Source organism: Crocodylus siamensis, chromosome 1 (assembly GCF_052110815.1).
Source record: "Crocodylus siamensis isolate JL-2025a chromosome 1, ASM5211081v1, whole genome shotgun sequence".
NCBI lineage: Eukaryota > Metazoa > Chordata > Crocodylia > Crocodylidae > Crocodylus > Crocodylus siamensis.
This window is the reverse complement of record NC_143395.1, coordinates 272,676,398-272,820,576: the sequence shown is the minus strand read 5'-3', so window position 1 is coordinate 272,820,576 and position 144,179 is coordinate 272,676,398. Positions and strand designations below refer to the sequence as shown.

The window sequence follows — 144,179 nt, the reverse complement described above, 5'->3', positions numbered from 1 at the left end:
AAGGTAACAAATATGGATATGTTCCAAGACCTTGACTGTACTGACCCCCAGACCTATTTCTACCACTTTTACAAGACAATTTAGGTACTTACCAACAGCAGAGATGGGTAGGAGATAAGCTAGTGGGATGCTTAGAAGCCATAATGGGGATGGCAACTACAGAAACACATGTTGCAGACAATGAGCGAGGAGCACAGATCTACACAGGAGACTATATTTTGTTGCACATCACTCCCACAGGGCACTGCACAAAGCAGCTGACTGTGGGCTTCCACCACACCAATCGCATAATAGTGAATTTACCTTGCATATAACAAATTTTTGGTATAAAAAGGGTCATTGCATAAAAGAGAATTTGCATGTACAGAACCCACATAAGGTGAAGGTAACCTGTATGACAAAGGCCCAGTCCAGCATATTGCACATCAACAGACTGATAACGATAACCAAGGCTAACTTTGCTTGGTCATTGGTATAAATATGGGGGAAGGTCAGCCTGATTTCATAGATTTCATAGACATTAGGGCTGGAAGGGACCTCGGAAGATCATCAAGTCCAGCCCCTTGCCCCACGGGCAGGAAGTCAGCTGGGGTCATAGGATCCCAGCAAGATAAGCATCCAATTTGCTCTTGAAGGTGTTCAATGTAGGTATTTGATCCACCTCTGATGGCAGGCTGTTCCAGACCTTGGGGGCTCGGACAGTAAAGAAATTCTTCCTTAAGTCCAGCCTGAAATGGTCTTGCGGTAGTTTATGACTGTTCAACCTCATCATCCCTTGGGGCGCTCTGGTGAACAGTCGTTTCCCCAGATACTGGTGGTCACCCCTAATAAACTTACAGATGGCCATCAGATCACCCCTGAGCCTGCGCTTTTCCAGGCTAAAGAGCCCCATGGCTCTCAGCCTGTCGTCGTAAGGTCTGTTTTCCTAACCTCTGATCATGCACATGGCTCTTCTCTGCACTGTGTCAAGGCTCATGTTCATCTTGTGGTCAATGATGACCGCCAAGTCTCTTTATTCCGTAGTGCTAGCCAGCATACCACTGCCAAGCCTATAAGGATGTTGCAGGTTTTTCCTGCCAAGGTGGAGATCCTTGTATTTTTCAGTGTTAAACACCATCAGGTTCTCATCTGCCCATTTGCTGAGCCTGTCCAGGTCATCCTGGATCGCCCTCCTGTTTTCTGGTGTGGATGGTTTGCCCCAGAGTTTGGTGTCATCGGCAAACTTGGCCAGTCCACTTCTGACTCCAGTGTCCACATCATTAATGAGGATGTTGAACAATATGGGTCCAAGGACAGAGCCTTGGGGGACCCCACTGGTCACAGGACACCATGATGATTGACTTCTGTCAATTACTACCCTCTGGGTCCGACCACAGAGCCAATTTCCTAGCCAGCGGATCATGGTGAACCCAAGGCCACAATTGGCTGGTTTCGCCAAGAGGTGATCATGGGATACCAGGTCGAAGGCTTTTTTGAAGTCAAGATATATGACATCAATCTCCTCTCCCTTGTCCAGGTGATAGGTCACCTGGTCATAGAAGGAAATGAGATTGGTCAAGCGAGGCCTACCCTCAACAAACCCGTGCTGGCTATCTGTCAGTGAGTCTGGTCGTCCACCCGTCAGTGTACGTCCCGCCAATAATCCCTGGTCTGAAAGTGTACTCACGTAGGATCTGCATGCGTCAAACCGCCTGCCATGACTTTGATGATTCATTGGTTCAGTGTTTTCTCTGACACGTGCACGTCCAAAAATGAGACTCCCGCTCACACAGGGTATGACTTTATTGAGGGCTCCTTCCTCCCCTACACCCTTGCCTGGGCCTCCAGGAATGTCCAACACCCACAAGTCACTGCTGCCCTTCAAGTCTCCCCTATGGAGGGGTGGGGCAATTCCTCGAACGAAAAACGAAACTAGTAAATGCTGAACCAAATACCCTGCTCCCGACCGGAGCAGCAGACTCCGGGTTCCCGTGCTGGTTTCAGTAAAGTTCGACTCTCCCACTCAAGAGTCTCCTTTTCCTCTCTCTTGGGAAGAGTTGTCTGCCCCTTAGGGCTTTCCTACTCCTGGGGCAGTTCTGTCCCCCTCCACAGACACAAGGCTGCCTGGTCAGTTGCCCTGGACCCAGGGCTTCCCGCCGAATAGCCTCGGCCGGGGCTAGATGCTCCCGGTCGTCCTGGTTCCCCCAATTAGCTTCAGGGCTCACTGCCCCGAGCTGCCCCGCCTCTCTGGGGACTTACCCTTGCCCCAGAACGTGAGGGCTTGGCACGTGCCGGCGTGCATCCACCGCTCTGGACTTTTGCCGGCAGTCGGCTGCCGTTCCGGCTCTTCCGGTTCCGCGCCCCTTCTCTTCCATTCCGGTGCAGCCTTTAAGCCCGCCGGCTGTGCTGCACACCTGAAACAGTTAAGTAAGCACCCCGCCCTCTGGGGCAGCGGACGTGCTGTCACCGTGGGGATTCCCACCCCACAAGTCTCGGGGCTTGTCAGCTCCTCTGCTCTCGCACACTATCCCTCAGGATGTTGGCGTCGGCTGGTCCATTAAGGATGGCCTCTTTAATAAAATTTTCTAAGACCTTCCCCAGATAGGAGTCAGGCTGATGGGCCTGTAGTTTGCCGGATCCACTTTCCTCCCTTTCTTGAAAATAGGCACCACATTGGCCTTCTTCCAGTCTTTGGGCACTTCACCAGAACGCCAGGAGAGTTCTCAAAGATCTGTACCAGAGGCTAAGCTATGATGCTCACCAGCTCCTTGAGTACCCTGGGGTGTAGATTGTCAAGGCCAGCTGACATGAAGGTATCCAGCTTCTCAAGATGTTCCTTCATGAGGTCAGCATTGATGGAAGGCAGGGGATCTCCCTCACCTGGACCTCCCTGTCCCGTAGTGGACATGGGCATCCCGTGTGACTGATGAAAGACCGATGCAAAGTACCCATTTAATAGGTTGGCTTTTTCCTGGGCGTCACTTCTCATTTGCCCCATCTAGTTCAGTAGGGGTCCAATGTTGCCCTTGCTTTTCCTCCGGCTCCCCACATATCCGAAAAAGGAGTTTTTATTGTCCTTGATGCTTGAAGCTAGTTGGAGTTCGGTTGCAGCCTTGGCTTTCCTGGTTTGCTCCCTGCAGGACAGGACCAGTGCAGAATAATCATCCTTGGAGGTGAATCCCATCCTCCATCCTTTGTAGGCATTTCTTTTTAGCCTCAAGAGGTCTGCTAAGTCCCTGGAGAGCCAGCGGGGGCTGATGTGCCTTCTTGCTGCCTTTCCTTTGAGATGGAATAGAATTAGCTTGTGCATTAAGGATCGCTCCCTTGAGGACAACCACTCTTCTTGAACTCCCCTCCCCATGCAATTGTGGTTCCGTATGGTCTCACTGACAAGCCTCCTGAGCTTTCCTGAAGTCAAGGACTTCAGTGTTGCTGACTGACTTGCCAGCTTTATGGCAGATGGTGAAGGTGATCGGCTCGTGGTCACTGTCACCCAGCTTCCCATCAATCACTAGGTCACCGATTAGGTCATCCCCAGTAGCCAGTACCAAGTTGAGCAGTACTTTGCCTCTCATTGGCTCATAGACTTCTTGAGTCAAGTAGAGGTCATCCACACACGAGAGGAAGCTTTGTGACCGCTCAGATTTTGCTGAGTGATCCTCCCACGAGATGTCCGGGTAATTGAAGTCACCCATGTCAACCATGGTCCTGGAGCATGCGGTCTCAGCCAGGTCCTGGGCAACCTCCTGGTCAAGCCAGTCTTGACTTTGGGTGGGTGGTCTGTAGTATACTCCCACCGTTGTGTCCCCTGTGCTGTGTTCTCCATGGATTTAAACCCAGAGGGTCTCCAGTTGTCCATCCTGGTCACCAATATCAGCTTGCAGGGACATGTAGCTTTTCTTAGCATAGAGAGCTACACCCCTGCCCCTTTCATGTACTCAATCTCTCCTGTACAGGACATAGCCGTCTATACCCATGGTCCAGTCATGGATGGAGTCCCACCAGATCTCCATTATCCCTCTGACATCATAATTATTTGCATTAAGCAGGAGGACGAGCTCCTCCTGCTTATTCCCCAAGCTCCTGGCATTTGTGTCCAGGCAAGTGTCCCCTTGGGGGCTCTTGCCTTGCCCACGGATTGTACCAGGGCTAGGGCAGGGGTGGGCTCCTTTAAGTGCCTTGGCCTGCTGGCTTTGCAAGGGTTGCTCAGTGGGCCAGCAGTGGTGGTAGTCCCCCTGTCCCCCAGCGGGCTTAGTTTAAAGCCCAGTGGAGCAGGTCAGCCAACCTGGCTGAGAAGAGCCTCCTCCCCAGGGGGGAGAGGTGGAGGCCATCTCTTCCCAGCAGCTCACTGCCTCTCTCGCCAAAGAGTGGGCTGTGGTCATGGAAACCAAAGCCTTCCCAATGACACCAGAGCCGCAGTCTTTGGTTAACTACCTGGATCCTCCTGTCCTTCCTTAGCCCATATGCCGAGACTGGGAGGATTGAAGAGAACTGAGTCTCAGCCTTACCTTATCTGCTTATATCCTCACACCTCGTTTATCTCCTGACACCTCACAACGCCCTTTAGAAGTTTAAAGGATCTCATGGCACCCTAATTGAGAATCACTGGTTTAAGAGCAGAGAGAACCCTATTGCCAGTTACTTCTGTTCCTCTTGTTGGTCTTAAATAGTGTGCCTGGTTATGTGTTGTGAACCAGCCAGCCAGGTCCCAAGGATGAAGGTGGAACCACAGACATTGACAGAGGTCTTAGGCATTAGGACTGTGTGAAGCTTTGGTCCCTGATTTGATTCAGTGGAAATTTGGCCCGATTCAGTGGCTGAATCTGAATCAAATCAGAGGACCCTTTAATCTTGTCAAATCAAATCAGACCCTCCAAATCTATTCGGAGAGATTTGGACATAGGACAGCTTTAAATGTTTTTCTACACACCTCTAGGTAGCAGGGGCTCATGAATGCTGCAATCCTGGGGTGGATGGAGCATCCCAGGGGAGTATGAGGGGCTCCCCAGCATGCTCAGCAGCAGACCCGGAAGTGCTTCTGGTCCACTTCCAAGTTCCCCGGGGAGCACACTGGAACCTGCCCCCTGCACCCCTCTGGTTTGGTGACTGGTGTGTCCTGGGTCTGGTGGGGGCATCTGGAGTCCTTGCACAGCTGATTGCTGAGCTGGGTGGACATGGAGGGGCCACCAGCGTGCTCCCCAGCAGACCTGGAAGTGGACCAGAAACATGAATGCCGTGTGCCCCAGCAGCTGGGGGGGCACAGCTGTGTTGGCAGTGGTGGGTGTGCAGCAGTGGGAGCCTGGCAGCGGTAAGCTGGGAGGTCCCACAAATGCTGCCAGCACTGTTGGCGGTAGGGCGGGGGTGGTGAGCACCTATCAGGGGTCAATGACCACCTGCAAGCGCCACGGGCAATCGTGGACTACCTGCAGACACCGCCGGTGGTGTCAGCGGTGGGGTGGTGAGCGGCGACCACCTTCAGGCACTGCTGACAGTGTCAGTGGCGCCTTTTTGCAGGGGGTGCACCGCCACACTCAGGGGGTGCATGTGCACCTGCGTGCACCCCCGACATGTCACCCCTGACCAGGAGTACTTCCGGTTCACTTCTGGGTTTGCCGTCAAGCACATGGAGTGTCTCCCCATGCTCCTGTGGGGTGCCCCATCTGCCCCAACATTGCAGTGTTCACCAGCTGCACCTGCTACCTCAAGTATGTAGAAAAAACTTTTAAAGATGTGTCTGTGTCTGAATCGCTGATTCTCTGAATCACCATTGAATCTTCAGATTTGGATTTGGCCGAATTGAATCAGGGACAATGATCTGAATCAACGAATCAAATCACTGTCCCTGATTCGGGCGGAATCTGAATCGAATAGGGCCCGCTTTGCACCCTTATTAGGCATACGTTGCCCAGCCCCTGGGAGTTCCAAGTGGGTGGTGGGCTGTGGCTTGGGATAAGAAGCTCCTGTGCTGGTCTGGGCTTGAGGATGCAAGCTTGACAGACATAGATGTTCTTACATCTAGCAACCCACAGAAGAATGTGCCTTCTTAAGTCATTGGTCATGCTGACCTGCTACAGATGGCATTTTCAGAATACCTGCTTTTTGAAACCTAAGTGATTTTTGTTGTCCTGTTAGTAAACCTAAGTCAACCATCACACTAATGGCAAGCTCTAAAAATTACTTCAGTGAACCAAATTAACTTTCACGTTACACTTACTATTGGTAGTCAGGGCAAACAAGATAAAAATGGCTGAGGATGGCGATAGAGTTAGTTGCATGGATGCTTGGTGTGGAGAAGAGCAGAACTGAAGGTGATTGCATGATGTTGGCGTGCTTGGATTTGGAGTGCCTGAATGTGTGGTTGATATGAACAGCCCTCCTCACACTGCTCTTTTTGAAAAGTTCTGTGACTTGTAAGGAAAGGCAAGGGAAGAGACACCCACAAGTGGGAAACATACAATTTTAGGAGGAATATTTACTAATAGCATGCGTAACTCTGCAGTACAAAACGTGATGGAGCTGAACCTATAAGAGGTTAATACTGGTGTTAGACACTCTAAACTTGTCTGTTTTATTAGCTCTGACCTTTCATTAAAAGAATAAGCTATGAAGCCAGGCTTGCTGGAACAAACTAAATGCACGCTTGTCCTGTTAACATAGCCTTGCAAAAACAGTCTCTAATATGAGCAACCGATGGGGTTGCTATCTAATCCCACTCAACTAAAGAGAGATGTCACCCTCAATGGCTTCATTCAAACAGTGAAGCCATATCAACGGTAGGGAAGTTTACGAAAATAAAACAGAAAATCCTCCACTTTGTCCCTCGTTCAGCTCACTGGACATTAAAATCATTAGAAAATCTGAGTTTAGGCAAGGCTGTTGTGACATCTGGTGTTTTTACTACCTTGTCAAAGAAGAACCTAGGCAGAACATAGCATTGCAGCTAAGTAAACTGGGTGCAGTCATTGTTTTTATGGGGGATATTATAATTTATGGGGTCAGACTGCAGCCTCTAATCATTGTCTTGCTTCAGATTGAGGATATATGGTGGATCATTGTACCTGCCACTGGTTCCTGTTACTTCCCTCTTTTCTACAGGAAGAAACCATTCTGTTCAATGTATCATAAAACAAAGGGAAAAATTGTACAGGAGCAAGTGTTGATGGTTGTAATGTTACAGAAATGGATGTAATGCTGCAGTGGCTAATAAGATTAGCAGCTATTTGTGTGCAAAGGATTTAGCTTAAAGCTTTAGAGGCATAGCCCTGACAAGATATGGCCTATATTAACACAGTCCTTAAAGGCTTTACTAGAAACACCTCTGGACCAGTCAACAGGTGATGGCATCCTATGTTATCATCCTCTTACTGAGTTGGGTGGAGTGAGGACTTATATCTCCACACTGTAAAATAACTGTAGTACTTTTCTTTTGCAGTTCTCTTATGTTAGTTCAGCATGGCAACCAAATGACATAAAATATCTTCAGACTTAGCTTTTAGCAAAGCAAATAGCTTTCCTATGGTGAATATTTTCCATATTCTCTTTATTCATTCTACCTCATTTGGAAGGGCTTCCCATGTCCAGGCTCTGGCTTTCACACTGACAGATGCTGAGCTAAGATGGATGTATAGAGATATGCAGTACCTCGCTGTGGAGCCGAGCCTGCAACACCATGCATTGCCTCAGGAAACACATTGGCTGCTCCTGGACCTGGACCAAGGAGCGCTGGGAGCTGGGAGTCTCCCTGCAACCAGCCCTGCACGCTGACTGCATCACCGTGACGCCCTGCACAAGGACCTTCCTGGAGAGGTTCCTGAAGGACGCTGTCCGAAACAAATACGCCAGCGACCTGAGGGCCAAACCCAACCAGGGCAAGGTCTTCGATGTCACCTCGAAGCGGGACGCTAGCAACCATTTCATGCCCAGCAGGAGCTTCACACTCTTCGCAGACTGGCGCTTCTTCCACTGCGCACGCCTCAACTGCCTGCCTCTGAACGGGGCCATGTGCTTTGGCCACCCTGGTGCCAACGGTGCCAAAGGTGGGGCTACACAGCAGAGACCCTCCCCCATGTGCTGGACAGCTGCAAGCTGCATGCCAGAGCCTGGCAGCTCCACCACAATGCTGTCCAGGACCGCCAGGACCATCCTGGCCGCAGCGGGGAAGATCTCCATGAACCTCACTGTCCCGGGTTGCGAGAACCAGATGTGATCCAACATAGTTATCACCAATGAAGAGGCCAAGAAGGTCATGATTGTGGATGTCACCATCCCCTTTGAGAACTGGTGCCGACACCCTGCCTGTGTGTTAAGGCAGAGAGGGATGAAAACAGCAGGAATGGTAGCCCCTTCTAGGGGCATGAGACTTGCCAGGTTTCAGGCAGAGCAGTGCAGGTGTTTCTGAGAAAGTTCTGAAAGCAAGGTTCTGAAAGCAAATAAAAAAATGCAAATAGGTGTGGTGTGAGGAGGGTGGCACTCGCTCCATCTGCTCATGGAGCTTGGGGAACCCCAACAGCAGGAGGTTCACCTTCAGGAACATTAGCAATGGGTAGGGGGTGCATATGGGTGCACATGCACCCCCTGAGATTGGCTGCCACCACTGCTGGCCACTCAGCACTCGCCACCCCCCTCACTGTGGCCACCTGTGGGTAGTCCTTGCTTGGGCTGCCCTCTCCGCCATCACCATGGCTGCCTGCTGGCGGTCCCTGCTCACTGCCACCACGCCACCACTGCCGCCACCTGTGGGCAGTCGCTGTGTCCCCCCAGCCTTGGGAGACACGAGACATTCATCTTCAGGAACACCAGCTGCTCCACCAAACAAAAATCCAAGGAGATGTGGTGGGGTGTCACAACATCCTCAGCAATGCTGAACACTCTCTTGCTTGAAACACTGGTCGGTGGACAGGACAGGTGTTCCTGGGCCAGATCCTGCCCCACCTGGTTCTGGGTTGCCCAATAGGCCAAGGGGTCACAGTCCAGCAGCTTCATGTCATCGGTAAGATAGGCAGCCACCGAGGCCTCTCCCTGATGGTGGGGTCTGGTGCCTCTGGACCCCAACATTGCAGCCATGCCCTTGGCCTATAATGGCAGCAGGTGTGGTGGAGAAGATTGGCTTGTGATTGGAGTGCTGGCATGGGAAAGTGGACCCCCCCTCTTCCCTGTCCCCCCACCTCTGCCCTTCTGCCTCTCTGACTCTGTTCACCAGCACCTCCATCCAGTGATCGAGGGTTTTGCTGCTGCAAAACCTTCAATTCATCCTCGGGTCGCACCTGCTCACCATCACATGAACCGTACTGGACCCCAATGGATCCAACCATTTTTTGATGCCTTTCTTCAGCTGTTTCACCAGTGCCTGCACCCTTGGAAAGCGGCTTGCCTCAGCAAGGAACATCAATCACCTGGAACTTCTCCATTTTATTCTCAAACTCCTTCACTACAGGGATCACCTGGCTAAGGAGGGCAATGCCAGCGCTGAGGCTCCTCGTAGCCTTGAGGAGCAGCTTGAGGACCACCAAGATCTGGGAGATGGTATCCTACTCCCGGACACCAGAGCCTGAAAAAGCTCAGAGGCTCTGTCTGGGTGGAGCCCAGAACCATGGGCTCCGTCTGGGAAGAGGTATCCGAGGAGCCAGAGGGCGGGGCCATAGACCCCGAAGGGTACGGCAGGACAAGCATGCCTGTTTGCGCGGCCTGTTCATTAGGCTCCAGTTGCGTGGCTCCCTGGGGGATGGGCAGAGTAGGAGCTGGGGGGGTGCATCCCTCCTTGGCTCTGACTCAGCTGCCCTGCAGCTGACTGGATTGGGGTCCCTCCGTCCCTGCCAAGGGCCCCATCTACCTCCCAGGCCCACGACAGACTTCCTGGGCTAAGGGATTGGGGTGGCAGATTGCCCCCTCAGTCCCCCTCAGGATGGAGTCTCCCATAACAAACACTTTGCATTTTGTCTTGGGGAGAGCGGGGGTGGTAGCTACAGCCTGTGTTACCTGCGGGAGCCGGCAACTCAGCAGGCTCTGCTGGGGCTGCAAGAGGTTTGTACCTGTTGCAAAGCTCCAACGGGGCAGGGACCTTGGTGCAGCAGGCCTTGGGGCCCTCGACCACCTTGGTCCAACCCCTTGGCTGGACAGCATGGGATGTCTCTGAGTCCTCCCTTGTCTTGGAAGACGACCTTGGTCCACCTTCCGCCTCCAGGGGGTGAAGGGCCTGGTAGTAGGAGTCTATCTCCTGCTTACCATCCCTGATGGCGCAGTCTCTGGACTGCGGCCTGGAGCCCCTCCAGCTGGTGTGCCAGAGATCCCAGTAGGGGAGCAGACCTCACAAGGGAAGGTGGTTATGCTCCTGAATTGCTTTGGAGGCTTCCAATTCAATTCAGACGTTTTAATGCCCCCCCTCCCCCTGATTCGATTCGGATTCAGAGATTTGGCCGCTGAATTGGGCTGAATCTCCTCCAAATTGAATCAGCTACGGAAGCTTCACACAGCTCTAATATTCAAATACTCTACATAAAGGGGCAGTTCAATGGAATATGTATGAAGGTATCTTTTTGCACTCCTCCCAGCATAACTCAGAATATGCTCTGGGTATGATGTTTAGATAGAATGAGGTAAGTCCAGTGCAGTAATTTGACCAGACTTTCTTACTGCCAAAGAAGAGGAGGCAGAATGTAAGTGTTTGTTTTGATCTCCACTTCTGAGAGTTCTGTACATAAATCTTGCTCCCAGCTTTGAATGTATGTAGCTTTGGAGGGTTTTTTGCCTAATTTAAACATAAAGTTATCCTAACAAACAGTTGTAATATTGTAGCCTTCCACATGATCTCGAAGTCTACTGACTTTGTGCACTGAAAGAATTGTCACAGCAAATGTTATCTACACTGATAGAAGACATAAGTAGGAAATCAAATTGTCAGCCTATATACTGAAAAAATGTTGATTCCATGATGACAATGATTCTCAGGTAGGATGAAATACCTACCAAAGCCCCTTGAGAAACCTGGTAGTTCATGGGTAATGTAAAACTGCATGGGCTAGAATTGGTAGAGAAAAAATGGATGCCAAATGCAAGCAAAATAGACTAAATGGGTCTTGAGGTCTTTATGGATTTGAGGCATACTGGTTATTGCTGAGATGACAAAAATGGAAAGCATTTCTGGTCAGTAGTGTATGCAGCTCTAATATTCCTTTTTTAAATTAAAATTTTTGCACATTAGGAGAGGAAGGCTTTTCCAAATCGGTCAGACAGTTCCCATGGTGTAAAATGAAAAGGCACAGAGTCAAGTTAAAGAATTCTCCTATTGTCCTGACTGATCAAGTCCAGGAAAGAGAGATATGAGAGGACATGTGGATAGGCTTCTCAAGTTTGGAATACAAGGCTGCAGCAACGTTGCAGAGCTTTGCAAACAGCAGCTATGCCGCATAGCTACATTACTGGAGACCCCTAGTGGAGATGCCCTATATACTGGTGGAGTTTTTTTAACTGGTATGCCAGTGTCTAGCCAAGGGCTGTGTTGGCCTAGCTACATTGCAGAAAGAGCATGATTTCCCCCCCCACACTTTTACCCAACAGAGATAAGCCAGCACATTGTTGTCGTAGAGAATCAGAAGGGCATCCACTTTTGAACTGAGGTTTTATTTCTATCCTAGAGTTGAAGATTTTGTTTTCTTGTTATAGTTATTGGTGTGGCTTTCTGGTTGTAAACAGATCTGTATAGGAAATACCACACTGCTCAAACACTGACCTGATGAAAGTCCTTCAGAGACCATTAATGGCTCCCAGGGAAATGACCAAGTGGTTTGTCAATGTGTTACGAAAACCTGCTAGATGAATTACTGAAATCTGTTTGCATACATGCCAACTCTACAGGACAATGGCTTCCCTGCATAACTGGGTTGTTCTGGAATCTACTTGCTCACGTAAAATATTGCATCGGCTATCATTAATTGTATGACAGGAGTAAGAAAATTTGTGTAACTTGGGTGCAGTGTCCTGATCTCCAAAATGTCTCGTCTTTGAACTACCAAACTGGTGAATGTACTTCTCGCACCATCGATAAAGCAACACTTGATGTGAACAGTATAGGAAGCAAAGAAAAAGAAACACCTTTGCATACCTATTTTTGGTTTTCTAACTATTGACTGATGCTAGATTGTCTTGGATTTGAATTTGCATGTTTATTCAGAAATGGAAAGCAGGCATCACTGAGTCTCATGAAGGCAGTTTTACATGGGAATGCGCAATGGCAATATATTCATAAGGCAACATTATTTCAAGAAATACAAATTTATCTTCACTATTAGAAGACTCTATGCCAAGTCAGTGGTGGTCAACCTCTTGCCTGAGGAGCCATGTCATCCAACTCTGGGTCCAGAAACTTGGCAGTGGGGGAATGGTGGCAGCATTAATTGCTCTGCTGCTGCTGCCAGATTTCCAGACCTGTGGGGAGTCTCCTGGACTGGATAACATGGCCAGAATACACTGATGACCGGTGTGTAGAGTCACTCCACAACTGGATCTGGAATGCAGGATCAGGCCAGCATGCAGCCAAACCCAGGGCTAGGTTGCATGAGAGATGGGGCTGCTATGCACATCTGGATACAGCATGCTGGATTATACCCTGTACATGGGATCTGCTCTGCAGATCACACTCATTTGACCTCCAGGGCTGGAAGACTGAGTGACAACATTGTGCAAAAGGTGGGCTGTCAAGCCTTCAGCATAGTAAAACACACGAGGGATCTGATAAATTCTATTTTTCAGTTATAATCATGTGAGACTTGGTCTTATCTCCAAGCTCAAGGACAACCGGCAACATAAGCTAGCAGAGACAGAAACTAACCAAGTTTTTTTCTGCATTTGCTTGCCATATTGTATGCTGTGAAGTAAGAATGGGCCTGAGAAGGATTACCCATGCTGTGCAAACTTCTCTGTTCATCCTCATGAAGAAAAGCTTTTATTTTATTTAGTGGAAGATAGCTAATATGCTTAACTAAAGCAGCAGAGCTTTTAGGAGGAAAAAAAATGCAAACAGTAGTGGCACCACTGTTGTAAGGACAAGTAAGATTGGAAGAAATATCAGAAGAGCATTCTACTGCTTATGACTGACAGGTCAGACTTCCTACCTGCACGATGAAGTAGTCTAACCTCCAACAATGACAATATCACGATACACTTGTGCAAAATGTACACATTTGAAAATATGCTTGGCCTCTTCAGTTAAATGCACAAAAGGGGGATTTAATCCAGCTCTAACATTGATACCAACATTTTAATGGTCGCACAATCCAGCAAATAAGCCCCTTGCCAAGAAACACAACTGAAGCCCCAAATCTGCAGGCCAGATCAAATGGCTCTGCGGGCAGGATCTGGCCCATCTGCTATAGCTTGCCAACCCCTGCTCCAGGAAAGTTTGGTCTGAATATTCAACCACTTCCAAAATGACTGTTTAAAACAATGAGACCAACTCTTCATTTTTTAAGCTTGTTTTCTCTATTGGGATAGTTACTTTACATCATACCTAATAGACTGTATAATGAATACAAGTGTCAAGAATCAAATTTTATATGGCACAAAATAAAGAGTTAAATTCTCCATGTTATCTTGTCTTCAGAAATGTCAAATTCAAAATACATAATTAAAAAAAGACACAAAGCTAAAGCTACTACATGAAAATATTTGCATGATGATGTTAGTCTTTATTCAACTTCTTAGCTGTAAATCCTCCATTCAGAAGCTGGAGATAAGCTTTCCACTAGTTTGTCTCATCAGTTAATTCTGGATAAAAAGATTTTAATTTTTCAACTTATATTCAGTTATTCAATGGTTACACACTTTAATGTGATACCTTACAATGTATGGAACTTAAGATCAAAATAAAACTTTACTTTTAACATAACCTTTTCATAATGTAAAAATATTATATATATAATGTTTAACAAACCAAGAATGTGTAGCATTTATTTGGGTCAGGGAAAAAGTATTTTATGTATGTTTCAATACAAAAACCCCCTCCATTAGCTGTTAAACTGTTAATATTTTGTATCAATGCATCACTGCTAAATCAAATGTCACCCAGTGTTTAGCTTCTGCAACTACAGTGTAACTACTGTACTTACAAATACAGAAGAGTGATTAAAATGTGACAGTTTTAAACAACTGCAAATCTGAGATGCTGCTTGCTTTTTACATTTACTCGTCCCCACGTTGTGGCAAATTTACATCTTTGAAATAATGAGTGCTGAATTATCAAAAAATCAGTATAAAAATAGCAGCATGCTAGTAAAACATGAAAAGCAGATCCATACATTATAAATTTAAATGCAGATTTCTGCCTTTCTTTTATATTATCAAAGTCTTTTCAAGTTAGCTTCAAGGCAAGGGGTATATATGGACAGATACTGCATAATATGCCTAGACACTAATCTGAGCTGGGTATTTAATCAAAATCCATAATAATTACAGGGTAAACAATTTTTATTTCAAAATTCAGGTTTAACTGGAAATGTAGTGATGAAAGCAGAAGCGAGACCTTTACAACAGCAGATGTAACTGTGTCTTTCTTACACCCAGAGGAACAAGCTCTTTTTTTCCCCAAAGAGCTTGCAGTTGTGGCATTTTATTTAACCTTTATGATAATCCAGCATTATCCATTTCTAAAGAAATATAAATACTTTAAAACAAACATTGAAAATAAATCCATTTGATGTAACAAACTACACCCATTATTGATACGTTTCAGTCGTCTTAAAAGAAAGGGACTTCACCCAAAAATCAAAATATCAATGCAGAACAATCCTTGGAGGAAAAAAGTTGGAATGTAAGCCTCTTAGCCCAATTTAGATCTGAAAAAGGAAAAACAGAGAAACACCACATGTTGAGAAATATAGTTTTGACTTTATGAAACAAGCAAACAAGTTTGTCTTGAAATGCATTTTAACGACTTCTTAGCTTAAAAAGAAAATCCACAATAAACCCATTCCACAAGGGATTTTATTTTTTAATCTTCAGTTTCTCTTGCTGCTGTTAGCACATAAGCAACTGCCCCCTACCACCCTCTTGATCATCAGGTTCCACATCCCTGCACAGAAATTAATAAGCAAGGGTTTCAATAAATCATCATTAGAAAACAACCAAACAAGGACTATGAATTTCCTGAGGACTGGGAAACAAAAACCAAAAACCAACTAACCAAACAAAAAAGTAAAAGAAGAAAAATCAGGATTTAAGGGAAAGTTATAATTCAAACTATAAGCAGTTTAAGCTGTTACTGACAAAGGGAATTACTTTAATTGTTCTTTATAAGCATGTTCCAGAGTGGAAATCACTAACTTTCTCACATTAATTGTGGACTTGAGCCTATTTAAATCCTATTACAGACTTGCTGAATTAAGTAAAAATGTTTCACCAATGTTGCTTTGTATGGTTTAATTCTGCTCTGATGCCTTGCTAGGGAACCCTGTTTTCTTGCCACTCTTGATGACTGAGGCAGCACTTTCCTCGCTTCTGATACAATGCATTATTAATGCTTAGCAGTATTAGTTGTACTATTAATAGTTTCAACTACCACAGTTCCATTAGTTTATAAAATGCAGCACGCTGTTTTCTAGCATGTATGCACTTGGAAATTCAGATATTTTTATTTGCATATTTCTAAGGTGACTTGAATAAATCCAGGTCACCAGTTAACATTACTGGAATAAAATTAATTGCTGAAGTTTAACTACACTGTAGCAAGCATATTTAACACTTAATTTGTTTCTTCCTATTAAAATGTTAAACCCCAATCTCTGATAGGTTGAAAGTTCTTTTTCAAGGTCTGTAGCAAAAGTCAGAATTACATTTGACATCCTCCAAATTTAAGATGCCATGTAGAGGTTTGCAAGGAAGGTAGAACAGCTCAACAGTTTAGCTTATATAGGACTAATTTTGCAAACAGTGCACCTTCATATTTTAAATACCTAAAAATACAAAGGCATAATACGTCTGACTGTTGAGAATTTAAGCGATAGAAAATATGCAAGTTATATTTTCTACTTAGAGCTTAAAAATTAAAAGTACATTAATCTGTATGGAATAACCGCACAAATGCTTAAGATAAAACTGTTACATGGCCACAGACCAGAAGGTCTTCGTTAACACACTTTTTCATGGAACTGACCAAAGAGTGAGTGAATCCTATTTTAATCAAAGGCTGGGCAGCTTTTAAGAAGCATTATCTACCTTGGTTAAAAGCTTTCAAAGTTTTACCATATCACGCTACCCAGATTAAGTATTAAAGTAGAGAATATCATCAGGGATGGGCGCGTCATGCTTAACATTACAATGTTTTACTTACATCATCAATATCTTCATCATCATCTCCAATATCATCAAACTGGATTTCATCATCATCACCAGGACCAAATGTGTCCGTTTCATTGATTTTAGCTAAAGAGCGGACATTAAAGTAACAATTAGGAAGAGAGAGTTGATGTGTACATTTAAAAAGAGGTCATAGAGCTTTTGGGTACATTCACTCCCCATGTCTTTCAGTGTGATCTTGAAAGATTCTTACCATGCTCTGGAAGTTCTCCATATGCCTTCAGACTTCTGGCTTCATCTGCATTATATTTTAGAATGACATCAGCCTTGTTATCCTAAGTAAGAGGTTGCTTAAATGTATTAGTCAGCATTGTAGAAAGGTTTCTGCCTCCTATAAGTTCACAGGCTAGCAAGTCTCTCTTATTTGGACAGTAGAGACTTATGCTTTCTGAAAGCAATTTCATTTTTATTAATGAAATGAAGACTAATGTGTCTAAACATATTCAACCTAAATCAGACTGAGTAGATCAGATCCTGGCATGTTCCTATTGCACAGGCCATCTCTAAAAAAAATTCAAAGATTAAGCATTCTAAATTGCTCATCCTTCTTTTCTCCCTCTAGATACAACATCCACAATGACAGAGTCTTGTCTTTTGTCAAAAAGGCACAGCTTTCTGGCATTAAAAATGAATTGTACAGTTGCCCAAAGCACCCAATAGTTGTATAGTAATGTAATTCACTGAGAATGTCATAGTAAACATGTAAGTCTGAAAATCTATTTTTTACAAGACTTAAATTGTTACAATAGGAATTCAAACATGTGCAATGCAAAGAATACATGTAATTGCTGATCCAGTAGCAGCTCTGAGAAGGTGTCTTCTTAAAATGGACAATTTTCCATTGAAAGGCACAGAAGCTATACACAAAGCAGCAAGCTGAAAAAGGAATCATCTCAATGCCACTGAGTATTCTCTGCCACATATGTAAGGAAGAGAGGATCAGAGGACTGAAGAAGTCATAACCTATCTATGATGGAATTTATGTGCCACACAAGACATAATAAATATATTAAATGTTGTGTGAGGTACACTTACGTATACTCTGGTACAATTAAATGGAAATCCACTCAGTGCTCTTTAACAGACCTTTACTAATATTTAATGAATGCTGTGCACTATTAATTGTAACAGTTCAGTGGTAAACGTATAGCATTTTTACCTGGTAGTCTCTCAAGCCAACCAATATGATGTCAGACGTATTTATCCAAACCTGAAATCCAAAAACAGGAAAAATAATGTTGAACCATTCTATACATTCACATCTTTCTGAGAATGAGTAGTTTAACAGTAGTAGTTTCACAGTATTCCCATGTCTAATGTAGAATACCAGCATAAACATAAGAGTATTCACATTTAGACAGCTAGTTTCAATATTAACATAAGACCCCCACTGCTGGTCAAAGTAAGTTAATCCAACATATCACAGAGCTATATAAAAAGTATGAATAAAAGCACTTAAAAGGAATCTCACCTGATGGGTGGCTACTAAAATGTTAAAGTTTGGTGAAGAAATCTAAACATCAAGCAACCATTCTATTGTTTAAATTCCACAAAGGTTCAGTGAGAAAAAGAAAAAAAAGAAAAATGGATGGACTACTTAAGGGAAGAGGGAGCTGGGAATCTGAACTGAATTGTTTCTGGTAGGCCTTCATGTTAATTAGTAAAATATACATTAACAGCTCTGAAACCAATAAGGACTTGACATGTTTATTTTTTTTGTAATTCCTATCAATACTGATATTTTGAGAATACATTCAAGAAAAAGCATTCAAAAGAGTGATTTTGTGCTTTAAAGATACTATTTTGTGCTCTGAAAGCCACATAAATTTGTGTTTTCCATTTGGAGAATGTTAAATTAAAAAAAAAAGTTCAATTATTCACCTCTCCATTATTCCAGTAGCCTTAGATATTTTGGAGGTCAGCAACCCCCCCCCGGAAAAAAAAAAGTGCCTTATTAAGGTGAGGGAACTGTTAACTCAAGGCCCCTGTACTACTGCTATTCAAATTAAAATGCATTAATTTGTGCGAATACACTTACACTGCATAACTGCTCAGGAATTATATTTATTGGAATCCTAATATCTACTGTCACCCTGTAATGCATCGTCCAGACTGGATGTTGGTACCATAACAGGAAGAGAAGCGAACAGTGGGTCACTTGAAGACAGGGTAGAGATCAACAACAGAGGCACCTGGTAGAGACACTGACTTGAACCCATGTGGTAGGCTGAGTCTCTCTCCTGGCTTAAATGAATTTTTCCAAAATAGAACACATGCTAGAAGTCAAGGAACTGAATTTTGTGCAAGTGTTAGTAAACTGAAATATACAATATGACCTATGGATCACACCCCTTGCCAATAAAATATAAATTCATCTCCTGCCTCTGTAATGTGGCTTTGCAAGCCTGGCTGTCAAACAGGAACTTTAAAGCCTGGAAAGAATCCTAAGTTCTCACTGTCTGTGGATAGCAAGGTAGAACTGAAGCGGCAGCAGCCACTCCTTGAAACAGGTTTCTTTATTATGGAGCCTGTTTTAATATTTAGCAACCCTGTTGATAATGATGACATTGCAAGTGGTGGTTGCCTCATTTCCATTGATCACATCTAGTTTCATTGCTCTGGAAAGTGGGGAGCACATCACACAATTTTTCCTTTTGTACAAAATCTATCACCCTCAATAATACTTAAAGTAAAATCCGTGTTAGAATTTAGAGCATGTTGAAGTAGTCTTAAACCAGAATTTTAGTTCCCAGGACAAAGCTTCCAAAAGGAGCTCTTGCAGAATGTAAGCAGGCAGAAATTCATGAGCCCAACACATCCCCAGGAAGTTCTTAACAGCAGCACACAATTTCAGAGTGTATCTGAACTGCTTGGATTCAATGACAGCTTCATGAGATGTAGGTAGCTTCTTGGTCAGAATAGCTGACCTATAAATAATTCATTTTACAACAAATGGTCCTCACAACAAGTGGAAATGGGGTTTCCTTATTGCTCAAATTTGCTTGAGCCATAAGAGACTTAACTTTTACTTTACTGTAAAACATTAAGCTGCATGATTGACCAGTCTTAACCAAACCAAAAAAATTGAACTGATCAAAGCCAAGATATGAGCCCAGATGCAGACAATTTCCATGTCAATATCAAGGATAGTACTTTAGGAACCCTTTGTTTAAATGACTTAATTTGGAGTGCTGCTGAAGCTGGATGGTTTGGGGGCTGCCTACCTTGTTCCCAAGGAGTACAGCTATTTGCAAGATAACCTTTGTAAGCATGCAGATTTTAGTGCACTTAAACGTGAAGCAAAGTTATCTGTGCTGAGAGCAGCCACAACTGCTAAGCAAGATAATATGCACATCTGCATGCTTCTGCCAGTCCAAGCTGGCTCAAATCAGCAGCTGTACTGCTACAATGTGACATGTGCTCTGGGACAACACAAGATTGAGTGGACTCTGGCAGCCAGCTGAAGTCCAACTCCACTTGTGGGGGCAGGGGGGGGCGGGGGAAATAATGCAGAGTATTATGCCACTTCAGAAAGGCTGAGTGGGGTGCAAGCAGAAAAAATGCTTCTAATGTAGAGTAAACACAAGGCTCAACCTTCACTATAGTGGTAGTACCATCTTAGAGATATTTATACATAATAAAATGTAAAGTTTTTAAAAAGCAAAAACACTTCCCTTGAAACTGATGCAGCATTAAAGAACCTGAAAATTATACAGCTACAAGTATGTTTTAAAACATACTTACTACATGGATCTCTTGTGCAGGACACAAAAAAGTCTAATAAACTAAACTGTAAAAAACCTAACTGAAGGAATATTTTTTTTTACTTAACTGTATTTTTTCATTTTGAAGTGCAGTTGTAGCTGTAGCCACACAGATTTTCTTATGATTACATACCAAGCACAATGGACACTCACTTTATTTTCTAGTTAAGTGATATGGACTTACCTTTTTTCTCAGCTTTCCTCTGATATGACATAACCTCTTTACACCATCAAAACACAATGCCTCCAATCTTCCATTTCCCAACATCTTGATCACCTGAGCATACTCTGTAAGAGATCACCCAAAATCTTCAAATTATTACTACAAGGTAAAATGTTGCCTGTTTTTACGAAATTATTTCATTATATTGTTAAGCGATTTCCATAGTATAGATGGCCTCCAAATAAAGCAACTATAAAGGATTATTTTGTTTTCACTTTTTCAATTTTGTGGAAATATAAAATGTCAAGATTTAATATGAGCCCTGAACAGCCATAATCCAAGCTGTCAGAGGGCATCTTCATAGCATTTTTCCCGTAATGCTTACTTCCTATTACATTTATGCTTCATTTTCCCTCAAGTTATTTTAATTATACGGAGGCATATATTATTGTCACAACATCCTGTGGGGACAATCTGCAAAGACTGATTCACCACTATCATTTCTACCTGAGTTGGTAAAAGTCAAGCAGATTATCAGGGGACAGAAAGTACCACCTGCACAGCATCATCTCCTTATAATCTTTTCACATAGGCCAAATCCTATCTTCAGGGATATTTCTGTACTTAATGTGTTGATGCTGGACCCCAGTGAACAGTTTGCACACACCAGTTTTCACCTGATAAATCTAAGCATGCCCCTCTGCCCACCCTTTGACTGGGCTCTGCTGTCATGTTATCCCTTTCTCCAGTACAGCAGAGCATCAATACTTTTGAGCAACTCTTGGATTATGAAAATAATTTTTACATCCATTTCTCTCAGCTTTCACAGCTGTCTCCCCCTGTCTAGTAAGTGGCCCCAGCATTACATTTGATGTAGCTCCTGATTTACCCAAGCAATTCAAGTCAAACAAGACTGCAAAATACTTACCCTTTTCGAGTCAAACAGACAAACATATCAGATTACTATATATAAAGTGCTCCAATGTACTACTTGTTACTTCAAAACCTAATTATGTTCCTCCCCTCCTTACCTAAGAGTTCCAAAGACTCTTTACCAGCATGGTACCTCTGGCCCAAGGTGGCTGGATATTGCTTCCACCAGCACACCACTACTGACATTTACACCTAGCTTAAAAACTGGAACATTAATTTCCTGCGTGCTCAAAAGTGTTGTGGTTCTCCGACTCATCCAAATGAACTGTGGAAACACCCAATTTACCACTCATAGGAACTTTCAGCATACGACACCTATAGCCTGTGACTGAAAACAGTTATGATGAGCAGAATCTCACCTTGTCCATCTTCCTTGAACACCAATTCTCTTTTTTCTGATTCATTCTCGTTCTTACCTCGTCGTCTGTTTTTACCTCCTTTGCCTAAACAGAAGGAAAAGACATCAATAAACATGGTTCAGCAGCCCATTTAAATGAGTGTCTCAGAAAAGCAAAATGGAAACACCTTCGATCTGTGTAAAACTAGGGATGTTTTCTCATTTTGCTCCTGCAACTTCAGGAATACTTTTAACCCGGCCCCAAATAGATCCTGCTTGTTTAAAAAAAATCAAACCAGGACAACTCAAGTCATGACAAAGTCAAAGACACTGCCTCAAGGTAAAAGTGCAGGGAGCTAAAGGTAAGTTGCATCCTTCTCATCCCCTTTATGAGGAAGATGCATGTTCCCTTTGCACTTTGAGTAGCTCTGCAAAGCCACCAAAAAAAGGGGGGGTGTGTGGAAAAGAGACCAAAAATATTGTGTCCAGTGACTGCAACACATCCCTGCTCCATTACTGGTTGCTAGTCTCCGGAAGTGGCAGGGCTGGGACATATGAAAGAATAATCCCATGGTGGGCAGGGGGAAGAGACTGAAGATTCAGTCACACAAATACAAGCCCCACTCATGGACCTCAGAAAGACACAGGGGAATAACTGAGTGGCAATCCCTAGTCACTGTCCCCATTATCCTGTGGGTAGGCTACTGACAAGAGAGGCTGAATCAGGTCTACAGCTCAACATTTTATTTGCTTGCACTTAAAAACAAACATTTATCCCACAGTCTATTTGGCTACTTGTGACAGTACAACATAGACTCTCACCTACACTGGCCGGGGAGACATGAAAGGTGAGAGGAAGGGGACATGCAGGTTGGCAGCAAGTCTTCTTGAATAATCTCAGCTCTCCAAATTCCCTTCCAGCCTAAGCCCAATATTTAGAAACAGCCGATTCTAATATTTTAATAAATGACCTCCGATTGGTTTAATTTAAATGTTTTTCTTGCACTAACACTTTGGGAACTGGACTGAACCCAGCTCTTGTGGACTTGGAAGGTGTCAAACAGCTGGTATTTAAATCCTTGGTCTTTGACAGGGCCATGCTTTTTACAAATGACTGAAACACCTTAAAAATAAATTATAACAAAATAACACCTAATCCTCTTGGTTCCAACGACTGCTACTACTGTTATTTTAAAATAAAGATCTTAAAACAGTAGTAAGCAGCGATGGATGGAACCAAATGGCCAGGGCATGGCGTGTGTGGATTATATTTAATGTGTGCTTCTCCCTTATCATGTCCCCTCTGTCGCCTCGTGCTTTGTTTAGCTGTGTTTAGACAAGGCAGGCAGATGAATAGTTTCCCTTACGTGGCCCACCAGGCTAGCCATGACATCTGCAAAGGGTCATGCTGCTATGGTCCTTCTGGGGCCTGCTGCTTGGCCTAGGCTCCTCCAACACAGCCCAGCCAGGCATTCTCCTCATCCCTAGTCACCCCCCCCCCCAACGCCCTGACCGCACTCCTCAAACCAACGGCCGCAACCGCCGGGGCCGTGACGTCACAGGGGCCCAGACCGTGAGGGGCCCAGACCGTGGGTGTAGGCGTTGCCCCTTCCCCCCGCGTTGGAAGCTGCCGTTAGAAGCGGCCAACGGCCCGGGGACAGGAGCGCGGCGCGGGAGCACGGACGGGCCTGGTCCCCTCCGCCAACACGTATGTGCGTGCGCGAGTGGGGGGGCACCCACAAGGCCGGAACGGGAAGAGCAACAACCCGGGCGGCGCAGGCGCCCTCAGTCCCGGGGAGCGTCTCACCTTCCTCGCGGCCCAGGCCGTAAGGCAGGACCCCGCCATACACGCAAGGCGGGGGAGGGGTGGGAAGGCCTCACCTTTATTCTTGGGCATGGCGGCGGCGGCCGCGGGTCGGCACGGACGGGGAAAGGCGGGCTTGGGGCCGGGGGGCGGCGGCGGCGGCTAGCTCACAGGTCGGTCGAGGATAGGCGGGGGGCCGGGACGTCGGTACGCGGCGGCGGAACAAGGAGGCTGCAGGTGGCTCACGCGCGTTCCAGCCTCGCGCTGCCTTCGTTGGACCCCGCCTGACGCTCGCGCGGCCCCTGCCGGCCGGCGGTCTTCACTGCGTCCTGCTGGGAAGGGGCGGGGCCCGGCAGGGGCAAGTGCGGATGCGCAGCGGGAAGGGTTCTTCCCGGGGCTGGGGGGCCGGGTCGGACTCTCCCCGGGGCAAAGGGAGTACTGTGAACCTCTTCTCCCCTACCCTGAGGCTGGGTCACCAGGGCTATTTTAAGGATCGTGTGTGTACGATGCTTTCAACCCTTGTACGATCAGTAATAGGAAAAAAAGTGTTCGAAATGTAGGAATCAAGTCGTGGTAGAGGTGATATCTTTTATCAGACCGACTAGATTTTTGCAAAGAAATGTCTTTAATTGCAAGTTTTGTTTTTGTTTTTTTGCTTTGTTTTTAGTTTCTTTTTGCAAAAATCTAGTCGGTCTAATAAAAGATACCACCTCTACCATGAGTTCTGCTTCCCGCAGTGTCTAAACCAGTATGGCTACAACCTGGAAACCTGACAAAATGTAAGATTATTTTTTGAGGGAGCTCATTGATGTGGCACATGCAAAGCCCAAGTCATTGTTAGGGAGTCTTAGCTGACTTTTGGATTTTTTTTTTTTAATTTAAATTTTCTGCATTCCAAGCCAAATTAGCCAAAACAACTTCCACATCTGAGAGTTGGTCCAGAGCCATAAGTGGTCCTACTACTGGCAAACATCCTCCATCTCTATCTCGGGCTTCGTACGTTCCCAAAATCTTTGGTGAGCATCCTACTTCCAGGCCAAAACCCAGAGGCTTGGGGTTCAGATGCTCATGTGTTTTGCTTACCCCAAGCCATAGGACCGCAGGAGCAAGCTAGCGAAAAGTCTTCCATAAAGTGGGTATAAAGCCAAAGTTCACTATGCATTACCTATGTGGGTACTATGCTATGCCAGCAGAGTAGTTTTCCCCAGGTGTGACTAGGGGACTACACGATCACTGCAGTGATCATGGTATTTTTTCTGCCAGGCAACTATAAGACTTTACCTGATTTGAGTAGACAAGAGGCTGAGAAACTGATTTCTTGATCCGCTGTCAGCCTTTCTTACAATTGCTTGCTTAGAAATAAAAAAAAAAAAAACCTTCAACTTTGATAACCAAGTTCTCTCTCACTCACTGAAGGCTACAGTGAGCAATATAAAATTAACAATAAGAAGGCTTATTTGCATGCTGTTTTGCATATTTTTTCAGTGTAAGATAGTTTTTCAGCAAATACAGTAATTTTGAGCTTCCAATGTGATTTCATATTTAAGACCTGGCAATGCTGCAGGGCCCCCCCACCTGTGCCACATCCCACCATGGAGCTGGCACCTAGCTGTAGGCTTGGCCCTGGGGCTGAGGTGGCAGAAACCCCCAGTATGTATGTACTGCGGCCTGCCCTCAGACATGGGGCACCTGGGTATGGGACTCTGCCTATGTGCCTAGGGCTCTCTCCTGCTTGTACATCCACTGCTCTTTCTTTCTTTTGAGTCAGATTTTTAGTTAAATCACAGCCTGCTCTAGTGAGTGTGACGTTAATTAGTAGGGTTAATGATTAAGTTAGTTAGATCCACTTACTCCAGTGGTGCCCAACTTTTTCACCCTTTCTAAGTTATGCCCAGTCTGGTCCTGATTCGATCCAGGGCAGCAGGGCTGTGCTCCCAAGTCAGTGCCTGAGCATGGGGCATTGAGTAGCCCCAGCTAGTGGGCAGGGTTCATGTGTCACTGCCTGGCTGGGGGTGGGAGGGATGGCATGCACGCCAGGTGCCAGTTTGGTCCATGGGCCTGATCTGGCACGCAAGGTGAGTGTGGCCAGGACACCATCCCAGGGCATGGCAACCACCTGCCTGGGGCCCAATCCTAGCATGCAACAATGTCCTGCCTAGGGCCCAGTCTTGGTACATGGCAGCTGCCTTCCCCAGGGCCTGATCCAGCTGTGTAGGAGCTAGAAATTTGGCAACAGTGGCAATGGTAAGTGCCACCAAAATTTTGGCTGGGAGGGAGCCCCAAAAGCCAGGTGACATGGCTCCACAGACTGAGGGTTGAGCACCCCTGGGTTAATCTACAAGGTGCCTTCTGCCTGACTCCAGACTTGCCCAGCACACTTTCCTGCTTTTCTTAGATCCCAGCTATGGTGCTGAGACATTTGTTTGGCATTGGGACCCTCCTTAGTGAAGCTCACTGATTTCACCAACCTTATCCACATCTATTATCTGCTTCCTTATACTTAAAATTCCTTGCCTATCCTGGGAAGAGGATCTCTCCTCTGACAAACTGCTTACTGGGGTTATCTTCTTCAGACATAGTTAGTTGTGTTAGTCTGAAGTGAAGAAGAAGGTACCTTATAGACTAACTAAAGTACACTGTGTAGCATTAGTACTTACAGAGAGAAAACAGCAAATTCACACTGGGAATGGGGTATGTAGCAGCTCCTCTAATTGTGCACCCCGCCCCCCAGTTGATTGGTGGAGAGACCCTGTTACTTGCTACTCATTCCTGATTGGGAGGCTAAAACCAGTTTTTGCTGCTTGCCGCTAATTGGCCCAGGGGCCCTGACCCCCCCCTTGCTGACCAGCTGGGAGGCAAAAACAGCACTATATTTAAAACCAAGGTTTTCAGCTCCCCAGTGATCAGGAGTGAATGGTGTAGGGTGGGGGGCACATGGGGAAACCTGCAACATAAAAGGAGCCACTGCACAGCTGTGGTGAATTTAGTAGATTCCTTATTATAGGGCCGTGATTTAGTGTAGGAAGCTGAGGTAGGGATAGTTGCAGAAGAGTAAGCAGTCAGGAAAAGCTAAAGGTAGGGGCTGTGAGTTACTGCTTGAAAGCTAGTGCAGGGCCAGTGGCAAAAATTGGGCAGAGCTCCAGGTGGGTTTAGAAGGCAATGACTGCAGCTCAGTTGCTCAAACTGCAGCACATGGGAGGAGCTACTTGTTAAGCACCTCTGACAGATCAGAGGAGCCTGTGAGCAGAAGAAGTGGAGCTCAGGGGAATATAAACCCAGCTGGTGAGCCAGAACTCTAGCAGGGAGAAGAGTGCCTGGCACTCTGGGCTGTTGGAGGGTGAGCCTAAAGGCAAGCTCAGGCACCTGGGAGAGTTGGAGGGAGTAGCAACTCTAATAGAGGATTAAGAGTTTGCAGGGTTCCATTGCTTGCGAGTTTGTTAAGCATTTCTGAGGCCTGGGATAGGTTGAAGGGCGGTTGTAAGCCATGAAAGGATATCCTAGGTGGGTGTCCCTGACAGATATGGCTTGTGGAGGTTGGTAGGTCTGTAAAGCCAGGGTAGCTGTTAGTGAAGCACTGGGGGTTCTAGTTAGCAGGCCTAAGGCCTGGGCTAGATCACTGAATAAAAGTTAGTCAGTGCCCCTGAGCAAGAGATGGTGCAAAGGAGGGAGATAAGGCCTGAGGCCCAGAGTTAAATGAGTTAGTTTCTCTAGTACTGAAAAGAAAAGGAGGAACTTGAGTTATAGAGCCAAGCCTGATGATACAGGGCCAAGAGATTCACCTAAAACTCTCAGCTTGTTTCTGATGATCGTCTCCCCAATTGCATAATCACTTAACCATGAAGGTATGGCATGCAAAAGAGCAGGGTGCTACCTTGGGAGGCCATAGTGGAGAAAATGGGACAGGTGAGGCTGCTAGGGGGTACTACAGCCACCTTTGAAGGTGGAACCTGTCACAGAGAGAGAAGTATATATTATGAGATTTTGTGGGCCTGACCTTGCATCATCAGATGCTAGCTGTTCTTTCTGTCTCTTCTATTGGCAAAAGCCATATGAAAAACTATATTAAGACAACATTAAAATAGTGTAGGATTCAGGAGATCAAAAATGTGGTGGATCTAGTTGTTTACCCCCTATTTTTGTCCTCTTGCATGTGTGAAATCATATTGCAGTTTATGTGAGAATAAATGATCACCTAATTACAAAGTAATTTAATGTTTTTGCAGAGGCAAGTATCTGGAGAATGTTTAAGAGTAATACAGATAAATTAAAAGCTGTTACATCTAGGAATTACAGCTCTTGCTTGAAACTGGTTTACAGTTCAATTTTGGAACAGAACAGTGCCAGAGAACACTGAAATAGGATGTTTTAAAAGGCATGTACAGAGTGATTGATTAAAAATTAATGCATCTTCCATCATCCAAACTTGAATCGAATTCCTTCTGGAACCATCTTCCCCTTTACCATGCTGAAAAAGTCACAGTCCTCTTTTCTGGTATGTATGTTATATTTTGGTGGCATGGAAGCACCTCTCAAGGCTTTAAGTGTGTTTTCCAGAATTACAAATTACTTAAGAAGGGTGTTGCAACTAGATGTAGAGATTAGAATAGGGTAACTGGCAGAAACCTTTTTGTGGTTTTAAAGACGTGTTGAAAAGTAGTAGGGATAGAAATTAAAATGTATGTGGTGCTAGGATATCTTCCTCATAGATGTTAGGATTGGAAGGGACCTCAGTAGGTCATTGAGTCTGACTCCCTGCCCTGGGCAGGAAAGAGCGCTGGGGTCAGATGACCCCAGCTAGATGCTTGTCCAGTCTCCTTTTGAAGGCCCCCAAGGTAGGGGAGAGCACCACCTCCCTTGGAAGCCCATTCCAGATTCTGGAAACCCTTACTGTGAAGTTCTCTCTAATATCCAACCTAAATCTGCTCTCTTGTCAATTTGTGGCCATTGTTCCTAGTTACTCCAGGGGGTGCCCTACTCAATAAAGCATCTCCTATTCCCTCTGCCCTCCCCTGATGAATTTATAGGCAGCCACAAGATCACCTCTCAGCCTTCTTTTGCAAAGGCTGATGAGATCTAGGTCCCTAAGTCTCTCCTTGTAGGGCCTTCCCTGCAGGCCTCTGACCACATGAGTGGCCCTACTCTGAACCCTCTCAAGATTCTCTGCATCCCTCTTGAAGTGTGGTGCCCAAAACTGGATGCAGTACTCCAACTGTGGCCTGACCAGGGCCACACAGAGGGGAAGCATCACCTCCCTGGACCTGGTTACTTGTTATGTGTAGATGGGGTTTCATGCTTCAGAACTTGCTACTTTAAAAAAAAAAAATGTTAAGTGTGCCATCTCATCTTTGCTTGGAAATGATTTTTACATACCAAAATGAAACAAAACAAACACCCCCCTCCCCCCCCCCCGATCTTCTTAGTAACAAGTAAGGAGTATAGGAGAGTAGGGGCAGTACTGTAAAGAGGCTAGGCCAGAACCCTGGACCCAGTCCGAATCAAGAGAGCAGGGTAAGTCATCCCTGGAACAAGTGCAACCTTGTCTGGGCTAAGGCAAAAGTTCTTGCTCCTGACGCTGTGTGTGCTTCTGTCTTCTGGTTTTAATTCCTGGCTTGAACTCTGGTAAGTCCCTTGGTATTCCCCGATTCTAGTTCCTTACTTGTGATTCTGATTTGACCTCAGCTCTTGCTGTTGGCTTCTGATCTCAGTTAATACTTGGCTTACCTTGTCTTTGGTGTCATCTTCTGCTTCTGGCTTGTTTTGACATCAGCTACAGTTTCCAAATGCAGTTCTAATGCCAGACCCCTCTAGACGACCTCCGGCTCCTGGGGAAACTAATCTGGGCTGCACCTGTGTCCACTAGGCAATACTGCCCATGTCTCAGTTACTCACAAGTACTCATTAGCAATAGATTTACTCTTTTATAAGTAAACTGTTACTGACAACTAAAATGTCTTGAAAACAAGAATTTTACTTGAGTGTGAAATTTTGAAATGCTGGAAAACAAATCGGAACAAAGACTTTACAATGTGGAAATTTCCTTTAGCATGAAGATAGAATTTTATTAGAACCATCAAAAAGCTTATTCTGAATAAAGTAAAAATTATAATACACCCATAACCTCCTATACAAGTTATGCACCCTGCAGCTTCCCTAGGTTGTGTGCCTTGCATATGCCAGTCTCCTTGCAGCCCTCAGTTACTTCCCACAAGATTCATGGGTTTCATTCCCTCCTTTCCTCATCTGTTTTAGAAACTACCTGTTTCCTCTCCCCACACTTTCCTCACCACAGTTTCTTCACAAACACTATTCCCCTTTTCTTTCCCTAAACTCAGAGTCTTCGGTGTTGAGTTCATGATCCCTTGCGGAGCTGTTCCCAAAGACACAGACTTGCTGTTTGTCTCAAAATTTATTCAGCATGCTGGGCACCCTGAGCGAACTCAGAGGCCCCGAATAAAACTGTTAGAGGCGATTTATAGTTTACAGACAAGATGTGTGCGCAGGTGGGAATTTTCCACTGTGAAGGAAAAAAACATGTTAGGTCAGTGTGGGAAAACTCTTAATTGTTTCAAAACTGCTTTTGGCTGGGTGTTAACTAATGGGGGGGGGCATCTCTGCTTCAGACTTCAAGGCGAGGAGGTCTGTGTCTTATCAGCCTGTCCTTGAAGCACTGAGCCTGCTACACTATTATTTATGATTTTGTTAGTAAATTTCTACACCAGTCTCTTCACTTACCAGGTACTGCCTGCGTACCTGTTCTCTGTTTTCCCCTGTAACAGGGCATCCAGGATCCTTTTATGGCAGAGGGTTTGGCAGTAACTCTCTCTCCCCTTCTGTTTACATGAGAATTGCCCCTTCTTCCTCCATACGGGAGGTCAGGGGCTTTGCGTCCTCACTGTTCCTCCCTTTTCCTCTGATGACAAGTCTATGGATCTTGGAGGATTTTCAGATAGATCTTATGGAATGGGAATCATTTTACTTAAGTCCGATGAGGTTCTGAATGAAAAGGCTTGTCCTTACTTAAATGGGCCCAAAGTCATTGTCTTCAAGAAATAGTCTACTTGGAAAACTCAATCATAATTGCATCCAAAAACACTGAGCTGTTGCTTTGGCTTCCCATTATCTCAGTAATTTCAAGAACTGGGTATTAATGTCAGGAAATAGTAAGTATTTATGTTGTTGAGACGTCTTTTCTTGATGCATAATATGCTACAATTGACTGGGACACATACTGTGCAAACTACTTCAGGGTTTTGTGTGCAGGCACTGACAAGACTTAAGTGTTGATGGGGGATAACTTTGCACTGCTGATGCTGGGTGCTGGCTCTGACTGGGCTGCACCCCCATGGTCAGTGCAGAAATTACACCACTGCCCTTATTGCTGTTGGGTCCTGGCTCTGGCTGGGCTGCAGTCCTGGAGGACCCCAGGCCCTACTGTCAGTGTAGAAATCTGGGGAGATGCGCCTTCCCAGACACATCACCAATGTGTGCAGGTATCCATTTATTTGCAGCAATTTGTTGGATTGGGACCTAAATCACTAATGGTATCAAACTTTACACATGCAAACAATTGTTCCAAGGCCCTCTTAATTCTGTCCATCTGCTGTTCTGACTGTTCCAAAGGCTACCAAGTCTGTGTGTTGATTCTGGTCTCTTGATGCAATAACTGCACTTGAGACTTCTTTCACAAGAAATTTAAAAAATATATTCCATGTATTCTTTATCTTAATAGCCATTCTTGCCATTTTACACACAAGCATTCTACAAACTACTTTAATAAATTTTCACTGTAACTGTTGTCCTTGTCTTTCGATATTGCAAGACTGAAAGGGATGACTATTCTATACCTTACTTTAGTGTTAATATTTGGTGAGCTCAGACTGCTGATACTTTTGTAAAAGCAAGCATGACATGTGCATGTATTATTTCTGCTTACATTTCATTCTTCACTTCTATATTTTCCAAGTTTCCACAGGCTTGAAACAAATGAATGTGCCTGCATATCTGTGTCTCAAGTGTCTGTCAAATTTCAGTGCGTCAAACCTTTTCTTGTGGTTTCAATTTATTTAATACTACAACACTTTAAATTAGATCAGGGCTGTACAACTTCAGTGTAGCAAGGGGCTGCTTGTAGTGTTCATGTGTGGGCCTCAGGCCACATACCACACAAGCCATACTCAACAGGGGCTGGCTTCCAGGATCTATTTCTCTGCCCCTGTTTCCCCCACTCTTCCCTCCCCTGCCAGCAGTGTCAGCAGTATATAGCCACTCAGGCTACCCTCTGCTGTGTGGGCTGCATGTGGGGCATGCACCCCTTGCTGCATAGCCACTCTGCACTGCATGCGGCCATTCCTCTGACACACAGCAGTGGGGTCCAGCTTGAACAGCCCTACCTCAGATAAACAAATGACATTCTTGCCATTTGAAGTCTACATGTCCATGCTGCAAAAAAGAAAACTTGTGTTCTTAGTTTGCATTGATTAAGTTAGTTGTCATCACTGCTATTTTAGCATGCAAATCATTGGTTTGGGTGCTTTTAGGTCAAGCCCAAATGGGAACCTGAAGCTGACCCTGACCCTAACCCAAAGTACTTGCCTTCACTTATTTTGAGCAGTGAGCTTTTTTTTTCATTAGTAGCTAGATTGCATAACTCCAGTCCTTCAGCCATAGTGATTTCAATTAGGCTCTATACCTGCATTGGCCATTCATATTAAAAAAAAGTGGTAGAACTGGAACCTAACTAAAAGATGATTTTAGTACTTTCACTGTTGCTTGACCTGGACATCTCCCAAATTTCTTGCTTTTTCAGTAGAGATAAATGACCCTTTGTAACTGAGACCCGTCGTATTTTAACTTCAGTTTGGTTTGACCTTAAATGAAGATCAATAGACTAGATAGTTTAAAAAAAATTCTACCTATTAGTTAGCTTCCTTGTATTTTATGGAGAACAATGATGATGATATTTCAGTTGGGAACCGTGAAGCAAGCTTTTAAATGGATGGATAATGCACCCCCCCCCAAATAAACCCTACAATCTTGTTCATATGTTTGAAAGTTTATTCATTGTATAAATTTCAATTTCTGTTGAAGACTACAAAACCTGTCATTTGACAGGGATACAAGCAATGATATCTTTCCAGGACTGTTCATAGTTACATCAGAAACAGTTTAGATTATACATTAATAGCATGATTGGGAAATTTCCTAGCTCAGATTCAGAATAACACAATCATTTTAAGATATTCAGTACTATTTAACCTTTTTATTAGCATTTCAGTTGCATGACAGCAGTGCCTAGCATCTAACAGATGCAATTTTAATTCTGTCTGTCAAAAGGTACAATTCCATTGATTTCCTGGTACAGTACCTTAGACTTGCTTACATGCCATGCTGAGGAAACTTGTACAGTATAAAGTATGATTGTACAGAACTGTAGAAAAATATTTTATCTATGTTTTTTTTTGTAATTTTTTAAAAATTGTTTTAAGTAGATTTCCCCTGACCCCTTCTAGATTGCAAAATAATTACATCCCTCATGAATACACCTTCCCTTTGATTAGGTCAAGAGTATCAAGATAAAGCTAATCATTTACATCATTTTCTTGAGTGAAGATACTTCCATTAACCATTGCTGCTTACCGTGACATACTCTGAAACCTTTCTTTCCAATACCAGAAAACAGAGCTTTAGTTGGCATACTACAATTACAAAAACAAAACACAAAGACTTTTTTTTTTATCTTTATGCCCTTGCCTCATATTTAAAAGAAAAAAAGTTTTAAATACTTCAGGTGAAAAATTCAGAATAAGTTTTGTTCAGTACTATAGTGATTATGAATTGAGATCTTCATCCTTATTACAGTCCAAATTAACAGGGAGTATTGCAGCTAATTGCCCTTCGTGTTTGTGTTTTCAGCACACAGTAACTTATAACTATACTTTGAAAAACAACCTATTCACTTTTATTTGCAGTTTTGCATTTGTTCCCTTTTCTATAAGCCTCTGTTCCAGTTGCTTGCTGTGCTTGACTGACCAAGAAGCAGCAGAGTAGTGAAAATTTACTCTGTGGTGCATATTTTCTATTTAAAGGAGCTGAGCTTCAAAGCAGCAGTGTATTGTTTTTTTTAAAACTTAGTTCCCAATGACTGTACTTAAGAAACTAGTACCAAAATTATGAGAAGCACTAGATGTGGATCTGTGAATGAGACTCGCACATTTGACCAAAAATTCAGCACGCTTGAGTATATGTTAAATTAAAATTGCTTTCTCCTAAAGTTCATGTTATTTGGATAGAATTATACAACTTAATTAACAGCACATCTTTACAAATCTCAAACCTAAATTAGGGGTAGATAACTTTTGGCATGTGTGCCACAGGCATCCTTTGTATGTGACACATAGCAAATGGGGGAGGGGACAGGCAGGGCAGAAAGCAGCAGTAGACTGACCAGGGGATTCAAGTGGGACTTGGGATAATGGGCTAGTTTGTGACATACCTGCCAATAAGGTTGGTTCCCACTGGCCTAAGTGACAGACCCCTTACATGTGTGCCTGGTTGTGTAAACAGAGCAGACTGCAGGAACTGCATTGGTATATACAAAACATTCTGATCTCATTCATTCCCAATACCCTCAGCTCAGAGACACTGACGAGGGAAAAATAAGGGGATTTTCTTCTAAGAAAGGCAAACTCAGTGAAATTGACAGACCAGAAAAATTTCTGACAGTTCACAGTGATGAGGACGAAAATGTTTGTTCCTTGTATGACTATTCATGACGTGGTGGGTTAGTTTTTTTTAAAAACAATTTTGCTGCTACTGGCAGAGTACCAGAGCATGAGCAAAGCTCTTCCTTACCTTTTTCATTTCCTTCTATGCAATGGCTAAATAAATCTTGTGGAATAACTTTCCATAGGAGGTGGTAGAGGCAGATAGTACAGCCTGGTTCAAAAAAGGATTGGATAAACTCTTGGATGAAGTAGTAGTAGGCATCTGTTTGTCTCACAAGACAATAGAATTATGCAGTGAGAGCAGCTCACTGAACATAATCCTCACTTTACAATAAGGTGAAGCTGGAGTGACCTCTCCAGACTGTAAAAGCCTGAGCAGTGTATATAGAAACACTGAGCTGCCCCCATACTAGTGTCCCCCTCTTGGCCTTGCTGGTTTAATCCAAAGGAAAGGCAGGTGCCAGTATGTTTGGAACCAGTTTTGATAAATCTGTTAATAGCTGTTGAATAGAATGGGAGGATGTCTTTCTTATGGCATCTCTGCACTAATAATGGTGGATGACAGGGTAGGTAATTACCCTTGATCAATCCAGTTCAATGCTCTCCCTCTGTCATCCACTTCCACCACTGTCTGGGACAGGATTCTGGGCCAGATGGACCATTGGTCTGACCTGAGTTCTTAAGCTCTTCCTGTGGCAAATAAGTGAGGCTTCTGAGTTGTTTGTTTTTTTTTAACTGAGGAAATCTTTGTTTAACAGTCAGAGAGAGAGCACATACATGTACAAGAACATTTGCAGTAGCCCCCAGAATTAATATCTATTCTATGGCTGCCTATGATTGCAGCATACTAGAATCTATGACTTAAGTGGTACTTTGCAGCTGTATATTCCTCTGGTTTACAGGTGAAGATATGAAGGAATAGAGGCACACCTTAAGAAAGACAAAAAAAAATAACATTTGTGAATGACTTAAGGCGCTTATTAGTTTAGTCTAATATTCTATCCCATGTATGTTGCAGAGGATGATATGCAACTGCAATTTACACCTGCTGAATACCCATATAAAGGGAATTTCTTTCTGATCTCAGCTGCTGAAAATCTTAGGACCTGAAGCCCTGGCCATTTTTTAAAAATAATTCTAGAAATACTGTTCTAAAAATCTTATCTACCACAAGGTGTAATATAACGAAAGACTGACCTTAACCTAAAAAATTAAACACAGGTACTAAAAGGCAAGGGTTATCAATTTTTGAGATTCATTTGTATTTAATGATAGACCTGGAAGATAAGAAACTGGACTAGCACGTATCCAAGTAAGCCCTACTGGTACCAGTCAGCATCAGAAGGAGAATGGATTTTTTTCACCTCGTATTAATGATGTTAATAGATGACTATCACTACAGTAAGAGACAGTACTCATTATTAGGGCACTGGAAGTAAAAACAAACAAACAAAAAACCCTCTTAAAATAAGTAATTCAAAAATCCTGGTTCCTTTTAAGGTAAGTAGTGAAACATCCAAGAAACCTGTTTAGCTTTTTGAAATCTGCAATATGAACCCCTTGAGAATTATTTCCTACAAATAAAAAATATGTAATTCCTTTTATAGAAAAGTACCTTCTCACCACAGCCGGGATAAAAGTTTGAGATTTTAATTCTTTAGTATCCTTCCCACCTGTAAAGAGCTCAGCACTATGGTAATTTATTAAGGATTAGGACAGCTCAGATTTCAAAGAAAGTAACAGAAGATAGACTGATTTTGCAAGGTTACACAAGCATCCTATTTGAACCTTGACTATTAAGGTCAGGTAACAAATTACTATTCTCTCAAACAGCGGCTAAGTAAAGATTTTTTTCCCCCCAAAGGAGTGCTGTCACTATTATTTCCTTGCCCCTATTTTCTGATTAGAAGACTATTTGATGGCTTAATTACCAACTTGGTCACTTACATTTTGTGATTAGCATTACTGTTAACTTCCAGAACTAACTAACTAAAGTTCTTTCCCTTTTGAAATCCTTTATTTTGTTCCTTCTTTTTGTCTCCCAAAATTGTACTGGAACCAGGTAGGCTGTCTTTCCTCTTTCAGACTTGTACTGTAGCAGACAAGCTGTTATTTCTAACATTGCCCCACAGTTGCTTAAGTGGCTAATCATTTAACTAATATTCTAAGCAGCTTGCAAAAATCTGTTTTTTGTTTACCAAGAAATAGATGAAAACTTCATGCCAAATAAAGGTCCTATGTTCAAAGGGAACAATAACAGAATCATAGAAAAATATGGCTGAAAGGGACTTCTCTAGAGGTCATCTTGTCCAACCTCCTGCCTGAGGCAAGAACATCCTTATCCAACCATCCCAGCCAAATCCTTGTCTAATACTACAGGCAGCCCTGACTCGCAGTCCATGAAGAATAGTGCCCTAGCCTGACACAGATAAAACAGGGGGACCTTAGAGGCCAACAACCTGCTACTATATGGGTTGTGAAAATACACTCAAGACCCAAGGAAGAGGGCTACACCACTTCTTTCAGAGGAAGACAACCCACCCCCCAAAGTCTTTATCAATTTGACGATAGCATAAGGTTCCTTCCTGACCCCAGATGTGGTGACCAGTCTGATCCCGAGACAGGGACAAGACCCTCTAACCAGGATTTTAGTTCCAGCATTAGCACCAGCACACCCCAATGCCAAGCTTCAGCTGCAAGCACCCAATACGTCTGAGAAAGGTGACCCTCACCCCCCCTCCAAACACATAGCAAAGGGAAAGGAAAAGCATTTCTTCCCCACTCCATGTGGCAACCAGCAAAGCCCAGAAGCATGCGGAAATACCCATAACCATAGCACTGGCATAGCTACTCCTAGATCATCCCTGACCAATGTTTAGCTATCATCTTCTTGAACACCTTTCTCCTGTAGCCAGTAGGGCAAATAATACTTTGGCATGCATCAATCGATGCATCTCCAGCAAAGCCAAGGAGGTGATTCTTCTGCTCTACTCAGCACTGATGAGACCACAGCTGGAGTACTGCATTCAGTTCTGGACACCACACTTTAACAAGGACATGGGCAAGCTTGAGAGAGTCCAAAGAAGAGGCACCAGTATGATCAGAGTCTTATATGGCAAGCCACATGAGGATGTGTATCTAGCTGGGGTAATGTAGGCCCAGCACTCTTTCCTGCTTATGCAGGGGGTCGGACTCGATGATCTATTGAGGTCCCTTCCGACCCTAGCATCTATGAATCTATGAAAGGCTGAGGGATCTGGTAGCAGCTTACCGCTACACTAGGGGAGTACATCAAGGGCTCAGCGAGCAACTGCTCACCAGGGCACCTGATGGGAAAACTAGGAGTAATGGCCACAAACTCCTGGAAGACCAATTCAGGCTCAACCTTAGGAAAACCTTCACAGTCAGGGTGTCCAGACTATGGAATAAGCTCCACCTGGAGGTGGTGCAATCACCTACCCTGGAAATTATAAAGAGGAGACTAGACAGTCACCTTTGCTGGGGTCTGAACCCTATGATTTTCCTAGGTCCCTTCCAATCTATGAACCTCCAATTAGGAGTGCTCAATTCTGACCCACAGGCAAGATCCAGCCCACATCTGGCTTGTAGAGCTCCCCATGGGTCCAAAAATTCAGTGGTAGGGGATTGTTAATTACTGTTCTCCTGTTAATTGCATTGTTAATTGCTGTTCTCCTGCTGCCAAATTTCCCAGCAAATGGGGAGCTCCACAGGCCAGATAGCATGGCCCTGCATGCTAGATCAGATGCACAAGGTGCCACAGGGCCTGATCCTGGAATACAGGTCAAGGCAGGGCTTGTGTGGGGCCCAATCTAGGCATAAAAGGGTCAGCTGAGGTGGTGGGGTCCTAATACAGGCATGTCAGACTGGGCAGAGATAACACAGACCCAATCTTGCCCATGCCACTTATCTGACCTACAGGACCAAAAAGCCGAGCACCGCTGCCTCCAACGATGAAGATTTCTCAACTTCCCTAGGCAGTCTATTTCACAGCCTCACTTTTCTAACAAAAATCCTTCAAAAGAATCCATGTGTCATAAAATAAGGTCAGCTTCATCCTCTTAACAAGTCTCACTGAAAAAATTGTAACTTTAGATAAACTAGCATGTTAACAGCTAACACAGGTTAATTAACCTGGAACTATGCACTTGCTTGTTTCTTGCTTTCTGAACTGTAATTTTCAGAGAAAGTGTGAACCAAGATCCACATTTAGTAACTTTGTCATAATGGGCATCTCACACATGGAAGTCAGTTATTCTCTCTGAGGAGCAGGAGAGGGAATGGGATAGCAGCAAATTCTAGCCTGAGTCACATTATCCTTCTATTGGGGCAAGTGCTGCTTGCAGCTCAGCTATGTACCTTGAATCATAGAAGCTACGCTCAAAAGGCCAATAATTTGTGTCTCCCAACATCAAGCTAAGAGTCTGACTCGCTCTGGGGAACAGTAGGGATTCTGTCCTAGCTTCTCAGTCAGGCTAGTTTCATGCTACCAGAATTGAGCAATACTACTTTAAGGGTGCCTGGACTGCCAGTGAAAGGTCCAAAAAAATCCCGCTAGATGATTTGAAGGATTCTTGCCGATTCTGCTTCAAGCTGAACTAGGACTTATCAATGAACAGATGGAATTTAAACTTGATTTTTGTAAGCTGCTGTGCTTTGCTTTAAGCTTCATTATTACTTTTCATCTCTGATGCCCTAGATACAGTTCAGTCATTGGCAACTTAACCAAACCCAAAAAATTCAGCATTAGACATTACCAGCCAGTCATGAGAACGGAATGCTGCCTTGTGCGCCCCTAACTACAACTATTTTGCCTGGAAAAGTATTTAATGATGATTCCTGAGCGAGTCCAGTCAACAGGTGGGAAAAACAGGGACAGAAAAGGCAAAGGGGTGTGCAGCAAGTTACTTTTTTTCCATGGTGCATTGCCCATCACATACATGTGATAGTTAAGTTTAACAATAGCTTTGTTTCTCATAATGTGGCTTCAGAAACATGAACATGTAGAAAAAACATACAGGCAAGGAAAAAATACGTATTTGTAGTATTACATTCAATAGCTGTTTTAACAGTCAGGCTTCTTTTAGAGCTGTCCAACAATACTGATTAATCCAGGTGAATGGTTTAACCAGATTTAATTGTCAAAATGAATAATAAAATCTAAGTAAAACAAGGCATGTATACATTAAAGAAAACAGCACAGAAATGTACTGCTCATGAATTGTTTACAAAAAACATACAAAATGTTGGATGGCACAAAGTATACAGTGCTATATAAACAGATTGTTTAAGCTAAGTGCTTAACATAAACTGTCCATCTCTATGTGTAACAAAGAATATTTTAGGGAACAAGAAATATTTCTTATAAAAATAATGCTATACGGTGCAGAGTGCTTTATTCAGTGTATTTTTATGACAGAGGTGGCATTCATAATTCTTGTTTATTCAATCAGTGAACAAGTCCCATTTTCATCATGTTTCCACTTTTCACTCCATCCAAAGCTCCACTAAGGTCAGTAACTTGCCATCAAAAGTTTAAAGCGAGAATAGATGAAAGCAGTAGCAGCAGCATTATAGGTACCAGCTGGGACAGTGTGCTTGCAGGTATCTGTCAGATATGTGCTACCTGTCTCCATGATTTGTGCTATCATCTTATACCATGGTACCAAGTATCTGGTTGAGGTCATTTCACAGGGCTGTTGAGGTAATTTTTTTTATACCTCTTCGCTGAGCGAGAGTAGAACGGCCTACTGGCTCCAAAACTGGTGACTGATTGCGGTTCAAAGCAGAATACGTGGCTGCCATTGCTCCCTATAAATCAGATGGCAGGGACAAAACAGAAACAACACGCCGCCGTTAACTTACAAACATTTAAGAGACTGTAACAATGAACAGCACAGAGATTTTAAACACGTTTTAACTTCCAGGTGTTTTCTATAGGTTAAAGAGATTGGGCCTGACTTGCCCTAGTATTACTGGCAACCTCTGCTTAATGCGGTTTCAGTTAGCGCTGTTTTGCTATAGCGCTCATTTTTAAGATTGATACCTGATTCCACTGAGTGCTCAGCCAGTTTCGCTATAGTGCTCAGTGGAATCAGGGAGTTTCAGTGAGTGGGTGGGGAGAAGCAATGGTGGCAGTGGCAGCAGCAGTGAGTGAGGTGAGTGAGTGGCAGTGAGTGGTGGGGCAGGCATGAGGGCCCAGGATGGGGCAGGAGCCTGGGCCCAGGCTGGCACAGGGTGCTGGAGCAGGGAAGGAGGTGGGGAGAAGCAGCAGCAACAGAGGGGACGAGTGCAAGGCCCCAGCCAGTGCCCAGGGCCGGGGTTAGCAGCAGGAGCACCGGTGCCCAGGCTGGCACATGGTGCTGGAATGGGCAGGGGGTGGGGAGAGGTGGCAGCAACAGAGGCGAGGAGTGCTGGATCTATGCTGGTGCCTGGGCCAGAGCCAGGGCCAGTGGGATGGGGTGGCAGGAGTGCAGGACCTGCCCAGAGCTTGGCGGCAGGAGCTCCAGTGCCCAGGCTGGCAAGTGGAGCCAGAGAGGCTGCTGGGCAGGCAAGAGGGGTGGGGAGAGGTGGCAGCAGTGAGAAGTGGTGAGTGCGGGGGCAGGCATGAGTGCTGGACCAGTGCCAGTGCCCAGAGCCAGGGCCAGGGCCAGCAGGGGTACAGGCCCAGGTTGGCCTCTGTGGCTGGTGTGCTGTTAGGTGGGCAGGGGAGTGGGGAGAGGCAGCAGTGGCAGAGTGGGCAGTAACTAATTAATTTCTATTTACATTAATTTCTATGGGGAAATGGGTTCTGCTTAGCGCAGTTCTGCTTAAGGCTCAGTTTTTCTGGAACCAATTAAGAGCACTAAGTGGGGGTTGCCTGTAGTTCAATAACTATTAAAGCATGATGCATGTGTCCTTTTTTACAATGTAAACAAACAAACAATTAAGACAACTTTGGCATGATTTTTGTTAAAGTCAGCAGGTGCAATTTATATATGCCAAAATTAAAATGTGCTTTAATTAAGTTTCAGAAGTATAAAGAAAGAATGAAATCCCACTAGTGGTGTGTCCTCCTTTAGGATTTAACTATTTCTTGTTTTCATTATGAACTCTCAAAAATGTTTTTTTGCAAATTATAATCTGTGGCTGGCATCTGAAGTGGAGCCTTTACTTTTGATCCACTTGGTGGTGAAAACTTGTGTTCCACATTGACCCAGTGTCATTTAATACAAAAAATAACTGTATAAGAGGAATCATACAAGAAGGTCACCATCACACTTGGTCTTTAAAAATTTTTGGCGTAGTGTATGGTGAAGTATGGAGATTCCCAATTGCACCCAACAGGATAAAAAAAAAATGGATTGGTGGTGCGGGGTGGAAGAGAAACTGCAAGGGCTGAAGGAGAGTGGGGAATGCACATAAAAGTTGGCTTTATATTTCTAGCAACCTTAAGGGTTGACTCTTTCATAAGCCTTCCCTACAAAGTCCTTAATTCCCTTTTTCCAAAAAAGAATCCTAGTATTTTCAATTTGCATCCCACAAAACATTTAAACTGATTGCAGCACTCCACATTTTTCAAACAGAAAAGACATTCTTTGATAGGGTCTCTTGAAGGCCTTACTATTAGGGACATCACAAGTGCACATTACAGTTTCATGCACTGTATTTACTAAACTCAGAACTGGTATTTAGAACAAAATTGATTATTTTGTGTGTAATTTTATTTACAACTAATCCCAGCTAAATAATCTGAACAAGCTTTTATTTACCTTCACCAAATGTGGGGCATCCTGTCTGTTTAGTTGGTACTGAGGCAACTGGTCACAGTGAACTATCCAAGGGTGTCTAAGAACCTGAGCAGCAGTCAATCTTTGATGTGGGTCAACATGGAGCATCTTTGAAACCAAGTCCTGTCAACAATGCAGGAGCTGTTAATTCAAATCAACATTAAGAAAAAAACACCCACAAAAGCCCCAACTTGCAGTACTACTGCTTTTCAGAGCACTAAAATTAATTGAGTTTAAAATTCAAGATCTGAAGAAATGTATTTGCAGATACCAACAATTTAAACAAATATCCGGACCATTTCCGGAAGCGACTGAAATGTTACTACAGTTACTTCAAGACCTACTGAAGAACTTAAAAAACAAGCAATCTTTGGAAGAGGAGGATACCTTTAAAAAAGGCAAGGAAATAAACTTCTAACACTGGGAAAACTGCTAGTGGAAAAATGTATTAGTGATCTCAAACGCTATTGAGACATTGGGGCACTTAGCAACAGCATGGAAACATTTACTTAAAAAAAAAAAGAAAAGGAGAAAAAAGGAGGAAGAGAGAAAGAGAGAAAAAAGAGAAGGAAAAAACCCCCACAATATCCCTCATCCCTCTTAAATTTGAAACAACAACAAAATTGCATAGTTACGCAATTTTAGATACAGTCCAGCCATGTGATACGTGGCACCGCAGATGTATCTGCTGTACCACATACCAAAAGTTCAGTTGTTCTCTGTATCGCAATGGAACAGTGCAGGGGTTTTTTTGACCCCATGATATCCATGGGTCAAAAAAACCTGTGGGGAAAAAAAAGTGGAGCAGTTCACATGGTGACACTGTGCACCAACAGAAGCCAGAGCCTGCCTGGCAGGAGCTGCACTTATCCAACGCTTGGCAGGCTCTGTACAGCGTTGGATAAGGCTGCTGCGGCCAGCCTAGTGCTGGCCCCAGCCTCCCCCCTACCCTGCCCAGGGTAACCTGCTGCATGCCAGAGCATGTGTTGGCACAGGTATTCCTCAGAGACAAATAGTGGCAGCATAAGGTGCTCTGCCGCTAGTTATCCCAGAGTTATCAAATGTCCACGCATGTCTAGATATGGCCATAGAAGTCCACAGTGTATTAAAGGGGAGGAGAGGGTTGAAGATCATGATATTTTTATAGAAGAGTTCTAGTTAGCTATCATAAAAGTAGCATTCTGGTGCAAGTGATTATAAACAATGCTCCCTGACCTAGTAAGTCCCAAAAAATTAGAGTTTGTGGACCCGCTTTCCACCTGTATATCCAGCTGTAAAAGACAAGACTTTGATATTATTTAGCCCCAATATGAACAAGTTCTCTAGAAGATGGGAGCAGGCTGTGGCTCCTCCAATTTTCAGACTACTCTTGGTTTTCCAGGCAAGAGTTATATGCTTAAAAACCCCCAAATAAGTTACAAAAACAGGTCACCTAGGACAAAGGGTGTCAAACATGGCTCATGGACTGGATTCAGGTTCGTAATGCTGCACAATCTGGCTGGTGGATCTCTGGACCAACTCCATGCACTGGCCCTGACCATGTGCTACCTGCAGTACTGGGTTCAGGGGATTGGTTAGGGGCCTAGATCGGGATGCACACTGGACATGGCCTGTCCCTTTCCTCCCCGTGCTGTGTGCAACACTGGATCCAGCATGTGCACAGCCCACATCCTCTGCTGGCCCTGCTACTGTATGCACAGCTCAACCCCATGTTGCATGCAGGGCACACAGCACTAGATTCAGCCTGCACACTGGGCAGTGCATGCCCTGTGCTGACCTCGCTGATACATGCTCACAGCTTTGGGCCTGAGTGCTGCTTGAAGTGCATGGGCTGGACTTGGCACCATGAGCCAGCCCAACAGCTCCTATCTAGCCCATGAGATTAGTTGAGTTTGACACCCCGACCTACTACAACAGCTATAAGTTATTGGTATTTTAGTAGTTGATTATTCAAACATAATGAAATTAGGATGCAAAAATCAAGATTAAAAGTATGGTCCATTCACTGCAACTAAGATTTCATATTCTCTAGAACAAAAGAATCAGCTTAACAGCTGCTTCATTTCCTCAGAATCTGCACTGGGGAACTGGCAAGAGGATAATCATCACTTCAGGGTGTTCTCCCCTCCCCCCGCCTTGCTTATTAATACTACACACAAAGAATGGTAGTCCTAAAAGTACCTGAGAGAATAAGATACTGACACCCAGGGAGCTCAGTGGGACCTATATAACTGTTTTCCTTAAGTACTTTTGAAAAATACCATTTAGAAACCTCTTGAATTATTCAATTTCATATCCAAGAATTAGGGTATTTGAAATCTACTGTAACATGGTCTGTTGGGAAACCATGCTTTTATATTAGTTTGGTTATAGTATTGTAGAAGAGAAAAAAAATGTTTCGCAGACTGGAAGAAGGATGCTGGGAGAACAGACTACAAATTTCAAACAAAAGATACATAGGGGAAAAAAACGTTCAAAGTGTGGTATAAACTATACTTTTTTTTCTCTTCCTACATTCAGCTGAAATTGAAAATAACATAATTATCAAATGAAAATCTACACACGATAGATAAGTTACCTTTATTAATATCTGTATCCTTTAAGATAACCTATTTTTAGAATGTGTGCACACAAAATACCTTTGCAAAATGTTTGCATCCATTCTGTATATGAAGGAAAAAATATACTTGCCTTAGCTGTATCTGATACTGAATTCCAGTAGCCTCCACTGAGAGAGAATTTCCCACTACCTATTCGTGCCAAAATCTCTTCTGGGGTATCATCAGGACCATTTGCAAAAGGAGTGTAACTAATTAATCAAAAGATTTCAGAGTTTTAAAATCTGTTCCAGTTGAGGTCCAAGCTGTATTTCACATTTAAATCACAACTGCCAGTAGTTTCAACATAAAGATAAAAGTAACAGACACTAACTATAGTGGCATTTAATAAATATAGACTGCAAAAACCTCCAAGTTGTATGTAAATAGTTGAAGATGCATCATAGTTTGTGATTAAGAGCCTGTTCCTTCTTTCACTGTATGTTCTTTGAGTATAAGTATAGGCCAATTCAGAATCAGAGCTGTAAAGACTGTCCCTCTTAATGCTTTTAATGTCCTTTTTAAAGGACACTGATTAGTACCAAAGTTTGTACATTCTGGTTAAACGAAAGAACAAAATGTGCGAGAACATGGAAACTGATGACTTGATGACTGACTTGCAGAGGAACAAAATACCAACCTGGCACTAGATGAAAGCAAAGACAGGGAAGCCATCAACCTTAAATGATTTCCCTTGTTCAATTCCTCATGTCTGCTGCTGAGCTAGCAAAATATACTAAAGCACAACAAAGAATGAAAATAACTTTTTAAAAACGTGTATGGCTTGCCAGTTTTAGTTGAGATGAACGTGTTGCAGCACACAATTTAAGACTGATAACATTTTAGATTTACCATGTTACAGCCTGCATACAGGTTACACTTGTCTAAAGGTGGGATTTCTAATTATTACTCATTTAACTTTACTTTTTTCATCCTTTTATGCAAATCATTCACACTGCATATATCATTCTAACTACATCATGTCAAATTATCTGATGACTGATTCTTGAGAGCTATCAAAGCTCAGAGCATCACGATTATATTTTAAAACTACATATATTCCCTCCAGTACAGCACTACCCTTAATTAAACTTCTTGTAGCACAAAAGCTATTTCAAATAGAATAATGTATCCAAGTTCTTTCCTTTTCTTCAAATCCTACTTTTATTCTTAAGTTGCCACAAGGCAGAAGATATTCCACTGCTGGAAACTGTTCAAGTCTTATGCAAGTCAGACAAACTCAGATATTTATTTTGTATAAATTACTAAAAAAAGGCGAGTGCTGGGCTCAACCTTACCACTGAAACCAGAGGGAAGTACTGATCATGTATAGAGAACACTAGCATTCTGCAGCACTGAATCAATATTTTGTGCACTTATATGTATTTACCTTAACAATGCTTTTACAGTAATATCTGCCAACTTACCCAGTGAGCATAGTATAAAGCAGAACACCGAGACTCCATATATCACAGGCAGCATCATACCCTTGTCTTTTTAAAACCTGTAGAAAACAAGTAATTATCAAAACAGCCCAACCTTTTCTGTAGTAATTAGTGTTCCTTATTTTATTTCCTTGAAGATGACAAATACTTTGTTTCAAAAGCTTAGTCCATTGATAATTTTACCAATTACACCACAATAACCCTTTAGCATGCCTAAATGATTAAAAACCATCAAAGTGACATGAAAGCATATACCCACAATTTCATATTTACCTCTGGAGCCACAAAATTGGCTGTGTAACATGGAGTCATCAACAGACCATTTTCTGCTCGTAGTTGTTTTGCAAAACCAAAATCACAAATTCTAATTGATTCTGGATTACCAGATTCATCAACATAAAGAATGTTGCTAGGTTTCAGATCTCTGTGAACAACCTAAATAAAAACACAAACATTAAAAAAAATATGGCAGTACTTTTTTATGCTTCTATTACAAACATCCATCTATTCCACTGCTTAGTTTATTTTTAAGCTGCCATGACCATGGACTATAAAAAAAGGATGATGCTTCTACTATCAACTGCAGCGTTCTAATATGCAATATTATTGATTATCTGAAAACCAGAATGAAGACTTAAGAGTTCATTTTGTAAAGAGGACAATGCTGTACAAGGCTTTACTGGGCACTTGGAAAATGAAAGAAAACACTTTTCCTGTACAATAAAAGCAGTTCTTCTAACTCCAGAATACCTAATTCAAGCTATGTATAACCATATTCTACTCCCGGTACATGTATTCCATGCACCATTCAAATAAGCCGCATTTTAGGAACAATATTTCCAGTACTTAAGAGCTGCATGAATCCTTGCAATTAGTCTGGCCTTCTGAAATTGAACGCTTAAATTCCTGTTTTCCTGAAGCAACTTTTCTAAACAAACAAACAAAAAAAAATCAGTTTGTTCTAATTCAGAAAATCCTAATCTACTAATGACAGCTAGTGATTTGATGTCCTAAATGGATAGCTTGCAAAGTAGCAGCATTTTGGACCAAAGAGACTTCTACATTATTACCCTTTTGTGCCATTTTTTTCCTCATTAGCGGTAGCAATCACCATCAATGAGCCTGGTATTGAAGGCAGAGAGAAAAATTCTGGTCCAGAATATTCCTTCTAGTGAGGAGGGTTTTAAACAAGGTTCACCAGGAATGGAAACAAAAGCCAAGAGATGAGTAAAGAGCCAGGGATTTGGAGAAAAATATCATAAGGGGAAGCAATAGCAGAAGCATTAGCAAACTTCTTGGAAAAAGACAGGGAAATCAGTTGATACCTGAAATGTTTATATACAAATACAAGAAGCAGAGGGGATTACACAGGAAGAATTTGAGATCTTAGTACAATCGCAGAATTATGAGGTAACTGGGATATAGAGATGTGGTGGGATAGCATAGCTCACATGACTAAAGTAGTCATGGATGGATATAGCTTGTTAAGGATAGACAGTGGAGAAATGTTGGAGGTGTTGCCATGTATATGTATAGCTATTTAAAGAGTGTGTACACACACACACACACACAGCCCCCCATGACTACTTCAGAGCAGGTTAAACAAATACTTGAATGAGATGGTTTAGTCAGGGATAATCCTGCCTCAAACAAGAGGTTAGACTAGATGAACTCCTCAGGTCCTTTCCAGTTTTAATTTACTATTATTTAATTAAATACATTTTCTTCAGATATTAGATTTTTTTGTTCATTATCAATCCACTTGAGCAATATATGGGGAGTTCTACAGTTTAAGAAAAACTTTGGTGCAGAGTATATCTTTTGTATCAAGTATTTATTGCACTATGGTAGAATTCAGCCGCATGTGAATTTATGCATTAAAAGAACAAGGGTGTTTCAGTATGCATTTGGAAAAGCATTTCTAAAATAGATTTTTACCAGCAGAACACTTACCCCTTGTGCATGGAGGTATTCAACAGTTTTTGTTATTGTGAGGAGGACAGCACTGGCTTCCCGCTCTGAAAAAAATTTCTGTCTAAGAATTTTGTCCAGCAGTTCTCCTCCTTTCATGAGTTCTGTTACCAGATATACATATTTTCCATCATCATATACCTGTAATAGTTGGAAAAATAGCATGCAAAGCTTTTTTGTAATTAAAAAACCTTGTTATTCCCAAGTGTAAAAAGGTAAAAACCCTTATCAGCTGTATAAAATATCAAATTACCATCCCTCAAAAAATTCTACTTAAAACTTCCATTTTCATTTTAAGAGAAACTGTAAAAGGCAAAGAACACGTGACCATCAGGACCAGAATTACTTCAGATGGCTTTCTAGATACTACTTCAGCTAGGTTCTGATGCAGAATTCTAACTGGCAATACCCTTTCTGGAAAAGAAGTGTTACTTTGTCCATATAGCTTATTCCCAGCCTACTGAAATCAATATTAAGATTTCATCCTGTAGTTTTAAATTATGAAAAACTGCTTAAGTGCCACATGGTTTTTTATTTTTTAATTTAGTCTGCTTATGCTAGTAAAAATAATCAAGTTCTTCTCCTTCTCCACCAGAGGGCACTACAATCTGTAAATGCAATAAAAATTTTTTTTCAAAGTAATGTCTAAAATCATGCTTCTCATCCAGGGTGCTGCAGTATAGGCAGTATAGGGAAGTGCTGTAGTACATGTGTAGAGATAGGAGCCTCATTAGGGTTCTCTGATAACCCTGAAGCAGACAGGAAAGCTGGTTTGTACTGCAGCCCTTTGTAGTCTGGTCCCCTCACTCTTCCCAGAGAAATATGCAGGACAGTTCTGCCTGCTCATTTTACCTCTGTTTGAGACACTATTTAGGGCCAGACCAAGCAGGGTTATAGCACAAACCTGCTCTCTGGCCTGTTTTTGGGTTAGGAGACAGAAGTGTGTGAGCGCATGTACACAGCCCTTCTTCCCGAGCCTACTGTGCAGCAGGTGCATGAGACACATCTACCAGACAGCACCTGCAACATTCAGCTGTGATGCAACGCTGAAGCAGCACCAACAGTGGTTCTCAAAAAGGGATGCCGCAAAAATTCAGAGATGCTGGGGAGAGTGCCCCAACTAGAAGGTTGAGAGCCACACTAAAAAGCAATTATTATATAATTGCAATATTATTATTATGTAATTGCAATATAGCAATATTTTCGATTAATAAAAACACACCAAGTTTCAATTTCTAAACCAAGGCAGATTTTAACTCATCCAATGCTCAACTCTAACTCTTACTGTTTTTACACATATTAGAGTGTTCTTCAGAATCAAGAGAAAGAACTAAACAGCCATAAGTCACACAGCCTTACAAGTCTTCGATTTTATAAGAAATAAAATTACAAATTTCTACTTTCCCAGAGAGAGCAGAGGGATTTAATTACTAACTCTTCCATGCAATTTCCTGAAATAAGTAATTCAATTAACTAAAACAATATCTTTAACCAAGAAGCTGTTCAGATATTTTAATGTTATAAAACCATAAAAAAGAAATAGTACTGGACAGTAGGTTAATAGTTTTACACATCTGAAACTGATGCTCAACAATTCTAGGCATGCTCACACTAATCCAGGTAAGACAGATGAAGCAGTATAATTTATTACACTTCAAACTGAACTTAATCAAATGTCGAAGGTGGATGTTTTAAGCAAAAGTTCGGTAACTGTTACCTCTGATATCCCCTCTGCTACTTCATGCCTAAAGAAACCTTTAGATCTTTAGTGGCTTTACCAAATTAACCTTCCATTCCCAGAAAGTAGCTTCTATTGAAAAATGCTGTTGAGCTATCTTTCATAGTCAGGAATATACTGGAATGGAAACTGAAGAAGCCCCAAGACACTGTGGTCACAAGAAAAATTCTAAGGATGCTGGCTGTAGGGAGGCAAACCTTTAATAGAAAGGCTTTTTGGCTTCCAATTAGAAACATTCAGGGTGCCAAAGCAGTAACTCATATTTCTTATACTGTACATCTTTTGGGTTGAATAATGACAGATCTATTAGGACAGAAGGTCAGAACGGACCAGTGACAGTTCTTTGGGTGTAACCAAATAATTCTGGTGCAAGTCACTCCAACACTAAAACACAGTAAACTGGGGGCAGAGAAGGAGGTAGCAGTGACCTCCAACTTGCAAAACACAAAGTGAGCTTCTGGGAAAGGACTAAAATGTATAGTCCAGATGATGACAAAGTATAGATCGGGGTGGGCAAAATATGGCCTTGCAGGCTGGATCCAGCTCGCAAGGCCTATCCAGCCCGCAGGCCTCCTAAAAAATTTAGAAAATTAATATTTCTCTGCCCTTGGTTCCTGTCAAAAGTGACAGGAACCAAGGGCAGTAGGACTCAAGGGAAGCCCTTCAGGCTCCCAAAACAGCAGGGCCCACCTGGCCACCCCCCCAGCCAGAAGCCCCAGGAGAAGCTTCTGGCCTGGGACCATGTGACTGCACTGCACCGAAACCACAGATAAGGGGGAAGTGGGGGGGGGGGGGGGAGGGGGGACAGGGAAGGAGCCTGGGGAAAAGCTGAGCACAGGCAGGAGCGGCGGGGAAGCGACCCCTCGCCTGCTCCATGCTCAGCGCCCCATGCTGCAGCTGCTTGCAGCCTGCATGGGGCTGCCTGTGCCGGACACCCCCACACAGGTGGCAAGCAGCTGCAGTGCAGGGCACTGGCCATGGGGTGGGCAAGGGGCCGCTTTTCCCCCTCCCTGTGTTCAGCTTTTGACGGGGCTCCTTCCCTTCTCCTTCCCAGTGTGGAGGAAAGCAGCCCTTCCTTGCCCCATAGCTGGCACTCTGTTGCAGCCACTCAGCCCACGTGGGGTTGTCCAGAGCAGGCACAGGCAGCTACATGCAGGCTGCGAGCAGCTGCAGTGCAGGGAGCCAGGCACGGGGTGGGCGAGGGGCTGCTTTTCCCCGCCTGCACTCAGCACCACCTTGTAACCTGGCCCCACTACCAGCCTGGGCCCTGCGCAGCTCCGGGCTCGCCTGTTGGGGCTGCGTGTGGCGACGGCAGCTGCGGCCCCCTTGCTTGCTGCGCTGGGCAGTGTTTGCCACCAGCGTGGCAGTGGGGAGGCCGCAGCTGCTACGCAAAGCCCTGATGGGTGGGCTTGGAGCTGGCACGGAGCTCAGGCTGGCAGCAGGGCAGGTTTCAAGTTGGTGCTGAGCGCAGGGGAAAAGCAGCCCTTCACTCGCCCCGTGGCCGGTGCCCCGTGCTGCAGCTGCTTGCAGCCCACGTGGTGCTGCATGTGCCTGTTCCAGACAACCCCACGTGGGCTGAGAGTGACTGCAGCAGGGAGTGCCAGGCACAGGGCGGGCAAGGGGCCATTTCCCCCCCCATGCTCAGCACCAACTTCTTCCCTGCTGGCGAGCAGGGGGTCGGGGCTGTGCACTGCCCCCTGCCTGTACTGCAGGGCTAGAGGGCACTGGGTGTGAGTTGGCAGGGAGCCAGCAGGAGCACAGGGCCCGCACCAGTGTCCTAGAGCCACTGCCGGCAAGGCCCAGGGCAGGGTGGCAGAAGTGGGGGGTCCTAGTTGGCAGGGGCTCTATGGAGCTGGGCCAGCTCCCCCCCTCTCCCTGCTGGTGCAGCCCAGCCTGACTCCACAGATCCCTGTCAGCCTGTACCCTGCTCTGGGCCCCACCGGTGCTGGCCCTGGAACCAATGTCCCAATGTCTTGGGACCAAAGACATTGGTCCCAAGATGGTGACCAGGGGGTGGGGCTACCCATGTGGCCCTCGACAGCCTGCCAAAACTGGGTAAGCAGCCCCTCCACCCAAAATAATTCCCTGCCTCCAGAATAGATCCTACACTGGGGATACCTGATGACATATAGTATAAATCCTACACTGGGGATGAAGTTCACTCAGAACTTGTAGAGCCAGGGAGTTCAAGATGCATTCAGATATCTGTGTAGTTCAGACTTTGTAGAAATGGTTACCTGTTGTATTCAAGAATTGAGGCCTCCAGCAACATTAAATAAGTCAGTGGTACCTAACCTTTTTTTTTTTTTTTTTAAACTCCCTCCTCACCCCCCTCAATCCAGCAACAGCTCTGCTGGGGGGCCTGATCTGGCTGGGCAAGTCTCTGAAACTAGGTGGTGAGGAAGTGATGACAGTGCTAACTGCTATCACTCCCCTGCTGCCAAATTTTGATTCGTGGGGCGACCTGCAGGCCACATCATGGCTCAATGGGCTGAATTTGGCCAGTGGACTGTTGAGTTGAGCACCCCTGAAATAAAATAAACCATGTCTGACCTCTTTGGGGGCAGAAAGACTACTTTTGAGATGAGAAATCCATTATTCCAATGGTGTTCAGGTATATCTGATGTTCCTTTCCAAGTCTATAAGCTTACCAGAACTTAGCATTTGTGCTAAGGTATCTCTGGTCCTACATCTTTCATAATTTTTTTTCTTCTTATGCAGTCTACTGTTGTGCAGTGATGATCTGATACTCAGAAGTCTACAGCCTGATTAATTCCTGTACAAACACTTTAAGAAGATGCAGAGAAGTGATGATTAGTGAGGTCAAGGGATACTATTCCTCCTCAGCTGAATTATTTTTGGGTACTGTCCAGGAGAAATATTTTGGGAAATGTACTGGTCTGATAAATACTGAATTAACAGTGATGTGATTATAACATTAAGTCACTTCTTACCAGATGCTTTCTATAGAAAGTCATGTATCAACTGCATCATCTGCACAGGCCATGCCTTTATCTTTTCTCCATAACTTTGAAACAGATGCATATTCTTCTGACCATGTGGTTTAAATACTGTAGCTTCTCCCTCTCAAAAGGCTTCCAGTACTGGTACACAGTAATGTTTACTTTGGTCAAACCACAGTAGATGTTTTACTGATCCAGGAGGCTGTGAGAACATACCTATTCCAAATGCCATCTGTGGCATTATGCGTAAGAGATGGTGGTTAATCATGCCTTTGCTAGGGTGGAACATGGGATAACAACAACTTGTACAGAAGTTGCAATTAGTGTTGGGATCCATGTTAATTCATCTTTTTCCCCACTTTTAAAAAGTTTCTAACTCTAAAATTTTTCTTACATCTCTTTCTCTCTTTTTAAAAGCACACTGTAGCATTTCTTTTAATTTTCTTTTCATTAAGATTGTTATTAATAAACTATGTTACACTGAATGCCTCCACATTGCCTTTCAAGTAAAGTGCCTTAAAAGGGAAAGTTATTCTTAACATAATTGAGTATTTCAGTTTTCTATTGGTAGGAATCTCTATAAATTGCACCAAAAGTACCCCTGCAGCAGCTTCTTTAGTATTTTCATTTTGCCACTTGTCTCCCTCCCCCTCCACCAACTGGTAGATGGACCCCGCAGCAGGCTGGGCTGGGCTGCTTGCTGCTGTCTTAATATACCACATTTTTTGCTTTCCCACCAACAGCAGAAAATGCCTCAGCTGATGGGGCCCCTCCACCAGTCAGGGGAATGGGGGTGGTGGAAGGGGGAGAGAGAAGAGGGAAGCAGCGAACTGAAAACATTAGAAGGAGCTGCTGCAGGGTGCATATCTGGCGTGATTTATGGAGATCCCTATCTATTGGATATCGGTATTATGACATTTGAAATGGTATACTTTATTATATACACAAGATGATTAAAGCTGCATCTGAAACAAATATTTTCTCCTGTGCTAGAGACCCAAAAGTCCTATTATGACGCTTTCAAAAGACGCATTTTCTGTGCCTACTTACATCTTTTAGGGTAATAATATTTGGATGCTGTCCATAGCGGAGTAGGATTTCAATTTCTTCTGTTGGATCTCTTTTACTCTTGTCAATAATCTAAAAGACCAAAACAGATTAAAAAAAATAAATACTTAATATTAACAGTAAAGAATATAGCATATGTTCTTTTGTAAAAATATACAATACAAGCTTATAACAGAATTCTCTATTTAGTATAATGCTGACAGAAGTTTTGGTTACAATACAGCCTTTTTCCCAAAATCCTAGATGGCAGGGTAGAAAAAGATCTTTTGTTAAACAAAAAAGGGGGAAAAAAATCTCTCAAGTTACAAGGGTGGGCGGACGAGAATAGGATGGGTTTCAACACAGACAAGTGCAAGGTGATGCACCTCGGGAGGAACAACCGGCACCATACCTACAGGTTAGGGAACTCCCCTCCTGTCAGCATGGAGGCGGAAAAGGATCTGGGAGTCATCACTGACTCCAAGATGAACATGGGCCGGCAGTGTGGAGAGGCAGTAAGGAAGGCCAACCACACCTTGTCATGCATCCACAGATGCATCTCAAGCAGGTCCAAAGAGGTGATCCTTCCCCTCTATGCGGCACTGGTCAGGCCGCAGCTGGAGTACTGTGTCCAGTTCTGGGCGCCGCACTTCAAGAGGGATGTGGACAGCATGGAGAGGGTCCAGAGGAGGGCCACTCGTATGATCAGGGGACAGCAGGGCAGGCCCTATGAGGAGAGGCTATGGGACCTGAACCTGTTCAGCCTCCAAAAGAGAAGGCTGAGGGGGGGGATCTTGTGGCCTGTTATAACCTAGTCAGGGGGGACCAGCAGGCATTGGGGGAGTCACTGTTCCCCCGAGCACCGCCAGGAGTGACCAGGAATAACGGTCACAAGCTGGCAGAGGGTAGGTTTAGGTTAGATATCAGGAGGCGCTGCTTCACAGTCAGGGCGGCTAGGGTCTGGAACCTGCTTCCAAGAGAAGTGGTGCAGGCTTCTACCCTGGGGGTGTTTAAGAGGAGGTTAGATGCACATCTCGCTGGGGTCGTTTGACCCCAATATTCTTTCCTGCCATGGCAGGGGGTTGGACTAGATGATCTGTTCAGGTCCCTTCCGACCCTAGAAACTATGAAACTATGATGGTTGATAATGATAACGCTTGTTAGGTCATGAAAATTAACACAAGGTTAGTGGTAAATAAGATTTCAACTATCCCTGATTTAATACAGCCTAAGCTCCCAGACTTTGCATGTAATACTCAATCTTGGTTTAAATACTATGCAACTGGTTTTTGTTATACTGGTCTCCAACCACACCCTCCCATCAACAAGAACCAAAGTGAATCAATGAAGACAGCAAGGAAACTAAAAAAGGAAAAATTCTCCGATTCAGAGTTGGTTCAGTTAAACTTTCTAAGCCCCTGAAAAACATTCATTTAGATGCGCCATGGGATGTGATCCCCAATCCCAACAAAATTACACTCCTGACATGGCACCTGCGTATGGCAGGTGGCACAGTTTTGGGATTGGGGATCAGATCCTAAGTGCGCCCTATTTTACAATGCAGAGGGAGCCCAGGCTTATCATCATGACTGCAGTTAAAATTATATAATAATCATGATAATAACCTGGGGTCCCCCTGCACCAGCAAGTTGAAAGTCAAGTGCCCATGGGTCTGGGGTTGGGATGAGTATCAGCTTATTATTTGCCTAGCAGGGACTGCACTTGAGCCAGTTCCAGATGCCAGTGCAGTCCTCAATCTGAGCCAACATTCAGCTGATTGTCAGTCTGGCCAGATGTTCAATTTCAGATGCCATATAAGCCAGCCATAAAATTGTTCCACATTATAACATGGAACCAACTTTATGGCTGGTTTGTCATTTTACGTCACCTTAAAGTAAATGCATGTATAGCACTCTTGTTATTTATGCTGCAATTAACATTTAACATGTTATGAAGGACATGAAGTCAGGCCCTGGTATTATCTCATAAAACCATACCTTTTCTGACCAAAACCATTTCCCTCCTATGAAGACAGGCTATTCACATCTGATATAACAAAAATAGTTAATGAATTCCCTTCTGACATCTGCAACTGAAGCCAACAAGCTGCTTTCTTGGTGCTGCAATGTTTTCTTTCTTCCTCCCCTATGAGTTGTATGGTTTCCCCCTAATGCCTAATCCATCTTTTTATCACCTTTTCCCCTTCAGAAGTGATGAAGCCCCTGCTGCATCCTTTTACAACTCTAAATACTCAAGCATCCGCCTCAATGTGTCATGGATGCTCAGAATTCCAAGAAGTAGTGACACCAAGAGAAAACAAAGAGGGGCAAGTGGAACAGCAGGAGACTAGCGAAGGAACTCCAGAAATGAAAATATTAATCTGTCTCATTGATTCAGGGCTAAAGAAACTACCTGGGACTCTACCCCAGAAGTCACCATCTGTATTTAAGGAAAAACTGTTGGCAAGTAGACCAATACCACCATTGAAAAAAGGAGGATTTCCAGTGAAAACTCTGGTTTCAGGATAAGCAAATGTAGAGCTAATCTGAACAGTTTTAGCTATAGAGATGAACTGTAAATTAGGACTGTGTAAGCTCTAGTCGCTGATTCCGTTTGGTGGAGATCAGGCCCAATTTGGCATCTGACTCTCTGAATCGAATCAGGAAACCCTTTAATCTCTCCGAATCAAATCAGAACTCTGAATCGATTCAGAGAGATTTGATGATTTGGACATAGACACAACTTTAAATGTTTTTTCTACATTTACCTCAAGGCTTGTGATGAGATGGTAGGGCAGATGGAGCGTCCCATGGGAGTGCAGGGGGCGGTGCCCAGTTTGGTCCACTTCTGGGTCCTCTAGGGCATGCATGGGGGACCCCCCTCTGCCCTCCAGCTCAGCGACTGGTGCCTCTTGGGCCTGGTGGGGCAACCAGGATCCCCCTGAGCACTCTGCAGCGGACTGGGAAGTTCTGGGTTTGCTGCTGAGCACGCAGGCCCTCCCCCATCTCTCCCCGCCCCCCGCACTCCTGTGGGATGCTCCATCCACCCCACCATCTCAGCATTCACGAGTCACGCCTGGTACCTTGAAGTATGTAGAAGAAACATTTAAAAAGCTGTGTCTATGGCCAAATTGCTGAGTCTCTGCATCGGCATCCAATCTTCAGATTCGGATTCGGCCGAATCAAATCAGGAGAGTGATCCGAATCAACAAATTGAATCACTGTCCCCGATCTGGGCCGAATCTGAATCCAATACAGCCCATTTCACACACCCCAACTGTAAATACTACTTAAATAATAATAATAAAGTAAATTCCTTCAAATAACAGTTTAAAAATGCCTACCAAACTGTGTCCCTGTTTCACCAAGATTTTCACATTAGTACAGGTACATTTTTATTTTTATCCTTTATTCTCCATCATTAAAAAAAAAATATCCAGTGAACTGATAAAAGCAATCTTTAAGGCTTTTTAACATACTAATGACATTGACATAGTAATGGTTTAAACTAGTAAGAGTGAAGAAAGGAATCTAGACTCTAGAAAAATAATATAAAATTAGAAGTACTGTTTGTGTAGTAGCAGAAACATTATTCTAACTGATCATTTTATATCTACCTACTTATCTCCATTTTGGAACTAACAAACTTACCTAGTATATATACACTATTTAAAAATAGTGTTCTGTAATGCAAACTCTTTGGGATACAATTCCTCCTGAAGCATGCATAGATCTTCCAAGTTAGCCACATACTTCAAGGGGAAAGGACTGCTCCCTTCTTTAAGTTGTTTAAAACAGTGGTTTTCAAGCTTCCATAAGAAATGAAACCTTTTCATATCACTGCTGCCATGGTATCCCTACCTGTATCCTCAAAACTGATGTGGAGCCAGGTCACCCGGCCCAGCAATGGTAGCACACTGCCTCCTGGCCTGCTCTGCCATTACCCACAATCTCTTTGCAGAACCCCTGACAACATACCATGAAACCCCAGGGTTGCACAGAACACTGTTTGAAAACCTCTGGCTTAAAAGATAATAAAAATATTAACATTCCAGTCAGAGAATAACTGGCATCTGCAGCTATAATTATTTTTCTATTGCATTTAAGAAAAGTACCACAACAACATAATTTGTTATTTAGGTTGGATGCAATGTAAGATACTTTCCTACAACTTTAGTAAATTCTGAAAATAAAATTGTTAGCAATTGCACATTTTCACAAGATGCTTACCTTAACTGCGTATTCCATGTTTGTAGCTTTATGTATACATCTCTTGCAGACAGAATAGGAGCCAACCCCAATGTCTTCTTTCACTTCATATCCATCAGTAAACTGAATGCTGTTCCTGTGCAACTGCTACCAAAATAATATTATCAATTGATGAATACTCTCACACACACAAAACTTTCCTTTACATATGGCAGTGGTTTTCAACCTTTTTAGACCAAAGGCACCTCCCAGAAAATACCAGCTCCTAGCTTTCACACATTTCTTGACTACAGAAAAATAAAGCAATTCTTGTTGCACAGAACTTGGAAAAATGACAATAGGTCAAAATATTTATGATAATATGAATTCCTATTTCAAATCTCTGGGTTTCTCTTTTAAGCCATGTGTAAGTGTCTTCACATGAAACAGTGCTAATATTGTTGCATACTGCAGCACCCCTAAAATGATCTTGTGGCACCCCAGGGTGTCACAGCACCCTGGCCGAGAATCACTGACATAGGAGAACAAGTTTTCCATTTCCTATTGATTAACAGGTCTTGTTTCATCTAGAAGTTTCAAAAGCTCACTACCTTTTAAAATACATTTCAAACAAAATCAGTATTTACCATTTTTCTTGGAAGCTGTTTGACTACATTTACGCTTACTGCTCTCTCTTAATGTAAAGGAGAACATGTGAAACAAAGATTAGAAATCTTCTGATGATAAAAATACCACTGTTTCTAGTCTCATCTGAAAAAATGTGGACATAAAATAAGTTCAGTTTCTTCGCAAGTGAAGTGCTTACTGTGGGAAATTCAGAAACAATGGATACAACTGGTATCACTCAGAACTGCAAGCATGAATAGGAATGGGAATAACAAGGTCCTTGCAGTCTGGGATAAAGAGCTGGAAGAGAGACTGATGTGTCAGCCTGTTTTGCACTGGAAAAGAAATGGTGTTTTGATGCAAGGAAACAGTTAGTGGGGGGTTGTACAAAGGATGCATATCATTAGCAGGAAGCCATCTGGGTATTCTGCAGACATGAAAAGAGGAAACAGGAGTGAGGAAGTGGCTGACAGTGCAGAGGAAAGGGAGCAGAAAAGTTCTGCAAAATTTTTCAAGGAGGAAGAATGTATACAAAGAAATTCACTGGCAAATCTGTGCAGGGAAGGCACAGTACTGCAAACTGCAGCAACTGGGAGATATTCAGGACTAACAGGCAAAATGTAGAACATTCTAATATACAACTAAATATTCCTTTAGAAAATTGACTATTCAAATTTAATCTGATAATTCAACCAACTCAACACCTTAATTAGGTAGTTTGTTCAAATAAACCTATGTATACTAAACATATTAATAAAAAAGATTCAGCTAGGCAGAGAACAAAAGGGCTGTTCATATTTTGTTCAAATCACCTTTCAAGTGTCATACATTTTCAGATGCTTGCAAGGTGTCATTGCAATCAAAATACAAACAAAATCAGTGACAGACTACCACTTTGGTATTTTCTATGCCATGAAGAAGAGGCTTTTCAACTATTAGAGAGAGGCTTTCCTTCACACATGGAAAATATAGTAGCAGAGGTATGTGATAGAGCTGAAATTTTTACTTGGACCTTCCACTTCTACAGTTCCCTGAACCTCATTGTTTAGCATTTTTCCATACACTCTCCAGTCATGAAGTGCCTTCTTACATCAACATTTATATATTTATATTACCCCCACTCCCCTCCCCAGCAACTTGATGTCATCCTTTCCCATGTCACAGAAGACTGTACTTAACCAGTGCTTATTGTCCACAAATATATAGTAGTAATAACAACACAGCATATTAAAAAAACAAGATATTTGGCTAATGGAATTTGTGAACTCACAACTATAAGAGAGTTTTAATTCTATTCAGAAACCAAAAGTTCCCATGTACAGTGATACCAGGTCAGTTGCTGACCACAGAAGACTTCAAGCAGTTCTACCACCTATTAGCACAGCTCCTTAATGTGTGGGTTAAAAAGAAAGAAGTATGTGCACAAAACATCTTTGTACACAATTTACCAGCTTAACATACTGCAGTCTAAGTCATCCTTATGTTTGCATTTTGCAGCTATATTTCAGATGTTTTTGCTGAGTGGTATTAGAACAATATACCTTATAGAACAGAAAAAATGATCCAAGTGCCACTTGGTTTTACACTCTCTTCATTTGTTTCTTTATAAATGTTTTAAGTGTGGTTAAAGTTACTAGTTATTGTGCAGTAGCATTGGCACATGGTTTTTTAGCAACGCTTACTGCACAGTAGCCTACTACTACGGCACAGCAGCATATTAGCATGGTTTTTGCCTGGCATGCTACTGCGCAGTGTTATTAGGCAACTGTGCATTAAGCATCTTGTGTACATGTGCCCAGTATGTCTCAGATAGCAAAACAACCAACCTACCATCTTCAACAGTTAAAACCTACATCTACAGGTAAAAAGCAATAGGTGCAGGTTTGTGAAAGGTTTTTGTTCTTGACTGAAGTTCTCATGACGCTTCCTGAAATCCCCACCACCTGTCATGGTCTAGTCTGTGTTGGGTTTTTTTCTTTAAGAGATCAGATTTTATTGGCTTAGATTCAAAGGTTTGATGTGTGATCTATTTTGAACACTGATGACTATCACGCTTATCTAAATGCACTTCGCTATTAATATCAGACAATTCTTGTCAGGTGTTTCAGGAACTTGATTATGAAAAGGAAGACTAAAAAGTAAAATCCTATTTTATGCAAAGAACAAGTTATTTAAAAGGACTGATCTTCCATCCTTATGTTGTTCACTCTTAAGCAAAACCATTCACCTGAACAATTGAATGCACTCCCACGGTCTGCATTCCTTGGCTTTCATCATCTGATGCAATAGCTACAAAACTGAAACCCCGAAAAAGCTGATGTGCATTAGCACTAGGTGGAATACCAGGTGAATCTGAAACACAAAGATGTCATCGAGAAAAACTCATTCAAAAACTTATTCAATACAAAAGCAACAAACTAACAAATAATTAGAATGTCTAGGATGAAAAATTATGGTTTTTATACTAATTTCCAATACTGGAAGAGATTTTTTCTTCCTCCATAAACTAGTATGGAAAGCGAGATCCAGATAGTGTTTTGTACCTTAAATATACAAACTTTAGAGTGACAAGGTGCTGTTAATATCACCCTGCAAGCTACATCAATCCCTTTAAAAGCACTGCTTCTTATTACTAGTACATAATTTATGCCTTTTTAAATGGGCTGTAGTATTCCTGTTTTTCTAGAAAATACGTGTTATATTCCAGGATGCATTTTCACAGGTAAACATGCATGTTTGCATAATAATTTAGGCTCTAATTAACAAGAATGCATATTCATAACAGTCTACCCCTCTCCCTGTATAAAAAACCCAGAAGCTGACCAAACTGCAAAACATTTTGCATATTATGCCTGGCAGACATAGCCATGAATTAAAAAGAGGACACTACAAAAGTGCAAGTACAGTTGAAGTTTTCCACTAGAACCCTGATTTCTAAACTAAAATTATAATCTGCATATGTGTGGTAAACAATGCTTCCCCCAAGTAGTTTCACTGGGCTAGTCCCCATGAGCACACACATGCAGTTGGCAATGCCATAAATGAATGCACATGCACTTATTCTCTGTGCTGCTAGTTTGCAACAGGGTGGGTATTTTTTGACACAAGGAGATCCCAGTGCAAAAAAAAAAGAACTGCCACAACCCCCCCACCCTCGGCCAAAAAAATGTGGCACACCATACGGTGTCAGAAAGGAAGCCTGGCTGGCCAGAGCCGTGCTCTGGTTTCCAGCCAGGCTCTGAATGCCCAGATCGCTGCTGCAGCCCTGGGCAGTCTGTACATGGTTAAGTACAGACAATCAAAAAGCCCAGAAGCTAAATTAATTCAATTTTTGCAGGTTAGTCTAAGCCAAGTAGACTGAACCAACAAGCAAGTGAACAGACACTCACTTTTGATTCCAGAGATATAGCAGCCCAGCAGCAGCCCAGACCAGAAGTGGGGGAAGGCACAGCTAGAGCCTCCCTGCTTGGCTAGAGCAGACAGCTTGGGTCAAGACTAGCCTAGCCACCCTGCTGGGGGAGTTTATATGGGGGTGGGGCAAAACATCCTGGGATGTTAACTTGAGTTAACTTGAATCTGGAGGGGATCTGGGACAGAAGTTCAATAAATCAATTTAACTTAAATCAGTTAAGTCTGATATTACATCCATCCAGGTTTATCTTAAACCTGTTTCAGCCATTCTGAAATGCACTGAACTTTTGTTGTGTTACAGATTTGAATCAGTTTCTGATTGCTCACATGGTTTGTGTAATTTCTGTCCCAGGCCCGTATGATTGCTTCTGTGGGTGAAGGTCCAGGTACTTCTAGGCCCAGACTTTACAAGCAGTTATGGTATGCCTGTTTCTACAGTCAATGGCTCACAAAGAAGTGAGTGGCTAGCATTACATTCAGCAGCTTTTAATTCCCCCACCCAAGTCACCAAAAACCCATTTAGAGCTCAGTCAACAGGGAGAGCCTTTGGAGTCTGGAATGGGGCTCTAATTCATATTTCTAGAGCTGTAATAAGAGGCCTTAATCATTTTGCTACCAGACCCTTTGTCCCTGTAGAATTGTCAATGACAGGGAAAAAAGACAAGACAGTTCTTCCTTCCTTTAGAACACAGCTGGGAGGAAGACTAGTCAAAAGTCTAACATACAATAAAAATGAAGGTTTTGTACACTTAGTTGCTCAGAAATTGAATGTGATAGGATGAGACTATAGGCAATTAAAAACTGAAATATTACTTCCTGAATGCTTAAAATTACCTTTTGGTGTTTTTGCTGTGAATTCAGGATCAAAATAAAATGTATCCTCTGGTCTACCAGTTGCAGGTTTAAAAGGTGGATGAATTTCTCTCCTGTACAATTTCTAAAGAGAGGTAGGGGTTAGAGTGCCTAGAAAAAGTTTTGTAATTTACAGTATAAGCTTCCTTAAAAGAAAAGTATTTAATGTAAAAGGACTCACATTCCAGTCTATTGTAGAGAAAAATGAATGTCTCTTAATTTCTTCGACTCCATCTGGACCTGCCCCTGTTATATAAACAAGCTGAGAATTATTCTTCACATCAACTAAACACTAATTTATATCATTTGTCTTATTTTCACTGCATTTATTTTAAAAGTTTAAATTGTAAAAAATTGTTGAAATCATCAGCAATTTTTTACACTATTGTCACGATATTAGTACACACAAATGCATTTGACAACGCCCCCCCCGAAACAAACCTAAAAGACTTATCTAGTTAAAATTAAAAAGTCACTTAGGTAGTTTAAAGCCTTCCATTAAATACTTTACCTAATCTGTTTGCAGGGTTTCTCTTGAAGAGCATTCGGAGAAGACTCTGAGCCTCAGGGCTTAAAAACTGGGGCATTCCAAGTTTGGCTCTACACAACAAAAAATATTAATAGGACATAGACATTAAGACAGTGGGGGCCAACCTTTTAGATAGGTGTGCCACAAATTAAGCCTTCCCAAGTGCTACTCAAACCTGCTTCCCCTGCTGTTCTGCTTTCTGCTCCCTGCCTGATCTGCTCCTCTTTTCTCCTAGACCTGTGCTCCCTGCACAGTCTGCTGTGCTGCCTGCCCTCTCCCTGACCCACTGTATGCCACATACACAGGCTACCCTGTGGTACTCGTGCCTCCGGTTGGCCTCCCCTGCTTTAAGGTAAGAATGAAGTATGTGGTTTCCCCACTTCCACTTCCTACCTAATACTTCATCATACCTATATCAGGCAAGCTAACATCATTGAAAATTTGGCTTCAGGCACCAGAAACGGAACAAAAGTGCTGTCAGTCATGTAGATATGCAAAGTCAAAACTTGCCCAGTAGTTTAGCAGTGTTGTATTTCTAGTACATGGCTTGCAACCAAAGCAGTGGCTGAGGTAGGTGATGGGAAATGAATCTGGGATGGTAAAAAGGCTTACATCTCAGATTATCAGCATTTTACAGCCTACTTTTTAATCAAACAATACCAAATAAGCAACGCTGAAATAAACAGAGAAGCAGTATTGGCAAGGAGTTTGATTTAAGAAAAGCACTACAATTTGAGATGCAGCTGAAATATCCTTGCAATACAGCTGAGGAACCACTAATCTTAATTATAGGACGCATCTTTCAGGAGCTGATTAATTTAAGTCACTAAATCTCTCATCACCCTGTCCACTGGAGATGTTGGCAAAAACCTCTTCCTCTACTGGCTCTTAAAAAGATCAGTCTTGTGGGAATGCCCTACCATCAACTCCCCTGTCAATCAGACATCCTTACACATGCATTTTCCACCTAGTAGCCTAATTAAGCCCTTCCTACTCCCCTTCTACTGTCACTTGATGTCAATTCTACTCATGGCTGAACAAAGTATACGCAGTATATCCTCATAAATCTAGTATGCTTGGAACCGAGCACTTGCTAGAAATTTGAAAATGCCAGATCTTTGAAACCAGTGCGATGGCTGGTTGCGAAGCAGGCCAGGTAGTGGCAGCTGGTCTCGGAGCAGCAGCCATACGCAGAGCAGTGGCGCGGGGTGGTGAATGGCAGTGGCAGCCATCATGTACAAGCTTTCCCCTCCGTGTCTGGGAGGGCGTGGGGGAGTGGTTGTTGGTCCTGGAGCATCGGGGGGGATGCTGAATTTGTTATAATTCTGGATTTTTGGTATCCAGATTTATGAGATTATGCTGTAGTAAGAAACTGGAAACTGCTTATTGGTGGCTGCTATAGCACAACTGTGTGCCCTTATTTTAACACAACAGACTAGACAACCAGATGTTGTGTGATTATACCAGAACACAAACAAACAAAATCCTTTGTTAAAATACAATCGTACAAAACAGCTCCTCAAAAAAAACAGGATGCAACTCAGATGTCAGCAAGAAAGGTTGACTGGTTTGGAAAGTTTTACATCTATGGCTAAAGCATAAACCTACACGAACTTCCAGAAATGCAATTCAGCAGACAAAAGGAGCAAATCCAGAAGTGATACTTCCTGCTTCATTAAAAGTACTCCTGCAATATACCTTATTGCAGTAATTATGACCATCATGGTTTGTTCTCTTTTCTGATGCAGGATTTTGGAAATCCTGAACTGGCCACTTCATGTAGCAGAAAGCCTGTGAGACTACTATGGCCTAAAAGTCTGTGTTACATAGCTACATGAATGACAGCAATTTAGTTTATTTCTGATGGGTAGACACAAATCCTGTTCAAAAGCATCTCTCTTCTGGAGAGAAAGATAGATGCATAAAAAATTCCTCTCACTGCTACAACTTATGATTTATCAAGATGACAAAGCACCTCTATTTTAGGTGGGAAGTAGAAAATAAACCAAAACCTTTCTTTACCCTGCTTTTACAAACTAAGGGCATTTATACACGTACATTTGTCTGCTTCGACACACTGGATCTCCAGTGCATCGGAGCAGTCTTGATTAATCAGGTCTGCCCTACACGTAAGCTGATGCGCCCAGTGCTGTAGCATACATGTGTATAAACAGCAAAATGTGTGTCAGTGCTGAGAAAGTGGCAGTGGTGTTCTTTTGAACTGAAACACCTTTGATGCGTTTTAATTCAAAGGTGCACTGCCACCATTTTCTCAGCGCTGATGTGCATTTTGCCATCTATACAAATGCATGCACCGCATGAACCGCAGCACTGGGCACTTTTAAAAGCTGTTAAAAATGCCCGGTGCTGCAGTGCAACCATGTGTGCAAATGCCCTAAGAGTCCATGCAAATAAAAGAGTATTAGTAGGAACAGGGCATTTTGGGGAATGAAAAAGTGAAGTGAAGCAATACAACTCCAATAATGCCCAGTGAAAAATGTGTTGAACACCTCAAGCTCTGTAACAGTATAAGGTTCTAAGGGTATTGTGCAGATGAAAATATAAAATTTTACTAATACAAAGAAAAGACAGATGCTGTTATCTAACAATTTGTGAGGTGAACCAAAGTGCAATTTTGGCAGGATTGTGTGTTTTGCTGAGGTTCTACAGTTTTCTATTCACAAAAATATAATTGTGTATTCTAGTCACAAAAATATAACAACTTATTTATACTTCATTTACAACTAATAAAAAGCTACCATTGACAATTACTTGCAAAACTTATATAATGCAGTTCTTGGTTTTATATCAAACCTTTTATACAGCTATTCCAATAAAATACAATTATACATTTGAAATTAAAATGTAGATGGTGGGAAAGAGGGATACATAGAGAAGGAGAGAAATGTGCTCAAATGAGATTGGGGGGGAAAAAAAGAAAGTCAGTTAATTAGAGAAACAAACAAGACCATTTCATATGGCAAGAGCACAGAGAAAGTGTTTATAACTAACCATGTTGGGGACTGAGAGATATTCCATGCAAATAAGTACAGAAAAGGAAGTAAAAGAGCCGAAGGCAGACAAATCCATAGGTCTTAAAAACGAAGAGGAAGTTCAAACTAGCTTCCTGAAATGAATATGGAAGCAGCAGTGTGGTCTAAGCCTGGTCACATAGGTTGTGCTTCTTGTATTTATGAATTAGGCAGCAACAGTCCACATTTGCTTGACAGTTGAAACTGAGAAGCAATAACAGCTAGAATGTTGTTATTCAATGTGGAGTTGAGACTGTGGCATAACTTGATACAAATAACCATATTCACAGATATAAAAGATGAGGGAGGAAAAGGGAAGTTCAAGGCCAAAGTTATATAGAATGAAAGCAAATAGGAGAGCTGAATCAGCCAGAGGAAGAAAATAGGTAAAAAGTGCATTTATTGATGCTCCTCTTGTCTAAGGCGCTCATTTAAAGAAATCTAAAAGAGAAGCCATAATAAAACAGGCTGTCTGTGGACAATTAAAGCCATCTGTAGTTACAGCTTGGTTCAACTTAAGTGATTTAGAATTGTACAAACAGCATGACAAAAGAGGTGAAAAACAATGCAAAGGATCAATGATATATAAATGATCCCATAGAGAAGACAGATGTTAGTCAAAGTGAAATCATGGTTTGACGTGTAGAAATGGAATCATGAGGAAACCAGACACCTGCATACGGTCATTTCAGGAAGAAGGGTTTCCCCCATCTCCTAGTGACAATTAATTTGAGGAGAATGAGAAGGAAAAAGGGAGCCGTCATCCGAAGAAATAAAACCACTGACTATGTAGTGGAGCACAATTTCCACGCTATAACGAAAGCAAAACTCATACTGAAAATAGCTGAGGGTGAACAAGGTGACTCTCAAGGCTAAAGACAGTTCACAAGGGCCTAGGGAACAAACTAAGGAGGATGCAGAGTTTAACAAGTAGGGAAAAATGCCAGGAGATAGCAACTCAGTTTCTTAGAAAACTGAGTCACCGAAACATACAGGGAGTAAAAAACAGTTTTGAGAAGTCCAATGCAAGAACTAGGGGGACAAAACTGGTGAGATCACAGGGCTGGAGAATATAGTTACACAAATAAAAGACATACCAGATTAGAAGGATGAAACTATTTTTTGCTCAACACAGGGAAGGAGTAGAAGAAAGGGCAAATTAGATAGGTGGGAAAGAATTAATAGCATGGAATAGGGAGTGAGGATTTACCAGTACCTTTGGAAATGAGGGAAGAGTAGAAATTAGATATTGCAGCCCGGAGGGCATCCCTGTAGAATACCTGATGAGATATATAAATAAGAGTGTACTCACTTGAGAATCATAGTCATGGTTTCTTTTCTGTCTTTCCCTTGGAAAGGTAGAGTACCAGTGAGCATTTCAAACTGTATAGAGTAAAACTTTCATCAATTACATTAAAAGACCTGGACAAAACCTAATTATTGACAAAGCTACTTAGCAGCCTAGCTTTTTAAAGGTCATGCATGTCAACAATTAAGCTTCTGCAAAGCAATTTCTTGTAGCACAGATTTTAATTAACATGAACACCTGGTAGCCTACTGTCTGTTCTTAAGGCCAAAAGAGTTTCCTTTATTACTCTGTGTTTAGAACCTTTTGATTTTTTTTTTTTTTAGAGTTCACCTTCCAGATAATAATGTTCTATATGCCATTTCTACGTAAATACGACTCTGAAAGTTTGAGCAAAACCATTTTAGTTCACAAGACAAAGTTATTGCTCAGTTTTTCTCAAAATCTATGCGTTTAAATGATGGCAAAAGTGAGATTTTTCATGTAAATTTGTTGTTATAAATATATTTAAGTAAAGATATGCATGATTTAAAAGTGGTTAATATATACGGCTTGTAACCAACTCTAAGGGCTCACATAAAAAGCTGCACTGTGCATGCATGCAATGCAATATTGCACCAGTTACCTTTACTGTTCTACTCTGAAACTGACCTTGTAAAAATGGCACCTTCATACAAAATGCGTCTTTCACATATTCCAACATAGTATAGAGATATCCAAGTTGCTTTTGAAAAAGATAGCTTTTATATATCTGGAGCCATCTAGATACAGTAGTACATCGCTCTGCCCAGGCTAATTTACCCTTCCTTTGACTTCAGAAGCACCAAGAAATTTACTGTGAAATGTTTTAATAAAATCTCATGGTTGTACATTAAAAGTCAGGAGATAATAAATGTTAAATGTGAACAGCCATGTTAATATGGATATACTGTATATGTATTGTTCTAAAAAAGAGTGTATACATGAACCAAGTGAACAGTAACAATGACTACATATTCAACCACAATAGTCAAACAAAATGTGCAAGCACAATTGCCCTCAGTTTCTACAGCTCATGCCTAATACACAGCTTTTTATAAAGATTATAGTACAAAACAAAAAGTATGAGACGCTGCCAATTTCATATGGTTGCTGAAGCTTAAGTTTTCTCTTTCTTCACTTTTTTGAAAACACTATATTTAACTAATCATTCATTTAAAATCCCCCCTTCCATTTGATATAATGCTAACACAGATTAACTTAAATTTTCCTCACTTTGATATATTTCACTACACATTTCATAAAGCTGTGTTGAAGACAGCTCTAATGTAAGACTACACTTTAACTGTATGCATCTTAATGGTACAGTGTGAAGCTAAAAATAGACACCGGATTTCTCCAGGGACAAAGCCTTTTATTCTGGGATTCAACAGATGTACAAGCCTATTGTCCCACTTCAGTTATCCTTGAATTATCTGAAATACCACTTTTTCTCCTCAGGACAATCAGAGCTGATTCTAGTTTACTGCCATTTCAGATGGCAGTGTAAAAAACTCTCCTGCGCCTGCCTGTTTTAGATGTGTGCCAAAGCCGGGGACAAAGAAAGCCAGGATAAAAACAACAACTTTTATCCTGTGATATATTGTTCAAACTGAACTACATTTGTGACAGTAGGAGGAGAAAGTAACCTGTGTGATGCAACAAATTCTCTTGTTATTTATTTTCAATCTGCACCACTTGAAAAATCAGTAAGCCTTTTGCTGATTAGTATTATGATACTGTATAAAATGTCTATATCCTTTAACCCACATGACCAAAAAACTACTTAGAACTATGAACAGCAACTACTTTGTATATTTTTGGCCCATTTTAAAAAAATACTAATAGCAATAGTTGGCTATTTTTAACATTCCTAAATTCAACCCCAGAGCCAAGTACAGTATTAAGGGAAATTTAGCCATGTTTTTGTTTCTTAATGGCTTCTATTTCTAACAACTCAATTTACAAAATTTTTTTTTATTCTTGTAATTACCAGTTCTTGAAACAACCTGTAATCTTGGAACTAAGCTTTGTTTCTATTCCATTATGGATACTAAAGAGTCTGTAATCATATTTTAAGTAATTTTTTGACAATGTGCAAACCAGGAAGCTGTTTAATGTCACTTACGCTTACAATGACAAATGTAACAAATATGTATTGTTTCAGTAGGACATACAAATGATCATCTAAAAGAATGATAATACCAGCATTAGTCTGTGATCAGGTGCCATTTATACGCAATCATTTTTCAGACCGCAACAGCATGTTGAACAATTTAAAAGGTGTCTGGGCATATTTTCAGACATACTGAGTGCCCTTACCAGATCACAAGGCACATACAGAGACTATACTGTTAAAATTACACAGGTTTTACAGAAGCATTAAAACAGATCTTTCATTTTAGAAAGAGTTCTCAGTGTTAAAAAACTACACATGGATCTAAAATATAATTTATTTAGCATTGCTAAAAATGCCAAATCAGCCATTTTAAAAATATGCATTTGTTGTAAATATTAAAAGTCACACAGCACAATAAAAGCTGCTTTTTGAAGAAATGACCCACGAATGGTTTGAGAAACAACTGAAAGTGTAAATAGTTAAGTGAAATTTTAAATGATCTTGCTATATGAAAACAAAATAGCTGTCATCTGTTCCTCTACCGGTCTGAAACTGAGGCAGAGAAAACATTCAGAAAAGTTTAGTAGTTACATTTTTTAAGACTGAATTAAATTTCAGAATATTAATCTAAATGAATTTTATTTTCTGTTTAAAAATAAGGTTTTCTAAATGTTAATTTTTTTCTTACAGTCTCAGTTAACTTTCATAACCCCCCACCAACATATGAATAATATTCTAATCAAGCAAAGAAAGAAAGAAAGGTGGAATAGTATCAGTGATGATCTGGTCCATGCTTCTGGTCCCAGCTGTGCAGTATTGCTAATTACCAATACCTTCATGTGACTGGTTTAGCCCAATGTTTCTCAAACTGAAATATGCATGCTCCTTGGGGTGTGCAAGGAACTTCTAGAAGGCACATGAGGGAAGAATAGGAAAGCAGAAGGGAAAAGAGAAATATAAATGGACAAAACTGAAGGGAAAAAATGACAGAAAGCTACAATTTTTCTTAGATTTCTGGAGAGTTTAGTGTGGTTGCAGAGACAATATACCTTTTTTTAAAAACTATTCAGAACCACGAATCATTGGTATATAATGCAGTGTAACAAACTTAAGAGGGGCACACAGCCCCAAAAAGTTTGAGAACCAGTGGTTTAGCCAGTCATAACCCACTCCCTTACAGTCCATTTTAATCCCAGTTTATATTACTATTTGATTTTATTTTAACCACGCTTTCCTTAAAGCAGCATAATATTACTACTGTTTACCAGAAACCTACCATTAAAACACCAAAAGACCACCAGTCAGCACTCTGTGTATGGCCTCGTCGATTAACTACTTCTGGGGCCATATATTCTACTGTCCCACAGAAGGAGTAGGCTTTCTTTTCATGATCAATGGACTCTTTGCTTAAGCCAAAATCTGGAAAATATCGTAATATAAAAAGTATGTCTGATACTTTAAAGAGGCAACTTTTGTATTTTCTGAGACTTATAAAACAAACTCTGCAAATTTCTTCATGTTGTGAAGGATCTATATAAATTTCCTTTATTTTAATATTTACATATTCATATATTATTTAAATATCATCATCTCAGATATTCCAAGTTAAATAATACCATCTGCTTTCCTAGTTTTTAATTACTTACAACAGAAAATAAAGTATGGGTTTTATTCTTCATTTTAAAAAAAACAAATCCAGTCAGTTGCTCTGAATTAAGAACTCTTGATAAGATGGAGCTTAAAATAAAGGAATTTATCCTTACTCACCTGTCAATTATCCTTACTCACCTGTCAATTTGATGTGTCCTTCTTCATCAAGCAGTATGCTAAAAAAAAAAAGAGGAAACGCTGTTTTGAAAACTCTTATAACCTTGTTTGTTTGTTTTTTTCAATGTACTGGTCAAATGAACCTAAAATAAGCATACAGCTCTGAAGAGTAATATCAACTGTTGAAGAGATACATAAATGAAAACATGGAAAAAATTGTTAGCGGAAAACTTAGGATTTAATTTTTTTAAATACTGGTCTTAAGACACAAATTAACATGAATTTGGTTTATGATTCTTTTATGTTTGTGCTTAGGCAAGACAGTGTGCAGAATCAGAATTAAGGGAACTCTCATTTCTCCAACTTTTTATACAAAATCATACCTACATAAAAAAACAAAATAAAAGACAGGGTAAAGGCAAGAGATTAACAAGATACATATTGCTGTTCAGATTCCCCTTCTTCCCCACAAATCCATTTCCATTCAAAATCCTTACTAAGAAAGAATCTGGAATCTTTCTTTAGAACTACATGCAACTGGAAGACGCATTTAACTAACAATAGATTTTTTGAATGCTGAATTTTCTGGCTTTTGTCCACCTACAGTATGCTATATCCACAGTATTAAAGTAACAGTTGCATTTTTAGTGTTTCTCAAATTGAGCAGGTAAGGTTATATGAAAACAGACCAAAACAATTCTCTGCATACACACTTGGGCACGTTTCAAGCTCAAAACAGCGAAATTGAAATGAAACAAAAGGCTTAAAAATGAAACAAGCACACTTGAAGCTTTTAGAAAGCTTCAAAACATTTCAAGCTTCGAAGCTGGGCTTGCTTGCAGCAAAACAGAAACTAAGGAGAAGGAGGGGAAAAGGGGGGAGGGGGAAAGATTGTTCTGATATTGACATCTAGCTCCCTGTTTGATTCCCTACCTCTTTGATTGCTTTCCCCAGCTCTTCCTGGGGGGGGCACCGGCCCCTGATCTGCATGTGGGGTTTCAGCAGGCCACCTCTGAAACCCGTGCGCAGATCCAGGGGCCTGCGCCCCCTGGGAAGAGCAGGGGGAATGTTTAGGTCCTTGAACATTCCCCCAGTTCCTGGCTGGATTCTCCAGCTCCCCAGTCTTCCCCCAGCTCTTCCTGGGGAGTGAGGGCCCCCAGATGATGTGGGATGACAGTAGGCTGCCGCTGCCAGCTGGGGATGGCAGTGGCTTTGGGCTATTTCCCCAGCCGGCAACAGCAGCCGGCTGAAACACGGCAGGCAGTTCTGGAGGCCTGTGGCCCCCCAGGAGGGCTGCAGGGCTGTGCCAAACTCCTGCTGGGGGGTGCAGGCCCCCAGATCTGCATGCAGGATGACAGCAGGGTGCCACTGCCAGCAAGTGTTACGTGTTTTGCTTTGAACAGTTTGAGGTGCAGTTTCCCAAAAACCCCTGCACCTATCTCCTTGAAACTTGGCAGATCTCATGCCATCAGAAGGGGCTACCATCCCTGCAGTTTTCATTCGAATCAGGCAAGAAAGGACAAAGATATAGGCATTTTTATGATTCTCCATTATAGCCTATGGGCGAAACATCAAAATAGCGAAGCAGCTTCAACAAAATGGAATAGTGCTTCAAAACGGCAAAATAAAATACTGTCCCTTACAAATGGTGAAATGGAAGTCGAAATGAAATGGTGCTATTCTGCACAGCCCTAGTACACATATATTAAATATGTTATTTACCTAGTTATCTACCTTTGGGTTCAACAGGAGCAGTAACAATTTCATGTGTTATGGTCCAGTCCCTTTAAATTCTAAACTTAAACTGCCATCTGACTGCCATCACCTTGCAGGCTTTCGTTGGACTTGAACCTGCCATAATATATGGAGTGGCTCTCCTGAAACATTCAGGATCAGTCTCTTCAGCTGACATCAAGAGTCCACACTGCTTTTGAAAGCATAACTCATCAAATTGGAATGAGGACCTCATCCAAACTTTCTAAATAATTTTGACCTTTGCTAGTCAGCTCCAAGCCAGATGCACCAAAGCTTACATCAACAGTAGGAATCTGTGAAGAATTTATGCAGATAGTTGATGAAGGGTTTTTAGGAAAAATATGCTGAATATGCAGGGGTCCCTCTCCTATTTTGGTTGTTAATAAATAGAACCTATTTTTTATATAAACAAACAGAAAAAAGATCCTTAATATTTTTGTTCTTTTACTTGGCAAACAGGTTTTCCTCACTCCTTTATTTCTAATGGCTTATAAATTAATGCAGTTTAAAACTCATTTGCTTTCTTGGTTGCTCACCAGTCTTGTGAAGTTCAGCACAGCTTCAAAAATATGGCTTAAATATGTAACTGTGCTGCTTGTGGAAGTGGCTTATGATGCTCCAACTGTATATAAAAACATCACACCATCTAAAAATGTTTATTTTGCAAAAAATCTTTTTCAGAGTGAGCTTGATATATTTTTTAATTACCCAGAAAAAGTTCATCTTCCTGAACTCTTCATGATTTGATAAGTTTTCAACCAAATCATACTTGCATAGGCATGAAAAGTCGCTGGGAAATACCAGAATTGAATAATTCACATGCCCTCTGATACCTGCTGCACCAGCATTGATTGGGATAGTTGCAAACAGAAAGACCACAAGGTTTGTGATTGAAGTATATGCTTTCATTTAAAGAAAAAAAATGGAAAAAGAAAAAAAAAAACAACTCCATGTGAATTAAACAAATTAAACATCTTAAGTGTGGAAGAAAAATGCAAAAAAAAAAAAAAAAGAAAGAATCTCAAGTACATTCTACAAGTAAGACTGTCCTAAGCACAATGCCTTTCAACAATGAATAGTTTAAAGAAGAAACTGAAAAAAACTGTACTGAAAAGTTGGCTCTTGCAGACTATCCTGGTTTAATTGAATAGAAACATTTTTGGCTTAGAGAAAATATCTTCAAGTATACCAGTTAAGTCTACGATATAAGTTGAATCTCTGGGGCAGTTCTCTCTTAAAAAAGAAAAGAAAATTCCTTCCTGTTTTGAAAGGAAAGTCAAAGACAGGCCTACTAAAAGAAACATCAGGAACAGCATATGTATTCAGTTGTACAAAGCACAGGAAGAATATGTATGGGCAGTCAGGCTTCCAATGTGTAGTCCTTCTAAATCAGCAATAGCACTTTTTATTAGGCATCGTCCACCCCACCCCAAATCAAAGTGTTGATTTGGAGATTCAGCCATAGACTATAATGGGGAAATCACTAAAATAACTTTGTCCTTTTTTTGCAGACTTGGATGAAAACCACAGGGATAGTAGCCCCTTGAGGGCATGAAGCCTGTCAAGTTTCAAGGAGATAGGTGCAGGGGGTTCTGTGAAAGTGCTCCTCAATGTTCTGAAAGCAAGTTTAAAAAAAGTATATAGGTGCAGAGTGAGGAGGGTGGCACTGACTCTGTCTGTAAGTGGAGCTTGAGGAACCTCAGGAGGTTCACCTTCAGGGACACCAGCTGCCCCACCGAACCAGGATCCAAGGAGATATGTGGTGGGGTGTCACAACATCCCCAGCAATGCTGAACACCCTCTTACTTGGAACATTGGTTAGAGGACAGGACAGGTGTTCCTGCCATACCTGGCTGCGGGTTGCCCAATAGGCCAAGGGGTCACAGTGCAGCAGCTTCATGTCCTTGGTGAGATAAGTAGCCAATGAGGCCTCCATGCAAACTGCCTGATGGTGGGCTCTGGTGCCTCTGGACCCCAATATTGCAGCCATACCCTTGGCCAAAATTGGCAGAGGCTGTGGTGGAAGAGATTGGCTCGTGGTTGGAAAGTTAGCATGGGAAAGCAGATCCTCCGCTGAGGCGCTCGGTGGCCTTGAGGAATGGCTTGAGGACCACCGAGATCTGGGAGATTGTATCCCACTCCATTTTGTTAAGGGGGACAACGATACCAATTTCCCCGACCAAGGCCATCTCATGGATGGCCTTCTGTTGCTCGACCAGCCTTTTCAGTATCAGCTATGTGGAGTTCCACCTAGCCTCCACATCCTGCATTATTTTGTGCTGCAGGATTCTCAGCTCTGCTCGTTTGTCCTGCAGCACCTTGCCCTCCTTGATGCTCCAGTGGAAGCAGCTCGGCAGCTTCCTGCATTCGTGACATGTAGGGGGTGCACATGCACCCCATGAGATTAGCCGTGCATCCCCGGAAAGCACCAGTTGTGAAACCAGAAGTGCTGATGGAAGTGCACTTCCAGCCTCGCTGGTGGTGGTTCCAGGCTGAGCGATTGGCCGCTGGGCAGGGGAAACCCCCCAATAGATGATCTAGTGCCCCCACCCCCGACTCAGGAGGCACCAGTCACCCATGCCTTCCTGCGTTTTGACATGAACTGGCTGGTAGTGATCACCGGGAGCCCTGTCCCCCTCCAAGGGTTCCCTGACAATGAGGTGGAACTTGTGTGCCACACAGCCAACTTTGTTGGCATCATACACCGCCTGACCATTTTGGCCCCTGTTGTCAGTGACCGTGAACCTGCAGGTGAGCTTTCCCTGCCCAACAAGCCACCCCTGCACTATGCGGTTCATGGCCACCATGATCTCCCTTGCCACTGTGTGGGGCACGAGCCAGGTTGTGACTGCTACCCCGGTGGGTTCTATCCCCTGATGTTAGTTTGCGAGAGGGAGAGGTGGACTCGTAATGGTTCCAGAACATTTTTTTTTATTTGATCTTTTACTTATGCACCACTGGTGTGGATGTGGCTGTGCAGGCAGTTACACCTGGAACAGAACAATGAATGAACCGGTACAAACAGGTGCACAATTGATTGCCTATGGTTCCGGAGGCAGGAGAAGCCATGGGAAGCTGGCCAGGCCTACCCACTGAGCAGTGGATGCCTGGGCTTCTCTCCAGGCAGAAACTCAACCCTAGCTTTTATAGGCCAGATGACAAGCCCAATTTCAAGACCCTGATTGGTCACATTTTCCCTCCAAAATGTTCGCAGGGTTTTTCCACAGGGGATGGGGTTTCCCCAGCACATGGCCACACCCATGCAATAAACAAAAGAGGGGCTTTCCAGATTGTGAGGAGAGTGCTGACAGCATCTGTTGCTGGGTAAAGCTGGCAGAGTCTAGCTGGAGCGTGACAGCCATGTGGAACCCATCCATCACCTCTACTTGAAGGAGAGCCCACTGATGCCCTGACTGATTGCACCAGTGCCCAGTGAGGGAGAGGTAGGCATGATCTCCACCCCAGCTGCTCCAGATGTCCAAGATGAAGTGAAGTGTAAGGCCACCTGCAGACGTGCCTTGCGCAGTTCCTCCCTCAACTACTGTCTGCATGCCCACCGTCCTGCTAAAGGTGGTGTGTGTGGGCACTTAGTATGACTAGGACACGAGTGCCATGAGCCACTTGAACCCTGGATGTTCAAAGGAGAAGGAAGGTGTGGCCATCCAGAACAAGCATCTCCCCAATGCTCTGGGTGACCTTGCTCACCTTTAGAATGCACCACCCTTTGTCTCCGCCTTCCCCCCACTGGTCCCTGGAGGCCTGCTTCTGCTTCTTGAGGACAAGGGCTTTGGAGTGAGAGGGGGACTTCCCTTTGGACACGTTCCCACTAGTGCTAGGCTGAGAGGGAAGAAGGGCAAGGGGGTGCTGCCTCCCGAGATGCTGCAGCATCACAGTGGTGGTGAAGTGTTTCACCTCCTTGCCCCAGCTGATCTGCCTTCAGCAGTACTGGCAGGCAGTGTACCTGGGATCATCTGCTACCTCAAAATTATCCCACTACACTACCCACCTGCTTCTGGGTTGAGGGTGGGGATCCTGCCTTATCCCCCTCCTCACCAGGCAGAAGCACAACAACAGAAGGAGCTGAGTCACCTGCCCCCACAACTTCCTCTGATGTGCCTTCCAGAAAAAGAGACCTGCCTTTAGGGGAACTCTGAGGGGTGTGGAGCACAAACTCAGATTCCCCCTCCTTCACAGAATTTCCTTCACTATGGCCCTCAGCTCCTCTGCTTCCAGATCCAGCTCCTCCTCTAGCACTGGAAGGCTCACACTGGGAACTGAAATTGGGTTGCAGAATGTCATGTTGCTGCTGGTTAGTAACGGTGGTGCAGGTGCAGGCACTGCTACCACCTCCTTGCTCCCACTAGCAGCAGAAGACTCACTGTTGCCAGGAAAGAGGGTGTGTGTCTGTGTTTGGGGCGGAAGGAACTTGCAGCTCTCCCTCTGCCCCCTCTCCCCTCCCTGCCAGAAGACCTGGCACCTGCCTTTCCAGCACGCTTCATAACGTTTGGTGTGCTGCAAAATGTGCGTGTGTGATATACGTTGTGCTTTCCTGCACAGTGATGACACGCTGTCAGGGAAAACACAGATTTTTTTGTAGGGGGAAAGAATCAAGACAGACTAACAAGAACAAATAAGAGGATTTGGGGGGGGGGGGAGGGGAGAATGAGTTGAAAGGAATAAATAGGGATAACAATAGGGATTGTAGGCAAGGGTAAGGAAAGGATTGGATACAACTTACACGAAGAGAGACTACCTAGCAAGAGACTAAGCCTTTCAGATGCTGCTGCTCCAAGAGACAATTCACCAAAGGCACAGATCACTCCAGACACAGAGAAACATCACAGTCATTGGCCAGCTACAGGTGTCAAAATCAGAGCAGCCTTTCCCCCAGCCTTTTCCATATATGGAAGATCACCCCCTTCCCTCTCCCTCTTACCAGTTTGTTTGCGGCAAATTTCCAAATTGATTGGGAGGCTCCTGATTTGATTCGGATTTTTTAATGGGTCTCCCAATTTGATTCAGATTCGGAGATTCAGCCGCCCTATCTCCTCCGAATCAAATCGGCTACTAAAGCGTCGCACAGCCCTAGTAGGCAGGCCAGATCCAGACCGGAGGGCTTCTCACCGCAGCTGCCAGAGCCACTGTGCTGGCCTGACCAGCATGCTGGGATTAATGCCACCGCCATTCACAATCCCCACCCCACCCCAACTGATGATGTGTGTTCTCAGTGACAATCCAAAACTGGAATTGCAGTAGATAAACGTAGAGATGGCTCCACAGAAGTGGAACAGTCCAGCATAGAACAAACAGGCAACGTATGTCCAATGTATAACATACATAATAAATGCTTTAAAAAAAATACAATCCACCACTTTAGAAAAAAGTGACCTCTAAAGTCTCTAGCTTTGAAAGACTAGCCATATAGTAAGTGGTACTTAATATTTTAGAACTGCTAGCTAAACAAGAATTAAGTACATTGCATTTACTAAAAAACAATTCTTACTTTTCTGGTTTTAGGTCCCTGTATATTATTCCAAGACTATGTAGATGATCTAATGCAAGTGCTAATTCAGCCAAGTAGAATTTAACATCTTCTTCTGTGAACATTACCTGAAAAAGCAAAATAATGCATTTTATTAATCCAAGCATACAAATTCCAACGCGCATCCCCTGAAAGAACTATGAGTCTAGCACAGCACTCTTTCCCTTAACGGGACTTCAGTTATTCTGATAAAATACCCTTATTTCAAATTTCTGGACGGAGCAAAATTTGTGTAGTTTTCTTTTAATGTATGCTGTGTATTTCTCCATGTATAAAATGACACTTCCTGAAACAGATGCCTCATCTCCTTATCTTTTTTTCCTAAATGAAGATTAAATCTTCTATACCTGAAAACAGTAATGCATCTTTAGAATTGCACAAAGAGAAAGTGTACTATGCACAGTGCTGGAATCACAGAATTCTGGGAACCTCTTAGACAAAAGCATCCACTGGGTTAGTGTCTCTTCAGACACTTTGCCTGGGCCTTCTTTATAATTAAAGCATGGAACCCTAACTTTGACAGGCAGAAAATAGATTTTGGCAAAGAAGAATGACAAATCAACGTAGTACGGTGGAACGTTGCTATCATTTTAAATAAGAATTTAGGAGGGAAGGATTTAATACCTTTTTCACAGAGCAGAGTTAAGGGAGAGTTCGATGTCAGGAGCCTGAATCTTACCTTGCTCACTTTGTGATGTTACTACTAGAGGTGGACCAATATATTGGTCGCATATCAGACTGGCATCAATAACAGGAAAATTAACATTACTGACAACTGGCTTTTTTTGACCGATAGTTAGGGCTGTGTGAAACAGCTATGTTGTGATTTGGTTTCGGATTAAGCCGTTATGGAGGGACGGTGATTTGTTTCAGATCACTGTTCTGTTTCAATATGGCCAAATCTGTTTCAGAGCTTCAACGCTGTTTTGGTGATTAGAAACATAGGCTACAATGGGGAAATCACTAAAATGCCTATAACTTTGTCATTTCTTGCCTGATTCGGATGAAAACTGCAGGGATGGTAGTCCCTTCAGGGGGCATGAGGCTTGCCAAGTTTCAAGGAGATGTGTGCAGGGGTTCTGTGAAACTGCACCTCAAACTGTTCAAAGCAAAACTTGTATAACTTGTTGGCGGCAGCAGCATGCTGTCATCCCGTGCACAGATCTGGGGGTCCATGCCTGCCAAGAGGGCTGCAGGGCTGTACCAGACTCCTCCCGAGGGGCACAGGTCCCTGGATCCGCATATAGGATGACAGCAGGCCGCCACAGCTGGCTGGGACTGAATGCCAGGAAGATTGGTGCTGCTGCTGTCCCTAGCTGGCAGCAGCAGCAGCATGCTGTCATCCCACACGCAGATCCAGGGGGCAGTGCCTGCCAGGAGGGCTGTGGAGCCATGCCACACTCCTCCCAGGGGGCATGCCCCTCTGGATCTGCATGTGGGATGACAGAAGGCTACTGTCCCTCCCTCACAGCACTGGGATTGGAAGGGTTCTCAGGAACAGACTGCAGACACTGGCCAGCTAGAGATGTCAGTATCAGAGCAGTCCACGCCCCGCCTTCTCCCTCCCTCCTCTTAGTTTGTTTCCTTTCAAGCCCAGCTCTGAAACCTCTCCAGAATGAAATTAAACCATCCAAACATTTTGTAACATTTCAGAGAGGTTTCAGAGCCTTTCGTTTCATTTCAGATTTGGTGTTTCAGGTGCTGAAATGGGCTAAAACACCTCCGAAACGAAATGGCTGCTGAAGTTTCATGCAGCTCTACTGACAATGTCACTGATAAATGCCATGCACAGCCACAGCATGCACACAGCCAGGAATGCAGCCTGGTAGCTGGGGGAAGAGGGGGAGGATGGGCAGGTGGGGAAGAGAAGGAGCATGGGGATGGCAGATCGAGACCCCCCATGGTGAGGGAAGGAGTGAAGCAGGGGCAGACGCTACCCAGCCAGGACAGTGAATGCTACTCCAGGGCAGGGAACAGGACAGAGCCGCAGCCAGCTTGTTCGGGGGTGTGGGGGGTGGGAATTGCAGCTCTCCACTGTTGTGCACCCCCCTGGGGGAGGCACGTGCCTCCTGGATTTGTGCGTGGGGTGAGGGTTGGCTGCCTGCTGCAGGCTCAGAGCCCAGGGCTGCACTTGGAGGGGTGGCTACAGGGAAATTCTGGGGTAGCTACAGCCTTCCAAGCCTACCCTAGTACCACCCCTGCTTGGGGGACTCGCTCTGGTGCCTTTCCTTCAGGAGCCCCCTGCTGCAAAGTGGGCAGGGGACGTGTGGCCAGGGCAGGGCTCCTGAGGGAAAGGCAACAGAGCAAGTGCCCTGAGCTGGGGTAGTGCTAGAGGGGACTTGGAGGGCTATAGCCACCCCAAAATTCCCTGTAGCCCCCATCCCAGTGCCACCACTGCCTGCCCTGTAACAACAGGAACATATCCATTGGATTCTTTAAAAACCCTGCATCTGTAAAACTGCTGAAGATGGAGAAGCCACTGATGAGAAGGTAATACAGTGCACTGCAAGCACAAAACAGTGAAATAACTTTTTTGAGATTGAAACTAAACATTAACCATTCAAGAGGCAACACCTGAATAAAAGGAATGGGACAATTCACACTTTACAGCGTTTATTTTAGGCCATCAGTAGTGGTGTCTACAAAGAGACACCACTGCATGAGCTGCATACTTTGAAACATTTGTTTCTTAAATAGACTGGCAAAAATAGGAGTCTAGGAGCAACATGGGTAAACTGCCTGCCTACTTGTGCCATCTCCTAAATTATACAACAACAATCTCACAACAGGACTACCAACAGGCAATAGAAGATCCTGGATTAAAAATATTTTTAAAGTATGCTTAAATTTTGAATAGAGAGGCAAGGATTGTTTTTTGGGTGATATCTTTTATCGGAATAATTACACAGCTGGGATAAAGTTAGATGAGCTTTGACTGCAAGGCATTTTTCATCAGGCCCTCATTGGGAATTAAAAATATTATTCATGTAGGGATTTATCTAGTTTGCCAATATAGATAACTTAAACACCACGTTAAATATGCTTGGCATAAATAACTGTTTACCTCTTTGGATAAGCGTGTAAACAAGTCTCCTCCCCTGAGAAAATCCAGAATAAGATACAACTTCCCTTCTGTTTGAAAAGCTGTAAAGATCCATTAAAACATTTTTATTAAGCAGTTTTTTTTAAGTTATCCATTATGAACAAAAGAACAAGTTTATCGGAATTTACTTTTCTTCCTATATCCAAAAAGATTTTCTACCCATGGTGGATGATGGTCATTTAAAATATTAAAAGACAGTTCACAGTGCCATAGCAAGGAAGCTTGGTGCCCTGGACAAACCCACAGTGGCAACCCGCCCTGGCCCTGTGCACAGATCCAGGGAGCACATGCCCCCGCCCATGCTAGCTCGGGAGTGCACACAGTGGCAGGAGCTGCCCTCCCCCCATTCCCTGCGCTCCCCTGGACAAGCTGCCTGTGGCTCCATCTTATGCCCTGCCCCAGCTGGGCAGCACCTATTGGCATCCCTTCACTTTGGTACCCGATGCAGTTGCCCTGCTCCTCCCTCCCCCCTTGCTATAGTACTGACAGTTCAGATTACCTAAAAATGAGTATGTGTCATATCAGAAGAAAAAGTAAAGGCAGATCACCAATGAAAAACAATTTCACATCCTCTTTCTTGATAATAAAACTCTAGTTTGTGAAACAGCAGACTAATAAATTATATTCATAGTTGGTTTGGATATTTCTGGATATTCAGTTTTATAAGAAGATCTAGTACTGTGTACCAGTTATCATACAAAGAGAGTTGTGGGAGCTACATAAATTAAGCAATTTAAAATTGGAATGGGCAAAGAACTGAAGTAGGCTATACTGAATAATCCAATCTTGAAAGGGATATTATCAACTTAAAAGTCACAGGTCTGAACATTCAGAGTATATTATTTTAAATCAAGCCTACAATTACCAAAACTGAAAGATTAGAAGAAACAAACTACAAGTGAAATTGCCTTTTTCAGTTTACTTCGTACCGTTAACAACAGATGCTGTATACCAGCGAGGGCCTACTATTTTGGTAAGCATGCCACACATTAGCCCTCCACTCTCACAGGGTGCTAACTCCTATCCCTTCACCTGGCCCAATCGGCTGCTCTGCTTTCATCTTACTTCCCCAAGCTCCCCATCTACTACTCTGCTTTCTGCCTTATCTGCCACTGTGCTGCTTGCTTGTCCCTTCCCTTCTATACCAAGAGCCACACACAGACTTCCCATGCCACCTGTGGTGTGTGGACCAGGTTGAACCCTCCTAGTCATTTTCAGTACTTCCTCTGAACATGTTATGGTCCTATCTAGTTACTGCAGCAATCGATAGGAATCTTTACTAATTCACAGGAATGGAACCCAATATCCTTTGGGGTTTGTACTGATCTTCAGAGAGCAAGTCTTGGATAAAAAAGCATTTTAAAAAGCGGAAACAATGGTAGCCAAAGAATAGAGAATGAACTCTTTTTACAGAACTATCTAGATTTCAATTGATGATTGTTACACTTATGAAATACTGGGCTACACCACATTTTGCAAAGACTTGTGCACAAGTTTAACAAATACGCCCAGTGATTTGTCTGATCAGGTTTAAAGCAACTATCGAACTTATGTAAAAGCTAAACACATGCAATAAGGCTTTGCAGGATCACGGCCTAGATAACCAACTGATTTCTATGATTTTTCTAAACACATACTTGAGTGGCAGATGGACAAGATTTCTTATTAATAATATGTATGACAAACATTGCATCTTTTATAAATCTTACCATAATGTAACTTGACAATGAAAGGATGATTAACTTCCACTAAGATGTCACGTTCCATTTTAGTCCGAACCCGATCTCGAACTGTAAAAAAAAGGCAATGAACACAAACTAGGGCTCATATTGTGAGCAAACTTCCTCCCTACCCCATTATTTTGGCAATTTCTTTTGTACATTTTGGCTTTATTATTGTAACTTACTGTAGCTCCATAAAATCCTTACAGAGCAGATTTGTGAGCGTTGTGAACTTCAAAATATTCATAGTTTTTGAAAAAATATAAACATTGATTTACAAGAAGAAAACAAGGTAACAGAACCAGGGATGTGAATGGTTAAATGATTAATTATTTAACCAATAAGGCCACTGATAAATCGGTGGCTTACCAATAGTTAGTTTATCAATGATAGCTTACCAATTATCATTTAGAGCAGGGTAAGGCATTGTCCAGCATAGAAGTTGGGGGACAGGGGATGGGAAGGGAAGCCTCATGGTACCCCAGCAGGAACTGGAAAGCAGCAAGGCAGGCAGGAGGGAGGAAGGGAGGAGTGAGGAGGGAAGACGGACTAGTACCTATAGCTAGGCTCTGCAGACTACAGTGTAGTTGCTTGTACTCTCCCCACCACCTACCATGAGCAGCCCAGGATGCTCGCAGCAGGGAGTGAGGATACTGCAAACAGCTGCACCAAGGTCTGGGAAGCCTAGCTATTAGGTACTAGGTTCCTCCTCCCCCGCACTCTGCTCTTCACAAGTAAGCAGCTCAGCTCCCTCTGGGAGCCAGACCAATTAACTGTTTAACCACTGTAATTACAACAAGTTAAAACGATATTTTTTTAAAACAGTATTTACATCCCTAAGAGAAACAAGAATGGATTTAAACTACACCAATATAAACAACTTTATACCATTACAAAGTCACTCTTTATTTATTTGGAGTTTTGCAACCTATGGTAAAAAGGACACCTACCCAATGTTTTGGGCATCCTTACAATTTTAGAAATATCTGCCAAACTAAGATAGATAAAGCTTCACATTTGAAGTTTCTCACTATCTAGAATACGGATAGGGAGGGGCCTACCAAATTCACAGCAGGAGTGGGCTGTGCAGCGGCTCCTCATCTTGAAGGTTCTCCTGAATGCTCCCCACTGCTGACTGGTGGAGAAGCCCGGCTGCTTGCTCCTGAGCAGTAGGGAGGTAAAAACTGCAGTTTAAAATATGGTGCTTTTTTGCTGCTGATTTGTGAGGGGTCAGGGTGCCTAGCAGCCCTCTTATCTGTTGCTGACCAGCAAGGAGGCAAAAACAGTACCATATTTAAAACTCTGATTTTTACTTCCCTGCTGATCGGGAGTAGGAGGAGGGGGCAGAGGACGTATGCAGCAGAGCTTACCCCAGCAGTGGGGTCTGTGGCTGTCCCTGTGGTGCTCCCCATGGAGCCAAGCCCCACTTGGAGCAGCCCATGCCACGCCCCGGCCTGCAATCACCAGCATGGCCCCAGCCAGTACGCACATCTTCCAGCAGGGCTGCTCCCAGTGTGGCTGCAGCTACCTGGATGCTGCTCTGCTCCCCTTGCCTCCAGCTTCCAGCTGCCTTCTACCCACTTTGTCTGCCCAGGAGCATGAGCAGTCACCTCCAGGCACCGGCTGGAGCGTGATACATGCTGCCTTGGACAGGGTTAGGCTCCATGTGAAGCATCACAGGGGCAGCCACAGACCGCACTGCCTGGCTGAGCTCTGCTGCATGTGCCCCCGCCCCTTCCCCCTACTCCTGATCAGCAGGGAGGCAACAGTTATATAAGTAACAGTGGCGTTTTTGCCAACTGACCAGTCAGTAACAGACCGGGAGTTGCCAGGGCCCCTCAGCCAACCAGGAATGAGTAACAAAAGAGGCAGTTAAAACTGATTTTTGCCCCTCCGCTGCTCAGGAGCAAGCAGCAGGCCCTCCCCACCAATCAGTGGTGGGGGGTGCACAGGGGATCCTTCAAGATTAGAAGGAGCTGCTTCACAGCCCATTCCTGCCATGAATTTGGTAGGTCCCCACAGACAGGATTAGATACAACCATTACACCTTTCACACAGTGGGTGAACCACGGGTTTTTGTTTGTTTATTTTGTTTTACTTTTTTCTGAACCTGCCAATAATATAGAAATGGATGAAAAAAAGTGACCAACAATTACCATTTATCTACTAAGTTACCAAGTTTTTAATATCCTCAGTGAATAGATTACTGAACGTTCAGTGCACTTAACTATTATGGGCTACTGAGCTCAGAAAGAATTTCTGTATTTCAAGTTTGACCTTTACATCAGGAATCTCCAAAAAGGTCACAAAAGTTATTTGTGGGATTGCATCTGTTCAAGCACACAGCTTTCTACTTCAGTTCTTTTTATACAATAAGCCTATACGATTGGTATAGCCCTGTTCTCTCACTCATGGGTAAGTACTGAAAGATGATAAAAGCCATCCTTCAATAAAAAAGGAGTGCTGATTAGTAAGCTGGACTCTGTCTTAGACCTATTTATTCCTGAGCCCACTCCAAACACCAATAGGTTGGGCATGTTACAATTAATTCATTCTAGTTTCTAAAACTGCACCCCTGTTAAAAAGTTCTCTCCTATACACTATATTTGAGAGAAATAAAACTGTTTGCAATTAGCAAGTAGTCTTAAAGGATATCATTATCACTGATTTTGGATTAAGAGATGCTTCCAAAAAAATTAAAAGATGCAATACAGCTTGGGGAAACATGGCGCACACTCAATTTAAGGCATGATACAAGACAGCCGCAATAATACTGCACATTAAATGTGGAACATCTTTGTGGCTGGTTTGCCATTTGTCTGCACCTTCAATTGGCTGAACGTGTAGGATATTATAATTTATGGACAATTAACATGTTGATCACACCATAAATATGTCTGCCAGAGCCTGGGAGAGAAGCCTATTGCTTGCTGTTTAAATTCCCCTTCCCTCCACAAAGCAGGATGTGAATAAAGCCAACTACCCCACTGAAGGCTACAGGCATCCAGGAGAATCCAAGATTATCAAAACTACCTAATGGCTTTAAAATGGATGGAAACCAATTTTTAAACTCTGTGAAGATTTAACTGGAGCTACCAGAGGAACAATATCCTTTGTATCACAGGACCAATTTTAAATGTTAACGTAAAAATTCATTCAAACACTCAATATCCACCAGTTTCAGCAAAAAGGAGAAAGTCAGTTGAAAGCCGCTACAAACCCATGACTGAAAACAAATAAATAAATGGAGGCACAAGGTAGAAATACACTTGGAGAAAAGGACATTATACAGCCTTTTATTTTTCATCTTGCACTTGCTCAATTCTTAAGTGTCAGAATCTATGACAGCTTACATCTCGATGCAACTTATTTTCAACTGAGTTACGCTATTCTGTTTTTGTTTCTTCTGGCAACAACTGCAGAATCTGAAACAAAAATACAACCTGATACTCCACACAAATCATAAAAAGTGTGTGTATTAAAGAAAAGGAAAGGAAAATAAATTCTTCCTTGAAATTTTGGCCACAACAGCAAAATAGGTTTTTCTATATGCATCTTATACAAACACTAAGATAAAAACAAATCAGAAAAATATTGGACTATACATAACATAGAAACTCCATTTAAAAAAAATCTAAATGCAATTGTTTTAACAAATTTTTTTTGTACTCCCATGCAGAAATAATGCCATTCTTCATAAACCCTTCTATTTAACCTCTAACAAAAGCTATATTAAAGTAATAGTGAAGGATGCATACACATCAACAGAAAACCAAGAAAATTCAGAGCCAAGGTTCAAAACACAAATCTCTCAAAACGTTCATATATGTCTGGGTAAGTAATTTTTGGGAGGACACCAATTACTTGGTTCTTAACATACACCACAGTAATCAAATCCCTGCTTTAAATACTGATCTTAACTATAAACCTAAAGTACTCTCTCAGTAATACAAAACAGTAGCTAGAAGGTTGTATATATAGTACTGAGATTTCCACCCTTTTCCGGAAGATTACTGTGACCATGCATGAAGTACACCTGGGAAAAAGGAAACAAAAATAGCTTCTCTTCATATAAAACCACATATGTATATATTCCTGAAATTCTTTTTTTCCATGAAGAGTGAGATTGTGTGTTCAAAGAACCTCACTTTGTTTAATTCAAAACAAACAGGCGCCAGAATAGATTTTTAAGCATCATACCCAAAACTGGGTAGGAACTCAGCCACTTTAGGCAAAAGGTATGAATTTTATACACAAAGCTACATAGCATTTGGAGAGGGGGAAAAAAAAAAAATATACAGCCCTGTTAAAATGACTAACGTTGTCAGCACCAAATTCATGGAGCAAAAATAATGATGAAACATGATTACTGCTGGGACAGTGTTAACAGGCAGAAGGCCAAGACTTCCATTATAATCATCTTTATTTTATTTCATTTTACAAATACTGGATTTCATTAGAATTGTTTTTCAATTCTTGGTAGCCAATAAAGTAATCATAGTAAGGTAACCTGAATTTTCCATAGAATGAAACCTGTTCTTAAAAAAATAATATGAATGTAGTATCCTCAGGCATCAAATATAAATATAATAGAAAACCAGCATTTTTAAAGCCTATTTTTGTAAAACAGGACAAAAATGGACTCTGTTCAACAAGGTTCTTATAAACAGTGCATCAAAACAGTGGTCTGAAAAAGATTTTTTTAAAAGTTTGGCACAACATATATCACCTTTCAGAAATATCTACTTTAACTATCACTTACCTTTCAACGTGGCCTTTCTTAAAACCTTCATTGCATAAAGTTGTCTAGCATCCGACCCTGAGATTTTTTTGACAAGAAATACCTGTGTTTAACACATTAAAAAGTTCTTAATGAAAACAAAGCTTAATCAGGTAACTAAACTTCAGCATACAATACAATAGCAACAGATGAATTTTGTTGAGATAACTGTTAATTACAAAAATAGTTCCATCAATTGTAAGTGACCATTCGATTTTGTCCACTTTTATACTGTTTGTATAACCTGAACACAAATTTCTCTGTGTCCCTTTAAATGCGTTTAATTTTAAAGTTTTACGGTTCTGATTCCCTAAAAGGTTAACACTACAAGCATTTTAACACAAAAATTAAATATTCAAACATATTAGAAACCATGTTTCCAAATATTTAGTTGGTCTAATAAAATATATCACATCTACCCAAAGAACCTCATCTGTCCCTTGGAAACAAATTAAATCTGGTGCCCATATTTTTTTTGGAATTGCGCTAAATTGTTTAATATTTTACTGAAATTTGTGAGACATTAACATAATGAAAGCAACTATAAAACAACTGTGCAATGTACCATAGATACGTTGAAGTGTTAATCCACTCCTGCATGCCACCCATCTTGCTTGGCTGCGACTGCCTAAGCCTCACACCCTTGTCAGAGCCCCTCCCCCACCATGTAGACCAGGGATGGGAAAGATGTGGCCCACCAGGCCATTCCGTCTGTCCTGTAAGGCCCCTAAAAAATTTAGAAAATTAATATTTATCTGCCCCGGCTCCCTGTCATGCGGCCCTCAATGGCTTGCCAAAACTCAGTAGGCGGCCCTCCACCCAAAATAATTGCCTGCCCCTGATGTAGACCCTAGTGGGGAGAAGGGGGTGATCCATTTCTCCCTCTGCCTGCCCCCTGTGCCATCACCAGCAGCACGGCTGGGGAGCAGAAGCTTTGCTGCTTCAGCTCTGTGACAGGCTGGGGGCATGGCCACATGGCTCAGCCAAAGCAGACAAGCTAGGGTAAAGCCTAGCTTGTCTGCCTGCTGGGGAAGTGGTGGTGGTGGTTAGCAAGAAGACATCCTAGGATTCAAAGGTAATGTGACCTAACTTGTGTCAGGAACATGTCTGGAACAGAAGTTTGATAGACCAATCTAACAACTACATCCATTCAGGTCTACCTTAGACTGCTTTCAAAATAGCAGAATCTAGTTTATGTGCACTGAACTTCTGTTCCATTACAGGTTTAGACCAGTTTCCGATAACTGGTTTAAGCATCATTTCTGTCCTTAGCCTCCATGTTTAGTAACAAAAAGTCAAATATTTGTTTGTTTGTTTTTTGTTGGTATTCACTTGAAACTATATATCAACCAGATGTTGAAAGGTCAAAGGAGGTTTTGCACAACCGTTTAAGGAAGCAAATTTAATTCCTGTGGAGCATACTTTTGGGTCCAAATTCTTTTATACCATTAATCAATCTGTATTATTACAGCAGTAAAGTTTAGAATCAAGCCCTCTCAACTGATTTAAAATGCTAGTTACATTTCACATTAAAAAGTCCTGGGTACACTTTTGTCTAATCTTCTTCTCTTTAGTATTAGGGGGTAAGGATTCTCCTGCTGACACTAAGCAGGATTTCCTCTCTCATTTTTCTCAAACATGCCTCAAAAAATATTGGGGGACTAAGTTTAATTATAACAACAAAAATGAAGGAGTTGAGATCATCACTGTGTTAGCGTTCAAATTCTTTATATTCCTGCTATTAGATTTTCATATAACAAATTGGGTTGGACCCTTTCATAAAGTCAAACATATCAGAAAGAATCCCAGGGGTGGTGCCCACACCAGCATCTCAGTACTGTTTGTGCTTTGTACAATGGGATTCCAATCTTGGTAGAGTTTCTATATGCTGCTATACATGCAAGTACTAACAATGCGACCCTGAAGCTACACTTTTAGTTTTAGCTGCACGTACGAATCATTTATATTGATAGGCCTTGTTAAGAATTAAAGCCAAGAAATTGTGTTTAACCTACAAAAATGATCTTTCTACTCTCATGTTTCTTTGAGAAGCATTTATTTAGAGGATGGCTGTCTAAAAGAACTTAGTGTCTTGGGATACAGACAAATATACATTTTAAGGGAATTCAAGAGAAGAGGGGGAGCTGCTATTCAGATTATTACACATGCAGCAATACAACTGTGGCAAAAACAGCTTCAACTTTAACCCTGACTTACCCAAGGTCAAAGTTAGTTCAAATGTAGCTCACTTGTATCAGTATTGGATCACATGTACACAAGTTACAGCATAACAGTTACCACACCAATGATTTTTAAACAGGGTGCCATGGCACCCAAGGATACCATGAGTTCCTTTTAGGGTGCTATGGGACACTGTGAAATATTAGCACTGATAGGTGTGCAAACACCTACACATGGTTTGCAAGATAAACCCAGAGATATCCAACAGGAAGCCATAGCTTCTAAATCTAACATCTTCCGACTGCTTTGCTCCTTGAGTTCTTTGCAACAAAAGAACTGCTGTATTGTTTTTTCTGTAATCAAGAAACAAGTGAAAGTTTAGAGCTGGCATTTTTTTGGCACGTGCCTTGAGTCTAAGAAGGTTGAGAACCACTGTAATATGGGCTCCCAAGTAGCAGCTTTCCTGCTCCCTTTGAAACTGCTTCAGGTGTTTGTCCAAACCTTCTACTAATTCAGTTAGGTATGGACAGGATGTCCTTAACTCAGTAAAGAGAGGTAGTAACTTTGGGTTAGATCCAGTTCAGTTTCTGAGGTGCTTACATTTAGGCAATGGAACATCCAAAACCTGTCCCCCACAGCAGCAACCCAAATTTAACCTGATATAAGCACCCCATACAATTAGTGAGATTTAATTATTCTGAACAGCCATATAAATTTGACTGGACTCAGGGACACAGGTGTTCTATACAGAGAATAGAGATCGTTTGTTCCTCCAGAGGAAGGTCAATAGGAAACATTAAGCAAAAGGAGTACATTCAAATTCTTTGAAGCAGAGATGCCTGAACTCATCCTGCACATTGGGGGCTCTTATTTACTTGCCACACAAGAGCTCCTGTTCCTACTTCTGAGTATAGATAAGTGGTACTAACTGATTAATGGTAGCAGTATTTCCTACTTTTGCCCAATAGCCTTACAGTTAGAGCACTCGCCCAGCAAGTGAGAGGCTTGGCTTTGAGGCTGTGCAAGGAAAATCCCCTAACTCAGGGGTTGGCAACCTACAGCCTGGATCTGGCCTGCAAAGAGATAGGATCCAGCTCATCTTTTAAGAACGGCTGGCTAATCCCTTGCTTCCCCCCAATCCAGGCCATATTTTACCGATGGCTGGCTGCTCCCAGCTGCTGCTCCAGTCCTCTATCCCCGTGGTTCTTGACATCATTAGACTCAAGGACCATCTTGTTACAGAGAAGGAAAATAGGGGAGTTTTTTCTGTTACACAGAACTCAAAGACCACAACAGGGCAGAAAATTTTTGACACTACAGATTCTTATTTGAAACCTCAGGGTTTACCTTATGAATATTGTGTAGGTGTTTGCATTCCACAGCATCCTTAAAAGGATCTTGTGGTACCACGGTACTCTGGTTGAGAACCACTGCTCCAGGAAGAGGCTGCTCTCACCCCACATCCCTGCAGCATCTGCTCATTAGTGCTGGGAAATCAGCCATTCCAAATACTTGCTTGCAACAGTGACCAGAAGCTGCAGTGGGGGAGGGGAGGCCTCTGCAAAGATGACCTAAAAGTGGCAGCTGTAGATCAGCTGCCCATAGTGACAACTGGGTTGCAAGGGAAGGCCTGCCTTTATAAAAAGGATTCTGCCCCTGCCATAAGCACTACAGCTACAGAATATTTTGGGTGGGAGCAGCGCCTCCCTCCTGTTCAAGTTAGACTACTCTGCAACTACGAAGAGTCATGGGACCAAAAGAATAAGGGAGAAGGAAGATGCCTCTGTAGCCATGGGAGAAGAATGTTATGGGTTATTTTTATTTTTTAAACCAATGGCTGTAATGTAACAACATAAAAAGGTTCCTCAAAGCAGGAAAGCCCTTCCAGATGGGCTATTGTAGACTGAGAGGTAGGCCTTATATCCTAACAACAGAGTCGAGTAGTCAAATCTATAGCTCTCTATAAAATTAATTATGGACAAGTCTATACCTACAGAAGACATTCTAAGAAACATCTCAATACAGCCTGGCACACCTACTCCAAGACTGCTGTGCTTTTAAAATGCTGCTATGCTGAGCAAACCGTCTCAGGCCTGCTTATTGCTGCATGCTCACTGCTCAAAAGGAAGCTACACTGCATCCATCTGAAGTACAGTGGGTATGCCCTGCACTCCCTAGCTCAGCCTCTGGCTGGTGCAGACATGCCTTAAGGGTCCTTTTGAGGTCTGCATAGTAACAGAACTGAAAAAGCGATTTACAGATTTCAAGAAAATGTCTGACATAATGAGAATTCTTGGCAGTAAAGCTTATTTAAAAAAGGTGTCTGGATCTGTAACTGTACTTGAATGGAAACATGCAACTACTCCAAATATTTTACCTTTATTGCTGTCCAATTTCAGGTCTTCTGAGTATCCTTTTAATAACCCTCTACAGAAATCTATAAAACAGACCTACCTTTCCAAAAGATCCTTGTCCTAGTACTTTAAGAAGTTCAAACTGTGAAGGGTCTGCTTTCTCATGTCCTTCCTTTACATGATGTGTTATTGCTATTTCTTTGATAGTGCCTTCTTCCTAGTATGGAAAAAACATAAGAAAAAACTACAGATTAATGTCATACCTTCCAAAAGTTTGATTTAGTCACAAACCTCAGACAAATTAACCAGCAACAGAAAAAAAGGTCTACAATTAGGTCTAACCTGGTGTATTTTGCAAGAAACAGCAATGTTATGCAATTCTATGGATAGTATCTCTGTGCCTAAAGGATGCAGAAATAAGTATCAAGACAACATACTAAACAAAACATGCCATGCTGAGATTTTTGAGGAATATTTCTGAAGGAAGATTTGGACTATGTTTTTTGAGAAACTGAATCATCTAAATACAAGTTCACTGACACTCACATCAATAACAAATTAATAATAAGACAGTTTGACATTTTGTTTGTGGTAATTTTTGCTTCTGAATTCAATATTCACTATCTGTCTTGCTAAAGGAAGATACGCATCTGAAAATTTTAATAGTTTACACAGAAGTCATCTCAGAAAACCAACTAATCAGTACTCATAACTATGGTATTTTAGGTGTCAGTTTTAGTTGCTCAGGTTAAAAAATAACTAAGAAAAATGCACTGGGGCTCATTGTGCTCTATTATAACATTCAATACATCAGTCCAGCAAAGATGAAAATTGTCTAATAAAACTTTTGAATACCAACAAAGCAAGACAGAAATCAAGTGTAATTGCCTTTGGAAGCAACAAATTTCTACTCAGTATCATGGTATGTCTAGTTCACTACTTTCCATTTTAAGAGTTGTGACAAGTAAAAGGTGAGAGTATTCTTCATCCATGAAAATAATCCTTTCTTGAAAATCTGTATAAATTACAAATGCTTGAATACGAATCTGTTAGTCTGAAAAGCTCTTGGTGGAATACGAAAAGGAGTACAGAAGTGATATGAGAACATTTCTTAGCAACAATAATCATTAACTACATTCTACTGTTGCCCTCCAATCTAATTATGAGAAATATTTTTATTATATACTTTAAATCAATTTAAGAAGTTCTATGTGATACTTGTTAAGCAACTTCATGATGCCCTGAATTGTTCATTACTGTAGCTATAAAGCACTATTTATTGTCAATACAATTATAATTTTAATAGATTTCATAGATTTTTAGGGTCAGAAGGTACCTCAGTAGATTGAGTCCAACTCCCTGCCCTGGGCAGGAAAGAGCGCTGGGGTCAGATGACCCCAGCTAGGTGCTTATCTAGTTTCTTCTTAAAGACCTCCAAGATAGAGGAGAGCACCACTCCTTTGAAAGTCCATACCAGATTCTGGCAACCCTTACTGTCATTTTTGTTTATGAAAATATTTATGTAACTTAGTAGTAAATACAATATACATTAAGAAAAAATGTAGATATTTAATTTACTAGATATGAAGTGAAAATAAATCACTGACTATGGATTAATGACAACTGGTCCAGATTTAGCCAACTGTTTGCCCTCCTTAATGATCTCCTGAACCTGTGGTCTTCTGATGAACCTCTTATTGGTTTTTCTTCTGTAATTCTGTTTTGAACTGACATTTAGTGAATAAACCCCAATATTTGATATATATGTGTTACAACAAAGGATGTTTCATAACATCAATGTGGTGTGGACATCATTAAAAGGAGTATGACTTACTGCTTCTACCATACTGCAAGTTTTATCACCGCATTATGAAAGGGCAAATTGACCTAGATGGGATTCTTGGAACTATGCCATCCTACATGTCCCATGTTAAAACTGTTGCCATTTTAAGCTGTCTTTGGTCTGTAAAAGCTTTTAAGTTCTTACATTAACTGTGGCATATTTTCCTAATATTTATATAACTGTTTTCATAAAAATAAGCTTCCCCCTTGCTTGATCTGATGACAAGCAATTCTAAGTAGGGCCAAAACAAAAATAATTGGGGTTTTTTTGGTCTCATTCAATTAAAAGCTAGAGAGGGCAAGAGAACACGCAACATAAAAGTATCAATTATTATAACCGTTATAACCATTGTTTGGGGGTTTGAAGCACACTTTGGCAGAGAATGTATGCATCCCTGTAGTATGTGATACATATGGATCTGAGCATACTTTACGTAATCCATTACCTCCACCAATGCAGTAGTCTTGGTCACTAATGGCACATTAGATCATCCTGTCACTAATTCTGTTTTCCTCACAAAGGGAGGGAATCTTAGAAGAGGTGGTATTTTCTGCTGAAATCAGGCCAGGGGAACTTTTAAAAATTGTTTTCAGTCATGCAAGGTACCATTTAAAAAAAATATTTAAAAAAAATCTCCCTAAGGACCCCAATTTTGTCATATGCAGAACTGTGGAGGATTTGAGAAATCCAGGGTGGGTCAGTCCTGCAAGCAGCAAAGTTTATTTTCTTTCTGCATCTAAGAAGGAGAATATACCATAGTTCAGACTGCTTGGTTTGGATGAAAACTTATTGTACTGCAGGATATGGCTACTAGTGGATTCAAATAAAGGCGAGAACCTGAAGTCTGAAGGCCTAAAAAAGCTTAAAGCCTGACTTTCAGAAGTCATACCAAACTACTTTAAGGCAAGTGGTGCCCGAGCAGTTAACAGTTCTTCCATTTTTCTTTTCCTTTTCAAAAAGTGTTACCTTTGCCAACTACTTTTCATTTAGAAACATCTCTAAATGTTCTAGAAGACAGTTCAATGATGCCACAAAATCAGATGGAAAAAAAAAAAAGATAATCCACTTTTACACACTGACTGGCTCACACATCAAAAAATGGAAGTTCACGTAGTATTCTATGGACAGTTAAAAAGTTCTGGAGTCCACAATGAAGCTAAGTGTATCCTTGGAGAGGAGTTGAATGGATTTCCTTTGTTTCTCTTTTTGCAGCATGCAAGGTTTTCTCCATACATTAGAGAAGGCTACTTTACTTAGATGGAGACCTGGCTGTCCCCATGGTTGCTTCAGATGACAACTGCCTTTGCCTTTACAAGCAGGATAGTGGTCTGTCCTCTCACACACCACTTTTTTGTGGGGCTTCACACTCCACAGGAAGAAAAATACCTCCATGTCAGAAAAAGAACTTCAATGAATGACCTGAAGTTTTCTTCACCATCTCACATTAGCTTTAATATACAATAACTGCAAAATTATTAACTTTAAAAAAAGATAAGAGTGAAGTTTTTGCAAGGCTCTGTATACCAACAGGTTTTGTTAGGTAGCGGGGGTGAAGGGGAGGGAGAAAATAAACCAATCCCCCAAGAGTTCTGGAGCAATTCTGGCAACTTCTCTTTAAAGGAAAGAGAAATATGAACCTCTTGAGTACACTTGGAACAAACAGATGACTAAAACAAGTTACCCAAGTTCATTAATTTGGTAGTAAATTAGCCAAAGATTCTTCTGAGAATGCACCCTACAAATTAAAATAAAAACCTCTTGAAGTAAGTAGAACAACTGATGAGGAAGGAAGGAAGGAAGAAAGGATGTGTGTGCACAAGTCCTTTCTTTCCATTCCACACCCTGGAAACATATCAGAGGTCTTTACTCATCAGGTAAATAAAAAGCTATTACATGGAGAATGATAGCATCTGTTACATCTCAAAGCAGTGTGTTCTTTAGTAGCAAAACAGTTAAATATTTTAGACTATTTAAATAGTCCCAAGTTAGGAGTCTGTATCCTAAAGATCCATCCATCAGTTTTCATTAGGGAAATAATTTAGATATACACCATGGAAGAGCCTAACTAGTTAAAAAAGTGAACATCTTTATTTAGACCATTTTTGAGACAATAATTATAGTTAGTCTTGCCTAGGTGGACCCGGGAATGATACCAATAATTAAAGTTACCCAACACTTCCTGCTTTAAATCCCCATTTCCAATTGCTTATACTCTTGGCCAAGCTAAGTGTCCATGCTAAAGTCTTCCAAGTTGGGTGTCCTCTGTAGGCCAAATTGTTTTGTTAAAAAGGTTCAGCTGTCTTAAGAATGAGGCTAAGGGGGGCTGGGGAGGGAGGAGAAAAAAAAATGGGGAAAAAAGTGTTGCACAGTATTAAACAAACAAAAAATTCTCATATCAGGTTAAACTTTTTATGCCTCCCACCTCTGGAGTAACAGGAAGGTCAGACCACTGCCAGAGATGTGCTTTTTGCTTTGCTCAGGAAAATATTCCTAAATTTGTCTAAACACATGCAAATTAATTTTTGCATACTTGGAAAACTGTTAAGCATCTGGGAGGGTCAAGCTCTCCAAGAACAGCATCCGTACTGAGCAGTCTCTTCCTAGCATGGTACTCAGTCATCTAAAGTTTTGACAGTCTTTTTCCCATTCTGATGCATTTCATATCAAGATCAAGATCTAGTTTACCCAGTTATTAATGTGCAAGAATCAGAAAGAAACATGCTTCTGCCATTAATTTTCCCCTATTTATTTGGGGGGAAAAAACAAAACCCAATACCAATTATCCTTCACCCACCGTTTATGCAAAGACCACTTAAGGAAACTAGTGCTTAACTACAGACATCTCTTCTAAACACTGTTCTCCATATACATATGTGCACATACTGGAAATTGGAGGGGACGGGGGTAGTGCAGGCACTAAGGCACACAGTTGATAGCTCAGAGGTTGCAAGTTTAAGGTCCTAACAGAAGTGCTCAAAGCGCAGCCTTGTCAGTCTAACAAATACGCAAATTCTGTTAAATACCTTGTTACAAGGACATGAAAAAGGAAAAGGGAAGGATGGAAGTTAAAAACTTTTAAGCTGTCATGTAAAAAATACCTTTATACACAAATATTAACATTCAAATAGAAACTAGAATCACAGTAACTTAAAATTTCAGTTCACCAGCTTCACTGTTTGAGTAGACTTCCCTCACTATACTGGAATAAAACATCTACAGACGCACAGTGAAACCTGTCTAAGACATAATCACACGGGACTATGAAACTATGGGACTAAGAAAAAGTTCCAGGTTAAACATCTTACAGGTGGAGCTTTCAAGCCTCTCTTTTTCCTGCTCACTCTCTTCATCCTGTCCCAGCCTCTCTGCTCCATGATTTCTCAATTAGCCCTCAGCTCAGACCCTCTACTCTGTGCTCTCTGCTGTGTCCTAACTCCTGTGCTCCCTGATTTCTCAGCATTTCCAGCCTCTCCACTCTGCTCACACCAAAGTGGAGAGTAAATCCTTTCCCCAATACACAAATTCTGCAAATGGACACCAAGTTTCCTTTTCATTTCTGCATTTGTTTTTGGTTTATACAAACTAAACACACAATTCCCCATCATGTATACTGGGACCACAGACATTTTCTAGCTTGAGCAGAGGGGCTGAAACATGGTTTTTACAGGTTCCATCTTAGATGGATCTCTCTGTAGTAGATAATATGGGTGGGGGGAGAGGTGGGAAGGAAAAAAAATCACAGCTGCTTTAAGAAAAGGCAATGTTTTATTGTCATGTTAATTAAACAGACCCATACTTAATATACTGTCTTGCAATTTTTGCTTACAAGGCTGAAATGATCAGAGCTAAACATCCTTTACTATTGATATGACCAATAAACTTTAATCACTATATTTATTTTTTACTGTCTTAATTGTGGACCTATGCACAACATTTTTTATAGATTCATGACCTGATTTATCACCATATTTGTACAGGTTTCCCTTGATTTATGCTGTACATGCATTCCCAGAGAATGGGGCATAAACTGAATTCGCATAAAGCAAACCCACTTTACAATGTAACAAATAGGGATAGGTCCCCACGGCAGTGAGCCAGAGAGGGAGGGAGGCTGGGACTAGGGAAAGGACAGGGGGGATAGGTGCTGCTCCCAGTGCTGCACAAGGCAGCAAGGCAGAGGGAACAGAGCAGCACTCACCCCAGCTGCAGCGGCTCTGGGAGCGGCTGGCACCAGCTGCCTGCAGCCGCTGGGCTGCACCGTGCTCTGCCTGTCCCCACTCACCTCTGCTCCTAGGCTGCACCGTGCCCTGTTGCAGGCAGCTGGTGTCGGACGCTCCTGGGGCCGCTGCAGCTGGGGCTGGGGTGAGTGCAGGCATGGATCTTCCACCCCCCCCAGACTTACCTGCTTGGACAGGAGGGCATCTATACTGATTGCATAAAAGCGAATTCGCGTATAAATTGAGCGAAACCTGTACTTGATTATATTAATTCTAGGATTAGGAATAATTCTTTTATAATGCCTGGTCCTATTTTATTATTATATTTGCATTTCTGTTATTTTTGTTTAAAGTTGCATTTTTTTTTGGGAGCATGGCTTTCAGCCAGAATCCTGAATAAATTGAAATTGAATAAAAGCTTAAAGAATGACACAAACAAAAGAAGAGATGGGTACACCGTTTTCTGTAATAAAACAGCGTTTGCATTTTTTACACAAATACAGCATCTGGGCACCGCTTGGTTTCAATACCAACTTTGAGAAGTTTGTGGTCTGTTCTTCAAAAACCTCAGTGTTGCTTTTAGGTATCTAAGTCACTAATGTGATCTGATTCCACTTAACACAGCAGCCAAAAAGTCACTAAGATGCCTACATTTCTTAGACATCTACCTCAACTTCAGCTTTCCTAGGATTCAATTTTTTTTTTTTTTTTTTGGAAACAGTAACTCTAAGTCCCAAGCTCCTTAGATGGAGAAAAACCACAAAAAGGAAGTTGGTGTGGTGCTGACCACCTTTTCTCCAGGAGCCTTGGGAACTTGGCCCAAAAAGGCAAAGACCTGGATTTATGCCCTCCTTACTCTGATGTTTTAACCCAAACCTATTTTCCTATGAAGTGTCTTAACCACTAGTCTATGATCGAGGGCAGAGAGCATCCTACACATCCCTTGTGTTGGAACCACTGGATAGAAAGTGATGGAAGTCCCTGGGGCCCAAAAGAGTAGAGTTTGACTTGGCAGACCCATGAGGAAAGTACTCGAGATGGAATAACCGGTTCTAGTTCCTGCTGCGTATCAATGAAGGATCTCTTTTCTGGGTATGCAGTTAAAAATTAGCCACATTACTGCAACAATGATCATGCTTCTATTGTACATAAACGTAATGCCAACTCATCTTCTAACCAATGCTTCCCTACTTCAACATGGAAGGATCACATCTGGTGTTTTAGTTACTCATTATGAGCTCAATTTCACTTTTATCATCTAACATATACCTACAGGGTCCTTTGTTCCTAGATAAAAGGCCTTGAATGTAATTGTATTACAATACATACTGAAACCAGCTTACATGATCCAGATGGCTTTTTACAAGTGAGCAGTCATTTACCACTGTACCGAGCATTCTGATTTTTAAATCTGTTTACCAGAAGTGAATATTAATAGACTAAGATCTCTCCAGACCCCACCAGAAACTCTTTTACTGGATTCTACTTATTTTGAAATTGCTCTTGAAGTGTGCCATGTTTATGCAGTTTCTATAAAGCTGTATTTACTTTTATATAGGGCAACTTTTAAGTCCAAATTCCAGGATTGCAATTTAGGAACCCTCATCCTAGCTAGCAAAAGAGCTGGGTCGTGTCTTCTGGTTTTGTAGCTTCTGTTCACATGGAAATGGATGTTAGATATGCAAAAACAGGATCACAGAATCATAGAATCAGATCGTTCCATGTGAACAGAAGCTACAAAACCAGAAGACACGACCCAGCTCTTTTGCTAGCTTTGTTTTCAACAACAAAAAAAGAAAAGAAAATCAGATTTATACAAGGTTAGTGTGTTACTTGATGGAAACAGGAAAAAAGTGAAAATTACTAAACGATGGAATAAATAATTTGGCAGCCCTGAGACACCACTTATTTTCTACAAGTGTTGATAGGGTCACGGCAAAAGGAAGCACATTCATGATGTATTTAACTTAGGCTCATCCACACATTCATTTAATATAGTGATAAGATCTGATTTCCCACCCCCCCATCCTAATAACTGTGTCTCCTGCTATTCACATAGTATTATTAGGAACGTACTGAAAACACAAATGCATGATTTTTGTGGAGCATTTCCCCAGTGTCAGGCTCACTGCACCCAGCACCTTTAAAACCACGCATACAACTTGCTTTCACAGCCTCTCCAGGTTGGTCAAATAAAACAAAATATTCAAATACACTGGCAAATTGACCTCCTCTGTCAGTTTACACTACTCCCCATTGTGATCTGGACATACAGCCAGGAAAGCTGGAGAAAACTAGTCAGTCTCACCATGGTGCTCTTGGTGAAGGCAGGACTGGAGTGGCCAGTTCTGTTGTAGCACAACTCTAATGGGGTAATTTATTTGTCAATTAAAACTTCAGGTCTGTCAAAAGGTGATATGATGGTAGTCAGGAAATTTTTTTCAATGCTTGTGTATTCTTCACCACTAGATGAAACATAAGTAGAGACCTACTTAACTTGGGGGGCTGCACCCCAATTTCACAAGCCGAATGTAGACCTGGGCAGCCATTTTGCAGACGGAGCATGGTGGGCCCCCCATGCCTCTCATTAGCCAACAGGCCCCAGTGGCCCTGCCCCTCATTGCTGACTGGCTCCAAGGGCTGTCATGGAGCCCCACCCATCACTCGTGATTGAAAAGCCTTTTCTTTTTAGTAAAGACAGTAGAATTACTTCCCCGATCATTACTTGGGACTGTGGCACTGCTACAACTTGCTCCTTGCTTCTTTTTTTTTGAAAACTTCACTGTATTTAATAACGAAAGTTTAATTGTATATTACTTACTAAAGGTGTATTTCTGTATCCTTTATTAAAAATAAGGTATATTAAATAATTATTAATCGGTTAGTAAAAGGCAATGATTTAGAAAGCTGATATTTAACCAAGCATATTTAAAGGGCTTGCCAGTGAAGTTACATAAAAGTTTGGGTACACTATTGTTAAAGACAGTAAGCTTAATGGATCATATTAAGTGATTTTAAAAGGATGACTCAATGTTGGCACAGTTCCTTGACTCGTATACATAATTTCCTTTTCCTCCCCTCCCTAAGTCCGGAAGTCTCCTCAATGCACTTGCTTTCTGTAAGTTGTTACAAATGTCAGGACAAATAACTTCAGTGCTATCTACAGAAATAAATTCTCTACAAATTATGTAAAAGGAAGCAAGCTTGTAGAGTGCAACACAGTCATTTTCATGTGATGGCACAGTTTAAAAAAAAGAATCAGATTACACAAAATTTAGAGAGAGTGTAGTAGTGGTACTGTTTCATATTTTTAAAATCTCAATCCTTTTCCACAGTTTCCATAATTTAATTAAACAAAAATCTTTCATTTCACAAGACTTTACAGCTTAACAACACTAAATAGATTCTTATGACTTCTGAAAACATTGCTAGGTATTATAAATTGTTGTATAATATCTAGGTAAAAATGCTTGTCAGTTGACCTCAACATTTAAAATTCTATCTAAAAAAGTTAAAAAAGAAAAAGATAAACTACAGAAAGTGTTTACACAGTTGTTTTAAAAATTCAGTGAGAACAGCTGCTTTTGAAGTATGCATTCCCATGCAATTTCTGAAATGTGAATTCAAACTGAAAACAAAATTTACCAACTACAAAGTTACTGACTTAACTGGTATTAAATGCCTTGGAATCAAAGAGAACCCCCCCCATACCCCAAAAACAACTAACCAACTAGCCAGCAGGCCCCCAAACTCCCCCCTCCACCCAAAACAGAACATTACAACCCTATACCACTCAAGTTTTAATAAACACAAATGTCTGAAGTGAGGAAATTTCTTCACAATGTAGGATTTAATTTTGTTTCCTTTCATAAAAATGGAAAGCCACTGAACAGCACCAAAATTACTAATTTGTTATAGCAAGCAAGGATCTACTGTTTTGCCTGGGAGAAGATAATGTTCTGCTCCCACTTCAAATAGATTTTTTTTAAACTTACAAGCACATGGTGATTACTGGTAATCAAAGCAGCTATTTATATTTTATTTCTCCTTTCTTCTTTATGTGCATCCTGTTGCTTTTTCTCTTGCAGCTCCCAGTTTCATTATAATGCCTTTGATTTGAAGTCTGCAGGGGAGGTGGATTCTTCAGCTGTGATTTACATGGCCTCCTATTTATGTTGTGCCAGCCATCCTGATGGTTTGCCCTTAAAAGAGTCACTGGCAGGGTAAAAGTCAAAGGCCTTGCTCAGTAGGCTGAATTCCACTCTTTGAAGTGCTGCAGGCTGGAGGAAATGGTAGTTTGAAGAAGCCTTCCTATCTAAATCAGCAGGGATCTGGGTTTTCCATTGCCCACGGAAACACAGAAAAACACACATTTTCCCATTTACCAGAAGAAAATGCAGATTTCTTATTTTACTGGAGAAACCCAGAGATTTTGCAGTTTTGCAAAGAGCTCTCTGCAGGCTGGCAGAGTTCTAGGCTGGGGTGGGGAGTGGGAGGAGGGTAGTCAGGCAGGGGACATCATGTGAATATGCATGTGGCCGCCAGCAGCTTGGAGAACAGCTCCTGCAGGTAAGTGTGTGTGTGTGTGGGGGGGGGGGGGGGGGGGGGGAGAATGAAACCCCCAAAGGGAGGGAGAGAGTTGGGCAGGGCTGAGGTTACTTGGGGCCTAGGGCTGCAATGTGTGGCTGCAGGGCCCCAGTGGGGAGGAGGACAAGGCCATGGGTGGCTCATGATGGGGCAAGGGGTGGGGCCAGCTTTCTGCTGCTATCCACACTCCTGGGGGGGCAGGGGGAACTCATGCCCCCCCACATCGATGCATGAGGTGGGGCCAGGTGCGAGCTCGGGCTCCCCACCCTGCTGTCCTTCCCTGGGGCCTCCACAGCCCAGCAGGTGCGACTTGGCGCTGCAGGGAACAGTGGGGTCACACAGGGAAGTTTGCCGTCACTGCAAGCTCTGTACTGCCCTGGTGAGGCATACCCTGCACACAGCAGCAATGAAGGACACAACCCCACACTGCCACCCCCATTGCAGCCATGCAGGCAGGGGACACATCGTCAGAGCAGCATGGAGCTCAGTGGCAACAAGCTTTCCCACACAGCCCCACTGCTCCCTGCAGTGCCAGGTTGCATTCACTGGGCTGTGGAGGCCCCGGAGGAAGGGCAGCAGGGTGGGGAGCCCAAGCCCACATCTGCCCCCATCCTGTACACAGGTCTGAGGGATACGGGTCCCCACAGCCCTCAGGAGTGCACTCAGTGGCGGGGAGCTACCTTCTACTGTTGATCCACTAGGTACTAACACTGCTGTTTATGTTTTTGTCACAGGCTACATTTTTTCTGTGTGGATGAAATGCAACATTTATATTTTGTATTAAAACAAAGAAGGAATGTATGTAAAATATCTACATAATTAAACAAAATTAATACATGCTGATACCAACACACAAACCTACAAGTACTAAATATTAAAAATAGGAAGCTAATTCTTAGTGCAAGAAGAATTGTGGAAGATCCATCTTCTGCACAAAAGAATCAGTATCAACTGACTCCAGTTAAAGTCAGTTGGAGACAGTCAGCCAGAAAAGGCACCTTTGCAAAGGTATGTGCTGATGAATACCAATACAATCTAAAAACCATGCTCCCTTAAACACAGGAAGCAATTCTTCACTACGTTTAAATAAGTCCTGTCCTATTTCTTGTCTAATAGCTAGGAATAGGATGCTTTGTAAAAATCACACTGCTCAAAATTTTATGCTGGAAGACTGATTTTCAACTGCTGTTCTAAGCAGGTTGTTCATTTCTCAGTAATTCAAATTTGGTAAAATGATTGTCGCATTCTTCCACCCAAGCTTCTACACTGGACAAGAATTCTGCACAGTTGGAGCCTACAGACCCTGCCAGGTACACCTCTGGGTAAGCTCATGCTGTGGCAAGGAAAGCTATGAAAAAGGGATTTGTCTCTTATTTATTTATAATACAGAAACATCTAGGAGCCATTATCTAACTGGCCCGCAGGTTACCATTTGGATGACCCTGACTCCTGAGCCCTTGTAAGTACTGTTCACAAGAAAAATCATAATTACATGATTTTTAAACCAATTTTTTTCTTGTGACCAAACAATAAATGACCTCATGAAAAGACTGCACACATCAGCATAGGAAAAAAAGACTCATAGGGTGGAACTTACATTTCCAAGCGATTTAAATGCAACTCTCAAACTATGCTCTTTAGAAACTTTTTCTTTTCTTAAAAAGAGAATGCTTAATGCTTTTTACTGAAAAGATAAAGGAAATGCAACTGTCAGCAAGGTTACCAAAAAAACCACAACCCCAGCAATAAAATTCTACTGGAGTGAAGCGTAGCTGACACTCAAAATATTTCTGATGGTAATAGTGGGGCAAAAAAGGAAAAAAAAAAAAGAAAAGGACAGGAAAAAAGAAAGGCTTAATTCAGTGATATTCTCCAATTGACAATGCCTGTGAACTAATACACATACATATTTAGTCAAATAAATTATGCCAAATTCATCAGTGCAACATTTTAAATTTATCAAAATACTTAAATACTACACAGGGATGCCAATGGTAGTAAATTTAAACACATTTTAAACATCCAAAATATGCAAATTCTATCCAAATATAAAAATTTATCTAATAGCTTTCTGCTTTCTGAAAATTAACATAGGTACACATTTTAAATTAGCTGCTCTGTTTTATATGCCTTTCAAGTTTACTTGAACATTTCAGTTACAGAATTAAAACGCATATTTCCATATTACCCCAATATTGGGCCTATTTTAATTTTCTGTTTACTGATCTGTAAAAATACACCATTGTGAGTAAGCTATTATCCTAAACTAATTTTTCAAACTCAAGAGCTTTTGTCAACTAACTAATGAAAAAGGCAGCAATATGAACATTTGTTTCAGCTAAGAAAAAAGCATTTTGCTACTGAACGTATTTGTGTGAGATACTGCATACACATTATAAAAAAACCTTGTGATAAGTATAAGGGGAGAGGATCCATCTGTGCAAGAATTTTCTTACAAAAGTATATTTAAGTATCCCTTTTAAACTGTGTAAAAAAAAAAAAAGGAATCCAAATTATATAATTTTTGAAGTCCAACTCTTAAGCAACAGTATCTTTTAAGACAGTTATCTTTTTTCATCTGTTATGTATATCATTACCTATAAACACAAAAATGAACTGTTCTTAATAAGCTGTCAACAAACATTTCAAGTATTTGTAAGCTTCAATTTTTCAGTTTATCTAGAAGCTTATAAAAACATATAGTTACACTAGAAAAAATATCCATAAAAGAATGCTAATCACAAGCACAGATATTAGTGCTGAACAGAAACTGAAACCTTCTCAAAGTCTCAAATTTAACAGGACCATCAACATTTTTAAAAATATGAATATTTAGGGAAAATTAAAATATGACAAGTTTTGATTAAAATTATAGTTCACAAAACATGAAAAGATTATGATTGCTCCAAAAATTGTTTAAGCCAAAACATAAGAAACAATGCTTACCTGAATACAGCGAATACGTAAAGCCAGAAACTTAAACATGGCTAGGAGGCCATGGTTTTTAATTTTTCTGACCTAGCAATCATAAGTCTGATGGGGAAGACCAAGCCCTAGACCTCCTGCTGCTACCAGCTGTTCCGGCAATTAGACAGTTTCCTGTCAGGCAAGTCAGAGCCTGTAAAAAAGAGGCCTGTTTTTTTTTTTTTTTCCCCTGTGGTAAAACAAGGAAAAACTGGAAAGCAATAGTGCTCACATAGCTGATATTACAGATGATCAGCACAGGAAATCTAAGCAGATTGTTTGATAACATCCGCAACAGAATGCTTCTAACTTACTCCCTGCTCCCAGGAAGAGTGGACAAGTCAGAAGTCAAGTTACTAAGCAACATATCTACTGTTATGGAAAACAATTTATTTCATTTGATATTTGTACCTTCTAATTTTTAGTCTAAACCAGGAATAGGCAACCCCTGGCATGCATGCCAGTATGACATGCAAAGGCATTCTGTTCAGCACTCATGCCTCAGGGAAGGGGCCAGGCCTGTGCTGCGAACAGGGATCAGGCCCCTCTCTGCTCCCTTGCCACCCATCCCTGGCACACAAGTCGAGGTTGTGGGTATTTTTGGCATTCTTCTAAAAAATATTGCCAGCACCTAGTCTAAACAGATACTGGGAATATATTAAAGATAGTCAAGCAGAACATGCCGGAAACACCATGTGCTTATGTGTATGAATACAAGCATTCAAAGTATCTGAGAGAACTCTACAACTTCTGTTGTGCCAGTGAAACGCGCACTGGTGGAGCACTGTACAAGTGTTATAGGGCTTGGCTGGGTGCTCTGTAAACAGCCCGCACCAGGGGGACCCCATACACTCATCCAACATGTTTTCCAGGCTCCCCCATCTGCCTGGAGATAGCTGACCAAGGGCACAGGTCATGGCTGGCTGGCTTGCTGCCTCAGGAGACTGTGTTTCATTTTAACATATCCAGAACTGAAAGTATTACTGATCTGATGTTTGATTACAAGTGTAACTATCCAACTCTATTCAATGATTCATATTTAGCACTGTTCCTAATAAAAGCAATAGATGAAACCGTGCACTCATGAAGTGCTACTGAACTAGTTTACATGATGTTGCATTTCCTCAAAAGAATGAAAAACCCCAAACTTCAACTGAAAGCATGCATTAAATATTCAACGGAAAATGCAGAAATAATTTGCTATCAGCAGATAACATTTCTGTTATTCTTCCTGTACAAAATAATTAAAAATCCAAACCTTACTCATACTCACAGTGCTAAAACGTATGTTCAGTCACTAGTCACCTCCTAATCTGTATGCAGTATTATAATCTCTTTGGTCTTCTGATTCCTGTGTTGCTCCTTCCTATACAAGACAACTGATAAAATTCTTTCAGATACAACCAGACCACAATGCTTTCCTCTTCAAAACCCTCCTACCTCACTAAGCCAACAGACACAACTTGGGTAAGGTCTCCCTTTGTGTACACGGGGTTAATTAACTCACTGTTTGTTCCCATGACTACTTTGCTACTAGAGTATGTCACTTTATTTTCTCCATCCCATTGGGAGATGGAATCTCCAGGTAAGCACTAAGAGGTTTGATAGACATCAGGACAGGGAGGTACCAAGGGCACCCATCAGGGGACTTAAATATCTCTACACTAATGTTAGGATCATGGAGAACAAGCAGGAGGAACTTGCACTCCTGTTCGCAAGCAACAACTTTGACTTGATTGGATTAAATGAAAGCTGGTGGGACACTACTCACGATTGCACAGTAGGCATTGAGGGTTACAGGTTGTACAGATGGGTCAGAGTGGGGAAAAAAAGTGGAGAGTGTTGCTCTCCATGCTGATGAATAATATACATCCTCTATAATCAAGATGGGATCAGAGTAGGACCAAACCGAGGTACTGTGGGTCAGGATACAAGGGGGCCAGCGGAAAGGGACTTGATAGTGGGGGTGGGGGTCTACTACAGACCACGACACCAGGAGGATGAGCTAGGCCTAGATCTTACAAGTCAAGGTTGTGGGTATTTTTGGCATTCTGCTAAAAAATATTGCCAATCCCTGATCTAAACGGACACTGGAAATATCTTAAAGACAGTCAAGCAGAACATGCTGGAAACACCATGTGCTTATGTATATGAATACAAGCATTCAAAGTATCCAAGAGAACTTTCTGTTGTCCCATTGAAACACACACTGGTGGAACACTGTACAATTCTCCAGACAGCTCTCAGAGGCCATAGGGTCAAGAAATATGGTTGTCATGGGTGACCTAAACTACCCCGACATCTGCTGGGAGAAGCAGTCAGCCAAGTCTAACTGCTCACGTAGGTTCTTAACCTGCATTCGCTATCCAGCAAAGGGTGGGTAAACTAACCAGCGTGGCTGAAGTACTAGACTTCAGAAAGGCCAGATTTAGTGTGCTCAAGAAATTAGTTAGTGAGGCATTAAAGCTCAAGAGCATTGGCAAAATGGGGGGCCAGGCAGGGTTGTTCCTCAAAGGAGCGATCCCCTACAGGCACAGGAGATAATCCTGCTGTGCATAAAAGGGACAAAGGGGCCAAGAAGCCCTCTTGGCTGAACAGAGAAGTCCAGGAAACCCTAAGGGCAAAGAAGGAGGTATGCAGGCTGTGGAAACAGGGCGTGGCTATCAAGGAGGAGTATACCCTCCTTGGCTTGCACTTACAGGGAATCAGTTAGGAAGGCCAAAGCAGGATTATAACTTAGGCTGGTGACAAAAATTAAGGACAACAAAAAGTCCTTCTTCAGGTATATAGGGAGCAAAAGGAAGATGCAGGGTAGCATAGGACCCCTACAAGACAAAGTAGCGCAACTGGTGACAGAGAGGGGGGACAAAGCTGGACTCTTCAATCAGTTCTTTGCATCTGTATTCCTAGACACAGACCAAGACAAATCTTCCAACTGGATCATACATAGACACAAGAGGGACACCAGCCCACTAACTATTATCGCAGCCTTAGTGAAGGGGCACTTGGAGGGACTGGATGTGTTCAAATCAGCAGGCCTGGATGAACTTTATCCAAGGGTGTTGAAGGAACTGGCCAGTGTCATAGCAGAGCCGCTGGCATGGCTGTTTGAGCACTCATGGTGCTCTGATCAGGTCCAAGAGGACTGGAAAAGGGCCAATGTGGTCCCTATTTTCAAGAAGGGGAGAAGGGAAGAACCAGGAAACTATAGGCTAGTTAGTCTCACCTCTACCCTTGGGAAAACTCTGGAAAAAAATCATTAAGGATCACATTTGTGGGAGCCTAGCACGGGAAATAATGTTGAAAGGAAATCAGCACAGATTCAGTGTAAGTACATCCTCCCTGACTAAGCTTGTTTCTTTTTATGACCAGGTCACAAAATGCTTAGATGCAGGTAGATGCCATCTACCTAGACTTTAAGAAGGCCTTTGATATGGTACTTCATTCTGTTCTCGTAAATAAACTGATAGGCTGTGATGAAGATGATTATATGGTCAGGTGGGTGGCAAATTGGCTTATGGGTCATGCCCAGAGAGTAGAGGTGGATGAGTCGATATCAACCTGGAAGAATGAGGGCAGTGGCGTCTCACAAGGATCGGTCCTTGGACTGGTGCTTTTCAATGTCTTCATCAGTGACTTGGATGAGGGCATGGAGAGCACCCTGTCCAACTTTGCAGATGATACCAAATTATGGGGCAAAGTTAACACACCAGAGGGTAGGGAACAGATCCAGCTGGATCTGGACAGGTTGGAAAAGAATAGGCCGAAAAAAACAGGATGCAGTTCAAAGAAGACAAGTACAAAGTGCTGCACTTAGGCAAAAAGAACCACCAACACATTTGCAGGCTGGGGGATGACCTTTTCGGCAGCAGAAAGGGATCTTGGAGTCATAGTTGACTCCAAGATGAACATGAATCGTCAACGCGATGAAGTGATCAACAAGGCTAACTGCACTTTACCATGCATTAGCAGATGCATAATGTTAGCATTTTGCTAACAATAATGAACAGGTCCAGGGAGAAGATGCTTCCCCCTATGCAGCACTGGTCAGGCCGCAGTTGGAGTACTGTGTCCAGTTTTGGGCGCTGTACTTCAAAAGGGATGCGGAGAATCTTGAGACCATTCAGAGCAGGGTCACTTGTATGGTCAGAGGCCTGCAGCTAAGGTCCTGTGAGAAGAGACTGAGGGACCTAGATCTCTTCAGCCTCTGAAGATCTCTAAACTTGATGCCCACAATTCTGAGCTTTTTGACTCAATGAGCTGCATTTCAAAATCTTCAACACCCATCCACTGAAATACAGACAAATCCCAATCTCATCAACACTAACACTGCAACATGTTGATCGCTCTTTTATGTGTTGGAAGTAGCAGAAAGCTGAAGTTTGAATATCCAGAGAAAAAACTGCTAGTTTTGCAAGAAATGCCTTCCAGATTTCATAAAGATCCAGAACTATTTGCCATGCACCCTGGAGACTGAGGCTGAGTTCGTGAACGGTGATGTCAGTTAGGAACATGAGCTTACACAGCTATTTGTTATCATCCAGTTGGGGGAAGCTTTGTCCTTTTTCCAACAAAAAGGCCTTGATTGCATCAAAAATTTACAAAGCACATCAAAACCTTGCCACAACTTAGCCACCAGATGTTGCTGTGAAGTGGAATGTCTCTATAAGCACTGTCCATCTCTTCTAACAGTGCTTGAAGCTGTCTGTTAGTCAAAACAGATCTAACAACAAAGAAATTCACAATTCACACCACTACATTCATCACATTACTGAGTTGTGAATTAGAAACTTTAGCACACAGGTTTTCTTGATGGATGATTGATACAGTAAAATTTGACTGTCGGGTGGCTGATCTGATCTTCAAGTAACTTTATAAACCCCTTCTGTTTTCTGACTATGGCAGAAGCACCAGCTGTTGTCACACAAAATATATTTCTTATGTTGATTCCTTGTTCTTCAAAATGGTTTACAAAAGTTTCCACAATATCTTCCCCCTTTGTTGTACCATGCAGGGGTTTTAGGCAACAAAGTTCCTCTCCAATTTCATCAGAAGCACAGTATCTTGCAACAACTGTCAAACGTGGAACGTCATTTATATCCATGCTCTCATCAAGTGATGCTAAACACCGCTGTGTCTCTTAATGCAGTTGTCTGCTTTTCATTTATGTTTTCTGCCATTTCACTCGCACGTCTTAACTGTTCTGGCAGAGACAGGCAGTTTTTTTCTAGATAGGATCATGTCTTTATTTGGCAAGTCATTGAACAAAACCTCCGAACTGCTGAGGAAAGCTTCTTTTATATATTCCCCGTCTGTAAATGGCTTTCTGTTTTTTGCAATGCACTGTGCAATTTTGTAACTTCCTTCTGTGGCTTGATTTTTACTTACACTTAAGTGTTTAAAAACATTGATTTGTTTCTTGCATCCTGTTACTGCCCCTTTCTGATCAATTCAACTGTGTCTGCTTCATCAAGAAAGTTTCTCTCATTCTTCATTTGAAAATGTTGTCAAGCACTTGATGTGGGACAAACACCACTTGCACACCAAAGCACAAACAGCACAGTCCTCCTTTTGAATATATACAAATTTGTCTGTCCAAGAAGGCTGAAATGAATGTACATCTAGCTTAGTGTTCTTAGGAGCTGGCATTTTGTCAAATGTACCCTTCAACTTCAGGGGGAGAAAAAACAAATCATGATAGTGGCGCTGGACACCTCCTGGACTGGGGCCATTGGTGGGGCCAGACTGGGATCAGGAAGGAATGTTATCTCATAGTTTCAGAGTTGGAAGGGACCTGAGCAGATCATCAAGTCCGACCCCCTGCCATGGCAGGAAAGAGTACTGGGGTCAAATGACCCCGACAAGGTGTTTGTCTAGTCTCCTTCTGAAGACCCCCAGGGTAGGAGCAAGCACCACTTCCCCTTGGAAGTTGGTTCCAGATCCTGTAGCAAAACCCCCAGTTTTTCTTTCTTTTTTTTTTTCCTTTTTAAAATGCATTCCCTCCTCTTCCCCAGTCATTTAGGACTTTTTCTTTCCCTCTCTATTCCCTATAGACAAGCATAAGCGAGCACAGACTTAGGATAAGCTTTAACACTTATTTTGGTAGCAAGTTTTTGGATATACACTGTTTTATACTGTATTATTATTAGATTTGTATTGATTCTTACTGTTGTATATTGTATCATCATTCTCGTATCGATTTTTATTGTTTCATATGGATATTGTATGGTTTAGGCCTGTGTTTGTAAGTGAACCAAAGTAATGTCAAGTTTCCATTTTATATGTCAAGTCTCCATCTTGTGTTCTCTGCCCAGGCATCCCCCATGTTGCAACTGCATGAGTCATGTACCCCTCCCATGTAAATTGGTTCCCTGATGAATGAGTGTGATTGGGAATGATTGAAATACAACCTTAACAGGCCTCTACTGAATGGCCTGTAACGAATGGGCCGTCACCTCACATTGATTCATCTAGGAACCACAGACCTCACCCAGGAACAGAGACAAGAACTGAGCATTTGAAAGACAAAAGACCCTGTAGAATCAGCAACTCTCACCATTACTGACAACCAAAACTGCACATCCCTGCATGGAGCACACATGCTCAGTACACCAGGGGCTGACCCTTGCCTGGGCATGCTTCCTGTCGCTAGGGTCACACAAGGTCTGCCCCTATAAAAGGGGGCAGTGAAGACAGACCCAGCGGGATGCTCTATTTATCTGGACCAGCACCATGCCATACCACCTATTCACCCAGATGCCCTGCTCGCAACCCCCCTCTGGACAACATCTACTGAACAAGGACCCCTTTGCAGCCTGGATAGGCAGATATTACCTGCATACATCCTCCTACAATTTGGACTCTCCCTCTGTCTCTCTCTCCTCCTGGACTTCAGCCCCTGCACCAAGTCTCTCTAACCCTTGCTATCATTCTGTGTGTGGGTAGAGGTGCAAGGGAACCAATTTGGCATTGTGTCACCATCCCCCCTGTGCAATAAAACCACTGTCATTTGCAACCCCGAGTTGGGTCATGTTTTACTGAATCCCAGTCCCTTCCCCATCTTAAATTCCAGGCTCATTCTTTCTCTCCCAGCTCCAGCCCGTCCCCACTAGTTTCCCAATCCAAAAATGGAATCGGGATTGGAATTGGAATTTCAGAGTAGGATTGGAATTGGAATTTCCAAAGATGGAATTGGGATTGGAATTGGAATTTCGGAGCGGGAGGCAGTCTGCGTGCTCATCAAAATCATATCGAAGTTGAAAATGGCGCTCATGCCATAGGTTGCTGACCCCTGCACTAGACGCATACAACCATGATGGACCATGCTATTCCACAAAATCTTATGCATACAAGGGATGAGCGAGCACACGAACACAGAGAAAATACTGTGCTTTAAGCCCCTCATTGAATTAGAGCTTATTAGGTAGATTATTACTAGATCTCTTTCCCACACCCTCATTTTTTGTGTATGTGAACAGATGTGGGGAAACATCAGTAGAAGCTTGTGCCATGACAACTGAAATCTCTATAGCATGAGGTAGTCATTTTTAAAAATGCTCTTCAGTTAACTGGAAAAACAAATAGAGTGTAAACTAAATTTTAAGAGTAACAAAGTCACAATCATGGGGGTTAATGTAATCCAAGTCTGAAAAGAACCCTCTCCTCAGTAGCTGAAAGAACTGCAGAAAATGCAAATACGCTAGTCCTCATAATGAAATATAGTTACATGATCTAAGCAAGCCAAACAATTAGATGTCATAGGTCTTCAATCTGATGATTTTTAACTTTTTTCAGAGTTACCATTCACTTTTTATGTGGCACATAAAATGGTTGTGTTTTACCATAGTATCAGAGACCTAAATAATTTCAGATTAACTAAAAGCTGTGCAGCATGCTGTATATCTTAAGTATAAAAAATGTATGGTATAGTAAAGTATAAAGTAACATATAGTATCACAATAAGTAGAGGTGCACTGATACATCAGTCCAATATCAGGTCGGCACCGATACAAAGAAAAATGATTGCATTGGAAATCGGCCTGATGGGACTGATAAATGTGCGTGCATGTGTGTAGCCGCAGCACAGCCTGCAGGCAGCAAGGAGCACAGCCTTGCAGCTTGGAGAGCTGCATGCATCTGTTAAGTCTGTTGTGGTGGAAGGGGAGGAGGGAAGGAAGGGGGGCAGATCAAGGCACCCGCAGTGAGGGAGGAAGTGGGGCAGAGGCAGGGATGGGGTGGAGCCACAGTTCATCCAGGGGCAGCTCCTGCCACTGTGCAGGGGGGGTGGTGGTACTGGTGGTGTGCAGAGGTTGTGCTGCAGCCGGGACCATACTGGGCTCTTCCCAGCGCATGGGAAGAGGGGGGTTCGGATGGGGCTGTGCTTGGGGTGGGCGGAGGCACTGGGAGGAGGCAGCTACAGCAAAATTTGGGGTGGCTGCAGCCTCTCCCATAGGCCCCCCCCCCAGCACCACCGCTGCCTGCCCTGAGCATAGCCCAGCCCCCACTGAAAGGATCCCAGTGCAGCCCCAGCCCTAGCCCACAGCTGCAACCTCTCCAGCGCAGATCCGGGGCCACGTGCCCCTGTGTCCTCCCAGGGTGCATGCAGTGGTGGGTGCTGCCCAGCCCCTGCCTCGCTGCAGGGACCCCGATATGCACCCCACCATGCCCTTTTCCTCCCCCTTCCCTTCCACAACAGACTTACCAGCTGCATGAAGCTGTATCAGAAATCAAATAGGTATCAGCCAATATGCCTCCTTAAAAATTGGCTATTGGTATCGGCCCCCAAAATCTCTATCAGTGCACCCCTAACAATAAGTGTAAGGGGAGACAGTCATAGGAGTTCCATGTTAGAAGACATCCATGAGACAAAATACCTTTGCAACAGCATTTGTTTTCACATCTATTAGAAGTTACACTTCTCAAGAGAATTATTCTAAATTGGCCAGAAAACACTGGACATTTAATCATGGAGCATAACTCTAAGGACCGATTTTTCTTTTTCTCCAGTGAACAAGAAATTAATTTAAAGTAATGGATACCATCATTTTTTCAATAAGGGAAACATCTAAAAGATTACCATGATCCATCCTGAATTAAGGCAGGCAGTTATCACTTTAAACCATATTTGCCTTTCAATTTTACCACCTCGTGGGCAAAACAGAGTCAAATACGTACACTCTATTCAATGAACATCACTGAGTATTTTTATGTATTCTGTAAGTACATATACTTATTTTTCTACTTCACTAAAGAAGGCCATACAGGTATTTTAGGTCATACATAAGATTTTACCTCGTTATTTACACGTCAATTTTTGTTCATGGCCATTTATGATGCATACTAGACCAGGGGTCAGCAACATTTTCTGGTGGTGGGCCATAATGACCGAATTCAGCTTGAAGGTAAGTCCAGGATACTTACTGGTCTGCTTCCCTCTGCTGCCCAGCTGTGGTATGGTATGGGTAAAGTGCCTGGCCATGACTCAGTGCAGCACATATTCAAAGCCCCTCACCTCCAAACATTACTCAAGTCCCCACTCTGCAGGCCAGATCCACTGAATCTGGCCTATGGGCCATAAACTGTCAACCCCTGTACTAGGCCATGTTTTAACTGAATGACCATTTATCTGATGGCTTATATTTTGTGTATGTGCCATATCTGCTAATTAATTGTCGTATTGGTGTAGCATAGGATAAGAGTTTTATTGCAAGGAGACTACCAAGGTGGCTACATTATGATTTCAAATTCTCCTAAATTTGACCTGAATGCAAGTAGATGTAGGCGATACCTCTTTGACTCTGCAGACAGAAACAGTAACTCAGCTGTGAACACCAAATTTCTTAGGTAAAAACTAGCAAGATAAAAATGTTACTATTTCATTGCTGATAGTTTCTCTTACAAACTGATCACAGGCAATACCTACTGGGCAGGGTGACCATATGTCCTGGACTGGGCAGGACAATCCTGTATTTTGGAGGCTCAACATCCCAGCCACTGGAGAAAATTGAAGTAAAAATCCCGGATGGTCAGAAACCCGCCCCCATGTGCAGCTCCTGAGTCAGAAGCCATGAAGGTTCCTGCCAACCTGAGACTTTTGCTTCAACTTTCTCCAGAGAGTCCAGCCAATGAGCTCCTCCCTGGACCAGACCCCGCTGGGCTGCAACTAGCATCACTTGCACACTGGAACAAGGGTCAGGAGAGGGGTACACATGGGAAGCTGCAGGGTCAGGGGGAGGAGCTGCATGTGTATGTGCGTGCGTGCGCACACGCACACACACGCTGGCACCCCCCTGGTGATCATCCTATCCCAGATTTCCCTCAAATATTATGGTCATCCTACTATTGGGAGATGCCACACCTCCCAATTAACAAAAAGTATAAAATTAGGGTCTCAATACCTTTCAGCTGAACTAATCATCCTGCTACCTATGAGAAATTACACCTTCTGGATCAGTTTCCCCACATGTCATTATATTGCAAATATAAACGCTGCAATAAAAATGAAAAAAATTAAAAATTAAAGAGTGACAAAGTAAACCGAACATCAAAATTAACGTAAGAAATGCTTTTAATGCACTGTTCAATTTTTACATCAAGTCGCTCAGTTTTTCAGGTACCTGAAATTGTGGCTGAATTAGTCTTTGCAGTGCAAAAGAACTCAAAGCTTTAAATCTAAAGATTGGAAAAAAATTAAGAGCAGATGGCAGCATTGTTTAAACTAACTGATGGCTCCTTGTTCAATTCTAGAAATCATTTTACCATCTCAAAAGCTGAAGTCCCAGTCTCAGAAAAAGAAGTAATGGGGGGAGGGGGGAGGGGAAAATCAATTGTACTTTAAGATCCAACCAAAAATCTCCTAACAAAATAGAGAATTTTAAAAAGTGGTATATTTGTAATTTAATTTTATGCCATCGAATATAGTTTTAGTTAGCAGAAGACTTCCTGAAAGAAGCTATTTGAAGGTGACTGAATCAAGTACAGGAAAAGGTTCTGAATCTGGTAGTTGTGAAGTCATCAACTCTTGCAAGAGAAATTTGATAATGCAAGAGTTCTTTAGACAAATGTTCTTTTTGTCCCATTGTCTTAGAATCAATAACTGCAAACTGAAACTAGATAAAAAGGCAGACAAAATAAGACAAATTAACAGTGAGAGTTAACTACCCACTGAAATTGCTTATGAAGGGTTGGCTATGTTTAGTTCACCATCACTGGAAGTGTATAAAAATCAAGGTCAGATTATTTTCCTAAAAATGTGTCCTAGGTCAAACAGGAATTAATTCAGGAAAATTCTATGGCCTGTGTTAACTTGGAAAATCAGAATAACTAACAGCAGTCCTTTTAGGCTTGTGACCTATACATCTTGTTCCTTGTCTACTGACATGATACGTTGCTCTGGTGTCATCTGTCAGCACCTGAACTGCTGATCCCTAAAGGAAAGGCAGGAAAGCCTTAGCTGACTCCAAAGTGGCCCAGCCCTGCTTAAGGGAGGCATGGCGGCCCTAAACTAGCTGGAGGAGAGGGGAGGGGAAAGGCATGACCCAGCTTAACCTGGGCCAGGGGTGGGGGTCAGCTGGGGTGGCCCAGCCCAGATCCAGAAGCAGGTATGAGTTTCCCATGACAATTTCTATACTATACACCTTTGTACTCCACAGAAAACCCTGCACACTAAAAAAACCCAAAACATTAAACTGTACACTAACAAAGCTGTATCTAACAAACAAAGGATACTGTACTGAATCAGTTAGCGAGGAAGAAATTTTTCATATACATAGGATCTTTGACATAATATAGATCTAGTTAACAATAGGTTTACAATACAATTGCAGAGCAGAAGGCCTCTAATTCTGGTGACCAGAAACCACATGCCAAAGCTAAGCTATTTATACTTGTATTTGCTATATTTTTACTTACAGTTTGAGGATTGATATCTTCTTCTCCCATGGGTTCATCAACAATTTGCTGTCCATTCTGTAAGAGATGTAGCAAAGACATGCCAAGTTACTACAACTGCTGAATTCAGTTAAAGCAGAGAGAAATAGATGTATCTAATATCCTGGCATAACCCCTATCACTTTGACATCAGAGCTCTAGTCTATGAAACCTATTTCTTGGTTCAAATACAATGATCTATGAGGTAAGCATGTTGCTGACACTAGAAAGCAACACCCAAGCACTTCCATATAGTACAACAGAACAAATAAACTTTTTTTTTTTTAACAACACATTGATTTTGCAAGCCTAACTGCCATTCATCAAGTCATCATCACTAAAGATCTTACAAAGTAAAGTTACATGTTGAATTTTAGGTCGTAATTTTAAAAAAAGTCACAAATAGGAACAGAAAAAACAAAAATCTTCAGGGACAAAACGTCATGACCCTGAACTGATACAACCATTTCACATTTCCCAAGAGCAAATGCAATCAGTGCATATTTCTATATTCATCAGGTACTTAATGGGTCACAGGTAAACTGCTAAAGCTCTTTGCTTCACAACTCATGCCCTTGGATTATAAAGATGAAAATACCTGCTTGTCTGTGCCTTCAAATTTGGAATTCATCATGCAGGGTAAAATCCAGAACATATTCAAGCAGGAAACGCTGTTTTAAAATTAGCTTGTTTTTTGAAGTTTGGACATCTCAGATGAATTTTTCTTCAAGGATTTAGAGGCATTTTATTTACAGCCACAAAAAAAAGATTTAGTAAGCTGGAAGAAAATCATTCTCCCCTTTCTCCCACACAGCAAGTACTGCAGAGTATGCAATATGGTTATCTCAAGTTTTCTAGCAGCTGCTAAAGCCCGACTGAAACAGTGTATCATTTCACAATACTTTTTAAGAAAACAGTGGTCACTTAGGTGCTCCATTTATACTGGAGGTAAAAACTGAAAAATCTACATGCTTACGTAGTAACGGGGAGTGAGCAGCTTTCCCTTAAGAGTGCTTGAGACCAAAGCCTTCAATTTCTCTGATCTTTTAAGCTGCATCTTTAAAAGGAAGTTCCTAGTCCTTAGGATTGTGAGGGTAATCTAAACAATAACTGAACAGACACCGACTGATGCAATACTGTACTGAACCAGTAAACAGGCAGCATCTTTGCTAAGCAGCAACAGAACAAGATTAAAGACTGTTCTGGTTTGTTTAAACTTTGTACACTCAGAACTGTGGTCGCAATGTTGTAGACATCAAAACCATTTGGAGCAATGTTATGTGATAATGTTAGGGAAAACCCTGAGCAGGTACTATAATTAATCTAATGTAGGAGCATGACCCCTTAACTTTCCCCTCCTTCCTCTCCTACCCAACGTAATCGAAGACTAGAGTAGAGGCCCCTGTATATCCTTACAGCAGCCTAGATGCTTCTGAAGGGACTTGGGAGACCTTTTTTCTATTAGAGTTAGTAGGTTCCAAGAGGAGGAACAGACTTTTAGACTGGGCTTAGAGCAGGGGTGGGCAAAATATGGCCCACAGGTCAGATCTGGCCCATGAGGCCATTCTATCTCTCCCCCATGCAGCCCTGCTCCCCCAGCCAGAAGCCCCAGCAGGGACTTCTGGCCTGGGACCACATGGCTGCACTATGCCAGAAACTCAGGTAAGGGGGGAAGACCCCAAGGAAAAGCTGAGTGGGGGGAAAGGGGGAGAAAAGTGGCCTCTTGCCCACTCAGTGTCCCGCTCGCAGCCTGCATGGGGCTGCCTACGCCTGCTCCGGATAGCCCCGCGCAGGCTACCAATGGCAGCAGGAGAGAGTGCTGGCCACCGGGCTGGGGAAGGAATGCTTTTCTTCCCCCACCCCCGCTCAGCTTTTCCCTGGGCTCCTTCCCAGTACAGAGGAACGCAGCCTCCCCCCCCCATGGCTGGAGCTCCCTGCTGCAGCAGCTCGCAGACCACACTGGGCTGTCTGGAGCAGGCACAGGCAGCCCCAAGGCAGGCTGCAAACGGCTGCAGTGCGGGGCTCCAGGCAGGGAGGGGCTGCTCCCCCCCTCCCCACACACTCAGATTTACAAGCTGCATGCAGCTCTCCAAGCTGCCAGGCTGTGGTCCTTGCCATCTATGTGCTGCACTGAAGCTACATGCATGCACGGGCATTTATTGGCCAAATAAGACCGATTTCTGATACAGTCAATTTTCTTTATATTGGTGCTGCTCCAATATCAAACCGATGCATTGGTGCACCTCTGATTCCAACCCTGTTCAAGTGTGTTTGGGGGAGGGGTGGGAAGAATGTGTGGGGCATCTGTCTAAATTAGAGGTGCTCAACCTCAGCCTGCAGAGCCATTACATCTGGCCTATGGGGCTTCCCAGGGATTAGGAACAGTGGCCACCCTCCCCAGGTGCCTAATTCCCATGCCTCCCCACCAGCACAGCCAGATCTGAGCCAGGCCCTGACCCCCTTCCCCCAACATGGCTGGATCAGAGCCAGGTTGCCCCCCAGTCTGCTGTGTGTGGCCAGATGCAGCTGTGCCTGCCCTGGGTGCTGGATCAGAGCCACTGGCCACGTGCAGCCTATGGATGGATGGGACACTGCCCATTCAGTTCACCAACAGAAAAGGTTGAACACCACTAATCTAAACTATTCTTTAAAATCTCCAAGTAATTTGTTCCAGTGCTTAATTAATCACTCATAATTTAGACAGCTATTCTTAATATGCAACCTAAATGTCCCTTGCTGCAAGACCATTACCTTGTCATGTCCCCTGCAGTCAGAGGGAAGTCTACCATCATCCTCACCATCTACTATATTGCTTGTGCAGTGTAATATGATTCCAAAGCACCTCAGCTTCTATCTACTTTTAAGAAGTACAACCCCCCACCCCCCCCACAAAAAACCAACATGAGTAAAGGACTAATCCATGGCAAAAATTTTGGTAACAGTAACTCTGAATTCTACTTTAAGGGCTGCCTAAACATCGCTTTTTCTTTTCTCCCACTTTGACATTATTGAGCAGAAGTGAACTAGTTAATGATCTTAAACTTACAAAAATGAACACCAGGTAATCACAATTAGTTCAAGAACTTGTACCAAAGAATTTATTAAGTTTCCATTCTGCTGCTATGGACACTTCCTTTAACAGTCAGTCATGAAAGCTGTTTTACTGCACGGAAGTTCCAAAGAAAATTGCTGGCTGACCTGATACGATGTCCTAAGTGAAAACCCAAGGCTATTTTAGGAAACAGTTTTGGGTGAGGAAGTAGGACCCACTGCACGCATCGTTCGGCAGATGGTAAATCAGTTGAAGTGTCAGTCGTAACAGCCTACAGCTCACCAACTCTGTATACAGATATTCCATTGAGCAATGCAGTCTAAATGCATGAGAACTCAGTGATTTAAATTTGACAGACTATCAAATTTAAAAGTCAAATTGGAGTAAGGACTCAAATAGAAGCAGATCTTCTTTATAAAGTAGTTTGCTATTGAATGAAGAAAAAGTATACTGCCTTGCAGCAGCTTATAATAATCTGCTATTATGGCCAAATGCTCTTTAGAGGACAAAGATGAAACAGTCTCTTTCAAGATAGATAATCTAGAATATGGCAAGGGAATGGTACCAGGCTAATGTTTCCCTATAGCACAATAGGTGAATAATAGCTATTTCAATTAGTATACTTACCTCTCTGAATGTTTCCTAGATTTTAAAAGTAATTTTACAAATTCCAAGTGCAAAGAAGAATAACACACAAGAGTGCCAATATTCAGGCTATCAGCTGAAGAGTTTGATTAGAAGCAGGATCTATTACTTATAGGTCTATGGAAAGTCTTTTATTCTAGGGAAGGTGGTACCAATGGAAACAGTCTTCCTAACAACCCCAAAAATTAGAAGGACAGATGGCAAAGTTATCAGAATCATACAAGTTGGGTCGGAAGGGACCTTGTAGATCTTCAAGTCTGACCCCCTGCCTGGGCAGGAGAAAAAACTGGGCTCAAATGATCCCAGCTAGGTAGTCATCAAGCCTCCTCTTAAAGACCCCCAGGGTAGGAGCCAGCAACAGTTCCCTTGGAAGTTGGTTCCAGATCCTAGCCACCTTAACTGTGAGGTAGTTCTTATGGATGGATATCTAATCTAAACTTACTCTCCAACAACTTATGGCCATTATTCCTAGTTATGACAAGGGGCGCTAGGGGAAACAAGGTCTCTCCCAAACCCTTCTGGTTCCCCCTAGTGAGTTTATAGACTGTCACCAGGTCCCCCCTCAGCCTTCTCTTGTGAAGGCTGAACAGGTTCAGGTCCCGCAGTCTCTTATTGTAGGGTCTGGCCTACTGTCCCCAGATCATTCGGGTGGCCCTCCTCTGGACCCTCAATGTTGTCCACATCCCTCCTGAAATGGGGCACACAGAACTGGACACAGTACCCCAGCTGTGGCCTGACTGGTGTTGCACAGAGGGGGAGGATCACCTCCTTGGCCCTGCTAGAGATGCACCTGTGGATGCAGGACAAGGTCCGGTTAGCCCTGCCAACTGTGACCTCGCACTGTCAGCTCATGTTCATCTTGGAGTCATTACTGACTCCAAGATCCTTTTCTGCTTCCGTGCTTTCAAGAAGTGTGTTTCCCATCTTATAAGTGTGCTGCTGGTTACTACTGCCCAAGTGCAGCACCCTGCACTTGTCAGTATTGAAGCATATCCTGTTTTTGCTAGCCCACCCCTGCAACCTATCCAAGTCTTGCTGCAGTCTTTCCCTCCCTACTAGCATGCTCACCTCACCCCAAATTTTGTAATGACAGAGCACAAATAATTTTGTTCTCATGAACACCCCAAACTGTACTGTGCTGCGGTGCTTTGCTATGATCTGTAAGGGTGTACTTTTGCTAAAGTTACTATGTGCCATAACTGAATTAATTACATCTTACAGGACCGGCTTCAAGAAAGCTCTCCTTGTCAGCTGTTAATATGACTTCTTTTGTGCATATAAGCTAGATGGATGACAACAAATTAGGACTGTTAGCCCTCCAACACCTTCCCAAAGTTCTCCTACAGTCCTTCCCCAATCTTCTTTTTTATCTATCTTCTTAGTCCAGCATGCAGACCAGGAACGAGCCTCGCTTTACAAGCCAGGTCAGTATTCAAACCACAATGTGCACAGATGCCAGTACAATGGATAGCATTCAGCAACTAGACCATTCCATTCCCAGTCCAGAGCTGTTATTTGTAAATGGCGCCCCAAGACAAAGCCTGATCTGACTGCTGGGTGTCACCCTTTGGCAAATGAAACTATTTCTGGCATAAATTTAGCAAGAATCATGATTTTGGAAGCAATAAGTAGAAAAGGAAAAGCCCTCTGTTTAACATATGTGACAGACCATTCTAAAAGTTATTCAGCTTTGTTTTCATTTTTGGCAACTAAAAGCATTAAACATCATCTTTCTTGCTAACTGTAATGCTGTAGGAGTTGCCCAGTGAGCTAAACTCCCAAATGCCTGCATAGGGAAGATCCTACTTCTTACTAATGGACTAGACATTTAACATACAACTCTTTAAAAACAACCCCCCAAACAAACAAACAACCCCCCCTAAAAAAAATCATTGAAACATACAAATAAGAAAATTGAAGTGAAAGAAAATGAAAGAATTGACAGCTTAAGAAAATGATTCTCAAGCAGGTACCCAACAAAAGTAGGTGTGAGGAGGTAAGCAGATGAGTACAGGCTCAAGCTCTCCTTGCCTGGCTCCTCTTCAAGGAGGTAAGCACTGTAATAAAAACTATTTTTTAAGATGAGGTACCACTCAATTCACAATAGTTATGGATGCATGCACCGAGTCTGATAAGGGGTGCTTGTGTCTAAAGTTTGAGAACTACTGGCTTAAGAAGAAGGATTTTATATCATTTGCCATCAACAACAAATCACACGTGCATATCACAAACAGTTGTATTAAAAACAGACACAGAATTATGTTGTAGCTATCTCCAAGTTTGCCATTCCACAAGATTACTTCTAAAGTAATAAGTATGCAGAAGGGAAAGTCATGAGGAAAATGAGCCACATAAGATGACATTGTTTTATCTTTGCACAAAAAAATGATCTATAGCATTCTGAAGTCTGTGATGACTAAATTATGAGGCAGGAGGGACCTGAGCTGACCTGGATGCTCTGTGGCAAGGGGAGAAAGGGATGACACCTGGGTTGTCCATACTGCATGAATGGTGGGGGAGGGCAGGGCTGTTGACACAGTATGCAACAGGTGAGCCAGGCTGCCCATGCTGCACACAACAGCAGTGGAAGGAGCTGCTCACGCAATGTGCCTGCCCAGGAGCAAGGTAAAGCTGCATGCATGGTAGAGTGGGGAAGAGAGGGGTGAGGGCAGGGGAAACTGCCTGCAGGGCAACTAGCCCAAGTGATTTGTTGGCCCTGCGTCTGCAACCAACATAGCATGTAGCTCCAAACCACCAAGACACACTGAACTGCCCTGCTGTAGGTTGATCGTTGACAAGAGTTGACCAATTTACCGAGGACTGAATTTTCCATGTTGGATATATTTAGGCAACTAAAGAATATGAAAATACATTCTTAGAAATACTTCTAAAAAACTTGGGTCATTTTTTAAAAAGTGGCAAAGACATTACCTCTATTTCACCCTGAACTTTGATCCTCAATTTGCTCACACTAAACATAAGCAGTACCTTTTACCAATATATTCTTGGTAGTCTACAGCAAAAACAACACAGAATGTTCTGCACAACATTTAAGATGTGATATTTGGGCCTTACATACATTAAAGTTCTTCACACTTCAACTGGCAAGGCTATGCTACACCTATAACAGGTGCCCCAGGTATTGTAGTTACAGTAGCAGCAGCCCTGTAATCTAAACTAAACCTCATCTTACACTGTTTAATTATGTAGAAAGCAAGACAGTGTGACCCCTTAGAAATTACTCATTCAGAAGCGTAAGATTTCTTAAGTGATAGCCTATGTTGTCAGATGCTATTGCCTACAAAGGCTTATGACTGAACCAGTTAGTGTCTTGGATGCTACACAGCCATACCTTCCATCTGATTTCAGATGACTGTGGCTAATCACCTCTCTAATGCTTAATCATATGTTACTTGTTGACTCACTTCAACAGGTAAACCTCCTTCTAAAGAAACTTCCTGGGAGTGGCAAACAAGACACAGAAAAACTAGTGACACTGTCACGTAGCCATGTTAATTGGACTGCCAAGCCTCACTGACATCTGAATGGGTCTGTTGGGGTACTACTATGGATAAGCTCAAGGGGTGCTTGAGTGGAAAAAATGTTGCTCAAACATCTCTGTACAGGACTGGAGATTGGAGCAGGGCAGCATAAAAAAAGAATGCTATTAGAGGTATGGGAGAGGAAGACATACCAACTTTGGAAAGCTTCAGAGAGAGAGAAATAGATTTGGTTAAAGGAAGACAGAAGAAACAGGTTTGCCTTTGTAATAGAGAAGGATTCAGTTGAGTTGAGGTTAGAGATTAGCATAAAAGGATCCTGGACTAGTAGTGTTCAACCTATGGCCTTCTGAAGCCATGTCACCTGGCCCATGAGGTTCCCTATGGATTCAGAACTGTGGCAGCCTCCATGGCCCTGTGCACAAGATCTGGCTGACATGTGGGCCTGATCCAGCATACAGTCAGCAATTGGCCCCATGCCACTTATACGACCACAGGTCTACTGTCCTAGACCTTCTTCGATAGGCCACAAGTATCTTCTCTCCAGAGCAGCCAGCTGCCTAAGTTTATCCTTGGAGCTGTTCCCAGCCTTTCTGCAGCAAGACTATGCATAGATGCAACAGTGCATCAGGCTCCACATTACAGGGTAGTACCATACACAGGATGGACAGGTGGTACAGCACAGCTTCATACCACCGATCTGTATGTCATATCAGAACTTCATGGGCCAGATTGGGCCATGGGTTGCTGATCTGTGGTCTATATTGTTTCTTTATCCTATCTCCAAAAACAGCCAGTTTCAAAAGGAAAGTGCAAGGCACCCACAAGAAGATTACAGCATTACAGGCCCATAAAGGAGGTTTATTTTTACCCCCAAGTTCTATTAGTACACCCCTTATGCCATGAAATAAGAGCTTAGCTTTATAAAAATTAACCTACCAAATATCACAATGCATTTCACTACCCACTTAGCTGGGTATTTTAAAATCATAGTCATACTCTTATTCAACAAACTGATTTTCATTGATTCATAGATGTTAGGGTCAGAAGGGACCTCAGTAAGTCATCAAGTCTGACCCCCTGCCCTGGGCAGGAAAGAGTGCTGGGGTCAGATGACCCCAGCTAGGTGCTGGTCCAGTCTCTTCTTGAAGACCCCCAAGGTAGGGGAGAGCACCACCTCCCTTGGAAGCCCATTCCAGATTCTGGAAACCCTTACTGTGAAGAAGTTATTTCTAATTTCCAACCTAAATCTGCTTTCCATCAATCTGTGGCCATTATTCATAGTTACTCCACTGGGTGCCCTACTAAATAGAGCATCTCCTATTTCCTGCTGCCCTCCCCTGATGAATTTATAGGCAGCCACAAGATCACCTATTGGCCTTCTGCTGCAAGGGCTGAAGAGATCTGGGTCCCTCAGTCTCTCCTCACAGGGCCTTAGCTGCAGGCCTCTGACCATATGAGTGGCCCTGCTCTAAACCCTATCAAGATTCTGCACATCCCTCTTGAAGTGCGGTGCCCAAAACCAGATGCAGTACTCCAACTGTGGCCGGACCAGTGCCGCATAGGGGGGAAGCATCACCTCCCTGGATCTGTTCGTCATACATCTGCTAATGCATGGTAAAGCATGGTTAGCCTTGCTGATCACTTTGTTACACTGACTCCTCATGTTCATCCTGGAGTCAACTATGACTCCACGATCCCTTTCTGCTTCTGTGCTGCTGAAAAGGGCATCCCCCAGCCTGTAAGTGTGTTGGTGATTCTTTTTGCCTAAGTGCAGCACTTTGCACTTATCTTTTTGAACTAGAATTTTGTTCTTATACATTTTTTACACAACACACTTGTATTTCTTTTATTATTTGTTGCCTTTCAGCTTCATGAAACTTTCCCCCAGCATGTCACTGTATAGGGCAATAGTATGTCCCCCATTTACTCCATCAGAAAGTTGTAAATATACAATGCATTTTAAACATCCTTTTGTAGTCCTCTCCTCTCTGAAGGGCCAGTCCTAATCTCTATTTCTCTGTGTAAATATTAACTTGCTCTCAATTTTCATCTCAAACATTTTACCATATCACTTTCTTCCCCCCTCAATTACCTGCTTCATCTTTGTTTAGGTCAAGGGTGCCCGTAGACATGCCAGCAGGCTGCTCAGATGCGCTGTAATTACAGCATCCTGGAGCAGACTCAATCAAGTTTGCTGGACAGTGCAAATCTCCAACCAGCCTCCAGGTCTTGTGCATCAGCACCCTCACACTTCAAACTGGTCATGGGGGCACTTTAACTAAAGCTTGTTCAACAAACTTTAGTTAAAGTGCCCCCCGCTGCCATTTTGAAGAGTGGGGATGCAGATGCACAAGATGCTGTCCATGCTTTAGAGTGGCTCTCAGAGACACTCTAATTAAAGTGCTGCCCCCCATCCACCCCTGAAGCACATGTAAAAACACCCCTAGATACTAAGTGACACTATTCAGTATGCTTAAAAACCTTCTGTACCAAATATTTTTACTTCCTCACTTTTGACAGGCTTCCTCATTTATTTGCAATCGCCTTGTGAAAATTTAGTCACCATTGGCTTTTGGTACAATTCTTCTTCTAGCAATTGCTTAGCTTATTTTCTGGCCATAACATAACTGAGCCAAACAGTAACTCAGTCCTCAACTCATCTATTAGCAGCAAGGTTTTACATAGTCTAAGAAGGGGATTGGCTACATTTTTGGGCCAAGTGCCAAAACACGCACAATCACAACTTGTAAAATGGTAGTGTACTGGGGCAGATGACAAGGGAGCTGCAAGGTGCCCAATCCTTGTTGTGACAGAGCACCCGAGGTGCACGTGCCAAGCAAAATGCCTTTGTGTGCCATGGTCTGGCACCTGTCAGGGGGTTCCCACCCCCTGTACTATGAGATTTGCCATTCAATCCATCTCTACTGGCACAATTGTGCTAAACCCTGCCCTCCACAAAAAAAAACAACAAAAAACACAGCATTGCCTTTTAAGCATGTAGGTAACATGAAACCACCACTGAAAAGTATCCCTTCACCTCAATGGGATGTTAACACCAATAATTAAAGATCAAATTTGAAGTGTCAGTGATAATACTTATTTAATTGTAGTTCATTTTAGCAGATACCACCAGCTAAAATGCTTCAATCATAGCTCCCAAATACCTTCCACTGCCTAGCTCAACTGACAAAACTTCTAGTTCACAATGACAAGTCAGTCTAACACCACTATCAATTGTCAGCTATATTTTTTTAACATTCTGAAAGCTGAAACTGTGGAAGTACTATAAAAATGTTTAAATTTCAAAACTCACTACTGTTCCACTACGCATTTTCCATGATTTATTAATTAATATCCTAATCCTACACATGTTTGAGACCCTTCAGCTCTTGCTGATTTCACTAACCTTGGAGGACACAAAGCATCTCACAGGAAGAGGCTCAAAAATCCTCCAAATCTTCATTTAAGTGAAACTGCGACAGAACTTTTGTATTTTCTCAACAAAGAACCACAAATTATGATACCTTTGTAGAAGATCTTAGATCCAGTTTGCGGCATAGTAGGAAGGGGAGAAAAGTACAATATTTAATAATAGTCTCTCCTGTTGCGTGATCTAGAATAGGATCAATCTTTTGGGCAGGCGTGACACAAATTCACCCTGCATCCTCTTCCAGTGCCACACTGATCCCTTTCCTTTGCCCAGTCTGCCACTCCATTTTCTGCTTCCTTACCTGTACTCTCAATCTGATTTGCTGCTCTGCTTTATGCTCCCCGCCCTATCTGTCACTGCTACCCATCCTCTCTCTCTGATCTGCCACATGCCCCACAGAGGCTCCCCAGGCCATTTGAAAAAGGGTGGCCAACCTGTGGCACACCTGCTACAGGCAGTTACTGTGTGACCTCTGACATTTAGTACAGGAAAGCACTAGAATGGAGACCGAGAAGCTCAAGGACAGGAAAACACTATGAAAGGAGGTGTCACCATGCCCCTGTTACCTTAAGAGGGAATGAAGGCAGAATTAGGTGGCTGCAAAAAATTCTGACAGCAATAGGAAGGAGTTACGACTCAACTCCAAGGTAGTAACATACGGCCAGCCACTTGCCTAGAGCTAATCAGAATAGAACAGAAAGCTGTCCTAGCAACCTTTTTGAGTGGTGACTCTGGCAGGGCTGCTGGGCTAATGAGAAACTCTTGGACTCGGTGAAAAGCAATGGTCATGGGATCAGACAAGGTGGAGCCTAGGGAATCTACAAGTGAGGTTCCTGTGTATTTCTTTGCCATGCCCCAGGCCTTTTGGGATCAGGACACAGGAGAGAATGGAGCTCTCTAAAAACTGCTGTGAAGCTGTTCTTGTCAGCATTGGAGAAGGAGTCCAAAGGAGTAAGGGGAATTTTCTGAGTAACCTAAAAGAGACTGGGGTTGCTGGGCTGGGGTCAGCCAGCAAATAAAAGACCTAAGCTAGTGGTAGAAGTAGGGAGAGCCTCAGGGAAAAGCAAACCCCCAGGATCCAAGGAAGTACTGACTGTCAGTCACGAGACATGGGATGATTAGTAAGGGGTAAGCAAAGGTGACCAGAGGCTCCCGAGAACTGTGCAGGAGGGTATGACACCACAGAGAATAGAGGGTAGCTGATGGCAGGCATATGAGCACAGGGGTTACTCTTAGAGACAGGGCTAGGGACTCAGTGAAACTGAGGTAGAGCGGACAGGAAGGGTCCCAGAGCATCATACAAAGGGGTGAATGCCTAGGAGAAACACTGCTAAGTAAGAGGCAGGCTCTGGATAATTGTACCAAGGATGAAGAAGCCCTGAGGACTGTGTTGAGAAACAGTGCTGGCGACAAAGAATTGTAGAAAAATTAGAGTTGGAAGGGACCACAGGAAGTCATCTAGTCCACCTGCCTGCTCAAAGCAGGACCATCCCCAACTGGATCATCCCAGCCAAAGCTTTGTCTAGCTGGGTCTTAAAACCTCCAAGGATGGAGCTTCCACCACCTCTTTGGGTAATCTGTTCCAGTGTTTTACTACCCTCCTAGTGAGAAAATACTTCCTAATATCTAACCTGAACTTCCCCTGCTGCTGCAACTTGAGACTGTTACCCCTTGTTCTGTCACCTACCACCACGAAGAACAGTTTAGCTCCATCCTCTATGGAACCACACTTTAGGTAGTTGAAGGCTGGTATCAAATCCACCCTCTCTTCTGCAGATTAAATAAGCCCCTCAGCCTCTCCTCATAAGTCATGTTTCCCAGACACCAAACCATTTTTGTTGCCCTCCGCTGGACTCTCTCCAACTTGTCCACATCCCTTCTGTAGTGGGGGAGCCCAAAAACTGAACACAGTACTCCAGATGTGGCCTCACCAGTGCTGAACAGAGAGGAATAATCACTTCCCTTTACCTGCTGGCAACAATCCTACCAGTGCAGCCCAGTATGCCATTAGCCTTCCTGGCAACAAGGGCTCACTGCTTGCTCATATTCAGCTTATTGTCTACTGTAAACCCCAGCTCCTTTTCTGCAGAGCTGCTGCACAGCCAGTCAGCCCACAGGCTGTACCAGTGTATAGGACTTTTCCAGCTTAAGTGCAGGACTTTGCACTTGTCTTTGCTGACCCTCACGAGATTCCTCTTAGCTCAATCCTCCAATTTGTCTAGGTCACTGAATCCTAGCCCTACTCTCCAGCTTATCTACTACTCCCCCGCCATCTTGGTGTCATCTGCAAACTTGCTGAGGGTGTACTCTGCCATCTTCCAGGTAGCTGATGAAGACATTGAACAAAACTGGCTTCAAGACTGACCCCTCAGGCACTACACTTAATACCAGTTGCCAACCAGACATCGAGCCATTGATTACTGACATGCCTGCTCAAAGCCCTGAGCCTGATGCTCCAGCCAGTTTTCTATCCACCTTACAGTCCATTCATCCAGCCCATATTTCCTTACCTTGCCTGAGAGATTGTTGTGGGAGACCATATGAAAAGCCTTGCTCAAGGTATACCACATCTACTGCTTTCCCTGCAGCCACAGAGCCAGTCACCTCATCATAGAAGGCAATCAGGTTTGTCAGGCAGGACTTGTCCTTGGTGAATCCATGCTCTCTGTTCCTAATCACCTTCTCCTCCAAGTGCTTAGAAATCGATTCCTTGAGGACGTCCTCCATGAATTTTCCAGAATGAGTGGTCTGTAGTTCCCTGGTTCCTCCTTTTTTGCTTTTTAAAATATGGTCACTATGTTTGCCCTTCTCCAGTCATCCGGGACCTCTCCTGATTGTCATGAGTTTTCAAAGATGAGGGTCAATGGTTCTGCAATCTCATTAGCCAACTCCCTCAGCACCCTTGGGTGCTTCTCATCCAGCCCTGTGGACTTGTATATGTCTAGCTTTTCTAAACAGTCCTTAACCTGTTCTTTCACCACTGTTGGCTGTTCACCACCTCCCCAACTGGTGCTGCCAGGTACAGTAGTCTGATGCAAAAAAAGGCACTGAGTACTTCAGCTCTTTCTACATCCCGTCACAAGGTTGCCTCTGCCATTCAGTAAGGGACCCACACTTTCCCTGATCCTCCTCTTGCTACCAACATAACTAGTAGAGACTTCTCTTGTTACCCTTCACATCCCTTGCAACTGCAATTGCACTCTGGCCTTCCTGACTTCATCCCTGTATCCCCAAGCAATGCTTTTATATTCCTCTCTAGTTATTTGTCCAAGTTTCCACTTCCTCTAAGTTTCCTTTTTGTGATGTAGTTTGCTGAAGAATTCCCTGCTGAGCCAAGCTGGTCTTCTGCCATACTTGCTAGCCTTTCTTCACATGAGGATGGTTTGTTCCTGCACTCTCAGTAAGGCTTGGTTAAAGTATAGCCAGCTCTCCTGAACTCCTTTCCCCATCAGACTGGCTTCCCAGGGGATCCTGCCCAAGTGAGTCAAAGTCTACTTTTTTGAAGTCCTGGGTCCTTACTCTGCTGCTCTCCATTCTTCCTTTCCTCAGGATCCTGAACTCAATCATCATCTTATGGTCACTGCTGCCCAAGCTGCCATCCACTGCTACATTACTTAGCAATTCTTCCCTGTTTGTGAGCACCAGGTTAAGAAGAGCATGGCCCTTAGCTGGCTACTCCAGCACTTGCACCAGGAAGTTGACTTCAACACTCTCCAAAAACATCTTAGATTATTGCCCTTTCAGCAGATGCCATGGTGATTGAAGCCCCCCATAAGAACCGGGGCTTGTGAATGGGAAATTTCTGGTAGTTGTTTGAAGAAAGCCTCATCCACCACTTCCTCCTGGTCTAGTGGTCTATAGCAGGCACCCACCTCAACACTGTCCCTGTTGTTCTCCCCTCTAACCTTAACACAGAGACTTTCAGCAGGCCTCTCTCCAGTTTCACACCGGAGCTCTGAGCAAGCATACAGCTCGTCTATTTTAAGTGCAACTCTTCTTTCTCTTCTACCCTGCCTGTTCTTCCTGAACAGTTTGTACCCATCCATGACAGTGCTCCAGTCATATGAGCTATCCCACCAAATCACTGTTATTCCAATCATGCTATAGTGCTGTGTCTGTGCAAAGACTTCCAGTTCTTCCTTCTTGTTTCCCAGTCTCTGTGCATTTGGGTACAGGCACCTGAGCTAAATAATCAATTGCCCTGATTTCTCAGGAAGTACGAGAACACCTCCCCTGTTGCCTTCTCTTGCTTGCTCTTCCTCCAGGTCTCTTGCTCCCCCACTTACCTCAGGGCTCTGGTCTCCACCTCACAGCAAACCTGCTTTAAAGCCCTGAACACTAGGTTAGTGAACCTATCTGCAAACCTCAGCATCTCTCTGTCAGATGGATCTCATTTCTTCCCAGCAATCCTTCTTCTTGGAACAACATCCCATGGTCAAAGCAGCCAAAGCCCTGCTGGCAACACCACCTATACAGCCAGGTGTTGATCTCCAGGATGCACCTGAGCCTGCTACATACCACCACGAGCAAAGATAACCTTCTTTGGTTGTGCAGCCACCACTGAATTCAGGGCTTTGCATCCTTGCTAGCCATGTAAAATTGCAGTGGTTCCAGGTCCAGGCTGAGACACCTCTTGCAGCAGAGCTCTGTTCCCACTTTCCTTCACAGGCTAGAGGCTCAGACCCCCAGCCTCAGTTCTAATACTCCTGGATGCACCCCCACATGCAGGGGAGTGCACTTGGAGCAGCAGAAATAGCTTGGTAATTGAATTTGCAGTACAAATTTATGCTGCTACTTTTTGCTAAAGTGCATGCCTCTGCACATGCACTTTGGTGTGGGGCAATTTGCCCCGCTTCAGGCAAACTGCACTTTCCTTGTTCCTTCTGGCTCTTGGAATACTGGAGGAGCTGGGGTGCAACTAAGGGAGTAGAGACACTCTGTTGGGCAGCCAGCGTCTCCCTGCAGGACCAAACCTACATGTCTGCCGGAACACACTCCAGTTGTATGTGTTGCACTTTTTTTCCTCATCTTTTTTTATTTTTTGCTACTAAGATTTCCTGGTAGCAAAATTTGCAGCGTGGGGCATGTTTTAACATTCTGGGCACACAGTTTGTGGTGCTACAAAGAGGTCTGTGGTGCCACAAACTGCATGTGCCTGCATGTCTGGATGTGGCCCCTGAGTGCAAGCTACCAGGTATACCTCTGGCAAGCCGGGATCATAGTGGCATTCAGGGGAAAGGGTGGGACTTAACTTGTGGCTTGCCTCCTCAAAATGCTGCCCACTATTGATCTATATATAACCTGTTCTGAGAAGCAATGTACACTTGTTTTTTCACATTTATATCCCACGCCATCCAAAAGGCTCAGAGTAGCTATTGAAACTTTGGTTCAGTCATATAGCCTGTTTACATACAGTTGAAGCAGCCATTAACTCTGAATTTCTTTAGCATTCTATACGAAACAGTACACACAGAGATGAATTGAAGTGCACGGATTTAATGCTGACATTTCCTGACCCTATAAAGTTCGACTTTGCAACATTAATACTGTTTTCATGTGGGTGCATGTGCAAAAGACTTTATAAAAGCAAACTAAAACTCCTGGCATCATACTGGCATACAAACGGGGGCATTTTTTTGTTAACTGCATCTCAAAATCAGACATCAGAAATCAGCCCAAACACCTGCAATTTCATTAGGTTATAAGCGACTAAGAAGAGAATCTCAGAACGGGAAGCTCCAGACAACTTTGAGAGAGAAGCCCTGCCAATCATCATCATCATTCATGTTCAGATAGCTTTTCGTCTTCCTACAATCTATATTTTTATCCCTAGAGATTCAAATTCAAAGACAGTATCCCACTGATTCTTCAGCATTATGATTCAGAAATGCCAGTTATACCACAATCCTATTCAATTACCAAGCTCTGCAGTTTTATCCTTTTGTTTTCAAGCAAAACGGGTACATGGGCTTCTATTTCTATTTACCTGTGTTGCTCAGGATTCCTGAGTAGCATTTAATTCAGGTAATGTAACAAGTAGGAGTGTGTGAAACAGGCTGTATTTGATTCGGGTTCGGCCCAAATCAGGAACAGCGATTCAATTAATTGATTTAGCTTACTGTCCCGATTTGATTCGGCCGAATCCGAACCTGAAGATTCAATGCTGCTTTGGAGAATCAGTGATAGGCCACAGACACAGCTACATACCTCGAGGTACCAGGCATGGCTTGTGAATACTGCAATGGTGGGTGGATGGAGAGTCCCACAGGAGTGCAAGGGATCCACTTCCAGGCGCGCTGGGGACTCCCCACGCTCCTGTAAGATGCTCCATCTGCCTCACATCTCAGCATTCATGAGCCACCTGGTACCTTAAGGTATGGAGAAAAAACACTTAAAGCTGTGTCTATGTCCGAATCATTGAATCTTTCTGAATTGATTCAGAGGGTTCCAATTCAATTTGGAGAGATTAAAGGGTCTCCTGATTTAATCTGGATTCAGAGATTCAGCCACTGAACCAGGCTGAATCTCTGCCAAATTGAATCAGTGATCGAAGTGTCTCATGGCCCTAGTAACAAAGTATCAGACTGAGGGTTCACACAGAAATAGCCCAATCTTCCGCATTCTACAAAGGATTCAAAACAAAGATGGGATACAACAGTAGACCGCATTCAATCAGCAAATTTTAGTGAGGGGAGGAAGAGCAGCACCTTTCACTTTAAATGAAAAAGGAATCTTTTATACAGTGTTTTGGGGGGTATTTTAATATGGTTAAGAGGTCAGATATCTAATAAATCACACAGACTATTCAGCATGTTATCAATTATATCCAGTCAGTACTAAACATTAATGGTGCAATAAACCAGAGCTACCAAAACAAAGAAGCTTGTCTCTAAAAATTAACTTTCAACAGCTGTAAGAGCCATGAAGTCAAGGCAGTGATTTAAAGTCAAGCCATTTTATTGCATAGTTAAAATCAGAATTAAATACTGATTCTACAAACCTTATGTAGAAACCACTCAGCTTTAAAGTACATGAACATTCCCACTGAAGTCAAGGGAACTGCTTATGATTACAGTGTTTACAGAACTGGGGCCTGGAAGTGACCAAAATAGCTCTGGCCAGTAAATTTAGTCATCTGGTTAGAAGATGTATGGTGAGGTTTGCAAGCCTGCATTTAGGTTACTGAAAAATTATGACCAAACAAACTGAAAAGGAGGCATATTTTCCCAAAATAGATTAACTGTAGTCTCAAATATATCAGACTATTTATCAGAAAATAAATAGTACCATAATGGTGACAGATTTAGAGATGGCACTAGCCTGGATCTCTAGAACTGAGCTCTGATCTCCAGAATGGTCTTTGTACGTGCCTCTGAACAAGTCAGTTACCCTTTATTTCTCCACTTTACAGATGTGTCAGGATGCATGCATGTGTGACACTCTAACATAAGGATAAATATACATCTGGATCAGGGGTTGGCAAGCTTCAGCATGATGGTCAGAAATAGCACAGCTCTGCCTGAAGTTAGGTTGGCCCTGCCAACACAGCCACTACCAGTTCACTGCTGATGTCCATGTAATCCAGTTACTACTGACCACTGCAGAATCCCATTGCTGCTAAAATGCCAGTTATCTGGGCTTCACATGTTGGAGGAAATTGTCTGGTGGGCTAGTTCCGGCCCACAAGACATGGGATGCTGACGCCTGACCTAGATGGACCTTTAAATACCACCCAGCTAAATTCCAGGGCTTGGGGTTTAAGTCTTTCTTATACCAGGATCCCAGAGCTGCAAACCTAGCTATGCCGTATTACACTTCTTCAAATGAAAACTGTTCTTCGGTTAGTATGATGGATTACAGTCACAGCAAGGAAAAAATATTCCTATAAACAACAGCTCATAATACCATCTATTTCATGCCGGAAATCAATCTGGGAAGAAAAATACTACTTAGGGGCTTTAAGGCAGTTAAACATTGACAAATTTAAAACTACCTATGTTACACTGTAACTAAGGGAGTAATTTGATAAACCTATTTTGTATTCTGCATATGAAAGAGAATCATAGTATTACAAAGTGTACAATAATGTTAGTAAATTCAAAAACAGATGAATGAAATCATTTGCATGAAGTACTAAATGGATGGCAGATTTCATGTTTACCAAAAATTTGGTTAATTGAAACAGGACCTTTTACCCCTTACCACCCAAGTAAAATTACAGTAAAGTGCTTCAGCATTTTTCTTTCCAGATGGGTATATTTCCTTAACCAGCATTCACATAGCTATGACATCTGTTTTACTGATGGAATCAAAATCTATAAGCCTTTCTTCAACAAGCTCATCTCACTGAAATAGATGTATACTATATATTATGCATCAGATTACTGATGCATAATATACAGAAAATTAATAAAGTGAAGCAAACCACACTAAAAGAAGTTTCATTCGACATAAGTCTGTATGTAAGAAGCAAACTCCACAAATATCGCACGGGAACAAACTTGTAGAACTATGGTAAATGTACTGACAACAGTGTTTTGAAAACCCTTAGTATCATAGCCAGCTGGTAACGTATTGAATAACCTTCAAAGTTAACAGACACATTTCATTTAGACAATTCTATTTATATTTTCTGTCCTTTCCCTTGCTTTAAGTTGTGTTGCAGATGTGCTGTCTGTTCCTTTAGCTTATTCCCCATAAGTATACCATACGCAAAATAAGTTCAGAGATAATTACACCTGGAACATGACAACTTCAAATGGCAGTCCTGTCATCAATCCCAGCCCCAATCCTGTCAAGTGCATTCACTCGACCTTACTTTCAGCACAACCAAACTTCAAGTTAAAAACATGCACAAATATTAGCAAGAACAGAGCCATAAGCACCAAAACCACACCATACCAGGTACATGTTCTTCTTCATCTCAGTTGCTCTAGTATTCATAACCTCAGTGACACACACAGCTAGACACACAAACCCATATTTAAACCCCTGATGTTGGTTAGTAAAGACCAATGCTAGAAGCACGTTTCTGAAAAAATAAGGTTGTTAATATATGAATTTACATGCCTATAGTTATATGCCAATTCTTGAAGTTTTTTACTACTTTGTCTATTTCACACATGCAGCATCTGCATTACAAACCCTGCTTAAGACAGATATCAGTTAAGGAACTTGGGGCAAAACCTAAGGTGATGTCAATTATCACAGTTTCAAAGGCTAATGGGACTGTACTGATTTGCAACAATGGAGAACATTTAATATACCAAATTATTTCTAACAGCGTTTCTTTAAAAATTGCTACCCCAGAATTTCATATCATATAGCCACCAAGACCATAAACAAAATCAGTGTGCCCTGCTGTATTAGTTTCTGTAGAAAAAAAGCAACCTAGGAGTTCATCTTTGATACTGTATAAATTTATGCTTGTATTGCAAGCTTTTGCAATTGTATACATTTCCTTGTAGAAGAATCACTATCCACAGCAATGGTATAATTTAAAGCAAGAGGAAGTTCTGCTATTATTAATTCATTGGAACAGCACCTTTGCCTGCATGAATCAGTTTATACCACAGGGACCTCTACCAGTACAAATGTCCAGACCTGAATACTTTAGGACTTAGTGCTTCTCTGTGGAATAGTTAGTTTACTGAGACATCAGTGGTGTTTTATAAAAGTTGCTAATGAGAGAGTTCATGTACCTCTACAGCGGCCAAGTCATAATGGTGCTCCACAGGGGCCAAAAATCTACCACAAGGTTGTAGAGGCATATAGCACAGGCAGGCTCAAAAATTCATGGACAATAAATCTATTAATAGCTATTAAACAGAGCAGTGAGAGATAGATCCTCTGGCCTCTCTAAACCAAGGATGGTGGATGCTAGGGAGTGTGATGAATAGGGCATGGATCACTCTAGAAATGCCCAGTTCATTCTCCTTCTAAAGCAACATTACTCAACCTCTGGGTTGTGACCCAAAAGTGGGTCACAAGAATATATGAAAGGATCATGAACAAACTTTAAAAATGATTTTCCTTTAAAGGAGAAAAATGTGAGGAATGGTGGCATTTTGCTAGTAGGCTGGCAGAGTTCCAGCCTGCAAGGGGCTGCTTGGGGCCCCCACCCACTGCCCCACACCCTGGGGGGTTGGGGGCAGTGGGTCAGGAGTGAGAGGCACTAGGTCAGGACAGGCCATTGATATTTACAAATGGGTCCTGGTACAACAAAAAAGGTTGAGAACTACTCTAAAGGAGTGGCTCCCAACCCTGCTACACTTGAGGCAAGCCTCATAGCTTCAAGAATTTTGCAGCACACCATTTCAAAAACTAGTGTATTTATTACAGTGTTTACATCCTTGCAGAACAGCCATGCAATTGAGGTGGGGGGGGGGGAACAGTCACGCAGGGAGGGCCTCAGCCTGCCCTTACCTGCTTATTTTCCTACACTTCCTGTGGCACCCGGGGTTCACAACTACTGCTCTAAGGCATCAGCTATTGCCAGTGTTTGAGACAGGCTAGTGGCCTAGTATGGCACTTCTTACATTTTTCACATAGGAGCTTGACTATGGCTCTGATGCTGCAATTAGGAGTGCACAGCGCCACTGATAAAGGTTACTTTGTGGGAACTTAAAATACAGGGTAAGTATTTAGGTCACTGGTTGAGGTCCTTGATTAACCCAAGCATTGGGGGGGGGGGGAATCAATCGATCAATCAAGAAACAGCAGGAATTCAAGGAATTGTTACAGGCTTTTTCTATTAAAAGAGAAGAACGTCAATTCTTTAAAAACAGCATACTTTGAATTTAGGATTGAGGGTGGGCAAGTTGTAGAAACAAAACTCTTATAAAAGGATACATTTGTACATATACACACGTACATATGTACATACAGGTCTTGGCAATTAATATAATATGGAATTCTGGGGTAGCAATTTTAAAAGATGGAATACTAGAAATAAATTTGGTATACTAAATCTTCTCCATTGTTGCAAATCAGTATAGTCCCACTGGCCTTCAGAACTCTGATTTTATACGCATATATATCGACACACACAAACGTGTAACATGTAGAACAACTTTCTGTAAAAGTTTTATTATACATACACACATGTATCCTTTTGTAAGGTGCATTTCTAAAAGTTGCCCACAAATTTCACACACACACACACGCACGCGCTAGAGGCAAACTAGTTTCCGGTCAAAGGGACCACCCTACATGAGGGAGATTAAAATGACTCTTCACCAACACTAACTCATATGTCTTATGCACCAGACATAAAGAGCAGGTTCCCCAGCACTCTCAGCAGTTACCTTTCAGCCGAAAAATTTTACCCCACTCCCTGTGGGGACAAAACACCCCAAGAGTGTGACAGACAGGTACTTTAAACTAGGCTTGAGAGACGGGAACAGCAGATTCGCCTGCCGCCCAACGAAGCCGTCTCCTCTGAAGTAACCCAAGGACAGCGGCAAGCCGGGGGAGAAACCTCTCCCCAGCCTCCCGAGCCGGAAGGACTTGGAGCGCCGCCAAGTCTGGGCGCGAGGCAGAGCAGGGGCACCTCCAGCGTCGCCCGGCTCCGGCTCAAGCCCCAGCCCCGCGGCTTCACGCTACCAAGTCCGCGCGGCCCCGCTCCCCATGGGCTGCCGGCAACGGGCGCTCCCCCTCGTCCGGCGCGGGGGCCCATCGGGAAGTGCAGGCGCAGGAGCAAGAAAGAGAGAAGGGGAGCGGGACACACAAGGGCACGGGGGGGGGGGGGAGCGACGGTACCTCGGCTCCGCTCTCGGCCGCGCTCTCCACAGCCATCTTCTGCCAGGGGTCCGCCAGCTGCGCCAGCGGCATCTTCCCGCCTGCCCGCGCGTCCCGGCTCCCAACCGGCCGAGCGCGAGGACACGGCAGGAGAGGACCGGGCGAGACCGCAGGCTGCCCCGGCTACGGCTCTCACTGCTGCCGCCGTGTCCCGCTCCTACCAGGCGGAGCCGCCCTCCCCCCACGCCGCTTCCGCTCCCGCTCCCGCTCACCAACATGGCGCCCGGGCCATACCTGCCCGTCAAAACGAGGCGGTTCACGTCAGCAGCGGGGCGGGGCTGTAGCGGCCAATCCGCGGCGCCGGCAGGTAGCGGGGGGCGGAGTCAGTGGTGGGCACAGGGGGGCGGGGGAGTTCTGTTCCGGCGTGGGCGGGGGGAGGCGCTGCTGGTGGTGCACATACAGTGAACGCAGGGTCCGAGTGTCCTCCTCTCCGCCCCGCTCAGCCGGGGACGGTCCTTAAAGCCGGCCGGTGGTTGTTGCTGCTAGTCAGCCCGGTTGGGCCAAGGACAGGCAGCCTGCTGGACGTCCTTGTCTCTCAGGTCATTTCTGGACAATCAGAGCTGCCACTACCCTTAGGCTACTGTGACACCTCTCTGGCACCCCTCCAACACCCCCCTTATACTACCATGATACTACCATGACACCCCCCTGACACTACCATGATAACCCTCTGACATGACCCTTAGGCTACCGTGACACCCCTCTGAAGCTACCATGATACCCCTCTAACACCACCCTTTCAGAGAGAAAATCATGAAAACCCCAGCATTAGCACAGCTTAAGCCTACACTTAGAGGCATGTAGGTAGGGGGGGGGCAGAGACAAGCAGCCTTGCCTTGTCCAAACAGAGCACTAGAAATATTTCCATTTCCTGATTGTGTTTCTTTCTCTGTGGCCCAACTTGCTGATGCGGGCCCACAACCGGGTGGAGTAGCCGGATCCATAAGGGACACAGCTAGAGGTCCAGGTCAGCTGTGAACTTCTCTGCCTGCCCTCATTGTGGGGAGTGGATGTTTTTGGTCAGCCTTTGCAGGGAGCAAGTCAGTCAGATCTCCTTGTGTTGCTTCTGGGTGACTGGTTCTTACCTTGACAAGATTTCCTCAGCAAAGCTAATGGCTCCTCTGCACAGTGAAGCTTACTGGGACTAAGGAAGGGAGGGCATGGGTTTAAAGTGAAGTACCTCTTCCTGGTTAATTCCCTGTGTGGGTCCTCTTCTTTTCTGGAAAAGGCACGTCTATAAAGTAAGTCCATCAGGAATAGCTTCGTGTGTAAAGGACCCCTTTGGTGTCTGTAATCCTCTTGAGCTAAAACACGCAACTGGGTTGATTTGCATCAGAGCATTTTTGTGCCATGTCAGATCCAAACATGATAGTCAACCAAACTCAATGTCCAGCATTAAGTGCCTGTGAAGTGTCCGAATTAGATCTTTGCCTGAGAACAATCATGGCTAATTGCCATTGATTGCCATTTAAGCCTCCTGTGTAAATGACTGTCCCCAAGCCTCCTTTGATGTCAGTCATATCTCTGATGACTCAGCTCCTGATTAAATCAGTCCTGTGTTTCTTGTCTTTGCAAACTTTGTTCAGCACTTCTACTAACTGTGCTTTGGCTGACAGTAATAGACACAACTGTGATCATGAAGCACTTGTAGCCAACTCATACACCTTTGCTTAACAAATCTATGCTCTTCTGCACAACCAGTGCAGAAGATCCTAATAGACAACCTAACAATTCCTAGACTCTCCTTAGGCAGTTTGCACGCTCAGCAAACACTTAGAAAAATGTAAGAGGAAGAGACAAGAGTGGGGTTTTAAGAGAAAAGTCAAGTGAAAAATATTGTGCGGTTAGAGTAAAGGAAGAACTGGAAGGAAAAGATATCAAGAGATAGAAGGAAATGGTGATTACTGATTAGGCAAATAAAGCGGAGGGAAATGAGAGGTAACAAGTAATTTTTAAAAGAAAAAAAAATGCTTTGACGGATGATTTGAGCAACAATATTACACTTTAACTAGTAGTTTATTTCCAGCAAGTACAAGTTATTTAAAAGTCTTCCCAGATTTTCATAGGGTGTAGGGAAGGGATGTCACACATGTTTTATCCCCTGACTATCAACATCCGCTTAAAATAAACTTTGCCTTTGTAGCTGATTATGGGGCCTGATATGACCATACTGAGTATAATATGCTTACACTTCTATTTGGTAGCATTTTTGAAATGCTTTGCCTTCACACACAAGTAAGTGACTATGGAAAGGTCTAAAGCAGACAAGAATCAGGTTATTTTTGTTAATGAACAAAACCCTTATTTCTGCCTAGAACCCTGCTTTTAGAATAGGAAGAGACCGACTCCGGCCAACTATTGCTCTGAAGTATAGGATAAGGTAATGGAAAAGAGAAATAAATCACTAATGTTTGACAGTAATTAAGCTTAGGTACATCATGAGGAATGTTTCTTAGAAACTGACCAGAACACTAACAATCTCAAGCCTTTCTTTTTAAGGTTGGCTACTGGAACAGTGAGTATAGCGTTGAAATATAGAGTGATTGTAAATGTCTTTGAAACACAAATAAATACTTCCCATCTCCAGGGTGAGATAACACCTGTATCTTCAAAAAGTGAGCAAACTCCTCCCTCCCTAGTTTTAAAGGTATTATTGAAAGGCATTTCTTTTCCTGTATACTGGAATAATTCAGATTATTAGAGCTACTTTATTTATACTGGTGTAAATAATAGGAAATCCACAGCCACACAGCAGAGAATTCCAACCCGTGAGAGAAAAGTTAGCACGGGATACAGCTGCCACCTCAGCTTATATGTAGTGAAGCCTAAAAAAAACCCAACCCCTCTTTCAGGCTGATAACTGGCAAAGACTATCTAGCCATGTAGAGTTGACAGCCTCCTATACACTTCGGTATTTCCCCTCTTCCATTGGCATCTGGCCTAAACTGAGCTCACAATTTGAAGGAGGCCTGGGAGGGAGGAAGGAGAGGGAGGAGAGTAGCATGTCTAGTCAGTTGTGTCCTAAGACAGTGGTTTATCAACACGTTTATTTTTTTCTATGCTTTGTGAATCCAGAAGAAAAGAGACAAAGAACAGGATGTCAAACACTAATGGGGATAAGAGCAATAAACAGTACAGAACTATATATCATGCCTTGATTGTTTTCTTGGAAGCTCAGTGCAACAACAGCCATTTAAACCATCACCTTACCTCATTACTGTTGATCTGGTTCTTGATGCAAAAATCTGCAACAGCATTGTATTCACACAGACCATTTTTATAAAGCATGTAGTTGCCATTTCGTTTGCACACATTTCTGTCCACCCATTCT

At 42.7% G+C, this 144,179-nt stretch overlaps 2 protein-coding genes across 3 annotated transcripts; both read right to left on the bottom strand.

Moving 5' to 3' along the window:
* Positions 1 to 13,429: 13,429 nt before the first annotated feature.
* On the bottom strand, positions 13,430 to 23,622 carry EIF1AX (eukaryotic translation initiation factor 1A X-linked). The gene is made up of 7 exons (XM_090062494.1): positions 23,402 to 23,622; positions 21,543 to 21,626; positions 20,272 to 20,375; positions 17,483 to 17,533; positions 16,517 to 16,598; positions 16,298 to 16,389; positions 13,430 to 14,804 (listed from the first exon to the last, which is right to left on the bottom strand). Exons 1-7 carry the CDS (start codon positions 23,415 to 23,417, stop codon positions 14,799 to 14,801), a joined length of 435 nt encoding a protein of 144 aa, XP_089918620.1. The 5' UTR covers positions 23,418 to 23,622; the 3' UTR covers positions 13,430 to 14,798.
* An 8,733-nt stretch (positions 23,623 to 32,355) lies between these two features.
* Positions 32,356 to 141,076, bottom strand: RPS6KA3 (ribosomal protein S6 kinase A3). Of its 2 annotated transcripts, none has more exons than XM_090062473.1 (22): positions 140,810 to 141,076; positions 118,402 to 118,458; positions 92,981 to 93,097; positions 88,328 to 88,409; positions 83,554 to 83,634; positions 81,806 to 81,885; positions 78,703 to 78,809; positions 71,466 to 71,503; positions 70,954 to 71,096; positions 67,547 to 67,617; positions 63,185 to 63,273; positions 62,855 to 62,919; positions 62,656 to 62,758; positions 60,638 to 60,762; positions 57,826 to 57,951; positions 53,600 to 53,689; positions 47,831 to 47,989; positions 46,151 to 46,312; positions 45,860 to 45,936; positions 44,527 to 44,644; positions 41,818 to 41,958; positions 32,356 to 39,877 (listed from the first exon to the last, which is right to left on the bottom strand). In XM_090062473.1, the coding sequence occupies exons 1-22, from the start codon at positions 140,879 to 140,881 to the stop codon at positions 39,755 to 39,757; spliced, it is 2,226 nt and encodes a 741-aa protein (XP_089918599.1). In that variant the 5' UTR covers positions 140,882 to 141,076; the 3' UTR covers positions 32,356 to 39,754. The 2 variants fall into 2 exon arrangements, with proteins under 2 accessions (XP_089918599.1, XP_089918608.1); XM_090062482.1 differs by having other exon boundaries at positions 57,826 to 57,948.
* Between the last annotated feature and the right edge of the window lie 3,103 nt (positions 141,077 to 144,179).

What these genes read in the sequence shown, in the direction of transcription:
- RPS6KA3 (XM_090062473.1), bottom strand. Translation starts at nt 140,881, where the DNA reads ATGCCGCTGGCGCAGCTGGCGGACCCCTGGCAGAAGATGGCTGTGGAG. An exon ending in AAACCCTGCAAACAGATTAG is followed by an intron (nt 62,920 to 63,184) that starts GTAAAGTATTTA and finishes TTTATATAACAG; the next exon opens with GGGCAGGTCCAGATGGAGTC. An exon ending in TCTCTACAATAGACTGGAAT is followed by an intron (nt 62,759 to 62,854) that starts GTGAGTCCTTTT and finishes ACCTCTCTTTAG; the next exon opens with AAATTGTACAGGAGAGAAAT.
- EIF1AX (XM_090062494.1), bottom strand. An exon ending in GTTCAAGGAAGATGGACAAG is followed by an intron (nt 20,376 to 21,542) that starts GTGAGATTCTGC and finishes GATCTCTTACAG; the next exon opens with AGTATGCTCAGGTGATCAAG. An exon ending in TTGGCTTGAGAGACTACCAG is followed by an intron (nt 16,599 to 17,482) that starts GTAAAAATGCTA and finishes CCTCTTACTTAG; the next exon opens with GATAACAAGGCTGATGTCAT.